General features: G+C 41.8%; 4 protein-coding genes and 1 pseudogene across 7 annotated transcripts in view; 3 read left to right on the top strand and 2 right to left on the bottom strand.

Annotated features, from left to right (window-relative positions):
- The window catches only part of LOC133384124 (guanylate cyclase soluble subunit beta-2-like), a 15,595-nt gene extending 9,473 nt beyond the window's left edge, over positions 1–6,122 (top strand). The window contains exons 10-14 of the mRNA XM_061626053.1: positions 170–316; positions 2,420–2,574; positions 3,493–3,635; positions 5,155–5,253; positions 5,995–6,122. Coding sequence (XP_061482037.1) covers positions 170–316; positions 2,420–2,574; positions 3,493–3,635; positions 5,155–5,253; positions 5,995–6,122 — 672 coding nt within the window. The remainder of the gene's footprint in view (positions 1–169; positions 317–2,419; positions 2,575–3,492; positions 3,636–5,154; positions 5,254–5,994) is intronic.
- A 7,596-nt stretch (positions 6,123–13,718) lies between these two features.
- On the bottom strand, positions 13,719–62,223 carry RNASEH2B (ribonuclease H2 subunit B). Of its 2 annotated transcripts, XM_061622715.1 has the most exons (11): positions 62,073–62,223; positions 54,153–54,224; positions 47,838–47,945; positions 43,433–43,509; positions 42,697–42,814; positions 41,996–42,060; positions 41,151–41,256; positions 39,128–39,209; positions 22,919–22,961; positions 19,519–19,599; positions 15,343–15,754 (listed from the first exon to the last, which is right to left on the bottom strand). In XM_061622715.1, exons 1-11 carry the CDS (start codon positions 62,155–62,157, stop codon positions 15,647–15,649), a joined length of 945 nt encoding a protein of 314 aa, XP_061478699.1. In that variant the 5' UTR covers positions 62,158–62,223; the 3' UTR covers positions 15,343–15,646. The 2 variants fall into 2 exon arrangements, with proteins under 2 accessions (XP_061478700.1, XP_061478699.1); XM_061622716.1 differs by lacking the exons at positions 15,343–15,754; positions 19,519–19,599 and adding an exon at positions 13,719–13,819 and having other exon boundaries at positions 62,073–62,222.
- Positions 62,224–64,060: 1,837 nt separating this feature from the next.
- SF3B6 (splicing factor 3b subunit 6) lies at positions 64,061–72,086 on the top strand. The gene is made up of 4 exons (XM_061622717.1): positions 64,061–64,255; positions 68,151–68,269; positions 69,768–69,906; positions 71,529–72,086. The coding sequence occupies exons 1-4, from the start codon at positions 64,226–64,228 to the stop codon at positions 71,616–71,618; spliced, it is 378 nt and encodes a 125-aa protein (XP_061478701.1). The 5' UTR covers positions 64,061–64,225; the 3' UTR covers positions 71,619–72,086.
- A 4,132-nt stretch (positions 72,087–76,218) lies between these two features.
- FKBP1B (FKBP prolyl isomerase 1B) lies at positions 76,219–108,996 on the bottom strand. 3 transcript variants are annotated; one of them, XM_061622718.1, is made up of 4 exons: positions 108,816–108,996; positions 105,895–105,942; positions 81,220–81,332; positions 76,219–76,887 (listed from the first exon to the last, which is right to left on the bottom strand). In XM_061622718.1, the coding sequence occupies exons 1-4, from the start codon at positions 108,850–108,852 to the stop codon at positions 76,759–76,761; spliced, it is 327 nt and encodes a 108-aa protein (XP_061478702.1). In that variant the 5' UTR covers positions 108,853–108,996; the 3' UTR covers positions 76,219–76,758. The 3 variants fall into 3 exon arrangements, with proteins under 3 accessions (XP_061478702.1, XP_061478704.1, XP_061478703.1); XM_061622720.1 differs by lacking the exon at positions 108,816–108,996 and adding an exon at positions 108,643–108,739; XM_061622719.1 differs by lacking the exon at positions 108,816–108,996 and adding an exon at positions 108,615–108,671.
- A 7,187-nt stretch (positions 108,997–116,183) lies between these two features.
- Positions 116,184–141,092, top strand: LOC133382965 (WD repeat and coiled-coil-containing protein-like; annotated as a pseudogene).
- The last annotated feature ends 3,087 nt before the right edge of the window (positions 141,093–144,179 follow it).

The raw sequence follows: 144,179 nt of genomic DNA, 5'->3' as shown, positions 1-144,179 counted from the left end.
GGCATGTGGGGCCAAACAGGTGTGAGTTTGTATGTGGGTGTGTTTGTGAGTGTGGGCACAAGATAAGCTTCCATATGTATGAACAGCTGTAAGCTTCAGCATTGCCCTTGGCATCTTTTCAAGGTTAGGTATTTCCATGCCTGCAGTATGTCTCCCCATTGCCTTACAGGTGGAAACAATAGGTGATGCCTACATGGTTGTAGGAGGGGTCCCAGTGCCTGTTGCCACTCATGCTGAAAGAGTGGCTAATTTTGCCCTGGGCATGAGAATTGCTGCAAGAGAAGTTATGAACCCTATAACTAATAAGTCTATACAGGTACATTTTAAGACTTTGATCACACAATCGTATTGCATGCCTACTCAAAAGTAACTCTCACTGAGTTCCTGTACTCAGTATAAGTGTTGGCCTAAATGACCTCCCAGATCCCTTCCAACTCCATGATTCTGTGACTGAATGATAGCCCCAGCTAAATAAACACAGGATTTCAGCCTGTAGCAAACAAAAATATAAAGCCATTCCACCTGGCTGCAGCAGAGGGAGAGGTAAGGCAGCCCAGCCCATTGGGACTGGCTGCCATTTGGTGGTTCCTCTCTTTCTCTCTGTGCTATCCTACCTGTCATTAAGCATTTTATGTAACTCAATATGAAGAATTAGTACCTGAATTTGCTCATTATCCTGTTTTCTCCCTCCACTTCCTTTTTTCGTTTGTGTCACGTTAGATTAGGGAATGTGTTGCTTTTTAAAAAAATCTTTGTACAGCACCCAGAGAAGTTCAGGCACTTTGTTAATAAATATTGCATCCCTCAGTTACATAGATTGAGGTGACACTTGGCACACATAGATCAAACCAGGTGCCTGAGACATTTTTTTCTGAATGGGGCTTTATATGCCTGTTACAAAAGCACATTTAGATCATCTGATGGCGTATCATTATGAAGACATAACCAGTTTCCCTGATCGGTGTTAGACAATAATGATGTAGCCAGCAACATCTCCTTGAGTCGTTCCTCCTCCTGCTGCCACAAGATGAGTGACAGATGGTGCATTCTGTCAAGGTCCCAGGCCAGGGCTGGGTAGTGCATGGGGGAGGGCTGAGTATGCTCAGTATTGCATCCTTCTGACATCTTTCGCTTAGAGCATGTACACTACACAGGTCATTTTCACATTTAAAGAATACACATCTTCATTCATGAGTATTTGGAGAATGTGAAATTATGAAATTATAAGATGAGAAAGAGTTGCATCATGTTATGGAAATTAACGAGTTCACGCCTGCTATTTTGGTAATGTGTGAAGCAACTGTCTTCTTTGCGACTCTAGCCACATTTTTACTTGATTTTTATTAATTTTATTTTTACATTGCCTATGCTTCCTTTTGACATTAAATACTCTGAGTTCCTTACACAAACAACAAATGTAACAAGATAAAGACACATAAAATAGTGGTTAAAATCTGGCAGCAATAAAGTCATCACAACTTAACAATTGAAAGTCTGGGGTGGCAAAGTAGATGCCAGGCAAGCCTCTCTAGGGAGAGATATCCATAAATGGGGTGCCATCACTGAAAAGGCCTTTCGCCAGCCTTTATTTAGCCTAAAAGCTGCAATCCTGTACATATTTACTTGGGGGTATCATTGGCTTAACAGGACTTACTTCTGAATAGATGTGCATGAACAGATTGCACTGCATGGCTTCAGTCCTATATATACTTAATTGGGTTTAAGTTCCATTAAACTGGCTGAGATCTGTGTAAACATGCATGAGATCAGGCTGTATGGAATTGAGAAATTCTAGTTTCTAAACACAGCATGGAGTTGGAATGCCAAAGTTATAGCTGCATGACCAGCTTTCTTTTCCAATAAAATTTGTGTTTGACTTGACAATATTTGGGACCCAGGAAGCCCTGTATTTCTTAGAAAATCCAACGAGGTTGTTATCAGCCTGAGTGTATGACCAGAAGTGTTTTGTTTTGAGCTAAAACTCTATTCCTTAAGAACATGTGAATTTGAAGGCTTGCCACAATGTAAGCAACCATTCAGTTATATAAAGATATTTCACTTACTCTCTCTAGAAGCGAAAGCATTTTTGAGTGTACTCTTTTAGGTATTCTTAAATGATGTCCTTGCTAAATGTAGAATTAATGTATACAAAATTGCTAAAAGTAAACAAATTAAGAACATGGGCTCCTGCTGGGAGGAAGGGCAGGATAGAAAGAAAGAAAGAAAGAAAGAAAGAAAGAAAGAAAGAAAGAAAGAAAGAAAGAAAGAAAGAAAGAAAGAAAGAAAGAAAGAAAGAAAGAAAGAAAGAAAGAAAGAAAGAAAGAAAGAAAGAAAGAAAGAAAGAAAGAAAGAAAATCAGATTATTCCTTTTAGTGTTGTAATAGAGAACATACTTTTCTTATTGCATTTATGCCAACAGATTAGAATCGGGGTGCACACTGGACCAGTTTTGGCTGGAGTGGTTGGGGAGAAAATGCCCAGATACTGTTTATTTGGTGACACTGTCAATACAGCTTCTAGGATGGAAAGCCATGGGCTCCCAGATAAAATCCACATGAGCCCAACAGCATGCAGGTAGGAACCTGCAAATAAATAGCAACAGGGGGGAAAGCAATAGATTTACATTGGCTATTCAAGGGTTATCAAATTGCAGGCACTTTGTGGGGTCTCCTGTGCAGCTCACAGCACCCCAACATACTCCACACAAATTATTGAACTATCTTCAGGGTTAGGTAGTGATAGCTTTTGTAGGGCAAAGGGGCTGACCTACTAATGGGTGCTACTGCCTTGCTCCTACTCCATCCATTCTACACATTAATAGCAAATTTTCTGACAGTGGATCCTTCCTTATCTAGCTAAAATGGCACCATCCACATACAGGCTTGGGGAAAACCCCAGGGGGTTGCAGAAGTACAACAAATGTTTAGGGGGAAAACTTTAAGGGGGGGAGCCACATAAACATCCACTGAGGACTGAGCATGCTCAAGGGGCACAGAATGCTGACCAATGTGGGTGGGGAAATGGAAAACAAGGGGGAGAAATAAAAGAATGGTGGACCTTGGAAGAGGACATAGCTGGCTGGAACACTGAGCAATTGCAACATTTTGTTGCAAGTCCCACATTTTGTTGTAAATTCTATTATAGCCTTTCCCAATCCAGATGTTGCTGAACTACAATTCCCATCATTCCTGACCATTGGCTGTGGTGGCTGGGGCTGATGGGAGTTTAGTTCAACATTTGGGGAGCCAAAGGTGGGGAAAGGCTGTTCTATTAGATGCATAGGTGTCAAGGAAGGTGGAATTTGCCAGCATTTGCAGCAAAAAGGAAATAGTGTGGAATGGGGTGGAGTGGTCTTTGGTCAGCACACCATTTGACAAGAACGCTTAGGTAGGCAGGATCATGAAGGGCAGATGTTTAGGCACATTAACATTTTGGAGGTTACAGTGAATGAATTGTTAACCCCACATTTGTTGTGCTTCTTGTGCGGAACAGAGCATTGCCACACCAAATGTTTGAGATGGTGGAAAGGGGAGAAATAGAGGTTAAAGGCAAAGGAAAAATGACAACATATTTTCTCAGGCAAAACCTCTGTGCCACTGAGAAGGAAATAATGGGACGAGCCAAAGAGACATCTGGTAATGTGTTGGCAATATTGTGTGTGTGTGTGTGTGTGTGTGCCAGAGAGAGAGAGAAAGAGAAATTCTTGCCATTATTTAGTATTTATAATATCATCATATGTTCCCTTTTCCTGTACTTTGGCAACTCTTCTCCCAGTGCATCTAGGTTCTGTAATGAAAGTGCTCTGCCATAAATCTACATCCTGGGACATACCTATGCCAACAGATTGATGTATTCATCTCTGCTATATCACTCCTCTTACGGTCTACAGCTAGGCCGAGCTCTTATGAAATCAAATGTATTTGTATTGTCCTGCCTTTTCCCCCCAGCATCTATGTGAGCTATTTCTCCCTCTTTGTAAATAAATCTACCAAGTTTCAAGGCCACTATGGATATGAAACAGACTCCAAAGTAAAGTTCATATCCTGTTACAATTGTTAACCTTTAGAAAGCACAAGATTCTTACTTGCCTTTTCCCCTGGGATTAACCTGTCTCACATGTTATAATACAAAAATGGAATTCCCAACTTGGATTCAGATAAACCAAAATAAAAACTGACCAAATTTCAGAGAAACAGGCAAAAATTTAATTTAAAAAATACAATAACAATTCTGCCTCAATATGTTGGCTGGTATTTCCAAGCTGAGGTACTTTAGACATTCTTAAGGTTTTTAGATGTTCTTGAAGGTTTTTAGATGTTGTTTTAAATATATTTTTGTTTTATTTTGAGTAAGGGAAACTAGCAATAGTAAAGGGATACTTGATGCCTTAACCTGAGGAATACTTTACATATTTATTAGAAGTATTTATAGGCCACTCTTCAGCATACAATCCTACATACAACAACATAACAGTGGGGGTATTTAGAGTAGTCAGTCCATATTTTTAAATGAACCAACCCAATTCATACTTCCTGGACTGGTATGCAGATTGGAACACAGCTACCTGTTACTTTTTGCAATTTTTCAAATTGTGTGATATATTTCACAGCTCACAAAATATACCAAAATGCATACAACAATGCATATTTTTGTGCCATCTTTAAACATTCACACATTTGATATGGAAATGGGATGGGAATGGACTTACGAATGAACACATGTAAAACTGAAATGGAGTGGAAATGGAAACTGATGAATCCATCTCCATGTTAGACAGGATGATCAATAAGAAAGCATGCTAAATCTATTCCAATTTCTTCCTGTTCAGCCCCAAGTACTCTAACAATTAAGGGAAAAGTGATCCAAAACTGCAGGCAGCCTGACAACAAAAATCATATCACCTCTACTTATGCCCACATAGCAGTGCAATGTTAAGCCAAAGTTTCCAGCATTTCATATTTTCTTTCTGAACTTATTTTTCAATAAAGAGGCATTTTAAAAATCCCACCATGTATTCAAGGACCAGTTTATTTGAAAAACACAACTGACCTTTCTTTGGTGTGCGTTAAAAATAATTTATTTAGAATTCTCAGCATTTATCATTGTTGACACTGAGCCCTTTTCTCTCTCTCCCTTTTTTTTTTGTTGAGGCAGATGCTTTGGTAAGTCAAGATGGCAAGAATGTTGTAATGATGAAGTATGTTGAAGAGCTGATTGCAGCCAGGGATGTAGAATACAGAGAAGATGCCCAAGGTTTGTTTCAACATTCACCAGTTCCACCCAGTGTGTCAAAACAGTGGGATCAGGATTGGCTACCATACTCATGTTTGTCTCCCCATTTTGGAGAGGGAAGGGAAGTGAATAGTCTCACTGTCCCTCACAATTTATAGTGGCCTCAAATAAATCTGCTGCCACAGTGAATCAAGAAGGCTGTGAGAATATAGGGTTGGATCCAATTGGTGCCCTTCCTTGATCGCAAGGGCTTCTGATCCCAATGAAAGAGGGGATTTTTTAACACACACACCCCCGCAGCTTCTAGCACCCTCCACATTTTTGGGAGTGCTGAGGACTACGAGGGAGAGGAATAATGGGCAAAAATCTCCTCTCCATCTCTCAGGAAGTATCCAATTCACAGTAACAGCAGCCCCACCCCATAAGTTCAATATACCCACTATAATGTAAGAATCTAAATACTACAATCTACTACAAGGGAAAGGGAAACTGTTCACTTTGCATAACAAAACAACACGTCTACCGCAGTATTTTCTCTGCAAGTATGGCTATTAGATGCACAAACACATAAGTTCATATTCAGAAAGAAGCATTGAACTCCATCCAATATTGCAGGCTATCAATATCCATGAGAGTAACTGCCCTCTCTTGTGACAACAGACCAGGACAGGGACTAGGATGACTAACACATTGGTTCTAAAGTAGAATGTTCCAAATTATTTTTCTCACACCTATGTTTTCTTCTCCCTGGTTACCTGTTAGGGACTGAAAGTTATAATCCCCAAGGAGAAGATTCACAAGAGGAAAATGAACCTTCACTTTCTAATCCGTTAATGTCAAAACACGCTGGCACCCAGCAGGCTCCCTCAGCACTTTGCATTATGTTTTAGAAAAAAGAAAGGAGTTCCGTGGTTGTATGACAGATGAGAACTCATTATGGGTGAGAACTTTCAAGTTACCTATGCTACAGCCTGGAATTTAATACTATGCATACAATTAAAGAAAAGCCAAAGGGAGAAACAGATGGGGCTATTTATTTCGTCTCTTACAGAACTTGATGTTCTTACGGGCCAAACATGAAGTTTCATGTACTTTGAAGTTCTTTCCTTCCTCTTATGTTTGGCCACATTACTCCCACATTGGGATGGGGGAAGTCTCAGTCAGTAAAGTTTTCCCTTCTATGCAAAACTAACAAACCAATAAACTGAAGCTGAATTCTGCCAAGACAGATGCCTTGTGGGTGAGTGGTTCCTGGGTCCAGGAGTTCTGGATAGGGTTGCACTTGCTCCTGGATTTGTCACTAGAGACCCAAGTAGCCTCAGTGGCTCAGAGTGCCTTTTACCAGCTTCATCTGTTACGTCACCTACAACCATTCCTAGACATAGGTATCTTGCCACCATGGTCTATGCATTGGTAACCTTGTCTGGTACAGAATGTCACAGATAGGCTGCTGTTGGGAGTAACCTACTGGTAGTATGTTAACACTGCTGTTAAAAGGTTTGCACTGGTTATAATAAGCCAGTGGTCCAAGTTAAAGTTTTAATGCTGGTGCAAAAAGTCCTCAACAGCCCATGACTCTCTTTCCTACAAGACTGCCTTTTCCCATATTACTTTGCTCAAATTCTTAGGTCATCAATTGAGGCCCTCTTGTGGGTGCCACATACCTCAGAAATTTGTTTAAGGTGTCAATCAATCAATCAAATTTATTACGGTCATAGACCAGCAAGTGTTTAAGGCGTTATTCAGGCAGAGATTTTAATATGGTGGCATCTACACTTTGGAATACAATTCCCCTGGAAATTACACTGGCACCAGCAATTTGTTCTTTTAGGCAACTTCTTAAGACTTTTCTATTCAACTAGGTTTTTTCAGGGTATCGGTGTTGGTTTTACAGATTGATTTAATCATTTTTTTAAAAAACGTATTTTGTTTTTATTTCCTTATATTCTAATGTCGGGCAGTTTATACATTCTTTCAGTAGCTATTGCTACTATGAAAGTCAGATTCATACTCAGTTGTTTTGTACTGCACTTTTAATAGCTGATGAATGTGGTGTACTCATGGAAACAATACAATATATGAGGCAGGAACTCATTTCAAATTGTCTATCAGCTTCAGTGAGCAGGGATGTCTGTCATTGCCAGCAGCCTATACAGACCAAAATGACACTTTTTATAAGATACAGGAACTCCCTCAGACTCTAGGCTTGGCAACCCTCTCCCTCCTTTCAGGTGTACACAGTGTAATCCTAAGCACACTTGCAAGGGAGCAAGTTCTATGGCACTCAGTAACACTTCAGAGTCAACACTAGGCTTGCACTGAGAGTGATGCTTAGCATTATTCCCACCTTTGCCAGGTAACCCATCTAAGTAATTTTGGTTTTGTGATTGTTCTAAATATGAGTTATGTCTAAAAAGGCTCTCTTAAAATGGCCATACTCTGATGAATATTAATGGAAAAAATTGATGTTTTGTGAAAATAAAAAGGGTATATCTTTACACCCACCTCATGCAAGCACAAGACAGGGGTTTAAAAGCAGCACAAAACAGGCACCACATAGTTGGCACTTTGAATAAAAAGAATACTAACTATACATCTACATTGGTTTTGCCCTTTGACAAACAATGCACAGGCAGCACACGTTTTCAATAGAGTCTGTCTGAAATAGTGTTGAACTTACTTAACCCCCTTTCCCACATCTCAGTTTAACACAAGATGAAATTATATGATCACATCTGATGTGATGGAAGCAAGCTAAAAAGCAAAGAATCTACCTTTTTTTGTCATGGCAAGACCTCTCTCTGTCCATGTCTTTCCCTTAAACGGCTGGCTTTAGCAAGTATCTATTAATTTGAAGCTGGCAAGTCTCTTCCTGCTCAGGGATCCTGGGACTGCAAAAGACAACTTCATCTCAGACTTCCTCAGGGAAACTTTGAAGGTTTGCTGGCATTAATAATTATCAGCAAAGGGCTAGAGGGGCTGCACTAGCTTAGGTCACAGATGAGCCCAAGAGGATGTCACTAGAAATAAAAGCAGTTATCCCTGTCTTGTGAATCGGTATACCAGTGACACCTCCCCTCCCACAAATACCTTTGTTTAGAATCAGCCCAGACCAAAAGACCAAGCCTTGGTACTTTCTGAAATAAGATATACCATTTCTGCTGATGCTGAGTGAGCTATGAGACACTCAGCTTATCGAGTTCTTAGAACGAACACCACTTGGCAACTTGTATAAGTCAGCCCACCTGCAGTGAACTTGAAAGATGTATAGTGCAACTGTAGACTTGTTTACTCAGAACTAGGTCTCACTGTGTTCAGGGGGGAGAGGTTATTCCCTTAGCTTTTCCTGTTATGAAGTTCGGTTTTTCATAGGCACTAAAATAAGCATATCAGGTCCTTTTAGATTTACTATACTCAAAGTGCAGATTCTATTTCCAATTACGTTGTGTTTGTACTTACATTTACAAGCTAGATAAGTGGAAGTGGTAGCAATGTGATACTTCCTGATTTCCTTCTCCACCATTGTGGTTGGAGCTTCAGTGCTGAATTTGTTTAGGGCGCTAATCCCTGATTTAAAGTGAAAGCATTGACTTGGGAAGAAGTTTACATAAAGTTTCTATGGTCCTGGTTGCTGGGAGGTATCTACCCCACAGAACGATGGAAATAATCATTTACTTGAATGTTAAGATGGAACATATGTACTATCCTAACTTATCAATCTCATTCTCTTCTCCCTTTTTATATGTATAAATTGTTGAATTCATGATAAAGTTGAATATGTAGTTTAAAATACCATGCTTTAATTTACATATGCATTTTATTCTTAAACAATTTTTAGTAAAACAATTTTACAGAAACAAAATCCCATATACACGAACATACAACTATGCATAAAGAGGCATGGTGGCGGTGCTGTACAGATAAATGGGGACTCAATTTCCGATTAGGTCTAGTGTTTATTCACATGGTGGCACATTATGCAAACCGGTCCAAATAGCGGAATGCTTACTCACTTGCTGTTGCCTGTGAAAGGTTGCGTTCTTGTTATGCTACAAGTACTGACAGATATTCTGAGCAGTGGATACTTGGAGGTGCCGTCCACTCTTTCCAACATTGAACTAGGAGACTTTTGGCTATCAAAAGGGCTGAGAAAGTCCAACCATGTTGCCCTTCTATCACTGGAATGTAGCTGAGCCTACCATTGACACCTAGGAACCTTTAAAGGTTTCTCCAAGACAAAGAAAATGCAAATTGTTACCTCCAACCAAAATGGTGCCACCATAGAGCAGAACCAAACTATGTGTGCCAGTTGTTGGTGTTGTATCACAAAACAAGCAATTGTCTATCACTGAAAGATGTTTTTGAAAAAGATGGGGGGTGCCTAATATATTCTAAAGACCATTTTTTGTTGTATTAGATGCAGTCATGAGATTAGGGAATTCAACTTCCTAGGTAGCCTTTCCCAAACTTTGGGTCCCTAGCTGCTGCTGGACCACAACCCCATCATTCCTGACCATTGGTCATGCTGGCTGCGGCTGATGGGAATTGTAATCGAACAATATCTGGGGACCCAAAGGTTGGGAAAGGCTGTTCTAGAGGCTAATACAACCTTCCATTGTCTCTTATGTACTGGGCATTCCACCTCTCTGTTCCACTCCTTCCTCAACCCATGCACATTAAAATTGGCCTTATTTAACACAGCTTTAAAGAGAGTGAATGTGGATTTAGGATGTTGGGCTGACATAATCATAAGTTCCGCCATATCAGGAGAATGAGATGCACTGAGAGCCATAGGGCCAAATACAGAAGCCAGATGTTGCAACAGAGTGTGTTGCCATTTTTGCAGGTGTGAGAAGAAAAACTCCCCATCTTGATGAATCAGGTGGTTTAAGATGACCAGCCCCCACCCCTTTGGACTAGCTTTTCCAAAGGAATGCTCAACTTCCAATTTTCAGATAGTGCGCTTAGCTTAACCAGCAATGAGCAGTAAGACCAGACCAGACCACCATCCTTCTCATCTGCTCCTTGTTGGTTTTTGTGGGGTAGGGGATGGGGAGAAGAGTAGCCTTGCTTCGTGGCTATGTTGCCGCTCACCCGCTTTCCTACAGTGGAGGAAGATATCCTCAACTGGGCTGCTCTTTCCACTCACTTAAGGAGGCAGGATTATGCAAAGCAGGCTTGTGACATGCCCTCGGGGGGGAGCCCACCCATCACCAGTCTACTTCCCGTCTTACTCCAATATAGGCTGATGCTAAGCTCCAGACAACCTGACCTTTCCTCATTCAAACAGGTGTGCTTTCAAACAAAGGAAGAGAGATTGGGAATGGACACAGCCCCCAAACAATTAAAGCAAAGTTGACCAGAGGCACATTTACACAAAATGGCCAGCTGGAGGATACAGGGAAGATTTACTGTTGTGTGTGCATTCTTCTAAATAAGCTACACTGGAGTTTGCTAGGGGTAGAGGGAAAGCACCTAGCTGCCAAAGAATGCCATTTTCCTAATTGTGGTTTGAGTGCTGAAAAAGTGTAGTATCCCCACACCAAAACCTCTGCCTTGAGGGAAGATAAGAATTATATACAAGGGGTGAAAAGTGTATGTTCCTTTTTTTTATCATTAATTTTTATTCAAAGTTTCAAAAAACAAAACAGAACAAAAAAATTAATAACTAATACAATAAAATAAAATGTTGACTTCCGATTTGTCGCAGATCAGTTATAGATCTATAATATATAACAAACCTGTCTCTTAATATATTACAAAATCACTTTCCTCCAGTAATCTTAATTAATCATCAAATCTCATTAACATTACTTTATTCTTTCCGCAAAAAGTCAAAGAGAGGCTTCCACTCCTTGAGAAATATATCCATCGATTTTTCTCCAAATAAACATGTCAATTAATCCATCTCATCAAGTCTGCTAGGTCCAGTAGTTTCAATAGCCATTCTCAGTGTTAATTCCATCCTTGCACCCATAATAATCTTGCTGTCATAGTCATAGTCATATAATAAAAGTCTGATAGGAATTTCTTTAATTACAAATATTTCCTTGCCATCAATTCCGAATGTACCACTGAAATATTGTTGTAAAGCTGCATCTCTGCTCCTCCTTTCCACAGAATGCACCATCACATCTCCCGAGAGTTTTTCCATTGTCACACATCTGGAATTAATTCTGTAAACTTTCTCAATTTCAAGTTCCATCAAATCCTTCCAATCCAGGAATTTTTTTGAACCGTTGATATCTTTATCTCTAATCTCTTCACCAATTCCTTCAAAGACAGCGCTGAATTCCAAACAGTGATATTTGTCTCCAGGATCCATCACAGCCATAAAATCCAAATCTTTTTCCAAGTCCATATTTGATATATCTATTCCAATCTCCAGGGCTTGAACCTTTCCTTTAATTTTTCTTTCATCTTCTTTTATTTGTCCAGCCATATCTTTGGTCTCATCCACCTCCCCTCTCACAGAATCCTGAATTTCCTTCAGCTCCTGTCTCATTTTGCCAAATTCACTTTTCATCTCTTGTCTGCTCTGTCTCAGCTCCTGTCTCACCAGCTTAATCTCATTCATTATTTTCTGAAACATATCTAGATAGAGAACCCCTTCCTGTACATCCAGGGTCTCAGCCACCTTCTTGGTTGTCATTCTTAACTATTCCCAAGCAAAGAACAGTTTATTTCTTTTTCCAGTCACAAAGGAGTTAATCCTCCAAGCCTGCTGACATCACCCTCTAGACAGCACAAACCGCCTTATCTCTTATGTGTCCAAAAGTGCAAAACAAATTTAGTTCACAGCATCCAAAAATTAGTGGCATAAAAAGTAAGCAGGTTCGTCAAAAAAAAAAAAAAAGTAGACCAGAAAAAATAGTCTCAAATGTCATAAAATCAGATTTCCTCTTTAGATTAGTTGCCCCTCATCCATTTATATCTTTAAAATGCTCAATTCCATGCCAGCTTTTTGCAATAAAAAACAAAGATAGGCTATTTTGATTTTCTTCCTCCTTAATTCCGTGTATATGAGAGAAAGTTATAACTCACCCAGGGATTCTTTGTTGCCGATCCTTTAACAAATCTCTTTTACTATAACGATAACAAAATGATAATCCTTCCGGGAAGGATTGCTTAGCTTGTGCCTGCCTCTGAGACGAGCTCTCATCTCAGAGGAAGCTTTTTCAGTTTTAAAACCAGACAAAAGGTTTTTTTTGACTGGTAAAAACTTTCTCCCAGGCAAGGGAGAAACGAAGAGATTATCCACAAGCTTCATTGTGTTTGTTGGGGGACTTGAATTCATTAGGAACGAAGGACCTGCCAGCGACGTCGGACGGAGCCAGGGAATTTCAAGCAAGCTCAAACTGATTAAGCAAGACGTTTTTTTTTTCTTTAAAGAAAAACCTATTCTAACAGGAAAAGTGTATGTTCCATGTGCAAGGAAATCATCTGGCATAAAAGGTCCTTTACATAGTCCCCAGTTTATGTAACTACTCTTTAAAAAAATCACCATTCAACTTTCAACGTAAGTTTCCATGGCATAAACACAATACAAAATTAAGATTTCAATCTTTCAACAATAAAATGCTAAACATCTTAAAGAAAAATCCACCTGGCCATCAGAACAGTAGTACAAGTAGCAAGAAACTATAGGAATAAACTAAGCAATCCACTGAAAGCTCAGGAGAAAAGAAGCCACCTTTACTTGGCACCCAAAAGCTTGTGAAGCAGGCACTACTAGGCCATGTTTCTCTGGAGAAAGCATTCCACAACCAGGAAACCATCACTGAAAAGGCCTTACCTCTGCTTGTTAGCCTCCTTCCCTTTGAAGTGGCAACACACAGGCAAGTTCATCTGGGAGCAAGTGGTCCTTCAATTATCTTTCCTCCCACAAGCACAAATGTATTGTGCTTTTTAAAAACATGAAACAAATTACCTATATGAATAGCCCCTAACAGATTAGTCAGTAACATCTTCATTAGGGGTTCCCAAACTGTGGTCGTGAACCACCAGTGGTCCACAAGCTTCATCCAGGTGGTCTGTGGCATGTCTGCATTAAATATTTGCATTGATTTCTAATTCTGTTATATTGTTTCTTTCATATTGTATTACAATTTGAATTCTAAGGCATGCAAATATAAAGCAATAAAAGAAGCAATAAAAATACAATTTAAAGTTTTACAGCATCTAGCACAGCACATTAAAATTGCTACAACGGGCAGAAAAGTCATTAAGTGGTTTGCCATGACCATCAGCAATTTTCAGGTGGTCCACTGGAAAAAATGTTTGGGGACCACTGATCAACAACTGCTTGCTGGAAACAGGCAGCAGTAGCAGGCAAGATACACCGAGCCAGGGATGAATTTCAGTAGATCAAAATCTAGTACTTCAAGCAAGAAATCCCTGCCACATCATAAAAGAACATTATCGTTGCCCCCCTAATCCCAGCTCTACCAGCCAATCTCACCTGGATAACAGATTCTTACAATACAAGTTACATTTCTTTAAAATGGTTTTAGGACTATTTCACGTTAAAATATGGCATCCAAATTTCCTTTCGTTCCCTTCATCGCTTCCTCTGACGTGCTGACATCTAGTGAGAGAAAAAAGCACCTCTATAAATATTATTACCCAAATGGTTTGCCAACTAATGTAGAACACTTTAATGTTGACAGTTCGTTCACGTTAACAACATTGTTACTGGCTTCTATTGCTACTAAAAAAAAGATGGGCCTCCCAATCTTTCCTGAGAAATTTACTCCCACATACATGTTTGGCCAATTCAGGTTGGTAGCACCTTACAAGTTGTAGTCTATGTTTTATATTTCAAGAGCCAGCTGGCAGTGGAGTGCAAAACTGTTTTAATGCTAAACACATCACACATGTACACACCCACACACAAGTCAACTGTAATGCTCTAGGAATCTGAACGTTACAATAGCCCGTAACCCATATTTTGAACATCAGAGTTGTGACATTGGATTGTAGCCAACGCTGTGTGCATGTGGAGTTCTGCTTGTGCAATAGGACATCAGCTTCCTCTTCTTGTGCACCCTCAGAATCTGCTCTGGAAGGTCCTCCAACCCTCTGGAGCAGATTTTGAGGGTATGTGGTGGGCTGCAAGGGAGAGGAAAAAAGGGATAGTCCCATTCCGCAAGCAGAAGTCTGCTGTGCTAGTGGAACAGCAGCACTGGATACAACCCACTGTCACAATCTGAAAAACGATTTGCCTGAACATGTACCCTTGCTGAACTACTTTCCCATTCTGTCTAATGAGGAACACTGGTCCCAGGCTATGGTCTGAAGGCACATGAGGCCAGCTGAAGCTAAGCAGGGTCAGGTCTGGTCAGTGCCTGGATGGGAGACTTCCTGGGAACCATATGTAAGCTGCCTTGGGTTTCTATGATGAAAAGAAAGGTGGGGTATAAATGTAACAAATAATAAACAAACACTGTCTAACCTACACTTGTGTACCTGTACATGAAAGTTTGGTCCAGTAAGTTGTCCAACTCTTTTTACTTCTCTTTCACTCTAGAGCTAGTATCAGGGCTGTGGAGTCGGTTTGTCAAATCTTCGACTCTGACTCATCTATTTTTCTACTGTCCAACTCCGACTCCTTCATAAATGGCAAATGTATAGTAATTTTTCTACTGTCTGACTTCAACTCTGACTCCTTCATAAATGGCATATATATATTAATGTATTAATATTAATAAATTAATAATAATAATGATATTAAAATATTGATTTTATTTGAATTCAGAGTCAGTACATTTCTACTGACTCCGACTCTACCCAAAATTGCTTCTGACTCCGACTCCACAGTCCTAGCTAATATGGTAACTTTTATATTTAAATAGGCATTTTTTCTTTAAAATTATACTCCTTAAAATTGTCCTTACAATATTGAAAGAATCACTGAAATTCTTAAAGCAAGCATCACTCACAACATGAGAAAACACATTTGTATCATGTATCACATCACTACTCTTGGGAAATGGAGGTACCTTTCACTGAAGCTTAACACCCCAAAAAATCCAATTCAGGTCTTAAATACAAGGAGTAAACATACTGCATTCCCGATTCTCATTCGCTAACAAGACACGACAATAACTATATGTTTCAGAAAAGAGTTTATTGTATTGTACTATTACATTACAATGTAAAACTTGCAATTTAACAATGCTAATTAGGCAAGCATATTGGCTGAAATGGTAAATTACCAAACCTAGTTTTGCCAGTGGGGATTACAATAGGTTGTCCTGACTTTGTGTCACACAATATTAGGTTTCCCAATACTAAAGTCCAGTATTTCTACTTCTCAGCCCTAATTTTAAGCAAAGGACTATCTGGAAACTGGGGAGGAAGGTTAAAAAGAAACCATGATACAAAAAAACAATTATTGTATCAAAGGTAAATCTCATTTCATTGCTTTAGGCTTTGAACTAAAGAAAGAAGACATTGTTTTCATGCCACTCTTGTCAACTTTTGCTAGAGCTTTTTGAGCAGCTGATATTTTATTGTTTGCCTAGAAAGAAGAACAAAGGAAGAAATTAGGGTAAAAAAAACCCAGGATCCATGGTACATCATATACATAACAAACAAAAACCACCACATCTGTTAGGTCTCAGACACTCCTTTACACACAACATGTATAAATATTTTCTTTGGTAGATGAAATCAAAATTCAGCCTTTTATGCATTTTGATAGGTGGGATATTTTCACCACTTAAGACAACACAAAAGTTTCTGAAAACATCAGACACCAAAATGTAGTTTCCTGATTATGCTGTAAAAACATTAAAGTAAATGCATGTTTTTTTCTAAAAATAATACAGTGAAAACAAAGATTTATACACACACCCAGTGTCGAATCAACATGGCTAAATGCAGTCTGCAATCCTTGTTTAAATTTTTCACCTTAAAAACCTATGTTCTTCAGGTTATCCAACATTTTTATGAGTAAACGAAATTAAATTATGCGAACTATTCAGCTCTTCCCTCCACATGTCTTAACTATTGTACTATGCTTGCTCCAAAGTCTGTAGTTCCCCTTTGGGTTCTTTTTGCTAAATTAAGAGTGTGCCACCTGTAAGCCACCCCCAGCCTTGATTAAGCAACTGTGATGCCATGAGATATTCATAAATATTCTAACTGCTCAGGGCTAATATGTTAGCAAAAGAATTTGTGTAGCGTCTGCAAGAGAAATAAGTGGTCAGCTTGGGCAATATGACACACGGAAGAGAAACGGGAGAATGTGTGCTCTTGGTGGGACAGCAAGGGAAGAGGCAACAATACAGAAAGGGTGAAGATCTGAACAGTAATTCTGAAGAGAGTCCAGCACAGTTTTAATGGCACCAATTTTGTTGGTATTTCCCCAATTACTAAATACTTACTTGCCTTGGCATTCTTGGGCCTCTGATATTTTAACATCAGTTTTCCTGCTTCAGGGATGCAATTGATTTTTTTTTTTTGGATTTTATTGAATTGTTTTGTGTTGTACACAGCCCTGTTATTGTTGCAGTTAAAGGCAGTATATAAATGATTCATGTAAATACTATTTATTATTACTACTACTATTAATTAAATTTCTATCCCACCCTCCCACCCAGAAAGAACCCAGGGTGGCAAACAAGGGGCAAAACTCTAAATCTTAAAAAGCAATTCCAACACAGATGCAGATTGGGATAAGGTCTCCACTTAAAAGGTTTGTTGAAAGAGGAAGGTCTTCAGTAGGCACCGAAAAGATAACAGAGATGGTGCCTGTCTAATATTTAAGGGGAGGGAATTCCAAAGGGTAGGTGGAATTCCAAAGGGTAGGTGCCACAATGCTAAAGGCCCGCTTCCGATGTTGTGCACAACAGACCTCCTGATGAGATGGTATCTGCAGGAGGAAAGGTATGGGACCTGAAAGGTAGGGGACAAGAATTCAAGAAGCAGGTTACTTGAAGCAATGTGCAGAGTACACAGTGGCTTGAGAAAATGAAATAGGAGGAACAGTTAAGTAGAGGTAGAGGCCTACAGGAAATGAAGAGCCAGCAAGAACAGTGTAGAGGGTGTTGGAAGGAGGGCCATGACAGAGAAATAGGTATGAGGGGCAGACCTGGAGATCGACAGGAGGGGCAGGGTACATTATACGCTCAAAGACAGGTCTTGAAAAACACTAAGTAGGCAGAGGCCTGAAAGAAAGAAAAGTGGAAGTATGGTGTTAAGTGAAGGGCCAAGGCCTAAGGGAGGCTAGGGAAAACCCAAACAGTCAAGAGAGATTTTAATGGCTATTATATGGGACTGTAACCCCCAAAATGGGTTGGTATCTTAATTTATCGTACTGATTTGAAGCAGCCAGTCAAACCTTTGTCTGCAGGCTTGTGGTTTCCATTAAACGTCTATCGCTTTCCTAAGAATTAATCCCTTTCTGGTTTTTCATGACATTGCCCCATTTGCCCCAAACTTTTAGCATCTGCACCTAAATGACAATTTATACCTTGTATTTATAAATCTAGTTACAGCACATAAAGTGAACTTCAGAATCTACAAGCTCCTGATCTTTTCTGTGTTGTACATCAAAATACATCCAGGTGCATGGGAAGTCTACCATGCAAGGTTCGATCATTTGCTTGCAACCTTTGACTCTAAGAGGGTGACCACATGACACCTCTAATGGGGTCCTCTAACCATTGGTTTCAGTTCAGAGGGACAGAAATACCTTCCCTATACTGTACAGGTAGCTGTACTGCTATTTTTATGTGACTGCCAGCACCTAAACTGGCATCACCATAGTATCCTTATTTGGAAGCAAGTCCTATCGAACTCATTGGAACTTACTTCCAGGAAAAATATGCTAGCTGAAGAACTGAGTTATGCTATTTTTGTTTAAAAAAATTCACTTAACCTTGATTGCTCACATGACCAGTACCAGGCATAAATGTGAACTATGGGCAACGTGAAAGAATCTATCAAAATAACTTGAATGCTGTACTTTTAAAACATCCAATTAGACCTGGGATGGATTCCAATTTGGTCTGCAAGGCCATTTCCCCAAAACCATGCCTACCTACTTCACACCTGACATCATCTGTGGCTGCTGCTGAACAATTGGAGCTTTAAAATGTGCTCTTGATTGTTCGTTGGCAAGGGAGGCTTGCTGTCACTGCAAAGGGGATCAACTATGGTACCGAGTTCCTAGTTGGGAACTCTGTAGTGCAGCCTACCCCTGCTGAAAGCGAGGCTTGAAGTCGCAGATGGTATCAGCTGAGTGTGAGAACTCCCTAGTGCAGCCAAGCCCTGCCAAAAGCAGGGTTTGGATCTGCCTTTGTATAGCTAGTATTGATCTCAAGCTGTGCTACAAAGGAAAAATGGCCCACCTGATGTCATAGAGAGGAACAGGTGGGTGAGCCCAGTGGAGGCTGGTCCATTTGGGCAAAAGGGCACTGCCCCACCAACCTCAGCCAGCCCCTGCTTGCCTTCTTACTTACAACTCCAGAGGGCGACACTGGCTGCCAGCTTCCTCATTCCCCTCAGTCTGTTGCCCTTGTAGAACTCAGCAGGGAGGAGGAAGATGGGGCAAAACTAGAATTAGTTGGCTCTGTCTGTCATTGACTCTGGCTCCACCTACTTTTTCAGAGTCTTGCTTTTCATGGCACCAGTCCCAATGGGCAGTAGCTAGCACTGGTGGAGCCCCATCCCGTCAAAGCGGCCAGCTGGGGGTGGAGGAACCCAGGATATGGCCCACTGACCAAATCCAGTTCCCCACCCTGTCTTGACCTAGGATTCCTAGGTAATTTTAGTTTTATAACGTACAGATGTGGGTGGGCTGATTAACTGAAGACTGATGTTATAATTGTATTTATATGTTGTATCTTATTTTAATCTATATACGCCGCCTAGAGTGGCTGTTCATTCGGCCAGATAGGCGGCCTAAAAATAAAATTTTATTATTATTATTATTGACACTAGTGGACAACTTGCAAGTATAACTCAAGTTAAAATATAATCTGAGGCAGCAGTTTCCATGCTTTCAACACTCCAAGGGACCAATGCAGCATATGTATGAAAAACTTAACTAATTCTTCAATGAGAGATGCCCGTCTAAGCCCTTCAACACCCTCCCCAATATTTTCACGATTTGTTTGCTAGTTAGGATATACTTTTCTAAAATGTGAAGTTTTATTCCTTACATACAGAATGTATTTGCTTAAAATACTTCTGCTACTTTTTCCTGATTAAAGAAGCACCCTATGAGAAAATGAACCTGTTAGAACTTTAAGCAGAGGAAACACATAAACCACTTACCTTTTTGTTTTTCAGATCACTAGTATTAAACTTGGTATAATCTTCTTTTGCTTCTACGGGTTCATCTGATAATTTCCTTTTCTGCAATGTTAGAGTGAAGATTTGCTCCATAAAATCACAACTGTAGCACTGCATATACTGATCTTCAGCGTAAAAAATGTTCGGACTTAAGTAGCATTGTGTGTTTGAAACTATAGATTAATTGGACAAACTAATTCCAGAACATGCAAATACAGGTGGGGAAAAGAAGTGGCTGAAGGAAGGAGAGAGGATGTAATGTGCTCAGAGTCGGGACTTAAAAAGACAATGAGTGGAGGAAGCAGAGGTCTCAAAGAAAAAAAGTGGAATAATATGGAGTTGGTGAAATGAGTGGCTGAGTACATGAAAATAATACACAAGTATATTTTCTTATAATGCATGAGTCCATATAAGTCATTGCTTTGAAGACTATAGGCATTATGGCAGCACTTCCATCATCAATATACTGTATACTCTTATGTACCAGAGACAGTTTGCAAAACTTCCCTCAGTTCCTGCTGTACTGTCACTTATAGTCAAATGCCAAGATCACAACTCTCAAACGTAATTTTCCCATTTGCAAAGAGGCTTTGGATCTATATTCCTTATCAGTATTCATCCTTCACTTGCATTTTATCTTGCTCGACCATCACAAAAAAGGCGACTAAGTCATTATCAGATTGTGACAGATGTACCATTTCAAGAGTATCCCTCTTTGCTACAACTGCAGAGAGAAAAAATTAGATACAAAGTGGGGCCTTGGAAGTAAATGTTAGTGTGGGGTGCTTCTGTTTCAGGTTCCAGTCACTCTATTCCCCCCCATTTTCACTCCCCCCCCAGTAATTCAGTATTCCATGCCTACTAAGTACCCTCATTCTCTTTTGGCCTGTTTTGGGTTTCCCACCTCCATTTTGTTGTTAGCAGGGGTAGGTGGCATATATACATCTTGTACTCAATCCTAGCTACATTAAAATCTTTGCTTTCTTCATTGATGGCTACGGGCAAGCTCTCTTTTCCATCCCTGCGGATGTTTAAAAATAGCTTCCCAGTATGAACCAGGAAGTGACCCATCCAAAATGAGATGGTTCTTTCCACACTTGAGATGTATCTACAGTTGTCTCTGTCCTCCTGTTCCTATGTTCCACTGCCCCCTTTCAACTAGTTGTCAAGTTTTCCCCACCCCCGAGCCACTCAATATTCCATACTATTCAGTCTTTACGGGGCTGTTTGACAGTTTTCCTCCTTAGGTTTTTTTTTAAGTATCTGTAAATGTTGGGCTCCCTCTCCCCCCCACACACACACCAAGTCTGGTGATGCCTTCCTCTTTTGTGTGGGTACTGCTCTTATGGCTACACCTGTACAAGCATGGAAAGGCTTGAACTGGAAATAGGGGGAATGACATACAGAAGATTACAGTTTCTTGTGATGGTAATGACTAAATATGCATAGGTATGCCACTTGGCTTCTACAAAAACATTTGGAATTTGCTCTTCCCGTCTTCGAGTTCCGTGATACTGTTTTACTTCAGACAGTAGCTTTCCAGGAGCACCTATGTTATTTTCTTGCTGTGAAGCTGATTTGCATGCTTTGAGTTTGTATTTCCAGACATTTTGTACTAAAGTGTAGGAGTGGGCTTTATTCATTTAGTTATCTGACTTGTAGCCTGTCCCATCCCAACAGCTAACAACTTGTTTAAAAACCAAAAACCCTTACAAAAGAGGTATTAGGAGAATATAGCTTACTCTCATAAAACATGGGAGAACAGTAAGAGCCAAACATTCAACTACTGCTGCAAATCTACATGTCAGCCATATCTACTTACGACCCCATGTGACAGTAATGGCAAACACTCAAAAAAAAAAAAAAGAGGGAAATTGAGTTTTATTTATGCAAGAGAGCACAGGAGGGAAACACAAGGCATAGTCCTTAATGCACAGTAGGATCACAGTTCCCTACTTGTGAAAGTACAGTTCCCTACTCTCCTACAAGAGCACCCCCATCTGTGCCTGGTCCAGGGGAAGGGAGAGGCAGTGGGGACAGCTCAACTCTTGCCATGTTGCTTGCAGGGCCCCCTGCCTAGCTACCATCGTGCTGGTTAGCTGAAGGGTGAACTAAGCAGGGCCCGGAAAGACCTAGGCTGGTGCTGCCAGCAGTTTCCAGGCATGAAGACGGGACCGGGGCAGTGATGATGTGGAAGAGCATCTTAGAAAGTGATCAGTGTCTGGAGGGAAATGAACAGGGCAACACAGTTCCGTGTGAACTCTTTGGGAGAGGAATCCATCACTTGGATATTCTATGTAATTGCCCAAAAGTTTCAAGTGCAATGAAACCCAAAACAAAAACATTTGTTCTGACCTTTTGGAGACTATGCAGCTTACACTGGTTCCTCAATGGAGAAATGTAATCTAAATGCTGTCTTCTTCCACTAGCATAAGGGTAGGGACTACAGTCTTGAAGGGGGGACAGTAGCAGAGATGGAGTCCCTGCAAGCTACCACGGAGACCTCTTGAATGAGCCCCAGGGAACTGCACACACCAACCACATGTCCATGTTAGTGGCTGAGGACAGCATGGCCAACTCACGTCAGCCACTGCCTTGTCTTACTGTCCTTACCTGGGTTATCAAGGAGAGGTTTGGGTTGGGTTCCTTGATCAGCAGGTGGTCTGCTAGTTACCTCAGTGCCCCTGTCCTGGAAGCCAGGCATGGGGGACATGTGGCCCTCCAGATGTTGGTGGACACCCATCATCCCCGATGACTGGCCATGCAGGCTGGGGCCAAAAGGAGCTGGAGTCCAACAACATCTGGAATGCCACAGGTTCCTTACTCCTCTTGCAAGCATTGAGTGGTGGCCTGTTTCCCACTCAGCTTGTTGCAGTTCTCCTGTTTTTTTCCCTCCCTGCTGCAGAAATAAACCGATCGTTGAATCCGAAATGACAACTTCAGTTTCACAAAATCTCTTACATTCCTCAACATTCTTGAAAGAAGAGAGCCATGAATGCATGCAACTAAAGCAACAAATAATTTCAGGACTGGGCATTAAAAAAGACAAATAATTGCAGGTTCTGTATACGTATTTCCAGACACTGCAACATTTCATGCTTTCAACTTGATGCTTAAAAAACAAGCAGTTACCCTTTGTTATTAAGCAAAAAATATTTAAAGACTTGGCTTCCTCTTCTCTAAGGATTTCCAAGATTTCTACCACAGAGTTTCTTTTTCAGCCCCCTCTGGTGTTCCAGGGCATGGTCTGAAGGTACAGGATGCAGCCACCCTGCTGAGGCTATGCAGATCTGAGTCTGGTCAATGCCTGAATGGTGGGATATAAATGTACTAAAAAGATACATAGCCAGTGGCATCTAAACATTCCTTGGTGGCTCCTTACCTTGGATGCTGGCTCTGCTGGAGGACACGCAATCTGTGGGAGTCTGGAAGGCAGAAAAATATGTTGGGAAAGTCAAACTTTAGAACTAAATTATTTTATCAGCATCTGCCTCATCTATTTATTTCAAAATATTTGTGTGTCAATTTTCCCACTTTTATTTCAAAGATGTATTCCAGGCTTGTCAATTTTGAAACAAAATTTCCAAAGCAGGGAACAATAAATATTAATGCAGACGCAATATAACCATCAACAGGAGAGTCAGATCACATAGCAGTGGGCCAGAAGACTAAAAGCATAAAAGTAACATTAGCAAGCAAAACTATAAAACATCAGACAACACAGCAATTAAAACAGTATAATGTATAAACTTTATTGCAAGCTTAGCCATAGGCCATGTGCAAAATACAAACAAACATTTTAAAAAGACATATCTTGAATAAGGACATCTTGCATTGGTTTTGTCCTGGCCGTCATCTCTAGAACAAAGGACTCTCTCAATTTTTGGGCCGCTATTGCAAAATTGGCAGTAGCGGTAGTCACTAAGTTTGAGTTGTTGACTAGGAGGGCAATTATCATCTCTCCATCAGAACGGAAGTTTACAGAGTTTAAAATTGGGGATAAAAACTTTTGCCTAGGGTCATCGTAAAGTGGGCAATGAAGTAAGTAATGCGCAAGCTCTTCAATGGCCTTGCAGCCATAGATGCACTGGCGCTGGACCGTTGGAATGCCGAGAAAACGCCCTTCCAGATAAGCCGTGGGCATTAATTGGAAGCGGAGGGTTGTAAATGCTCTTCTGATGGGTGGTCGATCCAAAACTTCCAGATAATTTGACATAAAATGATTTAGTTTAATATAGGGGTACCATCTTGAAAAGGGGGCCATCTCTATGGATGCACGATCCTGGGCTGCATCATAGTAAAAAATCCGTTCACGGAGGGCAGTATTACTTAGCTCCTGCAGAATGGATGGAGAGAGGTCGTATTTGGACAGTATCGTCTGCCATTCTGCAGTCCCATTAGCGGACTGCATTTGTTCTTGCCAACATTGCTTGGCCAGAGTTGTATCATCCATATTGGTAAGGCGAAGCCAATATCTTAAATAGGCCAGGTCAATGCATGTTGCTATTGAAGGCAGTCCCAATTCTGCTCTAAGATGGGCAGCTGGTGTCCCCTGCGGGAGACCTAGTACTTGCCTCATAAAGAGATTTTGAATGGACTCCATTTTAGTTCTAGCAGTGGTTCCCCATAACTCAACCCCATATAATATTTTGGGCAGTATTTTTGTTTCCATTATTTTTAGCATAGGGGGAACTTGTTGTCCCCCTCATGTGAAAAAAAACTTTTTGGCTGAGCCCAGTGCTCGGGTACCAGCAAGGGATGCTGCTTTGATTTGCGTGGTCCAAGAAAGTCTATTAGACAATTGGATACCAAGGTATTTGAAGGTTGAAACTTGATCTATTGAGACTCCATTCAATGAAAAAAAGGGAGGGTAGTGGTGGTCAATAATGAATGCAAAAAAGAGAAAGGGGGTACAAAACCCAAAGTGACCAAATAATGTAAAATAATTTATTTTGTCTTCTTAAAAATGCCCAAGATTTTTGTATAATACAAACCCATGAATACCAGTTTTTTATACACTTCCTAAAATACATAAAGACAAAATACCACCTCCAGGAAGACCGATAGTATCTGGATGTAATTCAGTCTTAGAACCATTGTCACAATATGTAGACTTTTTTCTTAAACCTTTTGTACAGGAAATTCCTTCTTATGTAAGAGATTCAGTAGATTTTATTAACAAAATACAACATCTGCATGTGACACCAGGAGATCTGCTAGTCACCATGGATGTTTGTTCTCTGTATACCAATATCCCGCAAGAATCAGCAATAAGAATTATACGAGAAACTTTGGAAAAAAGATTAGATAAACATCCACCATCACATTTTCTATGTACTTTGGCAGAGATAGCTTTAGAAAAGAATTATTTTACTTTTAATCAAAAATTCTATTGGCAAACAACAGGTGTAGCCATGGGCTGTCCCATGGCACCAGAGGTGGCAAATTTGTTTATGGGAGATTATGAATGGGAAATAACTAATTCGAGTCCTTTTAAGTCTAATATAAAATGCTGGCTTAGATACATAGACAACGTATTTCTTATTTGGACAGGAGCGAAACAACAGCTATCAGATTTTTTGATATGGGTAAACAATAGACATCCAAGTATAAAATTTGATTCAACATACAGTGAAACTAATGTACATTTTTTAGATCTAAAGGTAACAAAATGTGGTCAACAACTTTCCACAACACTATACAAAAAGTCTACTGATAGAAATACATATCTGCACTATGAGAGTTCACACCCTAAAATTATAAAGAACAGTTTGCCTTATGGACAATTTCTTAAGATCAGACGAAACTGTAGTTCCAACAAAGAATTTACAGACCATTCACAGTCCTTAAAACAACAACTAATAAACAGAGGATATCCGCAATTAAAAGTAGAAGAGAGCTTCAGGTCAGTTTTGCAACAAAATCGCACTACTCTTTTAACATCTAAATCTAAAAAAGTTTCAAAACAGATACATTGTAGTCTAACATTTAATCACATCACAAATAGACTACAAAACAGTATTAAAAAATACTGGTACATTTTGAAACATATTCCAGGATGTGCAGAAAAACCAATTATTTCGTTTAAAAGAACAAAAAACATCAAAGAATATATAGTCAAAAGTACATGTAGAGAGCCACAAAATATACAGAAAACAATAATGGAAACCTCTAAACCAACAGGTCATCACCCATGTGGACACTGCACATATTGCAAATACACTAATAAGAAAGTGTTCTTTAAAAATCCCCAGAATCAACAAGAATTTCCTTTACAATGTTATACTACATGTGCAACTACACATGTTATCTATGCCATAAAATCTAGCTGCTCGAAACTATATATAGGACAGACGACAAGACCCTTGAAAATAAGAATAGGGGAACATCTTAGCAATATAAGGTGTGGTAGAAAAGGCACACCACTAATAGATCATTTTCTTGAATGTAAACATACTATGAAAGATTTTCATTTTTGGGGTGTGGAAAAAGTGTGGGGACAAGATAACAACAGACTCCTTAAAATAGAAATATGGTGGATTTTGGCTTTAAACACTTTATCCGCTTTAGGTTTAAATGGAGAACTAGATTTTCTTCCTCTTTTGTAATGAAACAGAGTTTTAAGAGGATCCCTTACAGGCAGTTTCTGAATTGATAATGAAATACACATTACAGCTGAGTACCGCTCTACATATAAAAACACACTTTCTTGGGCTATTAAGCTCACAACTTTCAAAAAAATAAATAAAAAAATAAGAAAAGAAGGTGAAGAAAACTCTGTAAGCAGCTAGAAAGAAAAGTGTAAGTAAAAAAATTCCTGTAATTATGTTTTCTTACTGTTTATTAACAATCTTGAACATTATGAGAACAAAGTATAAATCATGTAAATGTATGTGTTTATATTATAGCCCCTGACGAAGGCTGATATATAATAGAGCTGAAACGCATTGGGCATTTTTAAGAAGACAAAATAAATTATTTTACATTATTTGGTTATTTTGGGTTTTGTACCCCCTTTCTCTTTTTTACTCCATTCAATGGCCAGCTATTTTTGGCTTTCATAAATTTCCCGCAAATCATGATTTTAGATTTGGTTTGGTTAATTTTTAAATTTTGGGAGTCACAGTATTCTTCCAATTTATGGATCATACACCTAAGCCCGATTTTGGTTAAGGAACATAGAACCACATCGTCAGCATATAGAAGAGTGGCGATCTTTTTGTTTCCAATAGCGGGGGGGGGGGAAGGAAGGCGAAGATAGTGCTCCTACGATGTCATTTATGAAAAAGTTAAATAAAAAGGGGGCCAATAGACAACCTTGCTTGACACCCCTTTGGACTGGAATTTTAGTTGACAGGGAGCCACTGTTCCCTTGTCGCACCCGGGCCACATTTGATTGGTGAAGGGCCCTAATCAGCCAATATAACCTTTTGTCTATATTTGTTTTGGACAATTTTTGCCAGAGAAGCTCCCTGTCTACTGAATCAAAGGCCGCGGAGAAGTCAACAAAAGCTAAATATAAAGATGGATAAACTTTAGATCTTGTTTTTTCCATAAGATGGGATAGAATGTAAATCTGGTCGACTGTACTCCTCTTGGGTCTAAAGCCGGCTTGTTCTTCACATATGATCGAATTTGACTGGTCCCATTCTTTTAACTTATTTAAAAGCAGTCGGCTATAGAGTTTCGATGTTACATTTAGGAGGCTTATGGGGCGATAATTTGCTGGTTTATTCGGGTCTCCTTTTTTAAAGATTGGGACCACGATGCTAGTTAACCAGCCCTGCGGGATGGTGCCTGTGTTGTTTATATGGGTAAATAGGGCAGCCAGTAGGGGCGCCCACCATGAAGACTCTTGTAATATGAAGTCAGGGGGTATCATATCTTCCCCGGGGGTTTTCCCATTCTTCAAGGAGGATATAAGCTCACCGACTTCCTCGGGAGTTGTTGGAGGCCAGAGCGGGAGGTCAGCCAGTTCCTTGGCTATCTCCACAGGGCTTGGGGGTAATAAACAACCGAAAATCGAGGTGAAATAGGCCACCCATTCTTCTTGTATGATAGAAGGGATGGATATATGGGTCGCTGGCTCTAAATTCCCCTTCAAGAGTCTCCAGAATTCTGACTCGTTCTTCGCGAGTGCGGCTTTTGCTAGTGCCCTCCAATTTGCCTGATAAAAGAGTTGTTTTTTAATTTTAAGTAATGTTTTGTAAGCCCTTCTTTGTGTTATTAGCTGATGAAAAGTGTCAGGGTTATTATTTGCTCGGAATAGTTTAATTAATTTAATAAGATGTTTCTTTGAAGTTCTACATTCTTTGTCGAACCAAGTTTTAGAGTGTAAGGAAGCTGGAGCAACTGTTATGGCTGTCATGCGGGGGCTGAGTTCAGCTATTATTGAATCATATGCTCTGAGGCAGTTCTGGGAAAATGTTATAGCCATGTGGCGTAGAGAAGGGAAGGGACTTGTCAATAACATGTTATGGGCCCTTGTCCCTATCTCCTGTGACCACCTAAGACGTTTTTGGGTGGGCTGGGGATCAATGCAAGTAATCTTTGTGAGGGCCACGTTACTATTGCAGGGGCCCACAAGGGTTAGCTTTAAGGGGAGGTGGTCACTTCCTGGTCTCGAGAGAACTTCCAGATGCTTGATCCTATTTATTAATAATTGGGAGCAGATGAAGTAGTCAACTAGACTGGCCCCCGCTCTTGCTAGGTATGTAAAATTGCCTTTAGAGAGGTCTAAAAAGGATCCATTTAGGCAAGCCAACTGGAATTTTTGTATAAGTTGGTAAAGAGCTAGCCCATGTTTATTGACTATGGGATCTCTGGCAGATCTATTCGGAAGAAGAACAACCTCACACGATTCATCAAAATTGGCGACAGCCTTAGGGAAATTTGGTCCCAGTCTGGCATTAAAATCGCCACCAAGCAGAAATTCATAAAAAGGGTATCTAGCTTGGAGCGATTCCATGTAAGATTCCAGCAAGCTCCAAGGGGACTCTGATTGGGAGGAATTTAGCGGGGGAATATATATATTCAGACAAAGAGGGATCCTCAGGCCCAATGCTAAAGCACAAACCGGAGCCTCTACATTTAACTCTATTACATGGCCGATGAGGTGGGTAGCGATCAAGATTGCCAAACCACCTCTCCCTCGGCCTTTGGGGGCTGATTTTATTGCAAGTTTCCACCAGGATTTGAAGCCCCTAAGACCAATTAACTCATCAGAGGTAAGCCATGTTTCCTGAAGAAGTAAAATATCAAAGGATTGGAGGAGCTGTAGGAATGATGGATCCGCCATCTTATTCTTCCAGCCTGCTATGTTCCAGGATAATACGGACAATAGGGGTCTCGGAGACAATAGGCAGAGAGCATTGGGTTCATTACAAGGTCTTAGAATAGGCACGGGGGCGTTTACAGTGATTGGTATATTTTGCCGCTGTCAAGGACATGGGGTAATAATTTCCACAAGAGGAGATAACACACTAACATTTGAGATAACTCTAGTAGCTTGTGTTTTTTCCCTCGAAGAGTCGGATTTGATCTTTCGAGTTTTATCCGGGGTGCCCAGTTCTTTTGGTTGTAATAGACGCATCTCAAGCCAGGTGGGACAAGGTGCAGACGCCAAGGGGCTTGGTGTTGTTTTACTGTACTGAAAGCAAGGTGGACAGATCTTTCTAGAAGGAATTGGAGGGCCGTTGTTGTTGTTTGGTGTTGAGGGTTGCAAAATAAGTTTGTTTTCTGAATTTGTAGATGTCAAACCAATGAGATCTTCAAAGTCTGAAGGAAAGCGATGAAGGTTGTCGACTCCTTTCTCGTCAGAGTGCTCCCTTGTTAATTTTAGAATAAGATGAAGTAGTCTGTTGACAATTTCCTTCTGTTCAGTGTGAGGCAAGTGGCCGTATGATTCCAAGAGTAGAAGTTCTTCAGGGAGGTAATCCTCATATTTCGAGGCCCAATCCGGAATTGCAATATTGGCCACCAGATGTTGAACTTGATTACTCCAGGAAGAGGTGGAAAGATGTCCCTGGCTTCTATTGCTACTTGAAAATATTTGAGAACGTGTTTCTTCATGGGTTAATTGGATCTGTGAGTAGCCAAAAAGCAGATTTGGAAGAGCCTTGTTAACAAAATATCGATACACAAAGATTCCTTGGCTACGTAATAGTTTTTTGAGTTTATAGATCCGGTCTGCGATATATGCCGAATGCATGGAAAAACTTACACGTTTTTCAGAATTGTGTGAAAACAGATAGGTTATATGTTTAATGTAGTTCTTCCGCTGTATATCCGGTAGATGTGCCTGCAGGCAATTTTCAAATAGCTGTCTTATTGATGAAGTTGGCCAAGAATCTTGAGTCTTAAGGGAAAATATAACTGCTAGCTTATTTCTTATCAATTTTAGTTTCCAATCTGAAGCATTTCTAGGTGTGACTTTGAGCAAGGGGGTATTGTGAGACTTGGAAGAGCCTTGGACGTAGTTGGCGTTTTCCATTGGCTCAAGGACAGTCTGAACTAGAGCTTCTTCACTTCGAGTAGCAGAGCACGATATATTCGAGTTCGGAGTGTTTATTCTTGTAGTTGTTTTCTTTTGTTTAGAAGGAACTTCCAAAAGTTTGAATAATGGATTAAAATTCATTTTCCTTGATGGGACAGGCTTAGGATTCTTGATGTTCTTTGGTTTTCTTAGTTTTTTAGCTTTTTGTGAAGGCCGGCCTGTTTTCTTGTGAACTCTTCCTTTCAAACCAGGAACCCGGGGTGAAAGGATCCGGGAGTTAGAGGTACTCAGAGCAGTCAGAATTTAATTTCTCTGTATGGAGTTGTGCCATGGACTTTGTCAACGTTGTTAAAAGGCTATTCGTTTCAAATATGCACGCTAATTAAAACAGTACCAGTTCTCAGGAAATCACTGTTCACTAAAAAGCCTGAGTAAACAAAAAAGCCCTTACAACACAACCCTAAGTGTACTTACTCAGATGTAAATCTCACTGGGTTCAACAGGGATTGCTCCCTACCAAGTGTGCTCAGAACAGCAGCCTTAACCTGACACTTTAATGTTCAATAAAGGCATTTGATGTGGAAAAATCAACCAAACCACACCTGCAGGCTGATTAACTGAGTTTATTCAACAACACGTTGGGGAACTGCATGTACCGAGTACAGAGGCGAATTCCAATGCATAGTACATAATGTAAAGCTTATACAGACATTGTTTGGGTGCAGCTTGCACACGCGCAATCAGCAATTCTACAATGGAAAAGTATAGCAGTTTCAAGAGTTACCCAACCCATTTCAAAGCTACCCATGACTGTGTTACCAGATGCCTCCTACTGTTTTCAAAGCACTGACCACACATTTCTTACCAGCTACTTCCTCACTGTCTGCGTGCTTATAACCAACTTACATTCTGACTGCCATATCAATTCCCCCCTTCAGAGGTTTCTACCTCACATACCTCATTCCATATTAATCTGTATCATCTCAATGATTTCTTTCCCTTGCAGCTCCTTCCTTTGTTCAAGCCTCATTACCATCAACTCTACATCTTTGGGTATAAGTAACTGAGTTCCTTTTCTTAAACACACTTTAAGGCGGCATCTCATGGCACACATTGTGAGTTGGAAAAATACTATAATTACAAGTACTATCAAAAATCCAATAACTAAATATTTCAGCAATGTTTTCACCCATCCTCCTACATCAGGGAGACATTCCCACCAGTTAAAGGACTCTTCATCTGAAATATGACCTAAGTGTTTTATGACTTCTGCATGTTCAACAGTGGTTTCATACATATTGGGTATGTAGGTGCAACAAGACATATTTATGAAGGCACAGACCACCCCTTTTTGAAGCTAACACATAATCAAGAGCCATTCAATTTTGCAAAACCATTTTGTCGAATTTGTTTTTGTTCAGTAGCTAGGTTTATAAGGGCATCAGAGGTCTCATTGGCCAACTTTTCTAGGACAGCCTGCAGTCCAATCACAGCACCTCCCACTCGAGCCACCCGTAGACTGGGCAGGAATGAGAACCTTACAAGTTCAGTTAATTTCAAATACTTTCTTTCTAAATATTGTTTATCTCTCTTGTTCCTTATTTTTCCATGAGGAAATTGGTCATACAAAGATACTACAGATACCAAAGCAGCCACATAACATGTACCATCCCACGCCGCAGGTAAATGTCTATAAGCCTTTGTTCCCATATGAAATAATGTCCTGCTAAGGCTGTAGCTACATCTAGGCCTTGAGGTCCATATGGAACAGTATCCATGGAACCTCTGGTTGGCAGATACGAAGGAATAATTATTAGCATTATACCATGACCCATTTCTTAGTCTAGCTCCATTACTGGTTATTGTAGTTTTGCAAGATGAGTCTCCCCCAGGTATTTTGTACCATTACATTGCCAACAGTTACCCATAGTGGTAAGAACATGCAAATATTCTGTTCTGTTCACCCCAATGTCTTGCCAAGTCTTGTTCCCTGATTGTTGCTTGTCCCAATAGGGAGTCTGTATTTCAATGTCATTTACAGGAATGGGAATCAATGGACTCCCCCAAGAGTTTACTAGCATGTGTTGACACAGCCAGCAGCTTGAAATATTGAGTTGTTTGGCAAATCCAAATGCAAGCTTTATGAATATATTCTCCTGATACTCAGATACTATCAGGGCAGAAAGGGAAACAGAGCACAGTAACATAAAGCAAAACATTTTGTAGCTAAGTAAATCAATATTTTTTCCAATATATTTTGGCTTGCCTTCTCAGGCACTCTTCAGATTCGTAGTCTAGACTTCTCCTGCTGCTTACTTCAATACTTTCAAATACCACAACATGAAAACCGCAAATATCACAAAGAGGACAGCGCAGAAGCACCAGAAGGTCATACAGCCATAGTTCAATTCTTCCTCAGGATCTAATTCACAAGATGATATGCCAAATGGATGACAGATGGGCATATCTTGCTGACCTGATAGGCAGTAACGAGCAAGCTACACCCTGTCAACGCTTGGCTTACAACAGGGCTTAATCAGGCTTATTATGGCCTGTCTCCCTTCAATCTGCCAGCCCATACTCCAGTACCAGTGCTGGTCTGTTAGGACTCAGGAGAATTGTTTCTGCATGGCCTCAAAATATAGGGCCTCTTCTGAGTTTCTGTGGTCAGGATCACAGAAAGGTTTTCTTTGGGAAAACCGGGCAGGTGTCAGGAGGGCCCGGGACTAACTCACCTAACTCATGGGATTCAGCTCACCTATCCCACGCTGGGTGAATCATTCCCACAGTTGTTCAGAATGTACCGACCTTGCAATATCTTCTTGAACAGTATTCAAAAGAGGGTCCCATTCGTGTTCTGGTCCATCAAGATCTGGGTATATAGTTTTCTTGCAGTGGGATGCGTGTGTCCAGGTATTTAGGTTCTTACACTTTACAGCAGTATGGGTGGTCAGAGGAATTTCAGATAGTCCCATCCACTGTGGTTCCAAACAATTATTTCTCGTGTGGGCTTTCACACAGACCCAACTGCCAGGTTTTAGGTCATGACAAGGAGTGTCAGTGGGTGCTGGAAAGGCATCCTGTACTTGTGAAAAAACAGACCTCGCAGCCTTCATTAATCCTTTGCAGTATGAACTCATTTCATCATCCAACTCAGAGACTTAGCAGGTGCATTTGGGGGAGTGTCAGGCATGCACATGGGTCCCCCAAATACAATGTCATGCAGACTTAACCCATGTTTTCTGCTAACAGTGTTTTTCACATATATCAACACAATAGGGATTGCATCATGACATTTTAACCCAGTTTCCTCACAAAGTTTAGCAAGTCTAAGTTTCAGGTCATAGTTTTTAGTTCCACTTGGCCTGAACTTTGTGGATGGTATGGTGTATGGAACCATTGCTTAATATGTAGTGCCTTGCAGACCACCTTCACCACCTGACTGGTGAAGCGCGTGCCCTGGTCAGAGTCCAGTGTGAGTACAATTCCAAACCTAGGGATAAAATCAGTTAATTTCTTCACTACTATCGCAGCATCTGCATGCCTGCAATGGTAGGCCTCTGTCCATCCTGAAAATGAACAGATTATCACAAGGCAATACTTGTACCCCTTTGCAAGTGGCAATTCAATAAAATCCATTTGCAGATTACAGGACGGTTTATAGTTCCAAGGTCTGGAGCCCTGGGTTTCTGCGGGTTTCCTGCATTATGTTTAAAACAAATAGCACATCTTTCACAGTGGGCTTGAGCCTGGGCTGCAAAAGAAGGAGCATACCAATATCTAGACACTTGGTCAATCATCTCCCTTTTGCCGAATGGACCATAGAATGAGCCAGTCAAGTAAGCAAAGGGAGGAGGGACTTTGGGGCAACCAACCGTCCATCAAGGGATCACCATAAGCTATCGGTATGCAATGTACAACCCGATGAAATTCATGTGTCTCTATCTGACTTAGGGGCTGTATCCTGCAAAAGAGCAGTATCAGTTAAGGGAAGAAAGGAATCAGATATCATGGCAGTGACCAAGACAACATAGGGAGCCAGAGATCCAGAAACGGCTGCTTGGCAGGCAGAGGCATCAGCTAATGCATTTCTGCAGCTAACATCATCACGTCCATTGGTATGAGCTTTACAGTGAATTACAGTTAATTTTGAAGAAAGAATAGAAGACAAAAGAGTATTAATATATGAACCATGACTAACAGCAGAGCCAGAAGCAGTAATAAACCCTCGGTGGTTCCAAAATTGACCAAAGGAACGGCATGCTCCAAAGGCATATTTAGAATCTGTATAGATGTATACAGTTTGGTTAGCAGCAAGAATGCAGGCTCTGGTGAGTGCAATCAGTTCAGTGACCTAAGCACTCTGCACTTCAGGGAGGAACTGAGCTTCAACAGGACAATGTGGAGTACACACAGCATAGCCAGCACAGAGGTTACCAGCAGAGTCCGTGAGACAGGAATCATCTACAAAGAAAATGCATTCTGGATTAGAGAAAGGGACAACCGTAAGATCAGGTCTGGGGGTGAAAAGTTGTTTGGTAAGAGAAACACAATCATGGGGTTCAGGCCTGTCCTTAGTGTGGGCGGGGCCCAGGGCAAAAGCATAGTTGCCCCCCCCACACATTATTTCTCTTTCAAACCTCCTGCCCAGAATAAGCCGGCAAGCGCTGCCTGTAAACGCGCTGCACAGCTGATGAGCGGGCGGCAGGCAGCACAAGGAAGCCACTCAGGCAGGGGATTCAAACCTCCCACCTAAAATTAGCTAGCTAAGCACTGCATGCACACCCGTTTCACAGCTGATGAGCGGAGAGGGGGAAAACCGCTCAGGCACGCAGCCGAAGAGCGGGAGATTCCCCAAGAGCGGGAAGCGGCTGGCGAGACCACACGGCTGAAGAGAAAAAACCCTGCCACAGCCCAGCTTCTCATCGCCAAGCGCAGGCCCCCCCAAAGCGCGGGGCCTGGGGCAACTGCCCCGCTTCCCGGTGCCTAGGGGCGGCTCTGATGGGGTTCAATGGCATGAGACTGTCCATCATCCGGCTGAGGAAGAAGTGAGGCAGGGTTAAGAACATTAAAGCAAGTAAGAGTAGTATTATCAGCATCTATGAACAATTTTTCATATCTGGTAAGGCAAATGGAAGACAAATGTTGCGTTTTTCCCCACTGGAACAAAGCTAGGACATTGTGGGGAACTGCAACAGACAAAGCGTGCCCCAGAACAATGTTGTGAGTTTTCTCCACACGAGAGGCAGCTGCAGCAACAGCTCTGAGGCATGGGGGGTAGCCAGCAGCAATAGGGTCCAAGGAAGTGCTATAATATGCAAGGGGTCTCAGAGCAGAGCCAGAGCCTAAGAACTCTAGAAGCCACTCCTGCCTGTTCATGACAGTACAGAACAAATGGCTTTGAGTAATCAGGTAAACCGAGTACAGGGAGAGAGGAAAGGACGTTTTTCAGGGCACAAAAAGCAGTTTCGGCTTCTTCTGACCATGGGATGGGGTCAGGTATATCATCATGGGTCAGATCAGTAAGGGGTTTTACTTGATCACTGTATCCAAGTATCCACTGTCTGCAATAGTTACCTGCCCCCAAGAGACTATGAAGATGTTTCTTAGTAAGTGGGCAAGGCAGGGACAAAATAGTTGGAATTCTGTCATCAGACAACCTGTGCTTGCTCTGGGAAATGTTATGTCCCAAGTCATGTACAGTGGTTTGTCAAAATTGTAACTTAGATTTAGAAGCCTTGTGTCTTTTCTCAGACTATTTTGATAGGACATAGTGTCCTTCTGACAAGTCTCTAAGAATTCAGAGGCAATCAAACGATCAACATACTGCACCAACACTGATCCAGTGGGCAAATCCAAATCTGCCAGATCCTTTTTTAAAAACTGAGAAAATATTGTGGGTGACTTGGTATACCCCTGAATTAGGCATGTCCAGCAAAACTGAAGCCCGTCAAAGGAGAACATAAAAAGGTATTGAGAATCAGGGTGTACAGGAATAGAAAAGACAGCAGAGCAGAGATCAACAACTGAAAAAAGGGGAACAGTGGGAGGAACCATGAGAGGGAATCACGTATAAATTAATTTTCCTGAGGTCTTGTGCAAAACAGTAAACAGGTTTACCATCCAGCATCAGCTTTACTGGCTTCTTCACTGGTAAAATGGGAATGTTACATGGAGACCGGGTTTCTTTTATTATGCCTTGTTTGAGCAGCGAGGAAATTACAGGGCAGATGCCTTCCACCACTTCACAAGACAAGGGACACTGAGGTTCTGATGGAGGAGATAGTCCTGTTTTAACCCTGATCTTAACAGGGGCTGCACTCAAGTGAAGTCCCACTTCATTTGCATGGAACACCCACAATGTCTCAGGTACCTGAGCCAACAGTTCCTGTTGCAATGAGGAAGAGTCTGTCTCAGGGTCTGGCACCAACAGAGCAGCCAATAGGGCAGTGGTCAAATTACCAGGAATATCCAAATAAACCCCACCTGGAGAACAATAGATGATGGTGTTTAATTTGCACAGGAGGTCTCACCCCATCAAATTCAATGGTGCACATGGGCTACGGAGGAAAGCTTGGTCTGCTGTCAGAGGTCCCAACTGCCGTCATGGGTCCCAACTGAACAGAAGCAGGTTGAGAAACTGCATGAGGAATAGGACCCCCCTCCCATAGCACTGAAAATAGAAATGGAAGGTTCAAGAAGAGACATACAGTCAGAAGACAGTGTAGATAAAGTAGCTCCAGTATCAACAAAAAAAGGCAAAACAGAACCATTTACACTAATTTCAACATGGGGACCAGATTGGTCAGTAGGCAAGGAAAAAGCAGAGGTGACGTTAGCTTGGATCTCATGGCAATCCTAAGGTCTAGGAACAGAATCTGGGGGGCCCCAGTATTGGAATGGAGGAGCCATGGCTTTCAACATGGTCTGAAGTGGTTGGTTTGGACAAGAAGCCTTCCAATGGCCTTTCTGTCGACAATAGGCACAGGAGTCTTTGCGAACATTCAGCCACTGTTTATGTTGTCTGAAGGGCATAGGAGGGCCTCTAGGAGGTCTGTCCTGAGAGCCTTGTTTAGGATTTGACAAGTCTTGAACTTGCAGGGCCATGAGTTTTAATTTAATTTCTTTCATCTTGGCATTTTTGGCTTGGGCCTTGTCATAAAAATGGGTAGCTGCAGCTTTAATGGATTCTAGTTCAGCTCCTTGCCATCCTATCATGGTATTTACCAGTAGAAATGTCTTTAGTACAATTGTCCACAAAGGTCTGAACTATCGGCCCTCTCATTTCCTGGTCTGGATCATCCACTCCAGAGTGGTTTCAGAAAGCCTCTATCAATCTACTGAAAAAATCAACTGGGTGTTCTTCCAGGCGTTGTTTACATGACAGGATTTTGTTTCAATCAGTGCACATGGTGTTAACAGCATTTAAACGTATGTCCAAGGCCTGCTGTAAGGCATTTCCCTGGCCTGGGTCTGCAGGTGGCCAGTTTGCAGTGGTACAAAGTGTGGTCGTTTCTTTAGGTGACAAAAGTCCAGACAGAAGCGTATTTACATCACCCCATGTTGGGTTATAAACTGAGAAGATTTGCTGCAATTTTTGACGGAAGGCCCCTGGGTCCTCACACAACTTAGGGAACACGTTGGACCAATTTATAATATCCCATGGAGACAATGGAACATGAACAATTTGATTACCACGGTATTGTTGCAAGGGCCCCACGGTATTGTTGGGGTGTCTTCAAAAGTAATTTCAGCTACTTCACCAAAGAGGAAGGGAGACAACATATATAAATGGGCTTACCAGTCTCAGCAGTCAAATGAAAGCAGATGGCCATAAATCAGCAGGAACAAAGAGTCACAGTAATCAGTATTTCCTATCAGCCTACCGCACAGGAGGACTGGGCCTGCCAGACAGCCGCTTAGAACAACTCACTTAGAGAATTTCAAATGGCTCTCTTACTTTGGGGACACGCTGGACTTGTTCAGAGATGGAGTGGAGGTTACCAGTCGCCATCCATGATGCCAATCCTACAGACTATGGATGTGGAAAAATCAACCAAACCTGCAGGCTGATTAACTGTGAGTTTATTCAACAATGCGTTGGGGAACTGCATGTACCGAGTACAGAGGTGAATTCCAATGCATAGTACATAATGTAAAGCTTATATAGGCATTCTTTGGGTGCAGCTTGTACATCGCCCAGAGTGGCTAGTAAACCAGCCAGATGGGCGACTATTAAATTTAATAAATAAATAAATAAATAAAATGCACAATCAGCAATTCCACAATGGAAAAGTACAGCAGTTTCAAGTGTTACCCAACCCATTTCAAGGCTACTCATAACTAATGCGTTAGCAGATGCCTCCCATTGTTTTCAAAGCAGTGACCACACATTGCTTATCAGCTACTTCTCATCCCTTCCTTCTGTCTATGTGCTTCTAACCAACTTACATTCTGACTGCCATATCACACCAATTGGGCCTTCCAGAATGGAGTGCCACTACAGAGAAAGCCCATTCCTTGGTCACTGCTTGCCTTAACTCTGAATCCAGAAGCACCTCAAGAAATCTAAAACAGAGACTTCAATGGTTAGGCAGGTCCACGTGGGAGAAGGCAGCCATTCAGATTCCTGGGTGCCAAGCATATAGGACTTCAAAAGTTAAACGTAGCACTCTGAATTGTGCCTGGGAACAATTAGCGTTGTCTTTCAATGAACAGAACCAGCTGGATTCAAAAGAGAGGAAGAGACAACTGTGTGTAACAAGTAGTTGGCCCCAAATCATTTGAACCAGAGAAGTGCAGTTTTGCTAATTTTAGAGATTGCAACTTTCCCTTCTGGTCACCTTTCTTCTGGGGCCCACAAGCCACTGGTGGTGATAGGGGATAGAGATAAAATTGGGAGAAGGGCTTCATTTGACCCCTGGGTCTGAAATACCCCACCTCTATCCTAGCCTGTCACTGTATACTGAAACAGATGGATCCTTTCTTCCTAAGATATAAAGGGCTAAACAGGGAAGGCAAGGGAAAACATGATCAGTCATCGCCAGGAAAGTTCTCCTTCGCAGCATAAACTCTGTATGGTTTTCAAACACTCACTGTAAGTATTTAGCTAGTGCAGTACTCAGTTCTTCAAGAATATATTCAGATATTAAACCATGAGCATAGCAAATATAATCCTCTGAAAGAAAAATAAACACCACATATTATTAAAGCATCTCTCATTTAGCAGCCTCCTCCAAATGCTATTCCAAGTATATCAATTCTACTTTTTTAAAAAAATGTTACACTAGGAGATGGATGGCCAGCACTTGGAGCTTTGTGGTGTTCCCACTCAGTGAATCATATACCCCCTTTGGCCTATCACAGTTGTGGGGAACCTCTGGCCCTCCAGATGTTGCTGTATTGCAACTCCCATCGGCCCCAGCCAGCAGGCCAACAGCCAGGGATGATGGGAGCTGTAGTTCACCAAGATCTGAGGGCCAAAGGTTGGCCTAAACAGAACCAATACATGCCAGAGAACAGGGGCACTGAATAACAGGCAGCTTGCAGTCCGCCAACAGTACAGTGTTGGGCTGGTTGCGGGCCAACAACCTGAAGCTGAATCTTGAAAAGACAGAGGTGTTATGTGTTCCAAATTCTCAAGTTCAGGAGATTGGAAGATGGCCTGTTCTGGACGGGGTTGCACTCCTCTGGAAGGAGCAGGTTCACAGAGGCTCAGATGGCCTCAGCGGCTAGCAGTGTCTATTTCCAGCTCCAGCTGGTTTGCCAGCTACAGCAGCATTCGGACAGAGATGACTTGACAACAGTACTCCATGCTCTGATAACTTCTAGATTGGATTATTGCAATGCGCTCCATGTGAGGCTGCCCTTGAAGGCAACTCGGAAACCTCAACTGGTCGAAAATGCAGCAGCCAGATTACTGGCTGGGGTTCCTTTTAGAACTCATATAACCCTGGTTTTAAACTAGTTGTGTTACTTGCCAGTTCATTTCTGGGCCAAATTCAAGGTGTTCTTGTTTAAAACCCTAAATGACTTAGGCCCCAAATATCTGAAACATTATCTCCTTTCCTACAGACCTTCTCAGGTGTTAAGATCAGGAGAGTGGGCCTTCTTGGTAGTTCTACCACCCTCGGAAGTTTGGGAGATGGTGGTCTGGGAGAGAGCTCTCTCTGTGGCAGCCCCGAAATTGTAGAATGCCCTCCCTACAGAGATGCACCTGGCACCTTCACTGTACATTTTTTGGCAAATGCTAAAGACACACCTCTTCACCCTGACCTTGGGCCTTTGAGATGGATGTTTTCAGGACCCATCCCGTTCCTGTGCATGTAATGTGTTTTAATTGTATTTAATACAGTGTTTTGAATTTCTATAACCTACCCTAGATCGCTGAAGGCTGGGCAATATAATGATAATAATAATAAATACTTAACCCAAAGGCTACCAAATGGCCTGGGGAAAGAGTTGGGGATGATACTGATGGATGTGTTCCCACTGCCACTCATAACTAAAATGCAGCAATGGTAGTCAGCTTCGTATTAGTTGTACCTAGGAAAAACTAAAACTGGAAAGGGATGCAAAACCACATCAGTGGTTCCTAGATGACCATGCAAGCATCCCTGTTGATTTCAGAATCCCTGGCAACAAGACAGGTTATTTCTCCCTGTTTGGTCCTCCCTTCTCTTTCCTATTTAATGTTTCCTGTGATCAAAGGGGACTAGAAAGTTATGTAGAAACTATGACTATTTTACCTTAAAGTGGTGGCAGTGCTGAGAGCAGCAGCAGCACCAAACAGTATGTGTGTGGGGAGGGGTCCACTACCATAGTGTTTAGCAGCAGCATGGCCCAATGACCATATAAGCAACAAAGAAGTTTGTAGAAATTAAAAAGAATGCCTGTTAAATGTTAAAAGCAACTAATTAATCTGCAAAGGAGGGAAAAGGCATAACACAAAAATTGATAGAGTATTAGAAATGTCACAGTAAGAATAATGAAATCATGGCAAGGCAAGAGAAAATGATGCATATGAACAAGTTAAATAGAATACAAAGCCAATAATGATAAAGCTTGTGTTCTCTATTTTACTTGGCACATTTCTTCGAACTTAATTTAATTCCCCTACCTTCAGCGGCATCAGTGATCTGTTTACCACTAATAAATGTAGCAGACTGCACCTTTCCATCCACACGTATGTCACTGACTTTTAACATTTTCACAGTCTGGTTGACCTGACAAGAGCCACAAAATAGAAGGGCTTATAATTACTGTTGCTGTGCACACATGTACTATCAAAATTAAACCATGAAGCCATGAACTGAAATCTAACACACATTTGCAGCTGCTACCAAATGTCTCCATCATATTTCATTTCATTTCATTTTATTAAATTTATATACCGCCCATAGCCGAAGCTCCCTGGGCGGTTCACAACAATCAGCATAAAATACAATGAAACACATATTTAAAACAGTTTTTTAAAAGCTTAAAATCATTTTTTCATATTATTAAATTTATATACCATACTGACATGGGTCACAATCTCCCATGACTGTCAAAATAAGCCCCCTTTGGTGAAATGAATGGGAATGGCCTAAGAACAAGGTTGTGTTCCTGAGACATTTCTGTTCGTTTAAAATGTAGCTCATTTTTTTTTACCAAAAAAGCACTCATGATGATTATGGTATTTTATTATGTTCTTGGGCCTTATTTATCCAACTAAATCAGGAGTTCTCAATGTTTGTGCCCCTAGGTTCCAAGTTAAAGTGATGAAAAATACCAACAGCCACCAGTCACTGTGAAGGTTCCTTCTGGCCTGTTGCGTGGTTTAGGAAGAGGAAAGACCTTAGAAGTCTGTCATTTCTTTAACTTTTAAGTTTTAACTAGATTTCCTTGCTTTCTTCAGTGCAACATATAATACAGTATTCAGCATTCACTATTATAGCAAGAAACTCTTCAGTGTAAAGGTACCTTCTTCTTTAGCCACTTCAGTGTTTTCTCCTCATTGTATTTATAGAATTTCCTGCCACCTATTTCTGAGACAACGGGAGGAAAGGTCATATTGTATTTTTGTTTGTAGTTTCATTACATAAAATAAAGTATTAGAGTGGAGATATTATTTCAGCATCTAATAAAGGTTACCAGTAAGACCTGTGAATGTAATGTAACCTAACATAACATACAGAGTGTGGGTATGTTACCTTATACCCAGTCAGATTATTAGTCTATCTTGCTCAGTATTGTCTGCATTAATTGGCATGGCTCTGCTGGTTTTCAGAGAAAACTCTTTTTCAGCATTACCAGGAAGTGTTGGTGACTGAACCTGGGGCTATTTGCATGCTGAGCTACAACCCCTACCCTCTATATCCTGGGCAAATTTCATACATTTAGAGATTCAGCTTATATTCCTGGCATTCACAACTGCAGAAACTATCTTAAAAACATGAATACTCTGTGTTCAGCAGTCTCCCTTTCCCTCTCTCAAACAGACAGTCTTTGGCTTCACATGGTCCACTAGGGGCTATTCCTTTGCTCTCTGCAAGTATAGTTTGTGAAGCCCTGGGAGGGTTTACTATGGCAAACCTTCACTTTGGTCCAACAAAATTAGCTGACATATAACTTCATGCATGTATCAAATGTCACTTGCTAATTTTACTTCTCAGATTTTGTACCTTTTTCATCTGCTATGTGGTGAAGAGATTGTGAAACGCTTGTGCATTTTAGCAACATTGCACAGGAAGAACACTCTTCATCTACCAATATCTGATTCAGTGGCTGGAACTTTCCCTGCTGGAAAAGGGGGGGAAATCAGAACAGTGAAGAAATCAAAGTGATTCAAAGCATTGTTAACAGAAACATTTTTTATGGTCAGATAATTTAATCCAAAGAAGAATGGTTTACTGGTTGTACTAAATACTGCTAACAAATTAAAGAGCAGCAAACCATTAATAGCTATTTCAGATTGATGAAACATTCCGTGAAGGAAGTTTTGAATATAGCTTTTTAAAGGCCAATATTTTAAACTCCTACTGAATATTTGTTCTGCAGGACATGAGTGAACATGCACCAACACAATTAGCAGACCAAATGGTTGCTGTAAATTTCATCTTTGATTTTGTATCCTCTCTTTCGCAAGCAAGATTTGCAGACAGAGAAGAAAGCTTAGAAAAGCAGAACTAATCTTTCATCTCCACAACAGATGTTTCAGTTTGGCGTGAAGCTCCACAGGAATTTATTATATTTCAAGTGACAACCCTGCCAATCTAACCAAATACTACCCAAACATTATAATATGTAGTAAGAGTCTATTGATGACAACACTGAAATCACTACATTAATGCTGATTATACGTGTTTGTGAGCAAAAATAATATGATACAATCTTCCTTAAAACTTTCTAGTTACCTACCTCTTTCTCTGCCTTAGTAAGGTAGAACAACAAGAGAAATAAGGGATCCACAGGTGTAGCAAAGAACAGGCACCCATCTGAAAGCAGAAAAAACATAATGATTATTAAAACTACACTACATATTTTTGAATGGTTTCAATGTAATTTGCCAATAAACACAGTGCCACTGTTAAGAACCTCTAACCCATGCCTGTGCATTTTAAATAAATGAAAGATTTTCATTTAAGGATTTAAAATAATTAAAAGTACATAAAAATGCTAATAAGAAAATGTGTTGCCTATTTATTCCAGGAACTTAGTTGCTTTTCCCATACATACCAGGCAATACAAGATGGAGAGTAAAAAAATGACCTAATAATTCATAAAGACCTGGCACAAAATTATACAATAACGGATGTGTTACTATTTCCCCCCTGTGGTTCGTAATGTTTCACCCTTGGAACATGGGTAGATCTTGCAAGAAGAAAGAGGTGGATGAAGAACAGCAACCTCAACATTTAAAAAGCCATTTGACTGGGGCACAAGAGAACCAAGTGTTGTCAAGTGAAACAATGACCCACTAAGCAATGCACTGGACAACTGGGTCACCTTTCTCCTAACACCCAAATTACAGTGAAGAGAACTGGGCTTCTCCCAAATATGCCGGGGGAGAATGCATTGGATCCCTGAAATCAACGTGAAAAGTTAATCCTGATGAACCCTGATTTCAGTGGAACAAGTGCAACTAACTTAGCCTGGATCAAATCCAGTGTCTATACCACAGTGGGAAGGTAGAGAAAATTATGGGAAAAGCCTCATTTGAAAATATATCTGAGAGAGTGCAGGTGGTCTCTATCAAAGGCTCTGCTGCACAGGGCATGATATGGCCTTGACCTGCTTAGATACCCGACTCCAACCCCTACCATGCTCAGAAATATGTGGCTCTGTAAAAACTCAAACACAGGTTTCATTATTTATTTATCTATTTATTTATTTATTTATTTATTTATTTATTTACTTACTTACTTATTACATTTGTATACCAACCCATAGCCGAAGCTCTCTGGGCGGTTTATAATTAAAAACATTAAAAACAAATACACAAATTTAAAAACACATTTTTAAAAAGCAATTTAAAAAACACATGTTAAAATGCCTGGGAGAAGAGGAAAGTCTTAACCTGGCACGACAAAGATAACAATGTTGGTGCCAGGCGCACCTCGTCAAGGAGATTCCATAATTTGGGAGCCACCACTGAGAAGGCCCTCTCCCTTGTTGCCAGACTCCCAGCTTCCCTCGCAGTAGGCACCCGCAGGAGGACCTTGGATGTTCAGTGTAGTGTACAGGTGGGTTCGTGGCGGGAGAGGTGTTCCATCAGGTATTGTGGTCCCAAGCTGTGTAAGGCTTTATAGGTTAAAACCAGCACTTTGAATCGAGCTCAGAAACATACAGGCAGCCAATGCAAGCGGGCCAGAATCGGTTTTATATGTTCAGACCGGCTGGTCCCTGTTACCAATCTGGCCGCTGCATTTTGCACAAGCTGCAGCTTCCAAACCGTCTTCAAAGGCAGCCCCACGTAGAGTGCATTGCAGTAATCTAACTTGGAGGTTACCAGAGCATGGACAACTGAAGCCAGGTTATCCCTGTCCAGATAGGGACGTAGTTGGGCCACCAACTGAAGTTGGTAGAAGGCACTCCGTGCCACCGAGCCTACCTGAGCCTCAAGTGACAGAGATGGTTCTAGGAGAACCCCCAAGCTACGAACTTGCTCCTTCAGGGGGAGTGCAACCCCATCCACGACAGGTTGGACATCCACCATCCAGTCAGAAGAACCACCCACTAGCAGCATCTCAGTCTTGTCTGGATTGAGCCTCAGTTTATTAGCCCTCATCCTGTCCACTGTCACAGCCAGGCACTGGTTCAACACATTGACAGCCTCACCTGAAGAAGATGAAAAGGAGAAATAGAGCTGCGTGTCATCAGCATACGATGGCAACACACTCCAAAGCTCCAGATGACCACACCCAGCGGTTTCATGTAGATGCTGAACAGCATGGGGGACAGAACTGACCCCTGCGGAACCCCATACTGGAGAGTCCAGGGTGCCAAGCAATGTTCCCCAAGCACCACCTTCTGGAGCCGACCTGCCAAGTAGGAGCGGAACCACCGCCATGCAGTCACTCCCAACTCAGCCAGTCACCCCAGAAGGATACCATGGTTGATGGTATCGAAAGCCGCTGAGAGATCAAGGAGAATCAACAGAGTCACACTCCCCCTGTCTCTCTCCCGACAGAGGTCATCATACAGGGCGACCAAGGCTGTTTCCATGCCAAAACCAGGCCTGAAACCCGACTGAAATGGATCCAGATAATAGGTCTCATCCAAGACTGTCTGGAGCTGGCCTGCCACCACTCGTTCAAGGACCTTGCCCAGGAATGGAACGTTTGCCACTGGCCTATAGTTATTAAGATTTTCTGGGTCCTGGGAGGGTCTCTTAAGGAGTTGTCTCACTACCACCTCTTTCAGGCAGCCAGGGACCACCCCCTCTCGCAGAGAGGCATTAATTACTTCCCTGGCCCAGCCGGCTGTTCCATCCCTGCTAGCTTTTATTAGCCAAGAAGGGCAAGGATCCAGCACAGAAGTGGTTGCACAAACCTGTCCAAGCACCTTGTCAACGTCCTCAAGCTGTACGAACTGAAACTCATCCAAGAAATCAGGACAAGGCTGTGCTCTGGATACCCCGCTTGATTCACCTGCTATAACACTGGAGTCTAAGTCCTGGCGGATGCTAAAGATTTTATCCTGGAAGTGCCTAGCAAATTCATTACAGCGGGCCTCAGATGGTTCTACCATGTCCTTGGGGCCATCGTGTAATAGCCCCCGGACAATTCTGAAGAGCTCCACTGGGCGGCAGATTGATGATTTGATAGCGGCAGCAAAATATTGGTTTTTTGCTGCCCTCACTGCCCCTAAATACAGCTTACCATAGGCACTTACCAGTGTGTAATTGCATCCACCAGGAGTTCGTCTCCATCTGCATTCAAGCCATCTCCTATATTGTTTCATCGCTCTCAGCTCTGGGGTATACCATGGAGCCATACGAGCTCTACACAGGAGCAGGCGCTCAGGAGCAATCATGTCAACCGCCTGGGTCATTGCTGTATTCCACAGTTCAACTGGGGTTTCAACAGAAGCACCAGCCCTATCAGCCGGAAAATTCCCCAGAGCCCTTTGGAAACCATCTGGATCCATTAGTCTCTGGGGGCAGACCAACTTAATAGGTCCCCCACCCTTGCAGAGGGGAAAAGCCGCTGTAAGTCTAAACTTCAGCAAGCAGAGATCTGTCCATGACAGAGGGACTGATGCAAGCCCCCCCCCAAATTCAGATCACCATCTCCGTGTCCAGTTGCAAAAACCAAGTCCAGAGTATGCCCTGCTACGTGTGTTGGGCCAATGGCATATTGGGACAGTCCCATGGTTGTCATGGAGACCATGAAATCCTGAGCCGCCCCAGATAAGGTGGCCTCGGCATGGATGTTGACATCCCCCAGAACCAACAGTCTGGGGGATCTCAACAGTATACCTGAGACCACCTCCATCAGCTCAGCTACGGAGTCTGTTGGGCAGCGGGGTGGGCAGTACACCAACAGAATCCCCAGTCTGTCCCGCTGACCCAACACAAGGTACAAACACTCCAGACCAGCAGTCACATGGACATGGTGCTTGCAGAGGGAGATGGAGCTCCTATAGACCACAGCAACTCCCCTTCCCCAACCCTCAGGTCTACTCTGATGCTGAACTAGGTGCCCTGGCTGGCATAGCTGGGAGAGACTGACTCCTCCCTGCTCACCCACCCAGGTCTCACGTATACATGCCAGATCGGCTAAATAATAAAATATGTACATTTGATATGTTTATGTTAAATAAAATAAATATATTTTAATGTACCGAAACACAAATGAACTTTATTAAACCCCCTCCCTCCAAATAAAGAAAGAGGTTTCTGCACCCAAAATAAAATAGAGCAATAATTTATTTTGGATGCAGGAAGCTCTCTCTTTATCCAGGGGAAGGCCCATACCGCAGTGGCAGATCATCTGATTTGCATGCAGAAGGCCCCAGGTTCAATCCCCGACATTCCCAAGTAAGACTGGAAAAGACCCCTGTCTGAAACCCTGGGGAGCCACTGCAAATCAATACACCAAATACAGAGTTAGATGGCCTGACTTGATGTTAAGGCGCCTTTTATGCGTGTTCCTATACAGATCTGAATAGAGGGAAAGAAAAACATAAGGAACAAAACATATTTCCCCCACGACAGAAACTTAATTGTAGCAACTCAGAATCTGTGTCTACATAAAGTTATGAGGAAGCACTGCTTGAAGATCAAGTTGGAACTGGGGGAGGAGTATGCCATGCTGCTCACCTTGTTGAACAGTTTGACCTATAAACCAGGACCGGTATTCTTCATGAAAAGCTTTTACTTCAAACAGCTGACGACCATCACTATTGAACAAATAAAGGGCTGCGTGTCCTGTTAAAAAACAACAACACAGATCTGGTTTTGCACTTCTGAAACTGTCAATGGTTGCCTCCAATCAAAAGAAGCAAGTAATCTCTCAGGAGAATGCCCGAGTATATGTAAACTTTAATTGCAAACCAAACGTACACAAAGGACAAACAGGGGTTTGGTTTAAGCCAAGGATTGCCAGTATGGTGCCTCTGCACCTACAGAGAACTTCCCTGGCACCTGCAGGGTCCCCCCCCCTCCCTGCTGATATTAGGCTTGAAAGAAGCACTGTATTATTTATTTATTTATTAAACTTATATACCGCCCGACTAGCAATAGTTCTCTGGGCGGTGAACATCAAAAAAATACAATAAAATTACACAATCTCATAAAATGAAGTATATAAAAACTGTACAAACTGAAATCAGATTACAACAATTTAAAATTAAATTAACTTAAATTAAAATGCCTCAGAGAAGAGGAAGGTTTTAACTTGGCGCCGAAAAGATGATAGTGTCGGCGCCAAGCGCACCTCCTTGGGAAGACTATTCCATAGTTCGGGGGCCACCACTGAGAAGGCCCTAGATCTTGTCACCACCCTCCGGGCCTCCCTATGGGTCGGGACCCGGAGGAGGGCCTTCGTAGTAGACCATAGTGAACGGGCGGGTTCATATCGGGAGAGGCGTTCCAACAGATATCGTGGTCCCGCGCCGTATAAGGCTTTATAGGTTAGTACCAACACTTTGAATCTTGCCCGGAAGCATATGGGAAGCCAGTGCAGGCAAGCCAGAACAGGTGTTATATGCTCAGACCACTTGGTTCTTGTTAGCAGTCTGGCCGCCGCATTTTGCACTAGCTGTAGCTTCCGAACCGTCTTCAAAGGTAGCTCTACGTAAAGCGCGTTGCAGTAGTCCAAATGCGAGGTTACCAGAGCATGTACCACTGATGTGAGGTCTTCCTTACTCAGATAGGGACGTAGTTGGGCTACCAACCGAAGTTGGTAGAACGCATTCCGGGCCACCGAGGCTACATGAGCCTCGAGTGAGAGGAAAGAGTCTAAAACGACTCCCAGACTACGAACCTGCTCCTTTAGGGGGAGTGTAACCCCATCCAGGACCGGGTATATATCCACCATCCGATCAGAGAAACCATCCACCGACAGCATCTCAGTCTTATCAGGATTGAGTCTCAGTTTGTTAGTTCTCATCCAGTCCATTGTCGCGGCCACTGTAGCTAACATAATAGGTTGCAGCGTCTGCATGGTTGCAGTGTGTGTGTATGATTCCCACCACAGTTTCTCCAGTTTGCAAATGTACCCATGAGCCCAAAATGGTTGGCAACCCGTATACCAAACCATGGTTTAGGAAGCTTAACTATAGTTTAGCATGGACCATAACTGGATGTAATGCTGGCCATATCATTAGGCAAATTAGTTTTGGCTTCCTGACTGTGGTATGTTTGGGAGAAACAAACCACAAGCGCTGGTTAGGGGACAAAACAACAAGTTCTGAGAAGAGGGAAGCAGGGAGTGCTTGTGGAAGGAAAAACTTTCCAGTCAATTTATTGCGCTCTAGAGGACAGAGTTTATTGAGAAATACATACAGTAAGACACCACTCATATGGCAGGTTAGGTTCCAGACACCCGCCGAAAAGAGAAAACCGTTGAAAAGCGGATCAGCTCGAGCGCAGGAAGTCTGATCGCACCAGAAGAGGAGGAGATCAGCTGTAGAGTGCTACAGCTGATCTTCCCCTCCTCCAGCGAGATCAGCCGGAGCACGGGAACTCCAGCTGATCGCCCCGCTGGCACTGTATTAGCAGAACGCAGAAAAGCGGGGCGCCAAGAAGCAGGGCCCTACTGTATACCAATAGCACTGTTGGGAGAGAGGCTCCGTGGAACCAACTCTACAGAAAACAGGTGATGCACAGCTTTAAAATGACTACACGTCATGCATACATTAACAATCAAAAGACACTTTTACCAATCCAAATAACCATGCCCTCCCACCTTGGGTGGTCACTTAGCATGTTTCAGCCTTGCCTATCTATGTGTCCAAAAGGAAAGCACCTACATTTTTCAGAGATGCATTCTAAAATTCTAAACGGTTCCAAAACCATTTCAGGCTTCATAACATCCTTCTGTGACATTCTACTGTTGTTAAAGCCTAACCACAAACTTTCCTAATTCTTGCTTCATATGTACTTTCACTTGTAGGCAGATCATAGTTCCTTAAAATATCGCTTTGAGTACATTGTGTTTTATAAGCAAGCATTTTATATCTAAGGCCTGCAGCGGCCTAGATGGCTAATATGCAAAGACAAGCAGTAATCCCTTTAATGAGGGTCTAAAAAGGGTCAGAGGTCAGAAATCCTTCCTCATGCTCAAGTTGCATGCATTAGCATGCAGCTCCTACATAAGCTAAATTTGCTTAATTATGGTGCATGGCCAGTGTTACACCTGAAGGCAGCCACTATGTCTAAACTGACAAACAAAGGTTTCCGATCAGCCAGCAAAGCAAAATTGGAAACCATGGTTTGAAGTAGGTTTACAAAGCTGTCACGTGTATTAACTGTAGTTTGGCATGATGTCTGAAACAAGCCTATCATAGGCATTAAATGAGACTGTCATTTCCCAGTCCTGTTCTCCCTTGGGAATTAATTTCAAATAAATATGACATGTGAATAAGTTCATCTCAGAAATGTTTACCTTTCTGATTGCATCCAAAATCAGATCATATGAATAGTCACATTTTGTGTGTAGAAATAGTTGTGGATGGAGGACTGAATAGTTGGATGATTACCTGACTGAAGAAACTAAGAAAATTTCCTATTTTGCTCTTTGCCACGCATATATTTGAAACTGCATCTGAGAATACTGTGGGACACAGGCAGAAATTTGTCTAATTTCAGTAGCTTTAGGCCCCACTAGTCTGCATTACTGACTGCGAATGGTGTGATAGCAGGAGCACAGGCTCTGCAACTCTACAGTTGACTCCCCAAAAGCAGCCATATGGATGTGCCTTCAAATGTGTTAAATCAGTCAGGAAGAATTCCAGTGTAGCAACTGCTTTGTCCTTCCAGTTTGCTTGAAAAAAACTGAGGAAGATATGCGACAAATAAATCACCACAGCAGTTAGTTTCAAAGTGAACTGGCCAATAGTTTTTTTAAAAAGCAACAGCAAAAACAGTTCTGAGCGATGTTAACAATGGTACATTTTAAATGTGCATACATTTTATGTAGCAATACTTAACTGGTTTAACTGTATTTGCTGACTTCAGCAGGTACAATTTAACAATGTCTTGTTTCCACCCCGAGATCAAGAATAATCCAAGCATTGGAAGCATATTTAATTAGTCTTCTATTGGAATTTCTATCTTCTTTCTCTTGAAATTTACTGGCTGTGTTCAAATTATCAAATCTCAATTTAATAAAAGAAAGATGTGAATGAGTTTCATGCACCTACATGCGGCCAGTAAGCCACAGTTCATCACAGCTTCCTGTTATGTCTGAACCAGGAAACTGTAGTTGTAACAGCTTTGAAACAAACCAGATGTTGAAGCCACATGTACACCACATCTTCATATTAGAAGGGATTAGGCATAGCTGCCCACTTTGGACATAACAGAAAGCTATGGTTAATTCCCCCCTTTAGGATGCACACCTTAATGTGGTGAGGGGGTTTGAGAGTGTTGAAGAAGCTGAGAGCAATGCCGCCAGGAGTCTAGACCAAGAGGCTAGACAAAGAAAACTATTACAATAGTTATTGTATAGAAATAGAAAAGGACAACAAAATGGGAAGAACAAGAGCCCTATTCCAAAAGATTAGAGAAATGAAAGGGAAATTTAAACCACGAGTAGGGATGTTGAATAATCAACAGGGGAACACACTGACTGACCGAGATGAAATAAAAGGAAGATAGAAGCAATACACTGAAAAACTCTATAAAAGAGATGACAGGATGACAGATTCATTCACGGAGGAACCATATGATGAAGAACCAGAAATTTTAGAATGTGAGGTGAAAGCTGCTCTTCAAATGCTCGGAAGAAACAAATCACTAGGACCAGACTGCATACCAATAGAGTTGCTACAAGCTACTGAGACTGAATCTGTCCAAAATTTGACAAAAATTTGTCAAGAAATATGGAAAACTAAACAATGGCCCACAGACTGGAAGCGTTCAACATATATCCCATTTCCAAAGAAAGGGGATCCCAGAGAACGCAGAAATTACTGAACTATTGCCTTAATATCCCATGCAAGTAAAGTAATGCTCAAGATTCTACAACAAAGGCTCTTACCATATATGGAGCGAGAAATGCCAGACGTCCAAACTGGATTTAGAAAGGGAAGAGGCACCAGAGATCATATCGCAAACATACACTGGATAATGGAACGGAGCAAGGAATTTCAGAAGAAAATCACCCTGTGCTTTATAGATTACAGCAAAGCCTTTGACTGTGTAGATCATGAAAAACTATGGAATGCTTTAAAAGAAATGGGGGTGCCACAGCATCTAATTGTCCTGATGCACAACCTATACTCTGGACAAGAGGCTACTGTAAGGACAGAATATAGAGAAACCGATTGGTTTCCCACAGGAAAGGGTGTGAGACAGGGGTGTATTTTATCACCATTTGTTTAATCTGTACGCAGAACATATCATACGGAAAGCGGGATTGGACCAAGATGAAGGAGGGGTGGAAATTGGAGGGAGAAACATCAATAATTTAAGATATGCAGACGATACCATACTCTTAGCAGAAACCAGTAATGATTTGAAAAGAATGCTGATGAAAGTTAAAGAGGAAAGCACAAAAGCAGGACTACAGCTGAACGTCAAAAAGACTAAAGTAATGACAACAGAAGATTTATGTAACTTTACAGTTGACAAGGAGGACATTGAACTTGTCAAGAATTATCAATACCTTGGCACAGTCATTAACCAAAATGGAGACAATAGTCAAAAAATCAGAAGAAGGCTAGGATTGGGTAGGGCAGCTGTGAGAGAACTAGAAAAGGTCCTCAAATGCAATGATGTATCACTGAACACCAAAGTCAGGATCATTCAGACCATGGTATTCCCGATCTCTATGTATGGGTGTGAAAGTTGGACAGTGAAAAAGGTGGGTAAGAGAAAAATCAACTCATTTGAAATGTGGTGCTGGAGGAGAGCTTTGCGCATACCATAGACTGCGAAAAAGACAAATAATTGGGTGTTACAACAAATTAAACCAGAACTGTCACTAGAAGCTAAAATGATGAAACTGAGGTTATCATACTTTGGACACATCATGAGAAGACATGATTCACTAGAAAAGACAATAATGCTAGGAAAAACAGCAGGCAGTAGAAAAAGAGGAAGGCCAAACTAGAGATGGATTGATTCCATAAAGGAAGCCACAGACCTGAACTTGCAGGGTGGTTCATGACAGATGCTCTTGGAGGTCGCTGATTCATAGGGTCGCCATAAGTCGTAATCGATTTGAAGACACATAACAACAACATGGTTAATTCCAGCTTTCTGGCTTGTTTCCCCATGGGTGCAAAGGAAAGAGCAAAGTGGCTGCATGTACCTGCATGAAACCTTTTCATGTTTTGGATTATAAAGCTGGGATTTAATTGTCCGGATATAGCCACTGTTTTATTTGCCCTGGGACAGAAGAACAGCTTGCAGGTTAGCTCAGCATCCAAAGTGCTGTGATTAGGGTTGCCAGGTTCTTGGCCTGAGACTGATCCTGTAATCTTTAGGAGAAGAGAAAGTCACCCAAGTGCAGGTGTTCTTGCAACCCTGTAATGAGAAAAACCACAAGGTGGAATTTTGTCTTCCCCCTGCAAAACTTTTAAAGATACAGAAGACCTCTAGGAGGCCGGGCGTGACAAGCAAGAGGTCTTCTACATCTTTAAAAGTTGTGCAGGGGGAAGAAAGAATTCCACCTTGTGGTTTTTCTCATTACAGGGTTGCAAGAACACCCACACTTGGCTGACTTTCTCTTCTCCTAAAGATACAGGATCAGTCTCAGGCCAAGAACCTGGCAACCCTAGCTGTGATGTATTTTACAGCAAAACACAATTCACAATACACAGACGTAATTTTATGAAAAACTTTTATTAAATAGGGAAAAAAGCCAAACAAGTATTTTTTAACATGCACTTTTAAACCTTCAGCCTATAGAGAAGATAACTGAAAGTTGCAGGTTAGAGAAGTAAACGTTTACAATTTCAGACTTGCCTGTACTTGGATTACGTAGTTTTGTAAATAAAGGCCCAGAACCTGGCTTCTTTGGAAGATTGGTAGCAGATTCTGAAAAAAAGGTAAATTCCAAAGTGAGATGTAATAACTATGACTGTAAATATAGGTGAGGCCACCCTATGTGCCTGTGACGAGTAAGAATAGTCCCCAGGTATAATGAACCCGCCCTCCCGGTTTTCCCAGTGACTTCTCCTCCCTAGCTCTGGGAGAGCAGATCACCCACCAGCTAAATGCCAGCAAGTCGATGCAGGGTTGTAAACCAACCTAATTTAGAGTATGCCGTCACCATCTCTCCTATATTTCCACCCGGTCTGGCCCAGGAGACCTGCCAAACAGTTACAGGAACCCCGAGGTTCTTTAGGGCCCGGGGTTCCAGCACTCCCTCTGCCCACAGAGTCTTTAAATCAAAACTTGACATGGTAGCTAATGGGCCTTGTGGTCAAGACACTGGAATTAGTACTTGGAAGGCTTTACCATACAACACACCCCAGTAAGTTCAAGAGAAAATATTTATTCAAAAATAGGAAGCTGTTAATAATAATTATTATTTATTATTATTATTATAATTATTAAATTTATATCCTTCCCCTCTTCCCAGTAGGAGCCCAGGGCAATATATACAAGAGAACCATCCAAAAAATAGGAAGCCAAATAGATATAAGGGAGTCAAAACAAATAGTAAGAATAATATTGGGGGGAAAGGGAAGGGATAAAAAGCAAAAAGGTAAGGTAAAGTAAGAGGGTAGGATAAGGTACAAGCCAGTTCAAAATAATAAAGTCTAGCTCAGCCTAACTATTACAAGCCACTGGAACCTGACTAAGATACTGATTTCTTTTTAGTTATTTATTATTTGATTTATATCCCGCCCTTCCTCCCAGCAGGAGCCCAGAGCAGAGTGTTCCCTAGTAAAACAAGAAACCTAGTGTGAACATCCAGCATGGCGCAAGCTTCAGGCAAAGACACAAGGCATCATCCCTTGATCGTATCAGGGTAGCTGTCAGCAATCACCCAGTCAAAGTCTGCCAAGCTGGGAAGCCAGTCAGGTGCATCTTGTGATGGCACAGCTGAATCCGATGTTCTCAACTTCTCGTTAATCTGGAGGCCTAGCAAAGGGTAACCAGATGGGACTCCTCTCCTAATTATGAGAGCAGAGAACCCCCACAAAACCTAGCTACTCTTTTCCCCAGAGGTCTGTACGCTCCCACTCTGGTCAAGGGCTGGTGCCTTGGCATGACACCAGCAGATCAGATGAGTCCCTCGTCTCCCTCTCAGCCTTCAAAGAGCAACTGACTGAGCCCTGCCTTCTGAGTGCAGCCTTCTATTCGACAGGGCTGCAATCTGGAAACTGCCCCTTGGGCTTCACTGGCATGGAGGAAGTATAGCTGAGCTGCTGTAACATTTCATACTCCTCCTCCTGATTTTCCCTTCTGGCCTCGAAAGGGCCAGGGAGAGCCACTCAGCCCTGCCTTGCTCTCTTTATGGTTCCAGGTTAAGGTTTGAAGGAACAGTGAAAGCAAGAGTGCCATTCCTCATTCTCTCTCTGTGGGATGGCAGGCTGCCTGTCTTTTCTTGTGCTTCCAGCTGTAACCTGAAAGCACAGTCAGGCAAGGCCATTACTCTCTCCATGCTTTCTGAAGCCAAAATGCAATGTTTGGGTGAGGGGGAAGCGCAGGGCAAAGCGCAGCTGCTGCCAATCCTACTCCTTGCAACCTTAGGTTTAGTCTACACAGACCACGGAATGTACTGAAAGAGTTGGGAGGTGGCAGAACAGGCTGAAGCATTTCACACTTCCAGTGTGTTTAAATGCCCCCCTCCAACATGAAACAAATGCCATACCAGTCGGAAACAAGCATGAAGGAAACAGGCTGGGCCAGAACCTTTCTCCCTGGTTTGCTATATCCTTACTTTCAGGGATTTGGGTGCTTGTTTTTCCACATGGAGAAACATTCACAACTAGTATCCCTACACATGCAGTTTATTTTACTTTCTCATCTCAAAGACAGATAGAATGGAAGAGAGAGAGGAGATAAAGGGGGAGGTTAGGAGGATACACAAATGTGGGTGATGTAGCAAAGAGAAGAAAAACAAACCCTAACTTCCTTTGTCCCATTCTCTCCATTTGTTTTATATATGAATTCATGTGACATGGTTGTGCGTGTCTGTGTGCCCACAAGAATTGTGTGGATGCATGCAGATACACACAAAAAACAGCAGGGTCTGGGTGTGCATGTGCACACATGTGGATATAAAAGCACAGAAGTGCATGCGGAAGTGTGTGCAAGAGAAGGGTACAGTTGTAGAAGGGCCCCTTTTGTCCTACGTTCTCCACCCATTGCAAGGGTTCACGAATCCCTGCTTTTTTATCCACAATGTCTAGATGTCACAGAAGTCAGTTCAAATGATTCAGCATTTTAATAACGGTCTCAAAAGTTGCATTCAGATACACACATGATTGTGGCAATTCATAGTAAACAGTACAAAAAGAAGAAGGCATAAAATTCTGGCTGGGATCCAAAGAGATGCTATGAGAGCACCGAAGGCCTTGGGCATGCCAGGGAATTTTTTTACTCATTCCACATACACCCCCCCCACAGCTTTGAACAGCAGATCTATCTAGCGCCATATCAGATACTGCTAAATAAACTCCCCTCAGTTTCAAGAGAGGCTTGTGATGGAGCACAGATGGAAGCCGTTTGGGAAAGTCGTCCCGATCTCTCTTGAACATGTGTAACCAGTCAGTGCTGTTGATTGGATCCAGGCCTTTGTCAACCACAAACCAAAAAGTGTCATAATGCTTTCAGTTTTGATAACATGGTAGGGTTTTATGGATAACATGACGACAAACAATATGAAAACACAAAAGTGTTCAAGTAGTGACTTTCAGTTTCATTTCTGCAAATTTTCATCCAAATGTTTTCAATTCCTTCCTACAACACTTAACCATATGATAAAGAACCAGAAATTTTAGAATGTGAGGTGAAAGCTGCTCTTAAAATGCTTGGAAGAAACAAATCACCAGGAAGAGATGGCATACCAATAGAGTTGCTACAAGCTACTGAGACTGAATCTGTCCAAATTTTGACAAAAATTTGTCAAGAAATATGGAAAACTAAACAATGGCCCACAGACTGGAAGCGTTCAATATATATTCCACTTCCAAAGAAAGGGGATCCCAGAGCATGCAGTAATTATTGAACTATTGCCTTAATATCCCATGCAAGTAAAGTAATGCTCAAGATTCTACAACAAAGGCTCTTACCATATATGCAGCGAGAAATGCCAGACGTCCAAGCTGGATTTAGAAAAGGAAGAGGCACCAGGGATCATATCGCAAACATACGTTGGATAATGGAACGGAGCAAGGAATTTCAGAAGAAAATCACCCTGTGCTTTATAGACTACAGCAAAGCCTTTGACTGTGTAGATCATGAAAAACTATGGAATGCTTTAAAAGAAATGGGGGTGTCACAGCATCTAATTGTCCTGATGCACAACCTATACTCTGGACAAGAGGCTACTGTAAGGACAGAATATGGAGAAACCGATTGGTTCCCCATCAGAAAGCATGTGAGACGGGTGTATTTTATCACCCTATTTGTTTAATCTGTACGCAGAACATATCATACGGAAAGCGGGATTGGACCAAGATGAAGGAGGTTTGAAAATTCGAGAGAGAAACATCAATAATTTAAGATATGCAGACGATACCATACTCTTAGCAGAAACCAGTAATGATTTGAAACAAATGCTGATGAAAGTTAAAGAGGAAAGCACAAAAGCAGGACTACAGCTGAACGTCAAGAAGACTAAAGTAATGACAACCAGAAGATTTATGTAACTTTACAGTTGACAATAAGGACATTGAACTTATCAAGGATTATCAATACCTTGGCACAGTCATTAACCAAAATGGAGACAATAGTCAAGAAATCAGAAGAAGGCTAGGACTGGGTAGTGTAGCTGTGAGAGAACTAGAAAAGGTCCTCAAATGCAATGATGTATCACTGAACACCAAAGTCACAATCATTCAGACCATGGTATTCCTAATCTCTATGTATGGATGTGAAAGTTGGACAGTGAAAAAGGTGGATAAGAGAAAAATCAACTCATTTGAAATGTGGTGCTGGAGGAGAGCTTTGCGCATACCATGGACTGCGAAAAAGAAAAATAATTGGGTGTTAGAACAAACTAAACCAGAACTGTCACTAGAAGCTAAAATGATGAAACTGAGGTTATCATACTTTGGACATATCATGAGAAGACATGATTCACTAGAAAAGACAATGATGCTGGGAAAAACAGCAGGGAGTAGAAAAAGAGGAAGGCCAAACAAGAGATGGATCGATTCCATAAAGGAAGCCACAGACCTGAACTTACAAGATCTGAGCAGGGTGGTTCATGACAGATGCTCTTGGAGGTCGCTGATTCATAGGGTCTCCATAAGTCGTAATCAACTTGAAGGCACATAACAACAACAACTCTTACATTTTACTATAATCTGATCAGATGCTGTAGAAATTTCTTTATGGCAACACAAACAGGGTCAGCTCCGACATTACCTTCTGTACTCTCTTCACTTATTAAATACAAGAGAACTCTTTCAAGATACAGAGTGACTGTACTAGACTCTATGACTCTTTGTTACAACAGAAGGGTTAAACATACAGTGTCTTGCAAAAGTAATCAGAGCCCTGACCAATGTTCTCATATTACTGAATTACAAATGATACATTGCAATTTCATTCTGTATGATATTTTATTTTGAAACACTGAAACTCAAGATCAATTATTGTAAGATGACATTGGTTTTATGTTGGGAAATGTTTGTAAGAAACATAAAATACTGAAACATGTTGCTTTCATAAGTATTCAATCCTCCCACATTAATATTTGGTAGAGCCACCTTTCGCTGCAATAACAGCTTTAAGTCTTTTGGGGTAGGTATGTACCAGCTTTGCACACAGTGTCAGAGGGATTTTGGCCCATTCTTGGCAGATTCGTTCCAGGTAGTTCAGGTTGGTTGGACGTTGCTTGTGGACTGTAGCTTTCAAAGAGTGCCACAGATTCTCCATGGGATTGAGATCAGGACTTTGACTAGGCCACTGTAGGACATTCGTCTTTTTGTTCTTGAGCCACTACAATGTTGCTTTGGGCTTTTTGGTCTTGTGTTTGGGATCATTGTCCTGCTGAAAAGTGAATTCCCTCCCATGCTTCAGTTTTTTAGTGTACTGAAGCAGGTTCTCTTGCAGTATTTCCCTGCATTTTGCTCCATCCATTCTTCCTTCAGTTTTAACAAGATACCCAGTCCCTGTCAATGAGAAGCATCCCCACAGCATGATACTGCCACCACCATACTTCACTGTAGGGATGGTGTCTTTAGGCACGGACAGTGTTAGGTTTGCACCACGCATAGCAATTTGAGTTTTGGCCAAAAGCTCTATCTTGGTCTCATCTGACCACAAAACCTTTTCCCAAATGGCATCTGGGGCACTCTCATGCTTTCTGGCAAACTCCAGACGTGCTTTCAGATGGTACTTTTTGAGTAACAGCTTCTTTCTTGCCACCCTCCCATGCAGGCCAGTGTTATGCAGAGCTCTTGATATGGTTGACTGGTGCACCATTACTCCACTTCCAGCCACTGAACTCTGTAGCTCCTTCAAAGGCATTGTTGGACTCTCTGTGGCTTCTCTCACAAGTCTCCTCCTTGTATGAGCACTGAGTTTTGAGGGATGGCCTTTTCTTGGCAGTGCTGGGTGGTGTGATTCAGCTTCCACTTCCTGATTATTGATCCAACTGTCCTCACTGGGATATCCAAACACTTGGATATTATTTTGTATCCTTTTCCTAATCTATGCATTTGCATTATATTATCTCTCACTTCTGTAGATGCTCTTTGGTCTTCATTTTCCTTCAGATCTACAGCCTGACCAATGATCCTTCAACAGTGGGGTTTTTATCCTGACAATGTGACAGCAACTCTAATAGTTCACAGGTGGAGACCAATGGTGAGGTAATTGTGTCCTCGATAGGGCAATTTCTTTGGAGCTTCCACAGCATAGGGCTTGAATACTTATGCAAGGAACATGTTTCAATTTATGTTTCTTCCAAACATTTCCCAACATAAAACCAATGTCACCTTACAATAATTGACTTTCTGAGTTTCAGTGTTTCAAAATAAAATATCATACAGAATAAACTGACGATGTACCATTTGTAATTCAGTAATATGAGAGCATTGGTCAGGGGTCTGATTACTTTTGCAAGGCACTGTAAGTCTGATAAGCAATCTGTGTTGTCACTTTTTGAGATCAACAAGATACTTGTGTCAGACTTTCTAGATTTGGTGTTACCTTTCAATTCATTATGCACACCTTTCTAAAAAAAACTGTAGGAAAGAAGCAGATATGGCCCAAAAGTCAATGTGCTTCAGAACACAGCAGTTCCATGGTTGACAGCGCAATCTTATGCTCACATTTACACCAGGCTACAGAGTACAGATACACTACTTATAACACCTACTAAGGCCAGTCAGCATAGCTCAAGTACAGGACTGTGCCTTTAACATTTGTTGCATTTGGTTACCTTTCGGACCTTGGTTATCTTAAACATTCCATGCTTCCATATTTTCCCTCCAGTGTGCTGTAACTGGAGGTCCTGCACTATAGCCCTCTGCCTAATACTCAGCAGATGGCCACAAGAGGCAAGGCCTTCTTAATAATGGCACCAATGTTTTCCAATGCCTTCTCAGGGGCACCCACTTGGCCCCATCATTGTCAACATGTTACTATTTGATGAAAATATGGTGGTTCTAGCAGGCTTTTAACGGTGAGCAATACTTGACTATATGTTTGGTGTTTTATTTTTGTTGGTGCTGCTATCCTGTGTAGTCCTCTACCCCTGCCCCCTTACTGCTTCAGTTTAAAAGCATTTTTTTAAAAAAGTTATTCTTATATTTTACAGCTGTTCTTCACTTTCACACTGGTCACTGGCATGAGTTTTCTAGTAAAAGAAATGTGAGATATAATCTTTTAAAATATACAAGCAAATAGTATGCCATAAAGCTGAGAGTTGCAGGATCTGACCCACTGAAGACACTACACTGCCTGCAATCATAGGTTATGCTATGAAATGCAGCATTGTGGATAGAGAACTCTACAGCTGTGAGCACACTAGTTGCCCACAGCAAAGTGTTTCTATTAGCCACACCTTGAGGGGCAACAGATTGATCTGCCAATCAGTTGTGAAACTTGTCTGAAATTATTTAAAAAAACACTTCAGTTGCTCCCACCAGGTTTTACTAGTGTTGTGTGCCCCCACGTTCAGAAGAGAGAGGTGTAGACACACTGGAACTGGCACAACCTCACCACACCCTCACAAACATCTCCAGGCTGCCCAGGGCAGCAATAAAACTTCAGGATGGGGAAGGATGATCAGTTGCTTAAAACAATTGCTTAAAAAAGGGGTTCCAAAACTGTGGTCCATGGTCCATATTGATGTAATTGTATTCTTATTGCTTTTTTTGTTTCTTATATTGTATTTTATTGTATTACCGTTTGAATTCTATGGAATGCAAAAGGAAATACAGTCAAATACAACATAAGAAACAAAAGAAGCAATAAAAATATTAAATCATACAACATCTAACACAGCGCATTACAATTGCTACAACAGGTGGAAAAATCTCTTAAGTGGTCCGCCAAGATCATCAGCAATTTTCAAGTGGTCTGTAGGGGGGGAAAGGTTTGGAAACCACTGGCTTAAAAAGAATGAAAAAGCCCATTTCACCACTGCCGGAGTAGACCTCCCCCTGCAGGGAAACCGGCCTTTTTGAAACAGCTCCGTTCCCTGGCTTGAAGGGAGAACCGAGAGTGAAAGAGAGGTGTGTGTGTGTGCTTTACCTGGGGCAATGATCACCCACTGGCCGCTGTTGTTCTTTTCCGCAAGGGCTGGCAAAGGCTGGAGGCGCTTCCTCCCAGCCGCCATGCTGCTCCTGCTTACTTGCGGGCCCGCCCCCTTTTTTTCGCTAAGTGAGATCTATAAAAGGTTAGACACACATGCGCGCACACACAGACCGACCAGCTTACGGGTTGAATTGGAATGTTCCCGTTACGATTCGCTGCCGGCAAAAGCGAAAATGCGTCTGCGCGTGCAAGTCAGCGGCGCGCGCTTTGCACGTCTCACGGGCTGCATGGAGGGGGAGCTCTCTGCCCAAGCACTTGAATCAGCCTCAGCTTTCGTGTAAGCTTGAAAGATATGCCTTGGTACGGAATGAGGGTTTTTTTCCCTTCTGTATCCAAACCGGCCATCGAAAGAAAGCAACGGGAGGGACGGAGATGCAACTTCCATGACAATATAATATATAGCACTATTTAACATCCAGCATGTTACGTTTAAAGGAAAACGGGAGGGGGGTGAGGCGAATCGCAACCTTGAGCAGAGCAGAAAGAGGGGCGATTAACCCTTTCCCTGTCGGCTTTTTTTGCCACCAGAATCCACCCCGCTGCTGTAATATGCTGTTTAAGGTGATTAGCCCACTTTAGGCTATGTACCACCTCGAGTATCAGAAGCAATTTGTATGCCTCTGAATACCAGTCGCGGGGGGGAAGGGAGACAGCGGGAAAGTACTACAGTATTGCGTTCATTCATATTCTGCTTGTTGGCTTCCCATAATAGGCAGCTGGTGGTTGGCCTCCGTGCAGAAAGGATGGTGAAGTAGTTGAGCGTTTGGCTTAATCCATCGGGGCTCTTTTACTTATGTTCTTAATAAGGGGACTCCCCTGAGTGAGAGAGGATTAATTCTCTTGTCCGGAACACCGCTGCTGCGATCAACTTTGCAGCCATCCCCGCTGCATTTCCCCCAAAGCCCCTCGGAGATAACACTGCTAGGTTGTTGTTCACTGTCCTCAGGCTTACCTCTGTCCACTATTACTCGTGAAATATATTGCAGGACTGTCGTGAGGGGCGGTATTTGTAATTTCAAATAAGGCCAATGTTAGAGCATGACATTCTTATTTCTACGGGGTGGGGGGAGATTGCCGGGAAGGGGCATGCCGCTTCACTTCGTAAAATCAAGAGTTGACATCGTAGTTACTGCTGTGAAATAAGTGGCGGTGTTTCATCCCTGCTCCTGTACACACCGATTCTCTTTGATCAGACTTCAATTTCTGACATTTCAAAAGTATTCAGTGCTAAACCTACAGAGGTGATCCGATCCAGTCTGCTTACTTTCTGTGAGAGCCTCATTAACTATTATTTTAGAAGGCGATGGGGAGCATGAATGGCGTGTGTGTGATCCTCTGATTACTGATAGCATTGCTTGGATTGTGAAGTAAATCCTATTGAACTCAGTGGAGCTTGCTCACAGGTAAGCGGATATAGGATTTACAATGTCGGTTTCCATAAGTTATTCTTTATATCTCTCTTTTCAAACCAATTGAAGTTCATATTCTGAACGCCAGCTTTTTTACTTCTAGATTGTTTTTCCTCCTTCCCAAAAGCACCAAAAACTTCATTATGTTAGCAGACAGCTCTACAAATTTTATTGAAGAACAGGATATAAATACCCCAAACTAATAAATAAAATTGCAATTTTAAATTGCCTTTAGACAAAAATCGACAAACATACCCAGAGTTCCATTTAGGCAGCTAGAGAGAGAGCAAACTCCTCCATTCATAAGTTATTTGTGGGGAGGAGAGAGAGATAAAAATCATGATTAAGTCAAAGTACAGTGACGAAAGGACACAAAAAGTAGGCTAGCTCTAATTTACTTTTATATCAGTCCTCATGTATTTCCACCACTCTCGCCACCCGTATTGAGGCGACTAATTGGAGCCGGAAGTGGGAGGGGTGTGCAGATTTATTTTATAACCACGGAGGAGGAGGGTCCTACCATAACAAAGCGGAAGTTGATTGAATCTTTTTCCGGGGTAGGCATCGAACGCGTTTGTGTTACTGAACCTACGTAGCTCGCTATTTTCGGTGGTCGTGATCTGGAGCGAGGGTCTTATTGTCTCAGGGACAGAAGCGGGATCTCCTACATAGGCTGTTGCTATGGCTATGCAAGCTGCGAAACGCGCCAACGTAAGCAAGGGTCTCCTTTCTCGCCTTTTGTGGGCGGTGGGGCCGGGGCCGGCCATTTTGTATTGGCCCTGGCTCGTTCTCTTTTTTTTCTGTCGTCGAGACGTTCAGGCCGATCTCTGGAAAGGTCGTGAAGCTGATCCGCGAGGGTAGCCTTCATCCTTGAGTCCCCAGATATTGTTGGGCTGTAGTTCCCATCGTTCCTGTTTTCCGGCTGAACTGGCAGGGGATGGTGTGGGTTGTAGTCCCAACGACGTCTTTGGTCCCAGAGAAATCCGTGCTGTGGGCGGCAGGGGATGAAAGAGCTAGTGGCAACTTCTCAGTTTCCATCAAATGTGAGAATGGGCTCCCCATCCCAGCCAGTAACTTCAGTCATGGATGGGAAGTGTCCACCCCACCCATGTATTGTGAGAGTGGTGGGGACAAATGGAGAACGCTCATCCTTTGGCTACTATCATTCAGCGTGCCAAGGGGTGAAGTACGGTGTAACAATTGAACAGGACTGGCTTCATTCGATTCTGACTTATGGCGACCCTATGAATAGGGTTTTCATGGTAAGAGGCATTCAGAGGCGGTTTACCATTGCCTTCCTCTGAGGCTGAGAGGCAGTGGCTGGCCCAAGGTCACCCAGTGAGCTTCATGGCTGTGGGGATTCGAACCCTGGTCTACCCGATCCTGGTCCAACCACTGCCATATGATCGTGAGTTTTTTGTTATGTGCCTTCACGTCGATTACGACTTATGGCGACCCTATGAATCAGTGACCTCCAAGAACATCTGTCATGAACCACCCTATTCAGATCTTGTAAGTTCATATTTTGCTGCCACAATTAAGGCATCTCTCTCCCGCCCGGCGGAGCTCTTTAAAATCGTTCGAGGGCTTTTACATTCTGGCCCTCGGGACATTATAGATTCATCTGTAGCCCGCTGTGATGAGTTTGCGAGGCACTTCCAGGATAAGATTGCATGCATTCGCCGGGACTTAGACTCCAATATTATGGCAGTGGGATCTAATGAAGCATCCAGAACACGGTCTTGTCCTTGTTTATTGGATGAGTTTCAGTCTGTACAGCTTGAGGATGTTGACAAGATCCTTGGACTGGTGCGGGCGACCACATCTGTGCTGGACCCTTGCCCCTCTTGGCTGGTGAAAGCTGGCAGGACCGGAACCGCTGGCTGGGCCAAGGAGATAATAAACGCCTCTCTGAGAGAGGGAGTGGTCCCTGACTGCCTGAAAGAGGTGGTTGTGAGACTGCTCCTGAAGAAACCCTCTTTGGACCCAGATAACCTGAACAACTATAGACCTGTAGCGAATGTTCCGTTCCTGGGCAAGGTGCTAGAACGGGTGGTTGCCGGCCAGCTCCAGGGGCTCTTGGATGACACTGATTATCTTGATCCATTTCAATCCGGTTTCAGGCCCGGTTTTGGCACCAAAACAGCCTTGGTTGCCCTGTATGACCTTTGTCGGGAGAGGGACAGGGGGAGTGTGACTCTGTTGATTCTCCTTGATCTCTCAGCTGCTTTTGATACCATCGACCATGGTATCCTTCTGGGAAGACTCACGGAGTTGGGAGTTGGGGGTACTGCTTGGCAGTGGCTCCGCTCCTACTTGGTGGGTCGCCACCAGAAGGTAGTGCTTGGGGAACATTGCTCGATGCCCTGGACTCTCCATTGTGGAGTCCCGCAGGGATCGGTACTGTCCCCCATGCTTTTCAACATCTACATGAAGCCGCTGGGTGCGGTCATCAGGAGTTTTGGGGTGCGTTGCCATCAGTACGCTGATGACACGCAGCTCTATTTCTCCTTTTCATCCTCTTCAGGTGAGGCTGTTAACGTGCTAAACCGCTGTCTGGCCGCGATAATGGACTAGATGGGAGCTAATAGACTGAAGCTCAATCCAGACAAGACCGAGACGCTGTTGGTGAGTGCCTTCTCTGCCCAGATGGAGGATGTTCATCCTGTTCTTGATGGGGTTACACTCCCCTTGAAGGAACAGGTGCGTAGCTTGGGGGTTCTTTTTGATCCTTCCTTGTCACTTGAGGCCCAGGTGGCCTCGGTGGCACGGAATGCTTTCTACCATCTTCGCCTGGTAGCCCAGCTACATCCCTATCTGGACAGTGACGACCTCGCCTCAGTTGTTCATGCTCTGGTAACTTCTAGACTGGACTACTGCAATGCGCTCTACGTTGGGCTGCCCTTGAAGACTGTTCGGAAACTACAACTAGTCCAGAATGCAGCGGCCAGATTGTTGACGCGGACCAGAAGGTCTGCTCATATAACACCTGTTCTGGCCCGTCTGCACTGGCTTCCTGTTTGTTTCCGGGCTAGATTCAAAGTGCTGGTTTTGACCTATAAAGCCCTACACAGCATGGGACCGCAATACCTGGTGGACTGCCTCTCCCAATATGAACCTACCCGGACACTGCGCTCAACATCTAAGGCCTTCCTCCGAGTGCCATCCCATCGAGAAGCTCGGAGGGTGGTGACTAGAACCAGGGCCTTTTATGTGGTGGCCCCCGAACTGTGGAACAGCCTCCCCGATGAGGTGCGCCTGGCGCCAACGCTACTATCTTTTCGGCGCCAGGTGAAAACCTTTTTATACTCCCAGGCATTTTAAAGTGTGTTTTAATAGCATTTTCATCATTATTTGTATTTTGGATGTTGTTTGGTTCTTTTATTGTTTGCTTTGTTTTCTTGATTTATTGTATTTATACATTGCTTGTTTTTTTATCTTTTTGTACACCGCCCAGAGAGCCTTCGGGCTTAGGGCGGTATATAAATTAAATTAAATTAAATTAATAAATAATAAAATGTCTGTGGCTTGCTTTGTGGAATCAATCCATCTCTTGTTTGGCCTTCCTCTTTTTCTACTCCCTTCTGTTTTTCCCAGCATTATTGTCTTTTCTAGTGAATCATGCCTTCTCATGTGTCCAAAGTATGATAACCACAGTTTCATCATTTTAGCTTCTAGTGACAGTTCTGGTTTAATTTGTTCTAACACCCAGTTATTTGTCTCTTTTGCAGTCCATGGTATGCGCAAAGCTCTCCTCCAAGACCACATTTCAAATGAGTTGATTTTTCTCTTAAGCGCCTTTTTTCGCTGTCCAACTTTCACATGGGCCTAATAATACATACTTGTATTAGCTCCTTGTCATAGAGTGATAGGCAAATACACTAGCACACCCCACCCAGCATGTGATGGTCAAGCTTTCACTCTGATAATGTTCTTCTTTTGGCCCAAATGAACCATGTCACCCAGATCTTAAGGTTGTTACTGAGAGGTATGTCCTTAATGATTTTTAAGGAGTCTCAGGCCCACACTACATGTGTTGGATGGCAGATCCACATCCTTAAACATGAGTCACCTGTATTTGCAAATAAACCAGGGAGTGGGGTGTGATTCAAAGTGCGAAACATGGGGTGGGAATGGTGAATTTTTCCCTCTGCCAACTCTTCCCCCCCCCCCCCAACATCCCTCTGTGTAGGCTTGTTTCTCCCAGATGAATTCCCTTCTGGTTTTGGGAACTGGTAGGGAGACAAGGTTCAGAAGTGCTGCCCCCCCCTTCTTACATGCTCCCCATTTATTTTTTAAAATTGTATCATCAGCTTTATATATTTAAAAGCACAGGTCTACTGCCATTTTGTGCAGTGTGAGCCTTGTAGCCTGATTGTGTGTACAGACTCTTTTGAGATTAATGTGCGTAAATACATTGCATTCTGCATAGGTTGATTAGACCAGAATTATCCTGTTTCTTCTAACCAGCTACATTCAGCCCTCAGAGAGATTTAGGGCAGCTTTGTGATTGGCAATAGGGGTACCTGAGAGATGTTTACTTCTAAATGTTTGACTTACAGATATCAGTGCCCCGTTCCTAACTTGTGGCTTTTACCAAATCTAGATCCGTCTGCCCCCTGAAGTTAACCGAATTTTATATATCAGAAACTTACCATATAAAATCACAGCTGAAGAAATGTATGACATTTTTGGAAAATACGGGCCAATTCGACAAATCAGAGTGTAAGTCTATTTTGTGTTTACAGAATTAAGCTTGGAATTAGAATTTTCTTATATATGTCAAGTAACTTTCTAGTTGACTGACAGATAACTTTTGCAGTTTTTCATGTAAAATAAAGGAAGCAATGGTCTAAACTCATCAAGCCACTCAATTTGAATTCAGTCTGGGGAAGATACCAATGCATTATAAGGATATGTGATATTCCATAGTGCAACTGTCAGAGTGAAAATATTAGCTTTGCACAGAGAGTTGTGGGTGTGTTTGGGTCAGAGGGGTTGGTGGGGAGTAGTAAATAGATCCATACTGTAGCAATTTGTTGTGAGGAAGTTGGCACACCTAAATTTATTCTAAAAGTCTTCCATATGCATAGGAAATCAGCATTTGTGATTGCAAGGACAAAGATGATAAACAAGAAAAAGCAGAGAACTTAGCATTATTATTACAAAGCAGCACTGTAGCACAAAATTATTAAAACTAAAACTATTTTCCCTGCTTATACAATAAGTGATAACACAGAATAACAGTTAATTATACTATCATTTTATTAGCTATTGAAGTATGTCGAGTACAGTATTCAGTTTTCTTAGCACTTTTGCAGAACATGTATTGGTACTGAAAATCAGGTTTTATATTTTTAACTGGGTGATGTCCAGTATTGTACAAATGGACTTCTCCTTCCTCTCCTTGCAGTGCCCTAAATTTCCCACCACAATCTGCTCCAGAAGGTTCACCAACCCTGTCAAGCAGATTTTGGGGGCATTCGGGGCTGCAGCAGAAAGGAAAGGGAAGTTCTGTTGCTCAAGCAAAAGTCCGTTCCGCTGTTGGGTGAACAAAGTACGACGGCACCAACTATGCGTAAACAAAGCTTTAATTATATAGCATTGTTTACTGCTATATTTATTGCTTGGGAGCTTATTCAGTCTCAAAAACATTTTTGAATCCATACCATGCCAGACTTGCTGCTTAAACTGTCCTTTGATGTGCATGTATGGATGGAGTTATCGGTGTTGTATTTATGTGCAAGGCCATGTGTAGTGCTGTGACCTGTCAGGTTTCTTTTGTACCAACTCCGTACCTTTTGAATCTTGAAATGTATGCTTGCAGCATATGCTTAAAGACTGATGTAACTGGTATTTTGGTAATGTAGATAAGTTCTGGTTTCGGAGTTATATTTTGTGCTTCACACTACTCTCTCTGGTGATATATTAAGCACAGGGTTTAGTGGGAACCCCAACTGTGGATTCAGACTTGATGCACAATTGTGTATTACACAACTTCTGTCTTGTGCAACCCAATCTAATCCATGAGTCCAGTGGGCTTACCCCCAAGTAAGTCAACATAGGATTGATGCCACTGTTATAAACTGACCCTAGGAAAAGCAAAATTGGACTTCAGTAAGTAGAAAAAATATATTAATGATAATTTTCTTCTAAGAGGTCTCAATATTAACAGAATTTTGTTCTTGTCCTTGCTAATATTAAAATTGTTCTTATCCTGCAGAGGAAATACTCCTGAAACCAGAGGTACAGCTTATGTTGTCTATGAAGATATCTTTGATGCCAAAAATGCTTGTGATCATCTGTCAGGATTCAACGTGTGCAACAGATACCTTGTTGTCTTATACTATAATGCAAACAGGGCAAGTATAAGACCTTTTTTTTTTTTTTTGAAACATTACAACATAAGATTAACTCTTTTTAAGAGCACTGTGAAAACAATGCTGGAATAATCCAATTTAAGTGAATAGGGGAGTTTCCTCTTTATTTGCACTAAATAGGGGACCATCGTAGGAAGCAGTAATTCTAGCAGTCCTAACTATTTCTAATTAAATAGTGTGACCCTTAAAATTATGTAAAGCAAAGATCTTCTAAAGTTCTGGAGCTAAAAATAGGGAAGAAATTACATATTTTTTGTAAGCTAAACCGAACCATTCTTCAGAAGTTTCTGTTGAACACAGAAGCAAACAAATAGAATTCAGGAGCAAGGTTTTGAATGCAGGATAGTTGCACAGTGCCCCAGCCAGAACGAGCTGTGGAAAATAAAATGAGAATCTCAAGATGATTTACATATGTATTGGGTTGTTCAGGGCTCTAATAGGGCCTGAAAGCAGGAAGCTAGATGGAAGCCTGTTGCTTTAATGCTGTTACCCACTGTAGCAGACTATGGAGATAAAAAGCCTTGTGGGAGAAGGGGGCAAGGACAGGGTTTCCATGTGCCATAGAGTGCAACGCAAAAAGAAAACTGCAGTATAGATTGGTCTTTATTCTAAATGCATTTCAATATAATCTTTCTCAAGAGGAAAAATAAAATATAATCAGAATACAAAACAATACCCAAAAGAATAATTTGGCATACTTTGTTAATCAGCACTGTAATCTGAGCATTAGACATTACATGCTTGAACAAGAACTGAATTAAGCGAGGTTAGGAAAATTAGTTATTTGTACCTTTATTGACTTGAACCAGAACCCAAAGCAGAACAGCCCTGATTACAGCTGATGCATGTTAACGGTTTGACTCTCCAGTCTAGGGTCTTGGTTTTGGCCACAAACATAGTTGGCACTTATGTGTAAGTCTCTCTTCAGGCTCACAACAAACACAAAACTGCGGAGGTGGGGTTATGTGTGTAGTCTCTTTCCTCCACCATCCTGTCTCTTAGAAACTCTGCTTCTGTACTGTCAATGGGAGGAATGTAGCTTTTCAAATTGGTCTGCAGAAGTTTATTACCGGGGAAAAGAAAAGCAGAGGCAAGGGCTAGCTTTCTTGCCTATGCATTTAGGTTAGTTGTTTGTAGCATGTTGGTGACCTTAAACAAAAGAAAGACCACCTTTTTTTCTTCCAATTTACAAAGCTTCTTTGCTTGGATTCTTGGGGGTGATTCTTACCACAGATGGTGAGAGAAGATGCCTTTTAAAAGTCTGTTAACAGATGTCTGTGGGGACCACCAGTAATCTCTGTCTTGTCCCACCTCCTTGTCTGTGGAAATCCTAGAGCAGAACTGGCGGGTAACACGAGGCTACTTATGCAATATGGTTTTGGGGTCAGGCTATTCTTTTCCAAATACTTTTTCTGAGGAAATAAATACATTCATGCATTTTGGAATGTGGTTACTAATAAAGCATTTGCATTGCTTGTTAGCAGCATGAGTTAAGATGATCATTTAAATACCAAAAGTTAGATAGTTTTAAAATAAATTGATAGGATAAAACTAGTTTGAATAAAGAGTGTTCTTTCATTAATAATATTTTTGCTTTATTACAGGCATTCCAAAAGATGGATACAAAGAAGAAGGAAGAACAGCTCAAACTTCTGAAGGAGAAATATGGAATAAATACAGACCCACCAAAATAAGACTTTAAACTTTCTTGAGGAACTCTTTCTTTTTGGACTTTTTTTTTAATCCTATCAATATTTCTAGAGTAAGTTTCTCCCAGAATGTGCATGCTAAGTTGGAAGCATGGACATTTTTGATTCTTAGATTTATTACAAAGACCACTTGATAATTCCAACTTCGGAAAGACTTGTGACTGCTCTGTAATTCCAGTGACTGGCACTTTGAAATGTAGATTAGCAATGGCATTTAGTACATTGTTGCAGATATTTTCCATAGTTCAGAGGCTTATACAAGTCTTTGTGTAGTTTAATCAATATAATAATTACAGTTGTGAGAACATGTAAAATATTCTGGGATTAAATGTTGTATTTAATCTGTTAAGAAAAGTATACTCATTTCTTAAAAAATACTATGTTTTGGGTTTCACAAATGAACCTAAATAATTTGTCTTATCCAGTGGCATGAAGATAAGCTGTAGCAAAGAACAGCAAGTTGACAGGAAATGAGATTTGGAAGTGGGAAATTCTGTTAGTTTTCTTTACATCTCTTCTTGGGCAGAATATAGCTTAATAAGAATGTCAAGTGCAATTAGGGTAGTGACCGCCTAACTGGCTCGGAGATGTTGTATTTGAGTTCTGCTACAGGCGATAGAGTTCATTTGGTATTTGCTGTAGTGGTACAGTTGTTTGCCCTCCTCTCCTGCTGTAATATTGTATTATATCTGCAGAGGGAACTAAACCTGCAGACTCCACTCTTCAGTGAACCTCTGCAGGAGATGAAGGGAATGGTGGAGTATCTGTAGACAGCATTCATTTGTAATACTCATTATTTAAAATAGGCCTCGTTTGTCAGTTTTGTTAATACTGCTTGCTTTTTCTAAGTGACAGATTTGTGTCAGGTCTGTGCTGAATTTTCATTCAAAAAGGAAGGAGGAAGAGATCCTGAACCAGAAGATACTGAAAGTAACAATAATGCTATGTATGAAAATGAAATGGACTGCCTTCAAGTCGATTCCGACTTATGGCGACCCTATGAATAGGGTTTTCATGGTAAGCAGTATTCAAAGAGGGTGTACCATTGCCGTCATCTGAGGCTGAGAAGCAGTGACTGGCCCAAGGTCACCCAGTGAGTTTCATGGTTGTGTGGGGATTCGAACCCTGGTCTCCCAGATGTTGTTGGACTACAATTCCCATCATCCTTGTCTATTAGCCATGCTGGTTGGGGCTGCTGGGAGATGTTGTTCGGCAATATTTGGAGGGCCAAAGGGTCCCCACCCCTGGCATGAATGCTAATATATGCTGGGCAGATGTCCCAATGTGTGTCTGGGTGCTGCTATCTATAACGGACTGCCTACTCAAATGTGGAGATAGCATTAAGCTCCTCACTCCATTATATAATTGCCAGTGGAGAGTTTATTTATTATTTATTTTATTTATATCCTGTCCTTCCTCCCAGAAGGAGCCCAGGGTGGCAAACAAAAGCACTCGAAATGCTTTAAAACATCATAAAAACAGACTTTAAGATATATTAAGACAAAACATCTTTCAAAACATCTTTTAAAAAACGGTTTAAAATCATCTTAAAGAGCAATTTCAATACAGATGCAGACTGGGATAAGGTGTCTACTTAAAAGGCTTGTTGGAAGAGGAAGGTCTTCAGTAGGCACCGAAAAGATAACAGAGATGGTGCCTGTCTAATATTTAAGAGGAGGAAATTCCACAGGGTAGGTGCCTCCACACTAAAGGTCAGTTTCCTATGTTGTGCAGAACAGACCTCCTGATAGGATGGTATCTGCAGGAGGCCCTCACCTGCAGAGCACAGTGATCAACTGGGTATATAAGGGATAAGACAGTCTTTCAGGTATCCTGGTCCCAAGCTGTATAAGGCTTTGTACACCAAAACTAGAATCTTGAACTTAGCCCAGTAGCTAATAGGTAGCCAGTGCAATTCTTTTAGCAGTGGGGTGACATGTTGGTGATTCTCTGTCCCAGTGAGCAGTCTTGCCACCAGATTTTGCACCAGCTACAGCTTCTGGACCAACCTCAAGGGCAGCCCCACATAAAGCACATTACAGTAATCAAGCCTAGAGGTTACCAGTGTGTGGACAACAGTGGTCAGGCTAAATTGGTCCAAAAACAGCCGCAGCTGTCTTACCAGCCGAAGCTGGTAAAAGGCACTCCTAGCCACTGAGATCACCTGGGCCTCTAATGACAAAGATGGATCCAGGAACACCCCTAGACTACAGACCTGCTCTTTCAGAGGGAGTACGGCCCCATCCATAGCAGGCAACTGACCAATTATCCGAAATCAGGAACCACCAATGCACAGTGTCGTCGTCTTGCGAGGATTCAGACTCGGTTTATTGGCCCTCATCCAGCCCACCACCAAGACCAGGGCTTGGATCCACTGGGTCAAACCCCCTCGGAAAGCTTTAATAAGCCAAGAAAGGCAAGGATTGAGAGGACACATTGCTGGCCACAACATTGCAAGCACCTTGTCCATGTCATCAGGCTACATCAACTGAAACAGTTCCCAAGAAGTTGCAGCAGATGTTGCACTGGATGCCTCACTGGCTAGAGTAGATGTGGATGGGGCATCAAGATTTCTATGGAGGTGAGCAACTTTACCCTCAAAAGTGCCTTGCAAACAATTCACAGTGGGCCTCCAAAGAGTCTAAAACTCCATTTCCTGGAGCTGATGTAAATAGACACCTGACAGTAAGGAAAAGCTCCACTGGATGGTTACTTGAGATGCGATGGTGGCAGAGAAGTGGGCCTTCACTGCCCTCACCACCACACAGTAGGCACAGTTATGATGTTTTACTTGTGCCCAATCAGCCTCACAGCATGTATTTTGCCACTTGTGCTCTAGCTGTCGTCCAACCTGTTTCATTGCCCTCTGGAGTTTGCCAGAAAGCATGAGAGTGCTCCAGCTGCGATGTGGGAAAAGGTTTTGTGGTCAGATGAGACCAAGCTAGAGCTTTTTGGCCAAAACTCAAAGTGCTATATGTGGCACAAACCTAACACTGCCCATGCCTCAAGACACCATCTCTACATTGAAGTGTGGCAGCATCATGCTGTAGCAATGCTTCTCATCAGCAGGGACTGGGCATCTTGATACAATTGTAGGAAGAATGAATGGAGCAAAATACAATGAAATACCGCAAGAGAACCTGCTTCAGTCCACTAAAGCACAACCCTCAAAGAAATTTGCAGGACAATGATCCCAAGCACAAGGCCAAAGCAACATTGGAGTGGCTCAAGAACAAAAAGGTGAATGTCCTACAGTGGCCCAGTCAAAGTCCTGATCTCAATCCCACGGAGAATCTGTGGCACTCTGAAAACTGCAGTCCACAAGCGACGTCCAACCAACCTGAACAACCTAGAGCCAATCTGCCAAGAAGAATGGGCCCAAGTCCCTCCAACACTGTGTGCAAAGCTGGTACATACCTACCCCAAAAGACAAAGCTGTTACTGTAGCAAAAGGTGGCTTTACCAAATATTAATGTTGGGGGGGGTGTTAAATACTTACGCAAGCAACATGTTTTAGTTTTTTATGTTTCTTATGAATAAGTGATTTTGAGTTTCATTGTTTCAAAATAAGATATACAGAATGAAATTATAATGCACCATTTGTAATTCAGTAATATGAGAGCATTGGGCAGGGGTCTGATTACTTTTGCAAGGCCATGTAACACTAGAACTCGTGGATAGTCAATGAAGCTGAATGTTGGAAGCTTTAAGACAGACAAAAGAAAGTACTTATTTATTAGATTTATATCCTGGCTTTCCTCCCAGTAGGAGCTCAGTGCATAGTTAAACTATGGGGTTCGCTCCCACAACAGGCAGTGATGGCCACCAACTTGGATGGCTTTAAAAGAGGATTAGACAACTTCATGGAGAATAAAGCTATCAATGGCTATTAGCCATGATGGCTGTGCTGTGCCACCATAATCAGAAGCAGTACACTTCTGAAAATCAGTTGTCGGAAGCTGCAGAAGGGGAGAGCGCTCTTGCACTCGGGTCCTGCTTGCAGCCTTCCCATGGGCATCTGGTTGGTCACTGTGAAAACAGAATACTGCATTAGATGGGCCACTGGCCTGATCCAGCAGACTGTTTTTAAGGAGTAGCCCCCAGAGGCTGCAACTGAGAGAAGGGGAAATTCCATTGTGCAAGCAGAAGTCCATTCGTGTGACACTGGATGGCACCCATTTTTTGTAGAGTATGTTTCGAGTTTAGAACATTGATTTCTTAAGCACAGGTATCCTTTCTTAAATGTATTTTGTACAGAGTTTGCATTATTCAAATAATACATGAAAGACATTTATTTCTTGACTTCAACTAAAGACCAATACCTGCCTTTCATCCAGAAACTCACCAGATCAAGAAGCCCACCTGAAACCTTGGAGAGCCACTGTCAGTCTGTTGTCAATACTGAGCTAGGTGGACCAATGGTCTGAATTGGTATAAGGTAGCTTCGTATGTATCTATAGTGGTTGTTTGATCCAATTATTTAAAGACAGCAGCAACACTATCAGTGGAGTCAGAAAGAATACTTGCAGTTCCGTTTTTTAACTGCTTAAAACCAGAATGAGAAAGAGGCAAAGCAAGAAAAAAGATCAATAAAGTATCAAGAATTTATTTTTCTTTTTGGAAAGTTTTCACATGAGATGTTTTCTTTAAAACAGAAGCAAGCAGAACATACAAGTTGAGGAAAAAGTGGCAGCGCAGGTAACTTTGGTTAATGCCCACTCATGTACAAGATGTACACTGGATTTCTGAGCACCCTTGTGTGTTTTTTCTTCCTTTAAGTGTATAAGGCAGTGGTTTTTCAGTAAGTAATCCATATATATATATTTATAGTTTTTATATATATATAGTTGCAATCACAATTTTGAAGCTTCACATGCAAATTAAAATAAAATGTACAGCCATTTTTTTCTGTCTCCACAGCAAAGAAGCATCTAAACAGGGACAAATACTGACACCAACAACAGTAAAAAAGGGAAGAAAATGGGAAAACAACCCCAAGGATAGGCATTGTTGGCATGACAGTTTGTGTGAAGATTATGGAAATTCCAGTGGATATTCCTCCCATTAAAAGGAAGGGGAAAGAATGGGTGGTTATCAACAGGTGCCTTCAGTCAGTTGCCCCGTTTTACTCTATCCTAAGCAGCTCCACATCAAAAATCAGAGTAGCATTTGGGGGGATGACTCCAGGATGGCCTGTGGTTCCATATGCCATGTCAGGTGTACAGGTCAGCTTTGCTCTTTGTCCTAGGCTCATCTGGCATTTTTTAAGACAGCAAATGGAAGTAAGTCAGATGCAAGAGAAAACATCAGGAGAACATGGCAACAATCCACACATTTCAATTACGTGCTCAATTTTAAAATTGAGAGTGGTTTCACTGAAGTCACAGGTTACAATTCTTACCTTTTAGATGAAGTAATAGGAGTCAAGATGCCATGCCATGGGTAGCTTATGTGCTCAAGATGTTGTTGGACTATGCCCCATTATCCCTGACCATTGGTCATACTGGCTGGGGTTGATGGGAAGTGGAGTCCAGCTGGAGTCTGGACAGCCACAGGTTCCCCATCCCTGCCATACAGCAGACAACCACCACAAGAATTAGCAGCAGTGCCATGCAAAATGGTACTTGGGCCCCATTTGCCTACAGTGGCAGTAATGTACTTATAACATTTTAGTAATTCCAATACAACAAGCCACTAGGTGGAGCCAGGAGACAGTTGGCCGAGGCAAGCAATTGCTTACAGGGTATTAATGAGGGGTTGCATGTTCTAGGATGGCTGAAGCTACAGTCCTCTTCACACATTACTTGCTGGAGGCACTGCTGAACAAAGTGGGATGAACTTCCGAATGAAACATGCATAGGATTGTCTTGCATGTTGCCTACAAGTGGAACGTTGCTGCCAGGTTGACACTTCTCTGACTTGGCTTCTTACCAAGATCCTAAGTACATTGGACTTTTCCCCTGAAGCCATCATCTTCGTGTTCCCTTAAATTCATTTTGTAAAACCAGTCAAAGAAATAGGAATTTATTGGTCTGTAAATTATTTGTGTCATATTCTCACTTGTTCCCACAGACACCATTTTCTGTTGCACTAATTTTTCTTAAATTATCCAACAAAAGCATGTTTGATATTTTAATACTCTATCCTCCCTCCAGTCTGAAGCACAGGGTGGCTTCACATAAGAAATCTTTAAACAGATATCTAAAAACAAACAGGTGTAAAATCATATTAAATTAAAATAGAACATCAGAGTGAAATATCTAAAGGAACCACACCCCAGATGTAAAACACATTGTGAACCAAAAGCCTGGATAAACAAAAATGTTCTCAGTTTATGTTCAAAACATATCCACCATGGCAGGAGACCAATGTCTCCTGGGAGAAACTTCCAAAAACAGGCTACCACCACCAAAAATGTCCTCAATGTCAGCACTCTCTTAGCTTCAACCAAGGATGGGACCGCAAGCAGGGCATCTTCCATTGCTCATAACAAGTGGGCTGACTGGTAACAGGCAAGGCATTCCCTGAATGCTTGGCTCCCAAGCATTCAGGGCTTCATTTGTTAACACCGAAAACTTGAATTGGGCCCGGTAGCTTACTAGCAACCAATGTAGAGCTGTCAATGTTGGAATGAGACGCTCTCCTTGCTGCACCTGCCAACAATCTGGCCACTGCATTCTGCACTAGCTGCAGCTTCTGGACCAGTTTCAAGGATAATTCCAAGTTTGAGACTCAGAAGCCAGATACTTTGCTTTCTGGCCTGATTAGAAAAAAATATATTAATCAGTAATTTGATTCCATTCCTTGTGTTAAGAAGCACATTGTGGAAATATGCACTATAATTTGTTAAAATAGATTTTTCTGTATGCTATAGGGCCAGAATTTCTCAAACTTTCTACACCTGAGATGACTGAAAATTACTGAGGTCTACCAGTCACAAAATGGTGCTGCAGGGAGAGAGCCAGTCAAAAAATAGTGACAGATGAAGGAAGGACTTGGCATAATCAACTAGCAATTAATTATATTTTCTTCTGATATTTAATCCAGCTTTGGAAGCTGCTAAATTCTTAGTTTTCCTTGTAGTAAGAGGTTCCATAGCTTAGAATTCCTCAAGCTCAGTACAGACATTTGCTCTGGAAATTGTCTCTCAAACTTGCCACTTTAGGCAGAATTTATTGATTCATAGGCTCAACAATTTTTTAAAAACTAAAATATCTTTTCTGTTCCAATCCCCACATACCTCTCATACTATTTTGACCCATCTCCTTTCACACTCAACTTGTACCTTAATCCCCCAAACCTGCCAGTTTCTTTCATCACTTTCCATGTCCTTTCACTACTTCCTCCTATAACAGCTTTCTTCGCTTATCCAAGGGAGACCTTCCTTCCCTCTCTCCTCACTCCTTGAGCTTCTCTATCTCTGAGCCACACTTACTCTCTACTCAAGTTCACAAGAAGTTGCTGGTGCTGGCATCCATTCAGCCAAAAGGCTATGAAATGCCTTGGGAGCAGGGCAGGTAAGTGAGGAGGAACTAAGCAGGTTGTGGTGCTGAGGCCCACCTGAAAATGCCTCAAGGCCTACTGGTAGGTTCGTGACCACTGTTTGAGAAACACTGCTATAGCCTGTTTAAAGCATTAAAACCTTAAATGCTTGGAAACAAACTCTTGTCTTATATAAATAACAATCGCTCATGAAATGAAATCACTATCCTGAAGTCATGAGTAAAAGAATGGGTTTATTTACTATTCTGGAAAAGAAACAAATTTCTGACACTACATTTCCCTTTGATCCCTAGGATATCATTTTTGGGAGTCAATTGTGAACACCATCCGTCTTTGCTTCCTTTCAGTGGAGGCTGGCCCATTAAGGCTACTGAGGCACTGCCCCACCAACTTCAGTCAGCCAGTCCCCACCTGCCCTGCCTTCTACTGGCAACCAGATCAAGGGGTGGTACTGGCGTCAGTTCCCACCACTTTAGTCTCAATGTTGCCCTTGTAGAACTCAGCAGGGAGGATGGGGATAAGACTAGAAAGATTAAAATTATTTGCCCCACCTGTCATTGGCTCTGGCTCCACCTACTATTGGTTTCCTTGACTTCTACTGTACCAGTCCCTATGAACACCAGCCACCACTGCTTTCTTTGCTTGCTATTTCCTTTTTTCAAAATGGCAGCAAACAAGTAGGACTCTAACCAAAGAATCACTCATTGCCTTCTGAGATGTTCAGCAGGAAAAGAGCAGTCCATCTGCCAAAAATCAAGGAGCTAAAGCCTGATAAACAGGAGTAGTAGTAGAGTAGATTCAGAAAAAGGTGTTGGTTCAAAAAGTACCACAGAGGGCATTTTGGTGTTACAAGGGGAAGATCAGAGGGTTTGAAAAAGGTATCCCAAACACTTGGGATGTGATCTACCAGAGACCATGTAGCAATATTTTAACATAGAGGGAATGGTGCAGCTGCAATGAGGATGTGAAAAACATTGTTCTTCCTCTCATAATACTAGAACTCGTGGACATTCAAAGAAGCTGAATGTTGGAAGATTCAGGACAGACAAAAGGAAGTACTTCTTTACTCAGCGCATAGTTAAACTATGGAATTTGCTCCCACAAGATGCAGTAATGGCCACCAGCTTGGATGGCTTTAAAAGAAGATTAGACAAATTCATGGAGGACAGGGCTATCAACGGCTACTAGCCGTGATGGCTGTGCTCTGCCACCCTAGTCAGAGGCAGCATGCTTCTGAAAACCAGTTGCCGGACGCCTCAGGAGGGGAGAGTGTTCTTGCAGTCGGGTCCTGCTTGCGGGCTTCCCCCAGGCACCTGGTTGGCCACTGTGAGAACAGGATGCTGGACTAGATGGGCCACTGGCCTGATCCAGCAGGCTCTTCTTATGTTCTTATCGTAAGAGTAAAGTATTCAGTATGCTGAATTTTTTTTTCTGTCACACTCCACCTGGAGGTTGTATTTCTGTGAATACAGCAGCTTTGTGAATCTAAAAGGCAAAGCTCAGAGCTCCAAAAAGAGTGAAAGCAGACGGAGAGGGACACAATCCCAAACAAATCCACTACACTAAATTCAGGGTTTTGCATAGAATACTTAAAGCCTATTCACATAGGCTGTACCAACTCCCACCTCATTCAGCCTGCAATAGGGCAATTGTATGCATGTTGCTCCCATGCACTAAATTCAGCTCAGATTCAGCTTTCAAAACACTACCACGAACTTGTCATGGGTCAATTTATCTGAAAAGGTGCTACTCTTCTTTCAATTACTGCAAATGTAGCTTTTTGAGCATGTTCAGAAGGGCAGCAAAAGTTGATTCCTGCTGAATTCAAAGTGACAGCAGATACGTAGCCAACTTTTGACCAAAAACTGCAGCTCCCAAGGGATGAAGCAGGAAGAGCTGAAGGAGTGTGGTTAGGTTCCAAAACTTAAAGTGCAATCCTATGCATGTCTGCTCAGAAACAAATTCCACCGAATTCAATGGGACTGGCTCCCAGATAGTTATGGACATAGGATTGTAGCCATATCCTTTCAAATTTTGTTGATATTCAAAGCAACATACAAGTCCACAGCATAATCCCTCATACCTGTGCAGCCCCTTCCTCAAATCCTTTAATGACTTCTTGTCTGCCGATCTTGAACCTGAAAGGCTTGTTTCGATCTCGGGAGGAATCAAACTTCTTTCCATTCTGTAGCATCCCTGCCAGAACACAAAAAAACAGTTCCTGTTCCAGTTAAGCCTGTTGAGTCTCTGGGATGGCAACACAATAAAGATGGCTACCTAAGTCAGAACTATACAGATAGGCACTACTTTAAAGCTAGCCTGGGAAACTCACAGACTGAGGGCTCTAAGAGCTAACTGCAGCAGCCCAGGGAATTGTTATTGTTGCTACATTTATATCCCACCTTTCTTCCAAGGATCTCAAGGTAGCATACAAACATGGTTCTCCCCCTCTCAATTTTATCTTCATAACAACCCTGTGAAGTAGGTTAGGCTGAGAGACAGTGACTTTCCCAAGGTCACCCAGTGAGCTTCATGGCTGAGTGCGGATTTGAACCCTGGTCTCCCAGCTCCCAGTCCAACACTCCAACCACTACACCATGTTGGCTCTCAAGCACAGTTAGCATAGTTTTATCTAAGGCCTTGAGGTCACTACCAAGCCTTATGCCACCTAATGCTTGATACTGTAAAAAACATTTCTTTTTTCCTGCTTGATTTACCTGATCCTCTGGTTCTGGTCTGTTGCAAGATGCTTCCAGTTATAATATAATAGGAGTGTATTTATCCTTCAAGTCCCAGACTATGAATGAGTGACCAATTTTTGCAATTACATAACCCTCCCAACAATGCCATTGCCTGTTATGACCCCAGAGTCATCCAGACAAATTAGCAAGCAGGGCAGCCTACACAAGGCTATCCAGTTGCAGACAAACAAGTTGCTCTTTATATATTCCAGGGAAAGGATGACACTAGCAAATAAGTAAAAAATAAAAGTCCCCCATATTACTAGTACTAAATAAACAATGTCTTTCAGTTTTAAAATACTGGAATATGAATATTGCATATTTATGACAAAAACTGAGAGCCAGTGTGGCGTAGTGGTTAAAGTGAACTACGACCTAGGATACCAGGGTTCGAATCCCCACACAGCCATGAAGCTCACTGGGTGACCTTGGGCCAGTCACGGCCTCTCAGCCTCAGGGGAAGGCAATGGTAAACCCCCTCTGATTACTGCTTATCATGAAAAACCTATTCATAGGGTCACTATAAGTCAGAATCGACTTGAAGGCAGTCCATTTCCATTTTCATGACAAAAATTTGAGGCTATGGCGTACTTTCGAATGTGAGAAGAGTTTAAATTTTAGGAATCAGCCAGGAGAGAAAACAATGATACAAATAATTAAAATAATATACAGGAAGGGAGAGGGAAATAGATGAATAGGACACATCGAACTTAATCCAGAGGTTGCTAGGTTTTGAAAGCTACTACAGTCAAAACAAACAAATTCAAGGGTCTTTCAATTACACTGTACTGGTAATTTCTAGCTGTTCATGGACAACTATGTTTTACTGTGGAAAAAGCAAAGAATAAAGCTGCTACTGTTTTATATCAGTACTTGTCACATGGTTAAAGTTCAACTTTCCTGCATTCTTCCTACCACACAGAAATTAAAACTAAATTTAGAGCAGCAAGGGGACAGTAAGGTCAGCACCACCAGATGCCCACTCACAATTAGCTTCCTGTCAGAATGCAACTTCTGCACGGTGCCCCAGCACTATGGCATCTGAATCCCCTCTTCCCAAATTTATCTTCTCTTCAGGTGTCATTGAAGGGTCCCAAGTACAACTACTGCACAACTCTATGTATGCTTACTCATAAGCAAGTCTCACTGTATTCAGTGGGGTTCCCTCTCAGGTACACATGCACAGGATTGCAGCCTTAGTGCATTCACTTTTACAAGAGTCCAGCAAAAGCTGAATATTGTAGCAATAATATTACTGGCATTTAAGTTCAAGGAAGTCAGAGAGGACACTCTGACGTAAAAAACTACAATGAGCTTCACTGTATGGGGGCTATTTAACTGGCCGACTCTGAAAGAATAATGTCATTTATTTTTCATACCATATTCCTGCCTCTTGGATCACAAACCATTGTATGTTGTTTCTCCGAAAGGACCAAATCTGTTAATATTTCAAAATCCCTTATGATATATCAGCAAACAAGTACCAGTCAGGTGTACTGCATTAAGAGTTGCTCTTTTTGTCTCTGATTCCTGTCATCAAGACTAACTAAAGTAATAATGGGGAGGAAGTGGCGGCTGTTACCTCAGTAGGACAGAAGCAAGTAACTCCTATATTCAGCAGTAATGTGCTAGAGAAAAGTCTCTCCTGGCAGCAGTAAGTGAACTGCCAACTAATGCTACCTTCATCTCTTCAGCAAAATCACACAGATACATTTAGCTCTCTCACCCAATCAATCGATGGACAAAGCATTTTAGTCAGAAAAATGATCAAGTAATTTTAGTCAAATCTATGTTAGATGGAAAATTCTAGAAATTTTGCTTACTGAAACTGTCCATAATTTCTTTGATTTAATGTACAGGGCAGTCTTGGCATTGGGCAATGTTCAGAATGAGCCAAGCTGTGCCAACAGGTCTTATCCAAAGTAATGCTAAAGAACATGCCCCATCAGTGCAAGGATTTCTCCTTGTGCAATGGGACTTCCTCCCTCCCCGTAAATCTGTTCTAGAGGTTCTCCCAACCCTCCAGAGCAAAACTGGGGAGGGTAGGGGGAGGAAGATGGGGGGGGGAAGTCCCACTGCACAAGTGCAGTTCCTTACACTGACAGTGTGTGTTAGTTAAATGTTGCCCAGTGTCAGGAGTGTGGTGGAATTGAAGGGCAAGTACTTTAACATGCATCCATTTTTTTTTAACAGCAGCCTTAATGGATCAAACTAAAGGCCTGTCTACCTATAGGAATCCTGCAGTCTACCTACAGGAAACCCACAAAGAGGACACAAGCACAACAGCATTCTCCCACTCATGATCCCAGCAACTGGTATTCAGTAGCCTACTGCCTCCTATCATAGAAATAAGTATATAGCCGTCATGACTAGTAGCCATTGGTACCCTTATCCTCCACAAACCTGTCTAATCCCTTTTTTAAAGGGCTGTCCAAGTTGGCAGCCTTCATAACACCTTGTGGGAGCAAATGCCATAGTTTAACAAGACACTGTGTGAAGAAGGCCTTTCTTTTGACTGTCCTTAATCTTCCACCATTCAGTTTCATTGGACGTCCCTGAGTTCTAGTAGAATGAGAGAGGGATAAAAGCCTCCACACCACGCATAACTTTAATATACTTTGTTATGTTCCTTCCTTACTTGCCTTGGTTCTCAACTAAAAATAAGGTGTGCCTAGATTTTAATCAGCTACATGTCCCAATTATGAAGCAACATGTCTCCCATGTAAAAGGGACACATTCTTGAAATCAAGAACAAGTAGCAACTGGCAAACAACAATACACTCTGTAAAGTCTGACCTTGCAATTATGTAGGCTGAAACGGAACTTAGAAACCTCAGTGGACAATTGCGTAAATGTGCACACGTTTTAAAGCAAAGGCCAGTCTTGCCGTACTCACCATCCCAGGAAACAAACGAAACATGCAAGAGAATCCAGTGGAAACACTACAGACAAGATAAATGGTGCACAGACATTCACACCCTACAAACACACACAAAAAGTATACCTCCAGTGAGGTATTCTCATCTTGGATTCAAGGAGTCCCTTGTGAAGGTATTTATATCCACACAAGGGGGGAAGGTATTGGGCATGGATTTCTGCAGATTTCCCCCACTGCTGCTGCAGCCCCTGTTCCATACTGTACAGCATCTTGGAAGGCCCCCCAAAGCCTCAACCACTAGTAGTTGCTTTTGTGCATCGAAACTGTTCCCAACTAGCTTACTTTTCCTCTTACTCATGGTACATCTTAGCACATACATGCATAAACCCAAGCACCCAGGGATACATTCAAGCATACTTCCAAGTACCCAGTCTGGGTTCAGCCCTGGTGATAGGACTGAATTGGCCTTGGTTGCCCTGATGGATGGCCTTTATTGGGAGAGGGACAGGGAGAGTACAACCCTGTTACTCTTAATCTTCCAGCGCCTTTTGATACCATTGACCATGGTATCCTTCTGGACCAACTTGGTGAGATGGGTATTGGAGGCACTGTTTTAGAGTGGTTCTGATCCTATCTCCAAGGTCGTTTTCAGGGAATAGCATTGGGTGATTGTCTTTCAGCCCCCTGGCAGCTGTGCCATGGTGTGCTGCAGGGTGCTGCAGGGTACCATCTTGTCCCCCATGCTGTTGAACATCCATATGAAGCCCTTGGGAGCAGTCATCAGGAGATTTGGGGCAAGGTGTCAGCAGTACGCTGATGATACCCAGCTCTATTTCTTTGTAACATCTGAATCGGGAGAGGCCGTGCAAGCTCTGGACCACTGCCTGGACTCGGTGGTGGGCTGGATGAGGGCCAATAAACTGAGTCTGAATCCTAGAAAGAAGACGATGCTGTGCATTGGTGGTTCCTGAGTTCAGATAATTGGTCAGTTGCCTGCTTTGGATGGGGTCGTACTCCCTCTGAAAGAGCAGATCTAGGGGTGCTCCTGGATCCATCTTTGTCGCTAGAGGCTCAGGTGACCTCAGTGGCTAGGAGTGCCTTTTACCAGCTTCAGCTGGTAAGACAGCTGCGGCCATTTTTGGACCGATTTAGCCTGACCACTGTTGTCCACGCACTGGTAACCTCTAGGCTTGATTACTGTAATGTGCTCTATGTTGGGCTGCCCTTGAGGTTGGTCCGGAAGCTGCAGCTGGTGCAAAATGTGGCTGCAAGACTGCTCACTGGGGCAGGGTATTGCCAACATGTCACCCCGTTGCTGAAAGAATTGCACTGGCTGCAAGGTTCCAGTCTTGGTATACAAAGCCCTATACAGCTCGGGACCAGAATACCTGAAAGACCGTCTTATCCCTTATGTACCCAGTCAATCACTGCGTTCTGCAGGTGAGGGCCTCCTGAAGACACATCTTATCAGGAGGTCCATTCTGCACAACATAGAAAATGGACCTTTAGTGTGGCGGCACCTACCCTGTGGAATTCCCTTCCCTTAAATATTAGACAGGTGCCGTCTCTGTTATCTTTTCAGCGCCTATTGAGGACCTTCCTCTTTCAACAAGCCTTTTAAGTTGAGACCTTATCCCAGTCTGTGTTGGAATTGCTTTTTAATATGTTTTAAAACCTTTTGTTTTTAAACAATATGTTTTTAATCTTTTTTTTTTAAAATGTCTTGAAAACTTTTTTAAAAATGTTTTTAAAGATGCTTTGTTTTAATGTATTTTAAAGTCTGTTTTTATGATGTTTTGAAGTGTTTTTAGTGCTTTTGTTTGTCGCCCAGGGCTCCTGCTGGGAGAAAGGGCGGGATATAAATCAAATAATAAATAAATAAAATACCCATAAGCATAAATTGCATGAATGCACCCTCAGTTGCTGCTTTGTTCTCCATTTATTTGGAGCCCCAATGTTGCCTTGTTATGTCACCTCATTCAGGGACAGATACCTAATCTGCTAGGACATTACTGATTGCAGTAGTGTGTGTATCCCATTCATCATGTACATCAGAGATTTCATCAAATGAATGCCATGGCAAGAAACTGGGAGAACCACGTGCAAATAAACTTCTCCAAGATCTTCCCAAATTAAGTGGAACTTAAGTGTCAAACTAGACATGACATAGCCAACATGTCTTGTTTAATCATGTATCTGCCCCATTAGCGCATATAGAGAGAGGGGTGTGTGGGTCTCAATTTTATTTATAGCCCACCCTTTCTCCAAGGAGCTCAAGGTGGCATACAGTATTCTCCATCTTATCCACACAACAACTCTGTGAGGTAGGTTAGGCTGAGAGACTGCAACTTGCTCAACTCAGTGAGCTTCACGGCTGAGTGGAAATTTGAACCTTAGTCTCCCTGATTCTTGTTCAACCCTCTAACCACTATACAACACTGGGTATTTAATATTTAACTTTGAAAAGGATGTATGGCTGAGAGAGAACACTCCCTCATCGCACCTCCCTGTGCAATGCCATTTACGGACCTTTTCTACAAACCTGGTTTCCTGTACCAGACTTGAGCTGGGCTGGGTGAGAAGCATCTGGGGTGACAGAATATGAAGCAGGAAGAGGTTCCACTCCCCTCATTCACACAACCCTTCTTTTATAAGGGAATGGGGCATGCTCTTGATCAAACATAGCTGCCCCATCACATCATGGCTGGCATATGACTAATTCCTTAACAAATGCTGTATGCTAGCATTGTGGCTGAATGGCAGCGAGACAACAGTTGAGGCTGAGGTACTTAACTGCACCAGATACAGCTGCATCAGTGATGTGCTGACAACGCAGAAACTCAAAAGTTCTGGGATACTTGAAAAATTAACCTTCCAGGAGGCAGTATGAATATCTGCCAAAATCCCAATTTAGCTGCAGCTGTTTTGAACCACAGTCTAAAGGAACGTAGTAATACCACAGGAGTACTGACCTTTTTTGCTTCTATTCTGAATATGTGCTTTACCTGACCAGGGGAAACTATCACATTAATGCTTTTTCCAGATAAGGTTTTCATTTTCCGCAAGTGTTGATTTGCAATAAGAGTACATTATAGCTTGCAATTTTGGAAATGACTATTCTGCTACCTGCTATTAATAGCCCTTACTTTGAGCCAATCAGGACTTTAACAACCCAATATGGCTTCAGCTTCAGAGTGGCTTGTCCTCTCCAGCACAGACTGGCACTGAGTGCAAGTTTTTGCAAAGCTTGCAAGTTAAATGCTTCTTCACATGTCCTCTTTTGATCCATGTAGCACACGGACTTAACATCGTGGCTTGGTCTTCAACTGCCTTAACATTTGCTTCAGAAATGTCAGCCAGCAATCCTACAGCACTGCATAATGTGTCTGTAATTAAAATTACAAGACGTGTTGGGACATTTTGGTACTGAAAATTATTGAATCCACAGCCACCACTCTCATCTGTAAAAATGAAGAGGATAATATGAGCCTACTTTACAAGGTTGTTGTAAGAACCACAGACATTATATATATATATATATATGAAGCACTTCAAAAACTGCAATATAAATATGGAAATGGAAATGGACTGCCTTCAAGTCGATCCTGACTTATGGCAACCCGATGAACAGGGTTTTCATGGTAAGCGGTATTCAGAGGGGGTTTACCATTGCCTCCCTCTGAGGCTGAGAGGCAGTGACTGGCCCAACGTCACCCAGTGAGCTTCATGGCTATGTGGGGATTTGAACCCTGGTCTCCCAGGTCTTAGTCCAACACCTTGACCGCTACACCACATTTATGATTTATTATTATTATTGAGTACTGCTGGTGGCATACAACTCTTGTGACATTTTTGCCTTCATGTGATCTTTATTTTTATTTCTGTAGTTATCAACAACTGCTGCTTGGTTATTTCTTGGTCTGATGGATTCCCAGATGTGGATGAAGCAGTTACTGTGCCAGTGCTAAGCAAGACTGACTTTTTAGGGTTTCTGGAACTCCTAGTTTGCATTGTCAGAGAAAGTTAATATCATGTTTTACAAAATTCCCCTAACTACTTGGCAGGATAACATGCCACCAAGATTTCCTGAGGTTAGGAAGTTCACATTGGGTAGCTTGGTCATCTGTGGGTGTGTCCAAAAGGGGTGCATGCGTGCATGCGAGCACACAAGCATTGGAAGCATTCTCTGGGGCTGGACCCTAGGAAACGGCTTCTGCTACTTTAACAAAACTTGTTGACTGATGGCTCAGAAGTCACAAAACCCTTCACCACAGCAATTTTGTGGCATTATAAAATTTGATGCCATTTGTATTTTTACAAATAAGATGACAAATGACTTTTTTATTGCTTAAAATGTACAGATGTCACTTTAATTTTTTTTTTTTTTTAAAGAAGGTAACAGCCCACTTGAAATATGCGGGGAAGGGCAAGACAGACAACACAATCAGAATTGTTGGAAAGTACATCAGCTGGAGGCATTGAGAAGGCAGCAGAGAGGCAAAGGGGAGACAGGTTCACCTTGTGGCAGGGAGAAGTGAAACTATGCTAACTTCTGTTTAAAATTGTCTCTGTAAGCACCTGGTATGGACATCAGTTAACACTAGCAGCGTTCCTGATATTGGATTGGCAAGTGAGAACTTCTTGTGAAGATTTGCAAAAAGCAGTGCCCAGATTTGAAAACTCCGCCAGTGCTGGACAGGTGGCAAGAAGACAGAAATCCTATGTTGACTTAGGTAAGTCTCTCCAGTTCAGACATTGGAGTTATCAATTCAAACCTGCACCAGGCACTTTCACCTTTCTGTTATCTAATGTGTCACAAAGCCTGTTAGGGACAGCAAAAGTGAGCATTGCATATTGATGCATTTATTGAACAGACAGTACATTGAAAGCTCATCATCTGCATTCAGGTGGACATGTAAAACAGTGGAACATCTTAAGACTACCACCCCTTACACAGACATATATTTTTAAGGCATTATCATCACAAAGCCAGAAGTATGACATTAGTTATGTACACCTGACCAATAAAAGTTGCAGTTCCACACAGGAATCCTCACTACACCAAGTCTATCTGTATTTTGAACAACTTAATGCAAATTTTGTCTTTGCTCAACCACATCAAAAGAATACATCTGTGAAAGGATAAGGGAGCCAGAAACAGTTTGGGGGTTTTCTTAGCACCACGGGTGACCAGGGAGGCTTTAGCTCCATCTAGTACCATTCTCTTTCTCCTTCCTCACCTACCTTTAAATACAAGTTGGTTTTTTTTTAAAAAAAATTATACTCAATACAGTCAGCAACAAAGAGGAAAAATTGTTACCACTTTTATATCCTACCCTTCCAAGAAAGATTAGAACTGCATACAAACCTGCAAGGTAGCAGTTCACCCAAGGATATGTAGGACTTTCCAGACCATTGCTGAGTAAGATTTGAATCCTGGCCTAGGTCCACATCTGCTGCTCTATCCAGCAATTACTTATACAGCCCAATCCTGCACATGTCAGTCTCTCCAAGTTCAATGGACGTACTCTCAAGTATGCATAGAATTGCTCCCTTCGCTGAAAATACCAAAGAGCTATGATGTCCATCTGTTCACAAGCAAGCATTAGAAAAGTAAATGTCCCCACTAATTTGTTACTGAAACAAGTGTTTCGATTCACATAGGAATGGAGAGACTTAGCATGTTATGTGGGTGATCTGCAACTGGATCTCTCTACTTTGTGAGCTGCATCCTCCTTCTTGTACAAAAAGGTTCCCCTGAGACTGCAACAATGGTTTTGTGTAACAATTTACCATTGTCTTTTTGCCTTGCTAACAGTAAATACTGCTTGCAATTATTTGAGTGTGGACGATATTTGTTTCCCATCATTTTTCCTTTGGGGGAGCTGAAGGTGGCATATGTAGGTTTATTGGATGGTGTCTCCCATCCAGGCACTGAACATACCCAGACCTGCTTAGCTTCAGTAAGATGTCTTCAGATTATGCTGTAAACCTGGTTAAAAGAAGAAAATGGCCATTGGACTGCTGTTCAGAGATTGTGGTCTGCATGGGCCCTTACTGGGTGAGTCTATTGGTGCATTCAGAGGCTGCTTGTATGTTATCAATTAGTAGATCACCAATACAACTGCTGTGTAGACATCTTTACAGTGCTACTACAAGATCATCCCCAGTGTTCCTGCTTTAACAGGAGAATGTGATTCTCTTGACACTTCTTTCCACTTTAGACATGAGCAGTGTAATAGCACTGATTCTGCATTAGAAGACTGGCAACTTCCAGAAGACAACAGGAATACAAAGCCATTCCCAAATGACAAAAATGGCTTCATTCATATTTGCGGGAAGAAGATGATGGCAGTACTTCCTGAGTGTAGAAAACTCTGATCTTCTGATAATCTTGATTTATATTTTAGAATTATATTCAACCCAGAAATTCACAAGCAGAAGCAGTTGTGTTGCATTTGTCTCACTCATGAAAATAGTCTGGACTTGATAGGAATGTGAAATCTATGGATCGGAGTCAAATCCATAATTCTCAATTTGTGATTTCAGTCACAGCTGCCACCCTTCCTAGTGCATCTAAATTATATACAATTTTGGGTCACTTGAAAATCATCATTCCAAGCTTTGCAGGAGTCAGAGTCTGGGATGGGTAACTGCAGAATTGTGAAATGTCACCTGCCAATTAAACAGCAGATAAATATTTAAATAGAAGCTGCTTCACCCTGGGAAACTTGGCATGACTGTTGAAGACAATCAACAGCACCATGAGAAATGTGCATCCTGTATTAATTAGTTGAAGGGGCAAGCTTTTGTTTTTGGAGGGGATGGGGGAACTACAAGAAGCCAGATAAGGTGGTGTTTGCTAAAGTGACAGAAAATAAAGTATGCTCTTACTGACAACAGTGGCACAGGCCTGTCTTGTAGGAAACTGTTTTCAGGAAATTCCTGCCTAGCTAAAAGAAAGACATCACTTATTACTGAAAAAAAGATTCTGCCCCCAGGCAGTGAAAGAGGCCAAGCTGTTTAGGTCTAGCTTTCACTGGCACCAAGCCATATATGCAATGAAAGGCTTAAGAGAACTTTCAGCTGGTGTCTCTGTGCCAACAATAGATATGAGCTGCAAAAATATTTACAGAACTAAAGTGGGATGAGACCAGAAGGTGGCAAGTTGGGCTGATGCTTAATATAAACACAAGAGCACATTTAAAAAGCCTAGTGACCTATGTTGGCTTACCTCAACCCGCAGAGAGCATCTGCACATGGAGCCCCGACAGATGGGGGGAAAATGACTCAATCCAAAATTCATGTCATCTCCTAGCACACAAGATCTCTTTTCACACATGCTGTTCTGCCTAGTCTTTCCCATCCCACAAGGGATATATTAATAGGGACATATTCATACTGTACATACTGTAAGAACGCAAGCATTTCCATAGCAAGGCTGAGGTCAGAGCTGTAAAAACCAAAGCAAACAATTTTTGAAAAAACACACAAACATCCTCCTTCAGAATCCTCCACCCCAACCTTTCGATACACCAATAATTCCAGTGCTTTCTCTGAGATGGTCTTATTATTTATTTATTTATTATTTGATTTATATCCTGCCCTTCCTCCCAGCAGCAGCCCAGGGCGGCAAACTAAAGCACTCAAAACATTTAAAAACATTATAAAAACAGACTCTAAAATATAGTAAAACAAAACATCTTTAAAACATTTTTTAAAAGGTTTAAAAATCTTTTAAAAAAAGGTTTAAAAATATATATTTAAAAAATAAGGTTTAAAAACATCTTAAGAGCAGTTCCAACACAGACGCAGACTGGGAGAAGGTCTCAACTTAAAAGGCTTGTTGAAAGAGGAAGGCATTCAGTAGGCGCCCAAAAGATAACAGAAATGGTGCCTGTCTAAAATTTAAGGGGAGGGAATTCCACAGAGTAGGTGCCTCCAAACTAAAGGTCAATTTCCTATGTTTTGCAGAACGGACCTCCTGATAAGATGGTATCTGCAGGAGGCCCCCACCTGCAGAGCCAGTGATCGACTGGGTATATAAGGGGTAAGACGGGCTTTGAGGTATCCTGGTCCCAAGCTGTATAGGGCTTTGTACACCTAGACTAGAACCTTGAACATGGCCTGACAGCAAATGGAAAGGTAATCTTATGTGGAAAGATAATCCAAAAAACTCAGTAACACCATGCTCGAAGAACAACAAGCAGGCCAAGAGGTACCTGGGGGTGTAGGGTGTGAACAATACTAAAAAAATCTGTATGGCATGCCATTCTCTCTGCATCTTTGTTGATTATTTTATTTTGGGTTCAAACAGATATCACAATGTACCAGTCATTGCCTACAATGGGAAGGCCCTTAGCTCAGTGGTACAGAACATGCCTTTCATGAAAAGGCCCCAGATCCAATCCATGGCATCTCCAGGTAGGTCTGGAAGGTATCCTGGCCTGAAACCTGGGGAACCACGCCCAGTCAGTGTCAATAGTGCTGAGTTAAAGGGACTAATGACCAGATTCTATCTATGGCAGCTTCCTGAGTTCCTAGGCCTCACATATGCAGATCCCTCTCTGACCCAAGGGCATATACACAGACTGAAGGGCAGCCTTCACATGCATCTATAGGAAACAGCAGGTTAATTGCATCTATATATTTTTCTGTGATGTTGTTTAGGTTGTTTGTAACTGTTTTATTATGTGTTTTAAAATGGTTATAACCTGCCCTGAGACCTCTGGGTGAAGGGCGAGTAATAAATTCTAATTCTAATAGTGTTTATTTACAAAAATATTTGTATACTGCTATTTTATTAAAAAACATCAAAGCGGTTGACATGTTTAAAACAACAACCATAGAATTAAAAAAACTATTAAAAATACAAATTTAAAAAGTGAAATTGTTGCGAAAAAAGCATGTTCCTAATTGCATAAGCCTGGCAAAACAGAAAGGTTTTCAGCAGGCGCTTAAACGTTAAAACAGAAGGCGTCGGCTGAATCTCTGTTGGCAGAGCATCCCAGAGAACTGGGCCGATGACACTGAAGGCTCGATTTCGTGTTGATGTTAAATGAGCCTCGCCAACTCGGTGACGACAAGAGCTGCTCCTGCAGATGATCTCAACAACCGAGCTGGGATATAAGGGTTCAGTTGGTCCCTAAGATATCCTGGACTGACATTGTTTAGGGCTTTGTAAATTAATACAAGGACCTTGGACCTGGCTCAGTGGCAAATGGGTAGCCAGTGCAGATGGTTCACAGTGGTATCACATGTTGTGGGCCATATGTTCCCATCAGCATTCTTGCTGCTGCATTTTACACCAGCTGGAGCTTCTGAACCAGGGCCAAGGGCAGCCCCACATAGAGTACACTGCAGTAATCCAGCCTTGAGATAACGGCTGATGTATAGCAGTGTGAATGCACCTGGCTCAGGGCTATGGGAGAAGGGAAGGGGAACAACTTTGAGCTTGATGTAGATCCCCTTCCCTATGCCCAGATTTGTGTAGCACTGACCATAATGGTTGAAATCCACTGTCAAATTCTTATTAAGCAAATGTATCCATTGCAAACAAACAGATGTACAAACTGCAATAAACTCCACTTATTTTTTTTAAAAAAGCACCTCCATGTACTTAAGACTGCAACTTTTGAAATAGACAATCAGCTAAGTCAGTAGGTGCCAGTTTTAACTGCTGGAGGCACTTTTAAATTGGTGGAGCTGGGAGTTAAGGCTGTACTTCCTTTGGGCTGCTTTGGTTTTGTCGGTTGGTAATGTCATGTTGCTGCCAAATTGGGAATAAAAAACAAAATATTAAAGATGAGGATTCAGTAAGATGTGGCATAGTGCTAGAAGGCTGAAGTATTTCCAGAAAACAGAATGCTGCTTACTGTGGTGCTAAAAACAACTGGAATCATAAGCATCCAGTAGATCCCATTAAGACACTGCACACCGAACAAATCTGCCAGTGATTCTGGAGCAATATTCAATTTTAATTAGTCAAATTTGCTTTTAGTGGGAGCCCTATTATATAAATATGTGTTTCATAGGACCCTAATATATATACATTCCTTAAGCATTGCAGGCAATCAGATTTCAGCTGATGTAGAATTTTGCTCAGTTTCTGCAATTACATATAGGCCAATTTGTGAAAGAAGTGAGGATCAAATGAAAAGAAGTATGGTGCAATTCACAAATATGTTCTGTCGTCTTTTTAAATGGCTGGGGAGCACCAAATAGCTTTAAGATATTTTTTTTAAAAACTAGTACCTTTAATTAAAACAAAATCCAGATATACACAATGTAATACATTCTTATCAGCAAAGCGCAGACTCAAATATGAACCCTCAGAGGTTCATAGAGTACAATTTCAACTAAAAATACAATATTACTTTTGAAAACTGGTTATTCTTTCATATACTCTGTCTCATTTAAGATTTTTTTTCTTTTAAAAAAAGTTCAAATGATTTGCTAGCAGAAGGATTAATTCCAGGAATGCACAGAATAAAGGACAGATAAAGAGTACTGGCACTGAAGAGTCTAGGGCAGCCCAACCTCTCTATGACACTAGGATAGCAAAACCAATCACAGCTGAAAGGGGATGTAATCCAGTTCCATTTTCTTTTTATTTGTCACATTTTAACCCACCCATCCAAGTCAGCAGGATGACGTACATAGTTCTCCCCACCCACTTTATCCTCACAACAACCCTGTGAAGTAGGTTAGGCTGAGAGTGACTGATACAAGATCATCCAGTGAACTTAATGGCCAAGAGGGCGATTTGAACCTGGGACTCCCTGCTCCTAATCAAACAGTCTAACCACTACACCACACCCATTGCCAGATTGCCAAAGGCCAATAGAGCCTATACCTTGTTTATTATTAGCTTATATTTGTAAACATAATATACTTCACAGGGGGAATATGTAATGAACCACATCTATTATTTGCCATACTTCATGTTCAGAAACAAAAAGACATCCAATTCATTAAAAAGTATTCACTTTTCCCTCTTTTAAGCATGGGATAGGAAAGCATGAATGACAGAGATCAGACCTATTCTCTCTCATTCCTCTTGGCCTGTATTAACTTCCCTTGTTCTACTGACTCAGTAGTTCTGTGTGCCACACCAGCAGCTGTCCACACCAGCTCTTCAGGATGAGAGACAGACTGATGCACCAGAAGATACTTAATCGCACCAGTAATTATTCACATGTTATCACCTCTGCGACTTATTTCCAATCATGAAGAGATACATTTCAGGTTGTGATGTATTTTTCACACATAGGCTGCCCTCATGGAAAGAGGGGAAGTGTCTGCAGGACAGCTGCCACCTCCACAGTTAGAGCGGCAATCTCGCTTCTGGCAGGGTTCCTGTACTTTTAAACAGCTGCATGGCCAGACAGAAATCCATCAGGTAGTGCTTTCCCGAGCAAGGAGATGCAGTGACAGAGGAATTGGCAGCCACTGAATTGTGCCTCTCATGCTGCTGTTCAAGTCACAAGAACACTTCTAACACAGCAACCTTATCCACAGCTTACCCTTTCAAATATCTCAAAATTTACAGCAGCATCTAGGCTGATTGCTTAATACTGTCTTTCTCATTTGCTGTGTCTGACATAGTATCCAGGTCTAAAATAGAACTTGGACATGGTTAATCAACCAAATGCAGTTGGTACAAGGCCAGCCCCAGATATTTTGCTGCCCGGCATTTAATGCCATATGCTCCTCCCACCTCCCACAACTTGAGAGGCACAGTACTCAAAGTCTGCCAAATTGTTTGGCACTGTGGCAGAAAGTCCCACAAAATTTTGGGAGTAAAAACACAACAATTAATTAACTAACAACTTGCTGCCCTTTCATGATACCCAATGAGCTTCCTGAGTGGCGAGTTGACAACATCACTCTACCTACTGGAATGGCTGGTCTATGAGAAAAATTTCACCCTTCGCCTTCCAGAGAAATAATCTCAATCTAATCTGCACCAATGAAATTACTTTCTAGGTGGTTGGTTCAGGCACAATCGTAGTTGCAGAAGCTCAATAATGTGGCACTGGTGGACTTTTTTATTATTATTAAGTAGATTGACACAAATCTTCCACATTCCATAAAGTGTCCCAGTTTTCTATTTACAGAATGTGGAATTAGTTTTGTGCAGAACTGACACTTGCATTTTGAATGTTCAAGGTATCCATCCTTTAGGGGGAAACTATGTATTACAATAAATTATTAAGTTATGAGAACTGCAGTACTGCTGCCAAAAAAATGATAGCCCTGTGTCAAGCTCTTCCCCTTTCACTCTGTAATAAGTACTAACATTTATCCCATATTCTATCATTTATACATTTATGAATCACCTTTTACATGCATCTCAAGGCAGTTTACAAACATACCATGAAAACAGTTAAAATGGTTTTTTAAAAACTAGATTTAAAAACAGTACAAAACACAACTGAAGATAGCAATACAAATTGAATACTTAAGGCAGAGACCTTTTCATCCAGCTGGAAAAGTTTATGAAGATAGAAGTGCCTTCAGTTGTTTCCAGAAAGCATAGATAGCGGACACCTGTCACATCTCAACAGGGATGCTATTCCACATGTGGACAGTTCCCTGACTCTACTCCCTGCCATTTACAGGTGGGTAAATGCCCAGAATGATGATGTTGAGACGTGGATAAGCTTTGCAATGGGAGAGAGGCAGCCTGCCACAGAGCTGCTTGCAATATTCATAAAAAACTTGGTTAGAATTTTCTCCAATTCCACAGAAGACATTTACGGACTGAGCAGAAAGCAAAATGATAAGTGACTTTACACTTATGCACTACAATTCTACACAAAAGTAGGAATGGGCAATTCTGTCGATGTTGTTTTCTCATCTTTTTTCTCATTTTTTTTTAAAAAAACTTTTATATATTTTCAGGAACGCAAAACAGAAACTGAAGGAAAAGGAAAAGGAAAAAATAAAAATAAACCAACAACAGGAGCCAATGAACAATCAATGAGCCCTCTCACAAAGTATTGCTGGAGTCATCTATTTAGAATGCAATCAATTTAGCCCAAAGTGCCTTTCCATATTAAACCATGTGTAGACAGTGGTCTGCAATTATGGGGTTTTTTTGGTGGCATAATCAATAAAACAGTACCATTTTGTAATAAAGTTATTTCCCTTATGATTCCTTACTGCTTGCAATTGCTTGATAGTTTTTTTCCTTTAAAGCTGAGGTCTGTACTTGGTGTTTTATTTTTCCAGTCTTAAGTTCAGTTTGCTCCATTGTCCATAATACACATTTTTGTGAGCAATTTCTTCTAATATAACTGTACAACATCTTCAGTGATACATGCTTTTTTGTGCACACTTTCCCCTCCAATAAAAAAATCTTGTATGTTTTTTCTGGTTAGACAACTACATTGCAAAATTCCTGTCTCACTCCAGTGGGTGCCCTCATGGGCTACAGTCCAAACCCCAGGAGATATAAGCCCACTTACCAAAGATTTCCCTAAGGAGAGCAGGGCTGGAAATGCAGTGCAATCTAAACAAACTGAGAACAAGCACAGGAAATCAGTTCAGGTGCAAAATGTGATTCAGAGGCAAGGTCAGTACCACAGGGTACTCTAGCAAGGTGCGGCTCAGCAAGGAGGGGAGACTAAGCTTTGGGGACAAGAAACTATAAACCTGTTTGGTTTCCAGCAACTGGAAGGCTTAAGATGGAGACTTTATATACACTGGCTTCCGAGATACACACTAACCACAGCTGCTGATAGTGAAGGAGTTTGAAGGATTGCTTATTCATGAGGATACCTCTTACTCATGAGCCACACAGCATCTCTGGATCCATTGGTGCATGCTATGCTGTTGCTCTGCAGGCTGGACCTTTTAGTGCTAGCATTCTTGAGTACTGGGGGTGACTCCACCCTCCTCTTCTGACAAGGTTTTTGTTGTTGTTGGTCTCCCACCAGAGGGCTCCTCAAAGGGATTCTCAGCACTAGTTCCAGAGGACACTGTCTGCTTCTCAAGGCTCTCAACCTGTGGGGTGTCTGGTTCATCTTCTGAGGATTCTGCATCTGGTACTAGGTCATGGTTAAGCATGGCAATTTTGCATCTGCATTTCAGTTCTCAAATTGGTTCAGGAACCACAGATTAGGTAGGTTCACATTGAAATGCAAACTGAACAAATGACTCCTCCATCCCTGCTCAGAATTAAGTTGTATTCTATCCAATGTGGCCAACGAGGGAGCAAGTGGGTTTTGGTTTACAGCTGAAGGTATTTTTAAAAAGCCACACACCACACAACGTATCTCCTTGTATGGGACATTCATGCAGTTATAACGTGGCAAATAACACAATAAATCTAAACACTAAATAATAAAAGGTTATTTATCCAGAAGGTTCCTATTAACTCAAGTATGCTGAATAAACTCTGTGAGGTGCTGAATACAAACATCATTGGATTAATGTGGACAGCAGATTTGCAGAAATCAGGTCAAGTGTTACTTATCAAAGTAATTGCTCACTTGTCAAAGTGCAGCTCACAAAAGAAGGGCTATAGAGCACAATGGGACTACTATCGCATGCTCCCACATTTCTGTAAAGAAATTTAGAGTAATCTGGTTTAAATATTTGAATAATAATAAATTGGTACCTCTGCATCTTGTGTGGGCTTTCCTGCCCCCCTTTTAGGGAATCCTAACATGGTAGCCATGTTGTCAAATGGCCTCAGGGCTACTGCTTAAATCTGCTGCTTCTTTCCATTACCAGAATTGTGATAAACATGGTATCATCATAGCTTTCTCAAGGGAGGGTTATTTTTTGCCAGTTCTTGTAATTATACTAAAGGCCACAGCAGCCAGAAAAGGTGGGTCTTTGTATAGCTCCATCAGTAATGACTTTTCCACTGAGGTCATAGGCATGCTATTCTCCAGCTAAGTCAGAACAGCCTTGCACCCAGCCTTCCTTGTTAGTTGGGGCAGTCACATTTCTCAGTGGGGCAGCTACATTTCTAAGTGGGACATGGGGGGAAGAGGGGCATAGTGCCAGCCAACACCCCCCAACTTTCTGGTAGAGAGAAAGTGAGAGCCAGGACAGGAGAAGGAAAAGTGACCTTCCCCATCACTCCTTCTCCATCCAGAGAGTGTATGAACTTACATGAATCTGTTAAAGTATTTCACCCTTTTTGAGAGGTCCCCAGGAATACCAGACTCAAAAGCTTGACTTTGCCCGCTTTCAGTCCTCTTTCACCTGTGGTCTGTCCCTGTGTTCTGATTCTTCATGAACTGAAATACTTTGATAGAGACAGTGAGCTTCTGAGCTTGGCTTTGATGCTGCATTAGGTATCTCAGTTTTAGATTCCACCTCAAAAACAAACTTGTCCATACTACAAGTTTAGGGAAGGGCAGAGAGAAAATAAATACTATAGAGTATGTTTGTTAACTCCTCCTTAACAGTCCCTCGTTCTAGTCTTGTTCCTGGCTTTTAGATTTTCCTTTCTAGTGTACAATCAAGGGGAAACTTTTTAAAAGGCTGCGATATAAAGGATGAACTAAGCAATTGGAAACTAATTGTGGAATGCAATTGGAATGTTTTTACTAATTGCTGGGTTGATTTTTTTTTCTGCCCAGAAACCCTGAAAAGGCCTCATGCTGAGCTACACATATTGGGAAAAATCAGAAATTAGGCCTGAGTTACAGCTTAGGTGTCCAGCTAGCCAGCTAGCTAACTGTAGTGTACACAGCAATATTTCTATTCCTCTAGGGCTGTTTTCATCCTCTGCCATCAAATAATCAAGAAAAAATAAGAAAAAATAACTATGACTGCAGATATAGTGAGTGTTTTAAAAGAGTGAAGAACAGCCTTTTTTCAGATCACTTTAAGTTATCTATTTATTTCGTCCTTTAGCAATAAGAACACAATCATGCTCTTCTCATTATAACTGCAGAATAAAAAACTAATTTCTTACTGCTGTCAAACAAACATGCTTCTTTATGGCTGGCTGGGAAGACAGCACAACTGAAAATGAAAAGCAGAGCAAAGGAAAGTCCAAGGGGTGGAGTCTAACCATAATCCATAATACAAAGTTCCAATATTTAATTCTTCAAGTGTCATGTTACAATTCTGGTTGTTTTTTTCAGTATCATTTAAGTAATTATAGGGTGATTGTGATCATGAAAAATCCACCCCCAGTCAAAGAAAGTCTTGAGCAAGCAGGGGGGCTCTTCCAGATGAGACTTTTGTTGTGCCCTCACCCTGACTCATTCACTGAATTTTTCAGAGGATCCTATTCTTAAATTGCTCCTGTTCTTAAAACAAGCTATCATTCTTTGAATGGAGGTTGTCATCGTCTACCATGTCACAAATTAAAAAGATGACGATTTCCCCAAAAAATCCAGGGGCCCCGAAGCACAGCTTGGGGGGTGCCCCCATTTTCCTCTGCCCCAACTACAGGTCAGAAGCAAGGCCAACCCTTCCTAGATCCATCAGAACAATTATGCAGCATGTAGATAGCACTCAGTTGCACAGTCCCCTTTTGCAGAGCTTTTCTGGCCTGGCCTGAACCCAGCAAATACAATAATAGCCTATGAATCATTTCTAAGCTTTGATTTCATTCTGTGCCAAGTCAGTGCTTCTAGTAATAAAAGCAAGCAATTAAAGGCACACAATATTTACAAAAAATGGAGGGAGTCACCTATTCAAAATAACAATTTAATTAAGAACCTAATAACTTGAGGATATTAAAAAAGTGGGTTTTTTTTAAAATCACTTATGTCAACATTTCTCAAGTGTGAGATAAGTTTTGCAATGTCAGAGGCAGAATTCCTGTTCTTCTCTCAGTGACATGGTAATTTTGGGTTGTCTCACAATGAAATCCTTGCAGAAGTGAGTTGCAGGACTCAGACCAATAAGCAAGCTTCAGAAATGAAGCATGCCCTTCACATTGTCTTCTGACAATTCAAGTTCCACACAGAACGTTTGGCAAAGCAACTTTGCGTTTGTATGTGTGTGTGTGTGTGTGTGTGTGTGTGTCATTTATAGTGGCAGGAAAAAAATCAATCTGAACCTACCTTCAGTTTTAAATTTTGTGTCTTTTCCAGAAAGAAAAAACTTTAAAAAAATACTGGCATAGATTCAGCACAATGTACTTGACCCCGGCTTCTGTTTTGCTGCAATCACAGGTCACAAACATGCGTACTGAGCCTAAGGGCAAACAACTGTAAGTACAACAGAGCCCCTTTCATTGAACACATAGAGGTTGAGGGTGGAGAGGGACCAGAGGGTGTAATCCTGCTCTACCCTACAAGAGTTTTGTGAATGTATATATGGAAGGCGAGCATAGGGCTGTAGATGGAAGCGCGACTATGATATAAAGCAGAAGGGGAAAGTATTAAAGACAATTACATAAAGTCATAAGAGACACAGTCACTCAGCGGCAGAGCACACACTGATCCCAGGTTAATCTCCACTTAAAAGATTTTCAAGTAGCCAGGCTGAGAAAGATCACTGCCTATGAAATTAAAAGAGCTGCTAGCAGAGTTCTAGGTTAGATGGACCAATGGTCAAACTCAGCAGAAAGCACACTCACATGCTCCATAAGAATTCCTATATAGTAGAGGGAGGAAATCTTTTTTAGTCAGCAGGCCAGATCCTGGGTTTCCACACCTAGGGCAGGACATTTTGACAGGTGGGTGGGACCACCTCTCAATCACCTGATGTCACCATGACATCAGGTGATGCATTTTGCCATTATAGCATGATTTCAGGCTGCATTGCAAAGGAAGATCTAAGCTGATCCCAGCAGGATTTGAAGTCACCACTGTCACCCAGCAAGGCTTGAAGACACTGCCAACCAGCCGATCAGCACCAGTTTCAAGCCCTGCTTTCAGCAGGGGTTGGCTACACTCTGGAGTTTCCAATTGGGAACTCTGGAGTGTACCCAGTCCCAACAAGCTTGTTCTCAGTACCAATCAACGCTAACAGCAAGCCCACCTTAGTCAGGGTTTAGCTGCACCATGGAGTCCCCCAATTTCTTGTTCCAAGTTCTTGAATTCAGGATGTGGGAAGACTGCTTGTTCTGGATGGGGTTGCACTCCCCTAGAAGGAACAGGTTGGTAGCTTGAGGGTACCCTTGGATCCAACATTGTCACTTGAGGCTGAGGTGGTCTTGGTGGCTAGGAATGCCTATTTCCAGCTACAGCTGGTTTGTCAGCTATGGTCCTTTTTGGACAGAGATGACTTGGCCACAGTACTCCATGCTCTGGAAACTTCCAGATTAGATTATTGAAATGCACTCTACGCGGGGCTGCCCTTGAAGGCAACTCGGAAACTTCCATAACTGGCTGGGATTACTTTAGAACTCATATAACCCTTGTTCTAAAACAGTTGCGTTGGTTGCCAGTTCATTTCCGGGCCCAATTTAGTGCCCACAACTGAGGCCCTGAATATTGCCTAAGAGACTGCCTCCTTCTCTACAGACCCTCCCAGATATTATGATCAGCGGAGGGGACCTTCTTGGTAGTTCTGCCATCCTCAGAAGTTTAAGGGATGGTGACTCGGGAGAGGGCTTTCTCTGCAGCAGCCACTAAGCTGTGGAATCCCCTCCCTACAGAGGTGTGTCTGGCACTTCCACTGGACAGGTTTCAGTGAATGCTGAAGATGCACCCCTTTGCTCTTCCCTTTGACACCTGAGATGCATGTTTTCAAGACCCACCCTATTCTTGTGATTGTAATGTGTTTTAAATATTACATTTTCAACTGTTGTAACCCGCCTTGGGACCTGCTGGTGAAAGGTAAATACAACAACAACAACAACGTAGTCACTCCCAGCAGGCTTGTTATCACCACTGAAGAGCTGATCAGAACTCACAGAAGGCCTCCTTTGGCAAGGAATAATCAAGAGCAAACTTTGTAACATCGGGGCAGGTGGGCATTCTGGGGCAGATGGGCATCATTCGGGAAACAGCCTTGCAGGCCGAACTGGGACTTGTGCCTGGCCTAAGGAGGTTGGCAGGCCGGAGGTTTTCCACACCTGCTATATATGGTTAGGGCAGTATTATTCAATGGGGGTTCAGGAAGCATGACAAAAGATGCAAAGAAATTGCTTTCTAGTTCTTCCCTATAAACTTCTATAAATCAGAAGTATAAAATTCATCATTAGCAGTTAAGTTCAGTGCTGTTCCCCACACAAATAAACCACAGGTAGAAAGATAGCAGCTGAGAGGCTTTGAGACAGAAACTGCAGCTGCACCTTGCTTTTTGGAAAAAGTACATCTGTTTGCATGGGGGGGTGCATGTTGCTGCTCTATTTCCCTCCATCACTTAACTATCCAGTGAAATATAGGCAGAAACACATTTGCCATTAAAATTTTGGTCTCTTTCCTTTTAAATAAGTATCACAAGTTCTGATCTTCCTATTATGAAAAAACAACAAAGAAATTGCTTTCCTTGCTAGCATTTTCAGAGAGTTAAATTTGAAGCCCTATTATATGTTCACTATAATCTCCATTAAGATATTCCCTCAAAGTAACCAATGAATGCTTAACAAGCAAAATGAGAATTTTTAGTGACTTCACCTGAGACTTTTCAATCCAACAAAATTGCTTCTGTGAGGTCTCAGGAAAGTATGTTTTATGCTGAGCAATCAAACTGCTTTTAGCTATCATGACTTGCTGAAGAAAACAGAGAACACCTGGCAAGGCACTTTTCATAGGTAATCATCTGCTTCTAAAATCCTCACAGAAATAGAAGCCTTACATCTTTCAAGAAATGCAATTTAAAGAGATGGATGATTTAGTCAAAATGAACTGGGAAGCTCCACCATAACAAAGAAACATCCCACCTGGAGTTACAAGACATCTCAAAATCATACTTCATAATAACAAAAAACTGCAAGTTCCTTTCAATAGGCAGGTTTTGGCTGGTTTAACTCTAGCAGAGCACAATCATGTCTGTTGTAGCGCAATTTTCATTAATGTTACTTCCTGTTGCAATTTTCACTACACTGTTACAGATGTCACCCAGCCAACAAAGACATAATATGCTTATTAAACACTTAGTCAGGTGCCCATTTCTGAAATGAAAAAGTATGCTTTCTGCAGTGGCCAAGTATGCATTCTGATCAGCCATGAATAAAACAGAATGATTCAACATGGGGCCCATAGATCAGTGGGAGAAATTCAAGATGGTTCTGGTAGTTTCTTCAGTAGCACACAAACTTGCAAACAAACCACCCTGGGAATATAAACAAAAGATGGCATAAAAGTATTTATAACAAATAAATATTTATACACTAAGCAAAACTGTGCAGCATAAAATGCAATGTCTATAACATGTTAAAATGCTGCTGTTAAACATGTGCAACAGTGTTATCCACTTGCAAAAACAGGTGTAATGCCGCTGCAATGCAAGCAGTTGATTCTGACCTGCAGAGGACAATACTAAATAGGCCAGTGGACAACAAGCAGCCTACAGTATTTCACACATTTATGTCCAGGAATAACTCTCCCATTCATGTTTCTCTCACCAAGCAGGGAAGAAATAAGAAGGCTAGCACTTACCCTGTGCAATCCCTGTGTGCTGCTACCTCCACACATATCTTCCCTCCTCCACCCACACACATATATTGCCCAAACGTTAACACGACATTCCACTTCTTCACACTGCTTTTCCTTAACGTGACACTCTGCTTGTTCATACTGCCTTGACTCCACCCCAGATTCACTGGCCCCACCCTTTTTATTACTAGGTTCTGCCATGTAATCTATGGGCTCTCGAAAGGGAGTCCCATGTTTCAGGCTGGGATTCCCCACCAATGACATCATAGATGTTCAGTATGGGCTGAACAGTAGAGGAATGGAAAAGAACAGCAAGGCAAAAATGGAACTATTTGTTCTATACTGAAGAAATCAAGCTTCTGCTTCCCTACAACATCTGATCTTTCTTATGAAAGGGGAGAAGCAGAAAAAGATAGGCCAGAAGGGTCAGGATACTTCATTTACCACAATAACCTGAATTTTATCCAAATTTCTTGTAAATCAAGAGCATTCTGGATTATCCAAATGTGATTATGTAAGCATCTAGACATCACTATCCAATATATTGTTTGACTGTAAATGGAAAACAACAATCTGAAATCTCAAAGCAATCTACTCATAGTGGAACTTACCTGTGTAATGGACCACACACGTCTGGCCTTTCTTTGGAAAAGTCCTTCCTATTTAAAACATAAAAATGCACAGTTTTTAAAATGTCATCAAAAATCCATTTACAAAAGTAGATATTTCAAAAGAGATAAAGCAGAATAAACTCAAGTTCATATCTAACCTGCATTGAATACAAGATACAATGGAAGTTGGATAATTTGGATTCTCTTGCTTAAAAATACCATCCACTCTAAGAAAACAAAGGAGCAGAGGCTATGATGGTGCCATGCAATGTGGATTATGTTATAGCCACACAGCTGTAGTTTCTGCTAGCCTCATGCTCCTCCCACAGAGTGGCTCGTATGTGCACCTGGAAAGAAGGGGGAACTCGTTTCCATTTTCAGCTACTGTCAGTTTCAATAACATAATTGGTGCCATTTGTTTACTACTGTCTCTATGTAGTCTCACACATGGCAGAACTTGGAAACAAAAACCAATAGGGTTGTTGTATCCAAAGTAGTGCCAGGTCACAGTTCTATTAGCACTAGGATTTCTGCTTGCGCAACAGGACTTTCACCTCTCTTCTCCCTCCATGTGCATCTTATATCTGTTCTGGGGGTTGCCTCAACCCTCTGGAGCAAATGTGGGGAGGGCTCGAGGCACATGTGGGGGAAAGAGAGGGGGGAAGTCCCATTGCACAAGCAGAGATCCTTGCACTGACAAGACACATTAGTTGGATGCTGCCCATAGATTTTTGACTAAATGACATTCGTAATAAAAAGGGTTCACAAATGTGGCTTCAAATAATGGTGTTCAGAAGTTTAATTCTGGCAAGCCTCTAGTATGCTTCGTCATAGGAGCATTTTTGACAAAGTCACCAGCAACACAGAGCGGGAAATGGTGGGAATCTGTGTCTCAGACTGGGATGTATCATTAGTGCCATAATGCCTGCTACTTCCCCCCTATAAAATCTTCTTGCTGAGCACCTGATCCAAAGGGGACACACTTACTTTGCAGGCAGGAAGTGAGAAAGCCAAGTCTTGATTAGCTATCTGAACAACGTAAGAGCAGCCCTGCTCAGTCAGACCGAAGATCTATTAAGCCCGGCATCCTTTTCCCACAGTGACCAACCAGAAGTCCCTGGGAAGCTCATAGGCAAGACTTGAGGGCAGTTGCCTTCTCCTACTGTTCTTCTCCAGCAACTGGCATTCAGAATCATAGCGCTTCTGAATCTCAACAAGTGACCTATAGCCCTCATAACTAATAGCTGCTGATAGCCTTATTCATCTGTCAAAATTTGTGGACTGCTCTCTACACTAATAATTATATTCAAGAGTTTGGCGCTCTAAGTCTGGCAAAACTGAACAGCTATGAGGGAACATGCTGTGACCATTTTAGAAGAAGCAGAGCATTTGAGGTTTTACAGGATGCTGGGCTAAGTAACCATGGGGTACCTTCCAGTTCTAAATTCTAAAATATTCTCAAACCAAGTGGCATCTGTGACAAGGATTTCATCCAATTCAATACCTGGTTAACAACTGCGGGACACACATTTCTATTCTGACAAGAATTTGGCAAAACAACTAGTAGGTACACACATCATCCCACATTTGCGTCTGCCACAATATCCTGCCAATCTCCATGCATTTATCATATCCCCCGGTTCCAACAGCAGTTCTCTGCTGTGATAGCACTGCAGTTGCAGCAGTAGCCAGTTCAATAAAAACCTTCCGCAGGTTGTCACCAAGAACGACGTAAGCCTGCTCTCTCTGCTGAATGGGAACGATCACATTTTGAGCAGGGAAGTGCAGCGTACTATAATTTGCTCTTGTTACTAAATTACTTCACCGTGCTTGGATTTATGCAGCTGTCAGCAAATGCCATTTAAATAATCCTAATTGCTTGCGGCTGCCGTGGCTGCCGCTGCTGCCAAAGAAGCAGAAGACTGCAGCCTACTGATCCCACAAACCCCCCTTGGGCTTTTTCCCTTCTTAATTTGCTCAGGACAGATACCCTTCACCATGTTCAAAACCAGGGATTCTCATGTTTCCCTCCACCTGACAGCAGGAAAATATTGCTCCCCCCTTCTCTCTCTCTCTTTTTGCTTTTTTTTTATTTCTTGAACATTTTGCATTTTGAAATTCCTGTTCTGAACATCCTGTAGGTTCCTTTCTCCAATCCTCCCTGATTCAACCTCCTGATAGCCAGAGAGACAGAGTCACTCACCCACTCACCCCTCTGACCTCACATATCCCTTTGAGATCATACAAATCCTGAACCCTTTGTCAACCGCAGCTCGACTTAAAGATACTTTCAAGCTTGGCAAGATAGACAAGGGTGAATGCAAAAGCACAGGGGAGGCAAAAGAGCCACAAAGTACTGCCCAAGGCCAGAGTGTGGGGGGGCAAGGGGGCACTCCCCCCCAATTCTAAATGTAATGGTGTGTGGAGTGGGTTGCCAATGACTGTAATAACAATTCTTATACTTTACCCCTCCCCCTAGAAATATTTCTGTGAACACTCTTGGCCCAAGGTGTGGAGAACAGGAGGAGGTGCTACACCACTAATAAGGTACCCCAGATCCCCCTGGTTCAAAAATGAACACATCCTCACACACACATCGTATTTAACTCATGTTGTTCCATCCTTTCCAGGACCGCCCTGGCATGTAACGTAGGTACCCCCTTCCAGTCAAAAAACCTTCCAGTCCATTCACCATCTTCTCCCAAACACCTATTATCCACCTCTTTTCTGAAGAGCCAGATATCTCACCACCACCACTCTTTCCGCTCAGACATCCGTTTTTCTCCTGCAGTTCCTTCACTCATACACACGCTCCTTCCGCCCCTCTCTTCAGTGCCTCGCAACCCCCACCCGCCGACTCTAGTCTAGTCTCTGCCCCTCTCAATCCAAACCCAAGACGGAGGGAGAGAGGTAGACCGCACCGTCTCCCGGAGAGATGGTCTCGACTTCCACACCCATGGCCGCAATGTTCCAAACGTAGCACGCTCCCTCTCTGACCCTGCTCCCTGCAAACACTCTGCCTTCCTCCTCGGTCAGTCCCGGGGCTCAGCCAGAGCCTTCAGCGAGCGCATAGCCCCCAGCTGACGGGCAAGCGCCGCCTGAACAGTCCATCAGCGCATCCAGCCAACGAGAAAGTTGGGAGGGGAGGTCTACAGACTACGCCACCCAATACCCCTGCTCAGTTGTACAGGAAAGGCAGAGCCCTCGGAGGGGGGCGGGAGAAGAACTCGCCGGCTTCGCCTCATTGGGGCTAGTTTGGCGGCAGCGGCTTGGAGTAAGAGCAAGCGAGGGGTGCAGGTGGGCACACTCACAAAAGGCAGCGAGAGGTGCTTGTTGGATGAATAAAATCCTTTTTCCTCGGGAGAAGCAGCGGTTACTCATTTGGCAGCGCGGTGTCTGTTTCCCCCCCAAAAAAAACCGCGTACATAGAAATGATTCAGGGCCTCCCCCCCTTTTTTTTTTGCACTCTGAGTTCATCATTGACGCCGAGTATCGGTGCATCAAGCTCCTCTCGGCGTCAGTGCTCCACTTTTTCAGACAGGTATGGCTTGAGGCATGCCCTGTCCAGTTCCGCCCAAAGAAAAGAAAAACGCTGCGATTGCAAAACTGTTTCCAGAGAAATCCTCCAATAGCTCCGTCAGCGGCCTCAGAAAATCAAGCGTGAGCCTCCAACAAAAACAAACCTGTAAGGAGAGACCGTAGCATGCAGCTTTACATGCAGGAGGTTGTTACGGTAGCAGGGAATGGCCGCCTCTGCCTAAGAACCTGGAGAGCCAACGCTTAAGGGCCATAGCTCTGTGATAGAGCATTTGTTTTGCATGCAGAGGGTCTCTGGTTCAATCCCCAGCATCTCCAGGTAGAGATGGGAATGTTCCCTGCTTGAAACTAGAAAGAGCCGATACTGAGCTAGATGGACTGATGGTCCAATAGTTTGATTTGGTGTGAGGTAGCAAGAAGACCTCTGCAGGAGCAGAGCAAAGCAAAGTCCAGCATCCCACAGTGGCCAACCAGCTCTGGGACATAGGCTGGGTGGGGTTCACTATCCACCTGTGTATTCTCCATATGAATATTTTGAGACATCTGTACTGCTCCAGTGAAGTGGAAGTTAAGATGAGAGGTTCATATTACAATTTCCATCCTTTGGGGAGGACAACTGAATTCGATAGGTTCATAGTCATCTCATTCTTGCAGGGCAATCCTGTGCACTACCCAAAAGTAAGTTCTATGGAATTCAGTGGGACTTACTCCCAGGTAAGCATGGATACTACAAGATTGCAGCTATCACCTCAAAAAAAGATATTGTACACATTGAAAAAATGGCTGAAAAGGGCAATTGGCATGCTCACGGAGCTGGAGCAACTCTCCTACAGGCTGCAACTTGGGGGCTATTTAATTCAGGAGAGGAAATAAGAATAAGGAGGGACGTGACAGATGTGTATAAACGAATGCATGTGTCATGAAAGTGGATAGAGAGAAGCTTTTTTCTCATAATACTAGAACTTGGTCGCTGATGAAGCTGAATGGTGGGAGATCAAGACAAACAAAAGAAAGTAGTTCTTCACCTAGCACATAGTTAAACTGTGGAATTTGCCACCACAAGATGTGATGCCCACCAATGTAGATGACTTTAAAAGGGGATTAGACAAATGCATGGGAGATAAGTCTATGAATGGCTACTAATCATGATGGCTATATACTACCACCAGGGTCAGAAGCACTGTGCTTCTAAATGCCAGTTGCTGAGGAAAAACTGGGAGAGGGCTTTTGCTCTCATGGCCTGCCAGAAGCATTTGACTAGCTGCTGTGAAAAACAGGATACTGGATTAGATCTTTGGTCTGATCCTGCTAAACTCTTGCATGTTCTTATGTTCTCTAACCAAAAGTGTTTTTTTTAAATACAATGTAGAATTACCCTTTTTAAAAAAGCAAAAAGCAAATGCACAGCATCCTGTAGCAGTATCAGCCTTCATGTCATTCCTAAACACAATAAGATCATGACATCTATACATAGCAAGGAAATGAGAAAGCTTCACCTGTCGAATTTTGCCTTCACCATTTAGAAAAACTTTGTGCTGCACAATTTCTCAACACTTCTCTTGCCATTTAATTTTAATTTTCACCAAATTAATTAAATCCACAGCCTAGGAAAATACTTTATTTTTAACAAAATATTTTCCCCACCAGAAATATTTACATTAAGGCATGCTGTTTACCAGCAAAAAGTGGTTAGAAACAGACCTTGACTCCTCCAGCCAAAATGTTTAAATTGCAGTAACAGTAACAGCATTCTTCCTCCTTTGGGGAAGTATTGAGATCCTCTCAGAGTCTGCTTCTAGAAATTCTAAGTGGGTAGAAAGCTTTAAGAGAGATCCAGCCCAAGACATTTTGCTGCCTGGAATGAAGGGTAAGTTTTATTTATTATTTTATTTATATCCCACCCTTCCTCCCAGTAGGAGCACCCCTCTTCCCAATTCTAGCTATGCTAGTATCTGAATCTGACTTTGGCGCTGGTGATGGACAGTGTCTACTACTACACATGTGTGTACCTTAGGGAGTAGAGCAACCTTTCCCAACCAGTGTGCCTCCAGATGTTGTTGGACCACAACTCCCATCAGCCTCAGCCAGCATTGCCAATAGGAAGATGGGAGTTGTGGTCCAACAACATCTGGAGGCACACTGGTTGGGAAAGGCTGGAGTAGAGGGAAGGCCACGTAGCACAGACAGCCATGTTCTTCAACATCTCACTCCTTCTGCCTGCTTGCCTGTCCCCAGGATCTGCCACCTACGGTAGCTATCTCACTCTGCCCAATGGTAGTGCCAACCTTGCTGCAAGAGATATGCAAGGAAGGAGAAACCAAATTTCACAATTTTATTTGAACTAGTCACTGCTGAAGCAAGGAAGAAAGAAAATGTCACACATTAGGTGGATGCCTCCCAAGCCTTCCAGAAGTGTTGGGTCACACATGAAAGATAGGTTGCTACTGGAGAACTTTCAGACCAGCAATTCTTCCTCTTCCACTGCCCCGACTCCTGAGAAGATGTTATGAAGAGGACTGTAACAAGATAAAAAGTGTGAAGCATTCACTGGAAATATAAAAAGGAGGTCAAAGTTGTTAGTATGTTTTTTTAAAGAATATTCATTGTTTTATATTGTAGCCCCTGATGAAGGCTTGACTACACAGGCTGAAACGCATTGGGCTTTGATATATTTTATACAGAAATTCATCTTTTTTATATACAAGAAATTATTAGATGCCTTTGTGCACAGAATAAAGCCATATCTTTCCAGCATTCTGGTTTTTGACCTCCTTTTTATATTATGTAGAGGACTGTACCATCTACCTGCCTCAGTGTCTGGATGAATGTAGAAACTCTGAACCATTTAGTGGTATATTTAGAATACTAGTTGATTTCTGTTGTACATTCATGCTTTCTCAAAGGAGAAAGCTGGCAGTTTTCTCTGTTTAGTTTGGATTTCTTCCAGCATGTCTCGCCTGTGACACAAACACACGGGTGAAACTACTGAGGAAGAATTTGGACACGTGAAAGCTTTCTCAAGTATTGCATTGCAATATCTGGGCTTCTACAGAGTGACTCTGATCCCACACACATTCCATGCAATATACACACAAAAAAGGTATTGGGGCGGTGAGGATCCTGAATGAAATGTGGTGTTTGCTTTCAAGTGTTGATGGATTTGGTTTGCTTGGCACTCAGTGTCCAGCTTGTATCTATGTCAAAAACCTTTTGTACATTTTGCAACTTAAGACTGTATGCCTGTGTAATCAGGGAGATCAAGGCTGAATTGTGGAAAGCCTTGGAATAGCCATTAATAAGAGGAAAGCATCCAGCTCAATTTACAAGCTAAGGCCACAATCTGAAACATGACTTACCAACAAGCAATCCATTGTTTGAAGGTTATATGCATTGGTTTATATATAAACATAATAATACTTATTGTGAATTATTGCTCTGTAGATATATTATGATGTCACCTATATGATACTGGTTTTTGGGATGGTAATTATGTTCACAATATTTTTGTGAATAAAATTTAAATTTTTAAACATTGGAATCAAGATTTCAGGACAGGAAAGGAGGGCTGAGGTCCTCCTCAATATTTCTGTGAAATGTGGAAGTATTCAGTTGCAGTATCCATAGTTTTAGACTGGAAATCATAATGTTGTTTATCAAATCCGAGTCCAGCTTACCCAGGGGAGCTCTTGTGAACTGGAGGAAACCTGGCTCATTTTCTCTTTCAGGTGATCAATGTATGCCGCTAATAACTTTTTGCAGACTTACCTGCACTGTAAGGCTGCTTTAATTAGTTCCAGAATTGTGCCTATGAAACTGGCAGAAGCGCCACCTGGTGGCTGGTCTTACCTTTGTAAATTGATGTATTCCTCAGATCAATTTGGTTGTTGTACAAGCAATATCTTGTTCATCAAGTCTTGTGTGAAGGGCATTTTATTTGGAGTTCCTTTTGCTCTGCGCTGTGGGTGAGAAAAGCCTAACTACTGTTCTGTCAACATTTGGTGGGTGTGGGTGGAATGGCTGTGCCACAGCACATAAGGAGGAGAGGATTAATCCTTCCCTCCCCACCTGTGGCTACATGCGTGCTAGCTGTTTCAAAAACAGTGAGACTGTTTTGTCTGGCTGCACTTTGAAACGTCTTGGTACATGGTTGCACACATCTCCCATCCCCACTGATGTCAGACCTTTTAGGACCACCCACAGCAAAGTGTTGGGGCAATCATTGTCTTTGCCTGAGCCCACAACAAAGCATTTCCATTGGACACACCTCAAAGTGATGATGGCATTGATGGCCAATCAGTTTTGAAATCTGTGTGAAGCTGACTTCAAGGTGAAATGGACTCGTTCTTCAATTTCCCAGGTTTTGGAGTAAAAACAGGCAGAGTTTGACTAATGTCACGTGTCCCTGGTTTCAGAAAATAGAGCAGGAGATGTGCTGAAACCAATACAACCACAAGTGTGTCTCCAGCCTGAGACTCCCCCCACTCCAATGACCCCATGCTGCAATTAGGCTTGAAAAAAGCCTTCTGTTAGAGCCAATGGAAGGCTTCCGCCCCACAAGTCTAATTGTAGGGGGAGATGGCAGGGGTGAGGAGGGGATGCTGTGGGCCAGATAAGAAGGCCCCCCAGGGGCTACATCTCACTCACACAGTGGTGGCTGGTGGCTCCATGTCAGTGGGGCAGTGGAATCCACTCCAGGTTTTAACCTGAAATTTCAAGGAGCTGTCCAAGGTGCTGAAACCTACTCCCAATTTGGGATCAATAGGTTCAGCACCTTGGACAGCTCCTTGAACATTCAGACTTAAACCCGGAGCGGATTCCACTGCCCCACTGACATGGAGCCACCAGCCAGCACTGCACCTACATGTTGTATCAACATTTATTTTGGGCTGCTTTGGAAATTATGAGATAACATTTTAAAAGCAGGCTATAAGTTCCTGAAATAATATATACAAGCTCATATATTACAAAACCTGGCTTTTATATATCTCATATGAGCTCGGGCCGCTGCCTTACCCACTGTAATGTCATGGTGCAATAATTATAACTGCCCTTGAAGGGTCAGTTGGAACTGCTGTGAGAGAAGTTAAAGGTCTGTTTGGTAGGGGGATAGGGAGAACCCTCACACATATATTCTAGGGCACTGTTCTCGGGTCACCAGATGTTTTTGGACTACGAGTCCCATCATCCTCAGCCATCTTAGCAATCAGGAGTGATGGAAGTTGTAGTCCATCAACATTTGAGGACCTAAGAACACTGTTCTAGGGCAAAGGGTTGGCTTCATGTTCCAGAGTGCCTGGGGGGAGTTGGAAGGCAAGGCAGCTGAGGCCCAGCAGTCTGAAGGACAGGAGGGTCAATGAGGCAAGAGGAAGTTCAGGAGACAAAGACTTGAAAGTCATGGTCAAAAGATAACTTGCAGTACTTTGAGTTGGCATATAAATTATTTTCTTCACAGCAAGATAGAAATGCGTTGCAAAGCCTCATATCTTTTCATTATATTGCGAACATCTGCCATTTTCTCAGACTTCTTCCAAATGTTAGGTTTCAACTCTCAAATACGTGAAATAAAAGTAAGAGAGAAAGAGTGCTTCTGACCTTTGCAGAGCACCTTCGCTTTGCCAGAAAGTAATCACAGGTAGTCCATCTTTAATTAGTATCAGTGCTTCAAGATAGTATGACTCAGGCTTGAGGTCAAGATTGTCTCTTTCCAGAAATATATAGAAAAATAACTTTATATGACCCTTTCAATATGGACTAGAGCAGAGGTTTCCAAACTGTGGTCCACTGGACCGCCAGTGTCTGCAAGCTTCATTCAGGTCATCTGCAGCATATCTGCATTAAATATATTGATTTTAGTTGTATTTTTATTGCTGCTTTTATTGAATTTTATTGTATTACAATTTGAATTCTGTGGAATGCAAATTGTAATACAATGATAGAAATAAAAAGGAATAAAATTACAATTAATAATGTTGCAACATTTAGCACAGTCTACTACAATGGTTACAACTAGCAGAAAAATCATTAAATGGTCCACCAAGACTATCAGCAATTTTCAAATGGTCTATGGGGGGGAGGGAAGTTTGGGAACTACTGGACTAGAGGATAAAGTGAGAAGAGAGTAAATACAGAAGAAGAAAAGTCTGGAATCAATTGGTCTGTCATCACCCAGAAACTACCACCCTGTTTTCCTGTTTCTTTTGTTTTCTTGTCATTGGAATTGCTGGCAAAACTGAGTACTACTTTCCTTTCCTTATTCTTTGAATGACATGATTAAATCTTCTTAGTGTTCCCTTCCAGCACTGTCAAAACAAAAGTGTCAGGTCATTATTTCATGCTGCAGCTGAATTGCTGTCTAGTGTATAAGAGCTTTTCTCCATTCAGCAGAGACCTTTATTTGCTGAAGGTATTAAAGGTCTATTTTAAAATATAGGCCCAGGCCTGAAAGAGCTGAAAATAGGCTTCTGAGAAAATGTCACCTAAGAGAACAGTAATTAGCTAAGCCTTATTAGATGTCACATGCCTGTGTGTGAGAGAGCTCCTCCCAGAAAAAGGGTATAATGAGAGCAGCTTTGATATAGATTTATACAGCAGCGGAGTCGCACGGGAGAAGAAGGTGGGTCCTTGAAAGAAAGGGTATCGTCATCAAGGAAATGGATCTTCAGTCCAAAAGTATTTGCTTTATCAAGCTGTCCTGATGAATCCTGTGGAATATCTGCTGTGGAGCAACCCACATTAGTAAGGAGGCTCCCAGAATGGAGCTGGGAAAAGGAAAGCTGCTGAGAACTGGTCTTAACGCTTTGCACCAGGCCATACACCCTGCGCATGGGATTGCGTGGACAGACGGCAAGCAAGTGGCACTGACTGCATTGCACTTTCATAACAAAGAACTGAGGTTTGGTGACTCGACTGTCATTGTCAGTTTGAACATGTCCGTGGACTTTATTGGAGCCCATGCCACACTGCTGGCAGGCCAGCTCTGCTTGCTGTTCAGCATAAACAACATGTTAGTGTTTGGCAACTGAGCCACAATGTCTCGGAAAAGAATAAGCTTCTGGCTTCTCAGACCTGTGAAATTGGTGAGCCATTCCAGTTGCTTCCCCAGGGCTGCGTGTGGCACCCAAAGAGGGACATTTTGTCTGTACTTACCAAAAGGGATGCCTCTGTTTTATATGCTGTTCATTCAGACAACTCCAGGATTAAAGCAGATATCAAAAGCAGTGGTCACATCCACTGTGCCTGTTGGACAAAGGATGGCAATCGCTTTGTTGTCGCTATAGGCAGCGCTCTTCATTCTTATATATGGGATGATTCCCAGAAAACATTAAATGCTTGTTCCTTTTGCCCAGTATTTGATATTGGAGGCTACATTTGTGCTATTGAGGCCACGTTAGATTTTCAAATTGCGGTGACTACCAAACTTCCCCTTGATAAGATTTGCGGCTTAAATGCAGGTATTACATTTGCATTGCCAGTAGGGCCTGAATCCAGTTCTTTAACTTCACAGTCTACCCTGGTGCTTGGGGATGAGGAATACTCTATGGATCTGAGAAGAAAGCCTATAGATTCAGACAAATCAGTAGCAGTTGATTCAGTAGCTTCATCATCCTCAGGCCCCGTTGAGTTAACCTACATCCTTGCAAACCACCAGAGATCTGATCCCAGTCCTCTCATTCCTTTGAGAAGGAAGGGCTACTCTTCAGGAACTGGCCAAGATTCTTTACACTTGACCTTAGTGACTTTTGAAGGAAAGGTAACCACAACCAGAAAAGTCAGCATTCCAGGCATTTTGGTCCCTGATATAATTGCTTTTGACCTTAGAGTTCGAATTGTGGCAATAGCTTCTAACACTTGTAACATTGTTTTGGTCTGCTCAGTAACCTCATCCTGCATGCCCAACATTCAACAAATCCAACTAGATAAAAACGAACATCTCAAGGGCCTGTCCTTTTGGACAGAGAAACTCTTACTAGTTTTGATTGGGAAACAGAAGTTCACTGACCCCACACTTATTCTGTCATCTAATTCTGATAGATATATCATCCGGCTGATAATCAAAGAATTAACATTTGAGGAAGGATCATCAGCAAAATCTGACACCACCCAAAGTCTGCCATTCAGTTTTGAGTCCTCTGTGAACATTCCTGGGAAAAGAAAACATTTTGAGAATCTTGCTTCAGAGGATCACACTGTAGGGCAGGAGCTCTTAACACCAGGTAGAACTGTTATTCAGTCTCCTTGTGGCAGGAGACGACTGTTGAAAGAAATGAAGCAAAGTTCATCATCCAGTGTGAGTGATTTTGATGAGAAAATAATTGTAGGTGACCCATCCATCACGTTAGAAACTTTGAATGCTGAACCAATTAATCGGTCAGTGGCCTTATTTGGTCTTGGAGCACCTACCAGGTTTTCCAGTAGATCAGTTTTTCCTAAAGTGATTCAGGAAACTTTAAATTCTCCTAAAAACAGCAACTTGGCTAGCGAAAAGGGAGCAAGTCAAGTATCAAGAAATCTAGAAAGACTGTGTGGCAGCTTCACTGACTTACAGTTATGACTTCTTGAACTGATAGAATTCACAAAAAATGGAAAGAAACTATCTGTAGCTTACCCATCTTCTCAAGAACCACCTTTTGTTCACATCACCTGCCAGGTAACTATATTAAAATTCTCTTTGCCTTTCCCAGTGACCAGGATCAGCCATGTACCTGAGATGGGTATAAGTAGGAACCAAGTTACGTAGGGCTGGTCTGTACCAATGACCCTTTGATACAGTTTGTCATGTATCAGGCCAGTCAGCAATAGGAGGGACTGGTTTTTTTTATCCTTGTGCTGCTTTTGGCATGTCACTGGTACAAATGTGTTATTTTCAGGGTTGTGGGCTGTTATTTGGCTTGCGTAACTTTTTAAAAATTGAACATTTCTTTATTATTGCATTTATATCCCACACTTCCTCCAAGAAGCACAAGGTGGTGTACAAACATGGTTCTCCCCCTTCCAATTTTATCCTCACAACAGCCCTGTGACGTAGGTTAGGTTGAGAGACCATGACTGGCCCAAGGTCACCTGGTGAGCTTGATGGCTGAGTCATGATTTGAACTCTGGTCTCTCCGATCCCAGTCTGACATGCTAACCACTACACCACACAAGCTCTCAGTGTTTTATATATATAATATATATATAAAATGTATATAATGATATATATATAAATATTTTATATTTATAATATTTCTGTGATATATAGAGATGTAATCTGTGTCATTCCTTGGCTAGATAAAAAGGAAGAAGACATTTGGACATCTCTAGGGAGTCATGGTTGTACAAGACAGTTCAAGAACTCTCTCACGTGTGTGTGTGCGCGCGCTTACATACACAGTGTTGGTGTCTATTAGTAGGGATTCCTGAATGGATTAGATATATATTAAAGGAGAGCTGAAACAGTGGATGAAATGAAGGGTATTGCAAAAAAGTATTTTTCCGAACTAAGACATGGGAGCTTGCAGCATTGATAATATCTAATGCTTTCAGAAGGAGGTGTTTGCAAATTAGATACATGTTTATTTAGTGTGTCTGGAGGCCCATGAGTGCAATAAATATGCATATTTGTTATGCAAATAGCATCCAGAGAGCTTGAAGAAGGGGAAGTTTGTCTCCCTGCCACAGTCTGAGAAAAATTATCTCTTCAGAAGTGCTCTTTGCATTTCAAGGGAAACTTCAGGGAGACAATTTTGTGGCCAGGAGAGAAAGAAACTCCTGCTCTCTACCTCTTATGGTTCCCAAGGCTGCTTTGCAGTGGCTGCCTATGTTAATTGCATTTATACAATTAACTGCCCTTCTAGTTTAATCCTAAGTGGGAGCCCTGGAAGCATTCAAGAGGCAGCTGAACAGCCACTTGTCAAGTATGCTTTAACTTGGATTCCTGCATTGAGCAGGAGGTTGGACTCAATGACCTTATAGGCCCCTTCCAACTCTACGATTCTATGATTCTATGCTGTTAGTTCAAATGAACCAGCGAGATTGCCACAGTGTCATACACACAGGGCTGACACCAGACTTCAGTGGACACATAGCATGGTCCTACAGATAGGCCCACCATGTGCAGGCTCAATGATAGTTTGGCAGGGGCACATACTGGCCAAGGACTCTGTGGCCCATGGCTGACTGGCCTGACCTCCTCCAACCCATGCTTCTGCCCCCTGTCACTCACCTCACCCATGCTGGACCCCTGTACTTGTTTTACTGGTAGGTAGTGGCAGTGCTTTTCAATAGGAGCTGAGCCAGTGCTCAGCTCCAATCCATACTAGCCAACTCTATGTTAAATTACCCAAAATGCAGGGGTGACAGTACTGTACACTTCCAGAATTGGGGGCTGGGAAAGAGGACACTTTCTGAGTAATTGCCACATGTGATCCTCTAGACTGGTCCCCTCCTGGGCCTCCTCACAAACACAGGTGATGTTGCTGTTTGATGTCAATTTTGTGTCCTTCCTTGTTTCTTCATGTGGATCACTAATAATTGAAAAAATTAATTGAAAATTAACTTGCCCAAGGACACAAAGTAAATGGCCAGCAACAAATCCCCAAATCCTCTTTCAATCCGTGCCCTGTCCTCTGCCTCTCCCATAAAGGAACTCACACATCCCATTCATTTCTGCAGATTGTGAACATGATCCCTGCTTTTGTGGTGGGGGAGAGGTTCATAGATGTCTCTTAAGCCTTTGCCCAATCCCATTCCTTTGTCTCTCAAAAGAAACTGACCTGCTCCTACTACCTTGGGCCACTCTAATTTTTTTATAAACTGCCAAATCCTAAGAAAAATGTCATGGTGGTATACAACAAAATAATTAAAAATCATAAAATTGTAAAATCATAAAATACAGAACATATGACCAGTGCGGAATTAAATGAATTTGCTAAAAATGCTTGACAAAACAAAAACATTTTCAGCAGATAATGAACTAATCAAAATTTAGGTGTTTGTCTGATTTCAGTTGGAATGGTGTTCCAAATGATTGGTGCCACTATACTAAAAGCTTTAGTTTGCGTGGAAACTAAATAAGAGGTAACTCATAACTGTGGGACAGTCAGGAGGGCTTCTCCAAATGATTGCAGTGATCTGGACAGTCTATAAGGGATAAGGTGGCCTTTCAAATAACCTGGTCTTAGGCCATGTAGGCCTTTATACACTAACAGTAATGCCTTCAACTTTAGCTTGGTATTATACTAGTAGCCAGGGCAGAGCTTTCCACACCACTGTAAAGTGCTGATGCAAAGCTGCTCCAGCCAAAAGCCAGGGCACACCATTCCACACTAGCTGCAATTTCTGAACCAACCTCAAGAGTAGCTCCACGTAGAAGGCTTTGCAGTAGTCCAGTTGCCAATGTCTACACCACTTTGGCCTAGCTATTCCTGACCTGGAATAGCTCCAAGTTGAAGCTGGATGAAAGCACTCTTAGTCTTTGAGAATACCTGTGGGAGGGTGCAACTGCTGTTTTACAAATCATCATTTCTATCATCTTCCATTTAGTACCCTCTCCCATTATCCTTGGTTCATTACAACTCCTTACCATTTCTCCATCACTTCACTTTCACCTCTAAGGCCAAATAAACAAAAACCCACCTGCTTTTTGGTCCTGCAACAACCCTTGGTGCTGCTGTTCTGCACAAAGTGCTCAAGGGAGATGCCACCTGGGTAGCTTCTACTCTTCTGAGTTTCAGGGGAAGGTTTCCATCTCACAAGAACAGAGTCGGCAAACAAGGTGGGCGATTGTGATGGTGGCTGGATCTGTTCTCCTGTGTACTCTGTCTCAGAGGGCAATTCCCCATTCACAACATTTTCAGTTTGCAGGGCCGGCTCCAAAAGGCAGCTAGGTGTGGCCCTGGCTGAGGGCCCCTGGGGGTACAAGGGCCCCTGAGGGGCCCCACCGCTCTCCTTCTGCGATCCACAGAGCTTCCAAGCTGCCCGCCCTTCCCTCACTCCACCTACCTTTCTCTGCTGACGTCTTTTGTGGCTGTGTGCAGTGCGTGTGCAACGCTACCATTAACCAAGCTCAGGTTTCCCTAAGGTGCTGATGCCCCTGCCACCATCTTGGTTAACGGCAGAGATGTGCAAGCATAACACGCATGAGTGCCATCAACCAAGATGGCCACGGAGGCTTCAGCCCCTTACGGAAACCTTGGCCGCCAACTAGGTTAATGGTAACACAGCCCACATAGCAGCAAAAGACAGGAGACAGGTAGGTGGGGGGGGTGCGGCTACGTGTGAGTGCAAGCTGGTGCCCTTGGGGCTGGCTCTGTCAGTTTGCTTTTTTTTTTTTTAAATTCTCACAATATATGTGCAAATGCATTCTTTTAACCAAAGCATCTGCATGAAAATAGTAATTCTTTTTGGCAGATTTGTATTCTACTGCTCCCCAAGGTCCTTAGTGAGGGTTCCTCACTAAGTAGTGGGGGTGGGGAAAGAGGAGAGGATCAGCAGGACATCCCCAGTCTGCAATTCCAGGATAAAAATGCTGGCCTGCTTTGATCTTGTAATGGAGGCGTGTGAAACCTTTTGCTCGCCAAATGTTGCTGAACTACACCATCCCTGGCCATTGGCCATGCTTGCTGGAGCTGATGGGAGTTGTAGTTCAGCAGCATCTGTAGGGCCAAAGATTCCCTACACCTGGTGTAATGTAAGGATTGCTGAAACTATGTGTGATCACTACATAAATTCTTATTATTGTGCAGTGGGATTAACACTGGCACATATAGCGCTCTTCCACATTTTGTACCTGTATAAGGAACTACACACTGAGAAAAGAAACTTGTAACAAAAGAAGCAGCCTTGAACAGAGTAAGACCACGGGTCTACCTAGCTCAGGCCTGGCAACAGCTTTTCAGGGGCTCTCAGACAGGAATCACTCCCAGCCCTGTCTGGAGATACCAGGCACTGGACTTGAGACATTCTGCATGCAAAGCATGTGCTCTGTTACTGAGCTGCGGCCACTCCCAAAGGATGTAGGTAATCAAGACAGGACACATAATGTAGTGCAAACAACACTCCACAGGATTCCTGAATGCCCTGGGGGAGTTCCCAGTAGATAGAGCAGGTTACCCTGTTGAAGCCCTTGGCACACTGTGAAACAGCAAGGCACATTGGGCTTTTGTCAAAGTTGCCCCTGAGAGCCCTCTCCGGCATTGTGAAGCCCAGTTTGCACTTTGGTACATCAGTGAGCAAAGGGCAATGAAACAGGCTGGATGGCAGCTAGAGTGCAAGTGGCAAAAGACGGGCTGTGAAGCTGATTGGGCACAAGTAAAACATCATAACCATGTCTACTGTGCGGTGGTGAGGGTGGCGAAGAAGACCCACTTCTCTGCCACCATCGCATCCTCAAGTAGCCATTCAGCAGAGCTTTTCTGTATTGTCAGGGGTCTGTTTACATCAACTCCAGGAAATGGAGTCTTAGACCCTTCAGGGGCCCACTGTGAATTGTTTGCAACACACTTTGAGGGTAAAGTTGCTCACCTCCGTAGCAAACTTGATGTCTCATCCATATCTACTGTAGTCCCCAGTAGGGTGTCCAGTGCAATGTCTGCTGCAACTTCTTGGGAATGGTTTCAACTGATGCAGCCTGATGACATGGACAAGGTGCTGTGCCTTGTAGAGTTCTAGACTTGTGTTAGGGAAACAAACAGAAATCAGTGTGTGTAATGAGTCAACTTAAAAAGAACAACACAGTTGTGGTTTGATCAGAATTGCAGTTATATTTGGAGTCATGGGCAACTGAAGGCAGTTACTGTAATAATGTGCATCCCTAAGTTTGTAAGGAATAGTATATTTGGTACAAACAGCTATTTTAGAATCCTGATTAAGAGAACTGAGAAGCCGAAGGAATTTAATATAAAGGTACAATCCTCTTTTGACTGACAAAGTGGTAATTTGTTCCATCAATGAAGAATGAAAGGGAATAGGAAAATACGTTCAGTAAAGCAAGATAAATAAAGTCAAGAAAAATAAGAAACAAACGTGACAAAAAGTGAGAGGGCAGGGATAGAGAAGAGTATGAAACTGGAGGAGTCAACTGAGCCAAGAAGCATGTGAATCACCATCATATAGATAATCTTTAATAAATCCACAAACCATTTTTATAACCTGGAAGGCAATTTTGAACTGGATAGAAAACATAAAAGGGGTCGTGAAAACTGATGAAAGATGAGGGTGATATTTCTCTGCTTTATAGTGTAATAGACTACTCAAGACAGTTTCAAAAGCCAAGATTTAAAAAGTCTGTTCAGAAGTGGAAATGCAATAGTCAAAGCAGGCGAATAATGCATGAAGATATTGAAGCCCAAGAGGACAGGGTGAAGAAAGGGCATATTCTAATAATGCTCTGATGAGGTATAGCAATCACAAAATAAAAATCTGAATTAAAGAAAAACAGCAGTGTATTTGGAAATATGTGGCACAGACTTCTTACTCAGATGAAGGTTGTGGTTACTAATTCTTTGATGTTCTATAAAAGTTCCTCTTTGGTTAGTCACCTGATTAATAATTCAACCAGTTCTCTTCAGGGGATGATGTTGTTCTGTTTGGGAAAGCTCTTCATTACTGTGATTTATGTATATGGTGTTAATAGCTTGCTAACTTTTGCAAAGGATAGTCTTGCCCTTGAAGCTAAATAGGTAGGGAGAAGCAGGAGAGATTTTTAAAGCATCTTACAGTGGGCAGATTTGGCTGAAGGTCGAATATTTTAGAAGAAATAAAACAATTATATATACAGTTAACTTTGAGTCAGGATAGGACAGGATAAAACCGTGAGTTCTTGAAGGAACTGCACTGGTTGCCAATTTGCTGTACCAAGCCATGTTTAGTATTCTTTTGACGTTAAAAGCCATAAACAACATGAGACCTGGCTACCTGAAATAACAACTTAGCCTATATGAACTTGCCTGTTTGCTAAGATCTTTGGAGGAGGCCCTTCTGGCTCTGCCATAACCTGCATCAACCCATTATGTGACAACTTGGAGGAAGGCCTTTCTTTGCAGTGGCACCTACTTTCTGGAACAGTTCCCTCTGACATATGGCAGGCACTGACAGTGGGGAAGGACCATAGTTCAGTAGCAAAACATCTGTTTTAGATGCAGAAGATCCCAGGTTCAATCCCAGGCACTTCCAGGTAGGGCTGGGAAATATTCCCTGTCTGAAACCAGAGAGCCACTGCTGCTAGTCCATGTAGATAATATTGAGTTGGATAGATCAATGGTCTGACTCCGTATGAGACAGCTTCCTATATTCCTGTGATGTGCTTTCAGTGTCATCATATTTATTCGCCCAAGCATTTTCTGGTGACTGATACTTGATCTTGTCTACCGTATTTGTATATTATTATCATCATCGTTTATTAATCAGCCTTTGCCCAAAGGTCCCAGGGTAGATTACAGCAATTTTAAAACATGACGTCGAAAACAATTTAAAAACAACCTAAAAGCTTCCAGTAGGGTGGGTCCTAAAAATACATGTCTCAGGTGTCTCAGGCCAGGGTAAAGAGGTGTGTCTTCAGCATTTGCCTAAAACTGTACAGTTAAGCTGCCAGACACACCTCGGTGGGGAGGGAGTTCCAAAACTTAGGGGCCACCGACTTCCGGGAAGGGTGACTTCGCTTGTGCCTGCTTTTGAGACGGGCTCCCGCCTCAAAAGAAGCTTATTCAGATATAAATCAGTCAGAACATTTTTTTTTTGACTGATGAAATTTCTCCCGGGCAGGGAGAAACGTAGAGATCAACCTCAAAAGCCTGTTTTTGTTGGGAGGACTGGATTTCATTAATTTATGAGAAAAGGTCCAGCCAGCAATGCCGGACGGACTTCCGAACAAGCTCTATCTGTTTAACGCGATACGTTTATCTTTTCTTCAAAGAGAAAACAGACTAACAGGCAAGCACCCTTCTTTCTACTATTTTTTTTACTTGGTTTAAATTGCTGCAGCAAAAAGAGATTTGTCAATTTAATCAGCTTTAAAGAGCTTCTGGGTGAGTTATAACTCTTCTCTGTTATTCACGAAATTAACAGCTTATCTCTGTTTCTATTGCAAAAAGCTGTCCTGGAAGTGCATTCTAAAGATATACACAGAAGAGGGATTTCTATTCCGAGGAACATTATATTGTCTGGGACTATTCTCTTTTTGGTCTATTTTATTTTGACGAATCTGCTTCTTCACGACGCCGCTAACTGTTTTGATGCTGGGAACTAAATTTGTTTTGTATTCTTGAACATAGAGAGATAAGGCAGGCTGCTCTGTTTATACTGTGATGTCATCAAGCCTGGAATATTAACCCAATTGTTGCTGAAATAAGAAGTGGTTCTTCTTTATTTTTGTTTTGCTTGTTTTCGTGGTTTTAAAAAATGGCAATCAAGAAAGTGGCTGAGAATCTGGAAGTAATTATGTTTCAGAAAATAATGGATGAGATTGAGATAACGAAACAAACCCTGCGACAGGGCAGTAAGGAGCTGAAAATTGAACTGAGCAAAATGACGCAGGAGCTTAAAGAAATAGGGGATCCTGTGAGAGAGGAGAATGAGATTAGAGATGAGAAAAGAAAAAATAAAGGGAAGATACAAGCCCTGGAGATTGGAACAAATGTGGAATTGGAAAAAGATCTGGAGTTTATGGATATTAGAAATAAAATCTACTGTTTGGAATTTAACGTTATCTCTGAAGAAATTAATGAAGATATTAGAGATAAAGTTATCAATGGCTTGGATAAACTTCTGGACTGGAATGATGTGATGGAGCTTGATATAGAGAAAATCTATGGAATTAACAGCAGCCATGTGACAATGGAAAAACTCTCAAGAGATGAACCAGTGCGTTTTGTAAAAAAGAAGAACAGAGATATGACTTTACAACAATATTTCAGCAACTTATTCAGAATTGATGGCAAGAAAATATTTGGGATAGAGGAAATTCCCATCAGACTCTTATTATATGACTATGGCTATGACAGCAAGATTATTATGGAATACTGATAATGGAAGATTGGACACTGAAATTACTGGACTTAACAGGACTATTGAAGATGGAAGATGGAATTAATAGGGATAATGGAATAATGGCTATTGAAATTATTGGACCTAACAGATTTTGATGAGATGGATTAATCGATATGTTTATTTGGACTATGGTTATGACAATAAGATTATTATTATTATTAACGAGATGGATTAATCGACATGTTTATTTGGAGAAAAATTGATAGATATATTTCTTAAAGAATTGAAACCTCTCTTTGACTTTTTGTGGAAAGAATAAAGTAATGTTTATGAGATTTGATGATTAATTAAGATAACTACTGGAGGAAAGTGATTTTATAATATAATTTAAGAGACAGGATTGTTATATATTGTAGACCTATAACTGATTTGATCTGCGACAAATGGGAAGTCAACATTTTATTTTTTTTTGTTTAATCATTTTTGCTTTGTTTTGTTTTTTGTCTTTGAATGTTTTATGATTTTGTTTTCTATGTTTTATGAAAATTCGAATAAAAATTATTGTAAAAAAAAAAAAAAAACTTAGGGGCCACCACAGAAAATGCCCTCTCCCAGGCCACCACTCAACACCTGAAAAGGTCTGTAGGGAAGGAGGCAGTCTTTCAGATATTTGGGACCTAGATCATTTAACGCTTTAAACACTAGCATGAGCACCTTAAATTTGGCCCAGAAAGAAACTGGCAACCAATGCAGCTTTTAAAACTGGGGTTATACAAGTTCTAAATGGAACCCCAGCCAGTGATCTGGCTGCTGCATTTTGGACCATTTGAAATTTCCAAGTCATCTTCAAGGGTAGCCCCACTTAGAGCACATTGCAAGAATCCAATCTGGAAGTTACCAGAGCATGGAGTACTGTGGCCAAGTCATTGTATTTTGCTTAATGTGGTTTTATAGAATTGTTTCATATTGATATTAGGAACACAGGAGGCTACTTTACACTGAGCCAGACCCGTAGGGTCATCTAGCTCAGTACTGCCTACACTGACTGGCAGTAGCTCTCCAGGATGTCAGGCAGAAGTCTCTCCATCTGGAGATGCCAAGGATTGAACCTGGGATCTTCTGCATGCAAAGCAGATGTTCTGTGACTGAGCTATGGCCTTTCCCCATATTGTACACTGCCACGATATTTTCTTTTGAATGAAACATGGTATTTAAATATTACTGCTGCTGCTGCTGCTGCTGCTGCTGCTGCTACTACTACTAGGATAGCATGAGATATGATAGAAGTGGCAAATCTTTTTGGCAAATGAACTCCAAGGTGGTTATTTTTAGCTTCTCGTGCTCTTCAAAATATTATGTTGCTGTAAAAGTTAAGTGAGAATGGGAAGAAATTTAGTCAAAGCCACAAATAAGAGAGCACAGTGTTACTGCCTGAATTAAAACAAATCTAACAGTGAATTGCAAGTATTTCTGATGCATCGGTGAGGCTCGAGGGAGTGGTGGTGATAGTAGTATGACATTTGTGGAATTATGTAATGGGCTGCCTAATGTTTCATTTCTGGGATGTTCCCTTTCTAATATGTGTGTGTCTGTGTGTGCGTATGACAGCAATGTTGAGTGCTGGTTGAGGCTGATGATGGGAGTTGTAGTTCAAAATATTTGTAGGACTCCAGGTTGGCAAAGATTGCTGCAAAGTTAAGAACTTGACAGGGAGGATTTTAAAAGGGTGCCTAGAGATGTCCTTTTTATTGTGCATTTGTGATTATTTATGCTCATGATCAGTCATGACACTTGCTTTCAATGCTTGCAAAGGTTTTGGATCGGTCACACTGCTTAATTTCCAGTCAGAGTCTAGCTGTTACTTCCTGCTGAAATCTCATAGCTTTTCATACCACAAACATTTTGGGGTTTGCCCCATTTTGTTGTACTGTAGTCCCTCTGGAGAGCAATAATGTGATAGGTAGCCTTGAGGAAGCTTTATTTATTTATTTATTTATTTATTTATTTATTTATTATTTGATTTCTATCCCGCCCTTCCTCCCAGCAGGAAGCATCATAGAACAACTAACGAAACAGAATAAATCCACCACTAATGCACTATTATTGTGTCAAGAATATGTTTCAGAATACATCTGCAATAAAACACCAGTTTGGAGGATCTTGCTGCACCATTCAGAAATCAATTCCTGCCTTTGTCTATTCCCTCCCTCTCCTCCCACACATACACACACACACACTTTCCTGGTGCCTGTGCCATCTAACTAAGGACAAAATGATCTGTCAATTTCGGATCTCTGGGTCTCTCATTTTTTCAGTCTTAAATTCAGTAGTTCACATTTCTGCACCAATATGCAATTATTTATTTATATATATATATATATATATAATGATATTTCTCCAGCGTTTTAGTGCAAATTTCTCCTAATAAACACATTTATGTAGGCAGATTTGACAAAGGTACACATTTTTGCAAGCAATTTCTCCTAACATAATGCATTTTTGTATGTTATTTTCACTCATATATTATTTTTTTATGCCCACTTTCCCCTAATATATGCATTTTTATAAACATTGCTTGGTTGGAGAACTCCGTCACAAAATTTGGATATGTGTGAATTTTGACAGATGGCTGTATTTCAGTTCTCATATTGCTTTGGAAAGTGCAAATTCGATAAATTCAGCTTTAAATGCGAACTGAATCAAATTTCTTCCCCATCCCTACATCTGACGCAAGCCACTTCACCCTGCTCCACGGCAGGGCCAGACCTGAAAGGAAGTGTTTGATGAAATCAAGATAGTTATGACTTTCATTAGATGAGAAAAGGAGGGATTGCAAAAGTGCAGTCATGTTAATCGGCTACTGCAAAGAAGACCCTGGATCTTGCCCCATACACCGGGGGTGGAGAAATTCAGGCCGGGGGGGCTGATTCTAAGCCTTCAAGCCTCTCTATATGGCTCTTTGCACTCTTACCAGCCCATACTCCCTTCCCAGGCCACTGCCCCTGTTTGGCACCCTCCTTGAATGTTTTTGCCTGGCTGGAACACGTCCTTGAATTCTGATAACGCCTCTTGCTTCCCTGCTTGGAGGATAAAGTGGTGTGTGGCAGTAACAGGGAGGTGCTAGAATTCCACCCAATTTTGATTTGGTATGGAATTTTGCATTGATTCACTTATTCTCAATTGTTGAGGATTAGATTTACTGTAGTGATTTTCGCAGCTGTTTTCAAAAACATATATTTTTTTAAAAATCTGCCTCTAAAATATCTATATTACAAACTATAATTGTATTGATATTTCCTTTCATTTTTCAATATTTCCTTTCAAACTATTGACATTTCCTTAAAAAAAATATCAATATTAATATTGATATTGTTTGTGAGGGGAAAAAACCCAGATCGGTTAAGGTTAAGGTGGTTAAGGTGCTGGACTATGACCTGGGAGACCAGGGTTCGAATCCCCACACAGCCATGATGCTCACTGGGTGACCTTGGGCCAGTCACTGCCTCTCAGCCTCAGAGGAAGGCAATGGTAAACCCCCTCTGAATACCACTAACCATGAAAACCCTATTCATAAGGTCGCCATAAGTCGGGATCAACTTGAAGGCAGTCCAGTTCCATTTTCAGCGGACAAAGAACAAACTCAAATTGATACCAGCCTGTTAGGTCAACGGAATGCTTTTGAACCGGCCCCATAACATTTACATTCATTGCTTCACTCCCTTTTGCTTCTGGCCCTGTCCACCACTGTAATATGGTCCCTGTGAGGTTGCTCAGAAGAGAATGCGGCCCTTGTACAAGAAAGGTTCCCCACCCTTGCCTTACATACTAGTCTGCAACATGAGCTTCTGTAGGCGAGATCCTGCTGTACATAGGAGCAGTCATGATTATGAAACAATAGCGCTTGCTTTAGTTGGAATGGATAGGTCCTTCCACTTATAATTCTCCATAATATTATTGTTTAAATTTATATTCCAACCTTCCTCCACAAAGGAGCCCAGGGTGGCATAGGAGTAAGCCCCTTCCTTTCCTCCTTCATCTTCACTGCAGCAGCATAGCAACCAAGATACACTTCTCCTGGCTTGCCAAGATGGCAAACATTCATAAGTGAAAGGGGAAACACCTGAAGTTGGCTGCTTAGTACCACTTGCTGCAGTATCCCTGGGATGAATGTTCCATATTTTTAGAAGACTGAGAAATACATGGAAAAAAAATATTTACATGAGAGCCAGTGTGGTGTAATAGAGTGTTGTGTGCAGTCGCCTGCTCCACCATGACGCTTAATGGATGACAGCTGGCCAGTCGCTACCTCTCAGCCTAAACTCTGAGTTACTCTAAAGGGGGGAGTGGGGGAGTAGTCATCTGAGTAGTCACACATATGTGGGCAGCTCCACAGAACAAAGCTCTGAACCTTCTAGAGCAAGGTGATAAAAAGATTTTTGGCTATAACAGAATTTTAATAGATAGAAAAATAAATATAATTTCCCCCTCTTGAAGTCCAGCTATCAGTTCCCTTGATCTGTCAGGGCTGAAAGAGGCTTCTGCCGTTATTTCCCTTCAACAGCCCCCACAATTATTGCTGTGGGGGCCAGATGTTAAACAAACAGCCGCTGCCTTCCTGCTGGACCCTATGCAGGCTCTCAAGCAGGGCTGTGGAGTCGGAGTCGGACAGTAGAAAAATAGAGGAGTCGGAGTCGAAGGTCTGGCTTACCGACTCCACAGCCCTGCTCTCAAGCCTCCTAGAGTATACCATGGCTTCTGATTTGTCCAATGCCTAATCACTGGGGGTAGAATTTTAAGTCGGGTGGGGAAGGGTTTTTTTTTGCCCCTGACGGCCATATTCTCGTAATGGTAATCTGTTGGGGGCTGCATGCTAGCAGTGGGCCTGGCCAAAGCCACTAGTGGGCAGGATCTCCCCTCGCCCTCCCTTCTCTGTCATTCTCTTTTCTCCCTCTCCCACTCTCTGTCCAATGAGCTGCCAGGGGAGGGACAGAGTGCTCTTGCTGAAGGTCTGAACTAATCACTTACAGCAAGGATTGCCACCTTTTTTGGACCAAAGGGCACATTTCAAAATTTGAGAGACTGTTGGGGGCACCAGTCACAAAATCGTTATCATGGGGGTGTGGCATAACACAAAATGGCTACCATGGGGGCATGGCATAACAAAACTAGAGAGTAGTCATGGTGAAACACTTCCCATAATTGTATTTCAATACTAGTAAAGGCTTGACCTATTGAATTTCTGTCTGCAAACAGCTGCTAAAGGGATAAGAACCCTGCTTTTCCTCAATCCCGACCTTAAAGCCAAGCCTAGGCTGCCATCCTGTACCCACTGCCGATCAGTTGCTGGGGGGGGGGAACACATTCCAGCTCCCACCAGGTTTTAGAGTAAAAAGGGGCGGAGTTTGACTATTTATTTATTTCCCACCCTGCCTCCCAGTAGGAGCCCAGCCTAACATCCTGTGTCCCTGTTTTCAGAAGCGAGAGGTGGAGACACACTGGAACTGGTAGAACAGTGAGTGTGTTGCTACCCATAGCGTGTGGTTATGGTTTTGGTATGAACTGTTAAGGAATATTTGGATTCTCTTTGTTTTGCAGAAGCATGACACCAGCCTGGCTTTCAAACATTAGATGAAGTGGTGGTGAAGCTATTTCTCAATCTGTAGGTAAGGGTAACAACATAATGGTTCAAGGTACATGTGTTAATGCACAAAGCCCTAAACAACTTGGGCCCAAAGTACTTTAAGGACCGCCTGACTCCCTATGTTCCATGACCATCTGAGTCACTGAGATCTGATGGAGCACTTTTCGTGGTTTCCCCACACCCTTGAGGTTCAGTTGGCCTCCACCAGGGACTGAACCTTTAGTGTCGTAGGCCCTGCCCTATGGAACTCCCTACCAATAGAGGTTCAGCAGGAACCATCCCTTCTTTAAGTGTCTCTTGAAAACCGGACTTTTTAGACAGGCCTTTTTTTCCCCAAGCTATGCAGTCTTTATTGATGCTTTTATTATTGTTTTTAATGATGTTTTTATTGGTTTTTAATTTTATAATGTTTTTGTATGTTGCAAGCTGCCTTGATGTACTTTCATGAAAGTGTGGCTTATAAATACTTTAATAAATAAAGGAATATTTATTACATTTATATCCCACCTTTCCTCTATGGAACTCAAGGTGCTGTACAAACATGGTTCTCCCTCTCCCAATTTTATCCTCACAACAACCCTGTGAGGTAGGTGAGGCTAAGAGATAATTATTGGTCCTAGCCTGACATTCTAACCACCAAACCATGCTGTTCCCTGTGAAAAAAAACCCTACACATAGAAATTAGTATGCTATGGAGTATAGGCTTTTGAAATCTAGTTTTTCTCTGTGCAGGATTTTTTGTACAGAGGGGCATTCAATCACGTGAGTTCCTACCAGCTTATGATAGACTTTAATCTAGATACAGATTTACCATCTTATTTTGCTGTTTGTGAGAATTAGACCATTTTGATGGTGTGTAAATCAGAAACCTAAAATGGTCTTTTTTAATTGAAAGGAAAGGCATTTAAGATTAAGGTGGGAATCAGCTTGGGTAGTTTTTAAAAAAAAATCAGCTTCAAAGAGATTTCACAACTGATCAGCAGATCAACCCATTCCCCCTCCCGATGTGGCTAACAGGAAAGCTTTGCTGTAGGTGACCACTGTGTTCACAGCCTAAGAAGGCATCCTAGTGTTTTCAATGGGGACTTACTACCTTGTGTATTAGAACTACACCCAAGATGAGGAAAGGGGAGGAAGATTTCATAACAATTCCCTTTATTTCCAAACATTAGGTTTTGAGTGCTGTTGCTTATATAGCCAATAGGGCTCCATCTATGCCCAAGAGGGAGGTAGCAGGCTTGAGAAAATCCCAACATTTTTAGAAGTACAAGGAACTTAGAAGAAACCCCAAAGGGGGAAACTCCCCAAAACAGCCCAATGAGGACTGAGCATGGTCAGTGTCTGCAGAATGCTGAGTAACTGTTGAAGAGGGAAGTGAAATAGACTGGCTGGAATCCTGAACTTCATTCAGTACTGCGCACTGCAACATTTGTTCCCACTTGTAATGAAAGTGAAGTATTGAAAAAAAATTCTTCAAGAGCAGAATAGACAGGATTATACGGCCCCATCTGTGCTATACATTTAAAGCAGTATCATACCACTTTAAACTGTTCCTGGGAACTGTAGTTAGTTAATGGTGCTGAGAGAGTTGTTAGGAGACTCCTGTTTCTCTCCTAAAGCATTTCAGGCTGCTATGCTTGATGTAGTTATTTGGAGAGATGTTCCTTAAACAGGACCTGTTCCTGGTTCATACAGTTATTTCTCCCACACACGAGTAGCTATAGCCAGTCTGTTCTTGGCCAAATGCATGTTCTCCACATTCAGCTCAAACATAGTAGAAGGAGTTGAAAACTTGAAATACAGGACAAAGTAATCCCCCCCCCCAAAAAACTTCTAGCAACCTCCAGACACCATGGAAAGAGGGCTGTTCACTAGGATGATGGGTTGCTCCAACTAGCTAGCCATTATGAGCTGTGATTGTATGGAATTTATTATCAGCAAGATAAAAATTAGCCTTTATATTAAATTCATACTAAATAAAATAAACTCAACAAACACAAAGTAAAACAATTATCCCCTAAGGTTTCTTAGGGGAATCTTTTCTCAGACCCATTTAATTCAGTATTTTTGTATACCTGCTGGAGTGATATGTAAAGCATTGCTGATAGAGCATCCTTTGTTGTCTCTCTAGATTTCTTTGTTTCCTTTTCCTCCTTATTTTCAGCCCCTAAAGCAGTCATGGAGTCATGATCCAAAGCATGTTCCCAATCTAGATTGGGGGCCCATGCCAGCTTTCTGCTGAAAATAACTCCATGCTGATTTTTGCCCCTAAAAGGGCTGTTTACTGCAAGCAGCATTTGGGAAGGGGGGGTAGCAGCCTATGGAAATAAAGATAGTGGCAGTTGCTGCAGCAGTTTGGTTGACACTTATCAAGGTGGTTGGCAAGGATGAGTGGTGACTCTTAGCAGAGCAGAGATGTGCCAAATAAAATGGCTGCAGCAGCTGCCAGCTTTATTACCTGTGAATGCATTGGGCACATTGGGTTCAGGGACATTTTGGAGAAATAGAGATGGTGGTGGTGTTGCAGCCAGACACTTCTCTACTCTATTGAGCGCCACCACCAAAACAGGTATAAATTTAAAAAGCATTAAAAGGGGTGTTAGCCCTCCAGGGCCCATTTGGCACTAGCATTTGCCCCAGCTTGTTAGGCCTGCCTAGCAGTATGAGAATACAGTCTGTAATCACATGGACCAGAGACTGTAGGTATGCTGCTGCTGATGACCAAAAAATGATGGTCATTTCTCTGCACGGTCCCAATGCAAGCTTCAAGTGTTTTCTGAATGAAGTAGGGCCTAGCTGTGTGGGGCTACTCTCTCTCTCTCTCTCTCTCTCTCTCTGTAGGACTTGCTGTATCCTACTTTTATCTTGCCTGATGGAGCCTGGGTTCTGGTATTAACACTGGCAGATTTCAAACATTAGTGTGTTAGATACATATCTTAGTGCCCAACGTTCAAGAGATAAAAACTGGTCCCATTCTTAAAGAACACAGGGCATGCAACAGGACAGAGATGCAAACACAGCCACCGCTTAAATGTTAGTTGAGCACACAGATCCAATTTTGAACATTTTATGATGATAGAGTGACCCCTCCTAGGTTTCCTTGAACTATTTCATGCCTCTGCCATCAAACATTACTGGGTATACCTGCTCAACCCTCAATCTGCCCAGTTCCTACACCTCCATGTTGCTTCATAATCCCAGTTTTATGGGGATAATTAACAATAATTAATGTGAAATAAATGTCACCAATATTCTAACAAGATGTTTATTCCTGTATACTTGCTTATGTGCTTGAAGAAACATTTTTCGAGCTGTAGCTGAAGAAACAAGAACTGTTCTCCTCTGTGATGGCAAGGTTCATCTGCATTTAGTCCAGCGACTTTTTGATATGCTTATTGTCGAAATGAAACATGGTAAGTTCTCTTCATGACTGCTTCTTTTAACACTGCAAGTATTTATTAAGCAAATCATATATTTCAGGGAACATCAGTCATGCTGTCAACAGCTCTTTTACACATACATCCTCCAGTGGGACACAAATTCAGCTGAATATTGTCCCTAAACTCTTTGCTGGCACTTGGTCTGACACGTTTATTCTCCCAAGTGCATGTTTCTGTCTCATCACTTCCCTGACACTGATCAAGCCCTCCCCAGTTGCCCATAGGTAGCATGGCCCATATCTGCAGCCAGCTGACTAGTTGACTATGTCCAGAAAAAAGTTACATATTACCAGGCCTCCCCTCTTGCAGCACAGCACCCCAGTCAAGCTACTAATGCTCATTTGGGTCTAGTGTCATCCTGTAGCATTAATACAGAAGTTGTTCTTACTGCCCTTAAGAAATGAATGGCTATACATAGACTTAATATTTAGTGTGATTCTGCAGCAGTCCCATAATCAAAGCAATCTGATTTTTGCCTCTGTTTACTGGATTAAGTAACTGGAAAAATAAAACTCATAGGAAAGATTTCCTAGTAGGTTTTCTGACAACTTAATACCTTTATCAGATAAAAACACCATATACTCAATAATATGTCACAACATGTCTTTCAAATTGTAAAGCTGCCAATTCTTTAGATTAGTTTAATCTACACTGAGAACAGAAGGAGCTCACGAACCTAATCTTCCAAGCTCCCACCTTTGATTTAGTTGTGCAGGTAGAGAATAGTCAAGAGAGGAAATATCTTCCTTTTACATGGTTTCCTCATTTATGCCTATACTTACTTAATTACTTATTTAACACTTCTACAATGTTTTTGGCAAGTGGCTTTATCGTACACTGCAGATACATTAATGACAAGCACGTGCTGTGGGATTTTGGTTTCTGTTTTAGATTAATATATGTTACTTATAAATAAATGGACGTTTAGATGAATAAATAACTCTCCAAAACATTTTAGAAGTTAATTTGTACTGTCTCTGATCCAGCAACAATGGTGTAATTATCCATCCCTATGTAATTGACATGGAGTAGCTTTGCTGTATGTAGGAAAATAACTAAATGAATGAGCACAACAACAAACTTGTTGGTTGTGATTTCTTTAAAAATTCTGTTACACTACAATTAGAGGGGGGGGAAGCCCATCGGACTAAGGCTGCATACACACCAACGTTTAAAGTGCATGACTTCCCCAAAGAATCCTGGGAACTGCAATTTGTTAAGGGTGCTTAAATGTTCTCTTCTACTCACACACACACACACACACACAAAGTGAGATATTTTTACAGATGTTTTGAGGCTGAGGTGTGAAACTCAGTACAGCACCCTGAGTGACACAGCAAGACCAGTTGTTTGGTGGCAGAGAGTTGAGATGGGGTCCCTCCCCAATCTTTGCACCCCTAATTATTATAAATAGTCCCAGTTGAACTTCATGTATTCAGTAAAAGTTGTGACAGCAGTTAAATTCAATATCGCTGTCCAGTGTCAACATAAAAGTGGGTTAAAATTAAATGAGGTATTCTTACGTAGTATTATGTTTGTAGCTAGTGTTTGCCACACCCCAGTTTTTTTAAAGGGGCAAGTTGAATGCTCCTGCCCTATAGTCTTATAGCAGAGTACATAGTCTCCCAATACACACATACAAAATTGCCTGTTTTTAGGTGGCACTCATTAGCCAATAGAGGACCATGGCACTGATGCCAAAGCATGTCACACAGCATTCACTACATCAATGGATTCATTGCTAGGGAAAAGCAGCATGTTCCTGGCTGCTCCTTTTAGCAAGGAGAGTGCTGAAAATTGCAGTTCCCTCACAATTGAAAGCTTTTTCTAAGGCAACGTAATCTGGCAAGTCCTCAACCAGTTAGTGGCCCTATGTAACAATGTAATCTGGCAAGGCCCTAAAATAATATATTTTATTTATATAGCCCCTCTAATAGAACATTTGGTATGCATTGTCTCGATAAGGTAGAAAACCTAACAAAAACATTGTAGCATTTGTTTTAATCATAGTTGACTTGTAGCCAGTGGGCCAGATGTGGCCTTCAAGGTTTGTCTGTGCATTCCATCAGACCCTGCTGCAATCTCTTTGCAATTGACTGTTGATATTTAATTTTTATGGGACAATCAATGTTTAAAAATTACAAAAGCTTCTTAATCCCTCAGTCAGATCCTCTCACTGATAGATACACCTCCCCTCTCATCCTCTAGATTTATTAAATGTTTTCTCAATGGCAATGGAATCCTATACATGTCTACCGAATTCAGTGGGTTATTCCTAGGAAAGTGTATATACAGTAAGATTGCAGCCATAGTTGCAAATTTTATGCCATACTTCCTCTTTAGTGGTTAGTTTTTCTCCAATATGTTAAGCATGTATTTGAGAGAGAACTGTAATACTTGTGTTCAAGCGCTAAAAGTATCTCCAGGTCTAAAGGGATGAAAAACCATACACAAACCCTTTGTTTCCCTCCCTCACAAATAAACGTTGTTTTCTTCTTTCATCCTGTGGTTATTATTATATTGTATACAGTAGGGCCTCACTCATATGGCGGGTTACGTTCCGCACCCCCACTGTAAAGCGAAAACCGCTGAAAAGTGGAACACATCGAATAGAATGGCACATGACGTCCGAAAACCGCTGTAAAAGCTGAACAAGTGCCGTATGAGTGGGGCTTTAGTCTAATTGCATCTAATTGAGAACGCCGCATTAGCGAAGCGCCCTAAAGCAAAGCGCCATAAAGTGGGGCCCTACTGTTGACTTGCTGCCAGAGGCAAAATGGTAGCCAATACTAATACCAATTAAGTGAAGAGACAGAACTATATAAAGAGTGAGTGTAGCCTTGAGCATTTTAAGTTTACAAATGTAAAGAGCAATCTTGTACATGTCTGCTCAGAAGAAGGTCCCACTGAGTTCCGTGGGGTTTTCTCTCAGGTAAACAGCCATTGTGTTACAGGCGTAACAGCATTTACAGAATGTTAAGTATATGATTTTGGAAGTGTTTTTTCTTCACGTTTTACATATATAATTGGCAATAAAATTGTGTAGATTTACACACAAGCACAGGGTGGTTTATAGAATCAAAAGGCTGTCCAGAATTGGAAAGAAGGCATTAACTGGAAAAGATTAGAAGTTCATGGTTGGTAATGACAATCTTCTTATGATGTGACAGACAACATGAAAACAAAGCAGCATGTGTAGGTGCTTAATTAATCGTTTAACAAAAAAGATAACTTTCTGTGCTTTCAGATATATTATTATAACAAAACAAAATTAATTTTAAATTTAATTTTAGTTTTAATTTTCTAGAAGGCAAGTGGAGTGCACAGATTATTATTTCCCATCACATCTTATTGGGTGCAAGATACATCATCTATAAAAGGTAGCAGTTCTGAATATAGGCATGCACAGTAAAACAACAACAACCCCTATTAGTAGAAATTGAAGCTAAAGTTAAGTTCTATATGACAACTGCCTTGGCTCCTTTCTTGTAGATTCAGAATTTAACCTGAACTGTAGATTGGGAAGATTTAACAATGAATGAAATATAGTATTGGAAGATAACTGTGACTGCCCTGCTCCGCCCTTTGCCAAGCTGGGAGGAAACAAATCACAGCACTGGCTTAGTGTTGCATGGAAACCAGTACTCATAGTTTGTTTCTCTCCAAACAAACTGTGAGAGGAAGCCAAGGTTTGTTCTTTAATTATCTGTGCAAAATAGGCCTTCATGTGCAGAACAGATTCTCTAGATACAGGTTGATATCACTTGCATGTTGCTCCATGAGAAAACAACTGTTCTATCTGCCAAAGATGTCTCCAAGGGGTTACCTTGAGATTTGAGTTGCCCTTGAATAATAGCCATGTGAGTTGAATCATGTTGGGCCAAATAAATTAGTGCATCTCTAAGATCTCTTTTTCCCCTGTTTTTGTAGTTGCTCCCTGTCTGGCCAGTTTTAAAAATTGAGAGGAAGATTTTAAATTAGTCAGGGAGCAAGCTCAACATATAAGTCATTCTCCCTCCTCACACATACCAATTCCTCCTGCAAAGCTACTGGAACAAAAAGGGTAAACTATACATGCTGTTCAGTATTGTTATTAGGAAATGATCCCTGAATGTTAAAATCTTCAGTTACTCCTAGAAAATCTAGATGTGTGAGTTGAAGTCATGGCAAAAGAAAGACATAATAAAAAATTGTGTTTCATTGCTATCTCTTTCCCATTCCTTTATTTTTATTTTTTATGTATTACATTTATATCCTACCTTTCCTCTAAGGAGCTCATGGTGTACATTATTCTTCCTCCTCTCCATTTCATCCTCACAACAACTCTGTGAGGTAGGTTAGACTGTGACTGGCCCAAGATCACCCAGCAAGCTTCATGGCTGAATTAGGATTTGAACCCTGGTCTCCCAGGTCCTAGTCTGACACTCTTAACTACTATACCACACTGGCTGTTTTTAGTGTACACAACATTTTCAAATTGCGAGGCTTTGCTGTTCCTTCTCCTCCCCCTCCACCACCATCATGCCAGAGACAGTGGGACCAAATGCAAATTACCCAAAAAAGGAAGAAAAATCTTGAGAATTGGTTTGTCCAACTTGGTTCAAAACCTACATCATCACAATAAGCCATTAAGCTTTGTAACACTTCAGTAAGAACGTTGAAAAAAAGACAAGAACAAAGTTTAGGGTGAACACTAACATTTAGAGCTTATCCACACAGGAACATTACTTAGTACTAAAGACACTGTTTTACTTCTGTTTTCTATTTGCACCATCCACACTAAGGGCTCAATGCCAGCTGCAAACAGTGTTTTCTATTCACAGTGAGGGGAAGGATCAATCATGCAATTTCCTACTGACCACATCCTCTAATTTAACATTTCCACTTCTTCTGGTTGCTTAGCAGCCAAGCATGCTCAGTTTATTCTACCAGCTGCAATAGGTTCCATTTAAAAAACAAACCCCGGAAGTGCAATTATTTGTATTTTCCCTGGTATGATACAGCTGAAATACAAATCTTTCTTTGAGCAGTGATACACTTTTGTACACAACTTAGAGGCAAAAGAAAAATAATGGCACTGCTTGCAGCAATATAACAAAGGCCAGCAGAATGGAGGAGAGCAGCCAGAAGTTGCTTGTCAGCCCACAGGAAACAAAACAAAAGAAGGGAGGAGGACATAGTGGGCACGGAGAGGGGAACAATTGATACACCCACCCTCCCTTTTTGTATTATCAGTGGATTGGGTTAGTACAGATTTATAGAGGGAAAACTGCATGATAGCTTCTGTTTGCTGGTAATGTCATGTGAACCATGTGAATTAAAAGGATATGTGAGTAGTACCAAACATACAATAAACCACAGTGTAGATGAGCCCTTAGGCAGGGACTTGCAAAGCTAACATAATGATTATACATTTATATATGCTAATGCTTTGTTGTCTTTTTCTTCTAGGTTCTTCTTGGATTGTTCTTACTGCAGATGGTGAAGGTTTTATACCATTAACAACTAAAGCAAAGCAAGAGATAATCATAAGGGAGGGAAATGATTGTATGGACATCTGTGGGAGTCACTGCTTCAAAAGAAACATTTCTTCACAACCACCAAGCAGTGTGACATAATGAGGCAAAAAAACTATGTTCTTCAGTTTAAAAAACTGCATAGGTAGAAAATTATCTGCAGAACTTTTGACTGCATTTTAACTAAAACTCACATGACTTGTGTTCCACTGTAGTTAATCCTCCTCACGGCAATCCATACTACTGTCATGTCTGTATCAACTGAGGGTACAGACTGAGATTCCAGACACTGGGCTGGAGAACACTGAGCTAAAAGTAATGCCATCACAATGGATAAATATTGCCATATTCAAATTTGAATATGAAACTAAGTTTGATAGGTTGATAAACGTTTACCTTAAGGGTTCTGGGGATATCAAAAACTGTGGAGTCTATATATAATGCTGAAATTCTGAAGCAGAATTCTTTAGTCTGTTTTCATTTTTCATGTGCCATGGCTCCTCCCAGCACCATGGTCAGAATCTAAAGAACACTTAGGAAGCAACAAAGTGAGGAACAAAAATACAGTCGTGTGGATTCTAACTTCTGGGGAGTACAACTCTACTCACAGGATATTCCTGCTGGCATATGGGGATGGAACTGATTTTCACAATTTCCCCTTCCCGTTGTAGCCCCCTGTACCCTCTGAAAACCTACTCCAGTGTGCTGTAGTGGTCAGAGTGTTGCCATTGGACCAGTAATCATTTCTTAGGTAACCTACCTCACTGAGTTATTTTAAGAATAAAATGGGGAAGAACCATGTATACTGTATGTTACTTTGAGCTCCTTGGAGGAAAGGTGGGATATAATGGTGATTTTAAAAAATCCCTCTGGAACAGAATGGGAGGTGGCAATGGAGGCTGCAGAGGGAAAGGAGAATTGGCAAAAATCACCTCCCCCCCTTCCACCTGCAGGAATGTCCAGTATTATTTATTTATTTATTAAATTTCTATACCGCCCGACTAGCATAGCTCTCTGGGCGGTGCACAAGAAAGCAAACAGATATATACAATAAAATCCAATAACATACAACGAAAAATACAAAAGATAAAAAATCTAAAAACAATTACAGCAGGTTTTAAAACTAAATTAAATTAAATTAAAAGCCTTGGAAAAGAGGAAGGTTTTAACTTGGCGCCGAAAGGATAACAATGTCGGTGCCAAGCGCACCTCATCGGGGAGACTGTTCCACAATTCGGGGGCCGCCACTGAGAAGGCCCTGGTTCTTGTTACCACCCGGGCTCGGAGGAGGGCCTTCGATGAGGAACGCAGTGAGCAGCATTTTACACTAGGGAACTCTTAATCCAGCCCACATGTGTTTATTTTGCCACAAATGAAGTAAGATAGACACAAGTGCAATTATTATACATGACATCAGAGAATGTATGTGTTGCATTTGCTTTTTCCTACATGAACTGAAGCATGAAGCAGTTCTTAGATTATACTGTTACTGTTTTTTACATAATGCAAATTGTTTTTGTAAACAGTTTCCCCATTCCCAACAACACTTTCTACACATATGATGAAATCCTTATGGCAGGATATAATTTTTTGCTGAGAATTCCCTTCTGGTTCATTATTCCAGCATTTCAGATTTCTCAGATACGTAAGAGCAGCTGGCCTTTATTTCCACTCTGGCTATGAGCCAAACTGAAGGTGACATGGAAGATCTGTGAGTAGGATCTCCCGTGATAGCTGTATCATGTGAGACAAATCAAAGCTTTGAAAGAGTGGTTTAAATTGAGAAAACGGTGCAGGGAGAAGGATGAAACACTCTTCTCCTAGCACCATGGGCACAATTCAAATTGGGGTTGCAGGGTGTGATTGTTTTTAATTAAGAAAAAATGGAAGATCCTATTAACATATCTGTTACATTGCATCTAGTCTGGCTTTTAGTTTAACCTAAGTTTACAGTGGCCCAAAGTCTAATATAACCAATAGTGAAGTCCTAGCCCAAGGACAAATTTAATATTTTCTCCAAAGTTCAGTACTAAGGCATGTTTACATTGCAAACTTAAATTGGTTTAAGTGCTACAGCTTCCGTCCACAGAACATTGGAAACTATATGTCTGTGATGTTGTGAAGGCTCTCATAGAATGACTGTGCCCTTAGAACAATGCTATTCCGTGTTCTGTGGTAAAAACGATCAACCAATTTGTTCTTGTAATTTAATTTTGTAACACAACAATTTTGTGGATCTTTAAATTGTTATTAATAAATAAAAAAATATTTTGGGGAATATTTTGTTCCCAAAGCTTCTAATTTTGGACTTTTGATATGAAGGCAGCTTGTTTTTGATTATTGACAATGAAGCACAAAGGTGACACTACTAGCCTGAATATGAACAAACTGCTACAATATAATTTATGAAACTTTAAATATACTGTGTAATGTGACAGTTTCTGCATCCATTTTCTCTACCTGGATCATATTTTTATAGTTAAAACACAATTATCAAGACGTGATTCTACATCTGTGCCAGCAAATGCATGTTTATAAATATGGGAGTTGTTTTGACAAATATATTCAGATTATTAAATGTTTCTAGTTAATGCCATGGAGTTACGCCCTGGGGATATTTGGGAAGGGAGGAGGCTTACCCTTTTCCTTATGAAGAAGCTGCTACTTTTAAAATACCTGATATATTGCCTGTGATATTTCATTCATGTGGTTTGGAGTCATGAATGATAGAGGAAGACTCCGCTCTTTCTCCTGTAACTGTAATTCCCAGCCTTACCTCCTCATCGCCCTTGCTACTGTATAGCTTACTCAGCCTTTGCTCCAGGACTAATCAGTGACTCTTAATTTTCTGTTCTTCCTTCTATTACCACCTCTTTGCTTCACAGCAAGCCTTGAAGAGCTTTCAAGATAATGCTGGACATTTTCACAAAACAGCAAAAAATGGGGGTAGGTGGGATCCTAACAATGATTTGATATAATTTCTAAAAAGTTTAGAGCAGTAGCCATGTTAGTCTCTTGCAGCAGCAGCAGCAGCAACAGAGTCTAGTAGCACTTTAAAGACTAACAAATTTATTATGACATACATTGTCATGGACTATAGTCCACTTCATCAGATATATGAAGTTTTATCCTCAGTTACAGATATTATGGGTTGTTTGTGGGTGCAGGGGAACTGTAAACAGTGAGGTC

This window comes from Rhineura floridana, chromosome 4, assembly GCF_030035675.1.
Source record: "Rhineura floridana isolate rRhiFlo1 chromosome 4, rRhiFlo1.hap2, whole genome shotgun sequence".
Classification (NCBI taxonomy): Eukaryota; Metazoa; Chordata; class Lepidosauria; order Squamata; family Rhineuridae; genus Rhineura; species Rhineura floridana.
The sequence above is the reverse complement of the archived record's forward strand: the minus strand, read 5'-3'. Positions and strand labels throughout refer to the sequence as shown.

Bases quoted from the DNA above. Each gene is read 5' to 3' on its own strand.
- RNASEH2B (XM_061622715.1), bottom strand. From the start codon at position 62,157: ATGGCGGCTGGGAGGAAGCGCCTCCAGCCTTTGCCAGCCCTTGCGGAA. The intron at 22,962-39,127 runs GTGAGTGTTTGA...TCTGCCTTCCAG, and splicing joins GCACTAGCTAAATACTTACA to ACTCCCACAGATTGCGTGTC. The intron at 19,600-22,918 runs GTAAGGAGCCAC...CTAACATTGCAG, and splicing joins CAGCAGAGCCAGCATCCAAG to AAAAGGAAATTATCAGATGA.
- SF3B6 (XM_061622717.1), top strand. From the start codon at position 64,226: ATGGCTATGCAAGCTGCGAAACGCGCCAAC. The intron at 68,270-69,767 runs GTAAGTCTATTT...CTTATCCTGCAG, and splicing joins CCAATTCGACAAATCAGAGT to AGGAAATACTCCTGAAACCA. The intron at 69,907-71,528 runs GCAAGTATAAGA...GCTTTATTACAG, and splicing joins TATACTATAATGCAAACAGG to GCATTCCAAAAGATGGATAC.
- FKBP1B (XM_061622718.1), bottom strand. From the start codon at position 108,852: ATGGGTGTGGAAGTCGAGACCATCTCTCCGGGAGACG. The intron at 105,943-108,815 runs GTGCGGTCTACC...TGTTTTAAATAG, and splicing joins GACCATCTCTCCGGGAGACG to GAAGGACTTTTCCAAAGAAA. The intron at 76,888-81,219 runs GTATGAGGGATT...AAAAAATGCCAG, and splicing joins TTGAGGAAGGGGCTGCACAG to ATGAGCCTAGGACAAAGAGC.